Source organism: Vigna umbellata, chromosome 5 (assembly GCF_029865625.1).
Source record: "Vigna umbellata cultivar VRB3 chromosome 5, Vumbellata_1.0, whole genome shotgun sequence".
NCBI classification, from domain to species: domain Eukaryota; kingdom Viridiplantae; phylum Streptophyta; class Magnoliopsida; order Fabales; family Fabaceae; genus Vigna; species Vigna umbellata.
Window position 1 is genome coordinate 56,655,379 of NC_142169.1, and position 140,522 is coordinate 56,795,900.

At 33.0% G+C, this 140,522-nt stretch overlaps 9 protein-coding genes across 11 annotated transcripts; 6 read left to right on the plus strand and 3 right to left on the minus strand.

The window, feature by feature from the left end:
* The first annotated feature begins 9,143 nt into the window (after positions 1-9,143).
* Positions 9,144-11,702, plus strand: LOC124829304 (putative protein phosphatase 2C 2). Its single transcript, XM_047302777.2, has 4 exons — positions 9,144-9,575; positions 10,318-10,656; positions 10,867-11,046; positions 11,167-11,702. The coding sequence occupies exons 1-4, from the start codon at positions 9,210-9,212 to the stop codon at positions 11,326-11,328; spliced, it is 1,047 nt and encodes a 348-aa protein (XP_047158733.2). The 5' UTR covers positions 9,144-9,209; the 3' UTR covers positions 11,329-11,702.
* A 21,864-nt stretch (positions 11,703-33,566) lies between these two features.
* On the plus strand, positions 33,567-35,197 carry LOC124836272 (mitogen-activated protein kinase kinase kinase 17-like). The gene has a single exon (XM_047311399.2). The coding sequence runs from the start codon at positions 33,705-33,707 to the stop codon at positions 35,151-35,153; it is 1,449 nt and encodes a 482-aa protein (XP_047167355.2). The 5' UTR covers positions 33,567-33,704; the 3' UTR covers positions 35,154-35,197.
* A 421-nt stretch (positions 35,198-35,618) lies between these two features.
* Positions 35,619-48,219, plus strand: LOC124836273 (clathrin heavy chain 2-like). Its single transcript, XM_088091696.1, has 30 exons — positions 35,619-35,940; positions 36,045-36,249; positions 36,336-36,424; positions 36,538-36,616; positions 36,747-36,874; positions 39,215-39,313; positions 39,409-39,517; positions 39,813-39,892; positions 39,969-40,196; positions 40,284-40,349; positions 41,118-41,234; positions 41,372-41,569; positions 41,739-41,855; positions 41,986-42,045; positions 42,346-42,432; positions 42,811-42,894; positions 42,997-43,131; positions 43,212-43,274; positions 43,361-43,465; positions 43,571-43,683; positions 43,809-44,061; positions 44,179-44,315; positions 44,393-44,671; positions 44,760-45,762; positions 45,873-46,358; positions 46,474-46,644; positions 46,765-46,950; positions 47,145-47,267; positions 47,344-47,454; positions 47,539-48,219. Exons 1-30 carry the CDS (start codon positions 35,899-35,901, stop codon positions 47,737-47,739), a joined length of 5,154 nt encoding a protein of 1,717 aa, XP_087947822.1. The 5' UTR covers positions 35,619-35,898; the 3' UTR covers positions 47,740-48,219.
* A 1,573-nt stretch (positions 48,220-49,792) lies between these two features.
* LOC124836274 (pre-mRNA-splicing factor SLU7-A-like) lies at positions 49,793-53,787 on the minus strand. Its single transcript, XM_047311400.2, has 9 exons — positions 53,600-53,787; positions 52,875-53,038; positions 52,660-52,772; positions 51,755-52,168; positions 51,499-51,634; positions 51,102-51,401; positions 50,688-50,904; positions 50,432-50,535; positions 49,793-50,141 (listed from the first exon to the last, which is right to left on the minus strand). Exons 1-9 carry the CDS (start codon positions 53,613-53,615, stop codon positions 49,995-49,997), a joined length of 1,611 nt encoding a protein of 536 aa, XP_047167356.1. The 5' UTR covers positions 53,616-53,787; the 3' UTR covers positions 49,793-49,994.
* Positions 53,788-56,324: 2,537 nt separating this feature from the next.
* On the plus strand, positions 56,325-69,561 carry LOC124836275 (6-phosphofructo-2-kinase/fructose-2,6-bisphosphatase-like). 2 transcript variants are annotated; one of them, XM_088116015.1, is made up of 23 exons: positions 56,325-56,705; positions 56,804-56,867; positions 59,130-59,425; positions 59,779-59,898; positions 60,571-60,762; positions 60,885-60,980; positions 61,433-61,531; positions 61,657-61,686; positions 63,868-63,921; positions 64,574-64,627; positions 64,713-64,790; positions 64,880-64,971; positions 65,044-65,101; positions 65,184-65,258; positions 66,064-66,111; positions 67,141-67,238; positions 67,705-67,780; positions 68,049-68,111; positions 68,210-68,301; positions 68,432-68,500; positions 68,583-68,646; positions 68,735-68,800; positions 69,237-69,561. In XM_088116015.1, exons 1-23 carry the CDS (start codon positions 56,523-56,525, stop codon positions 69,312-69,314), a joined length of 2,145 nt encoding a protein of 714 aa, XP_087972141.1. In that variant the 5' UTR covers positions 56,325-56,522; the 3' UTR covers positions 69,315-69,561. The 2 variants fall into 2 exon arrangements, with proteins under 2 accessions (XP_087972141.1, XP_047167357.1); XM_047311401.2 differs by having other exon boundaries at positions 56,326-56,705; positions 59,779-59,934.
* Positions 69,562-74,476: 4,915 nt separating this feature from the next.
* Positions 74,477-75,648, plus strand: ATL63 (TOXICOS EN LEVADURA 63). Its single transcript, XM_047311402.2, has one exon. The coding sequence runs from the start codon at positions 74,672-74,674 to the stop codon at positions 75,437-75,439; it is 768 nt and encodes a 255-aa protein (XP_047167358.1). The 5' UTR covers positions 74,477-74,671; the 3' UTR covers positions 75,440-75,648.
* A 28,329-nt stretch (positions 75,649-103,977) lies between these two features.
* Positions 103,978-105,540, minus strand: LOC124836805 (zinc transporter 6, chloroplastic-like). Its single transcript, XM_047312017.2, has 3 exons — positions 105,043-105,540; positions 104,602-104,961; positions 103,978-104,375 (listed from the first exon to the last, which is right to left on the minus strand). Exons 1-3 carry the CDS (start codon positions 105,526-105,528, stop codon positions 104,061-104,063), a joined length of 1,161 nt encoding a protein of 386 aa, XP_047167973.1. The 5' UTR covers positions 105,529-105,540; the 3' UTR covers positions 103,978-104,060.
* A 21,879-nt stretch (positions 105,541-127,419) lies between these two features.
* Positions 127,420-129,654, plus strand: LOC124836809 (Nuclear transport factor 2 (NTF2) family protein). 2 transcript variants are annotated; one of them, XM_047312022.2, is made up of 4 exons: positions 127,420-127,603; positions 128,009-128,123; positions 128,567-128,735; positions 128,938-129,654. In XM_047312022.2, the coding sequence occupies exons 2-4, from the start codon at positions 128,091-128,093 to the stop codon at positions 129,477-129,479; spliced, it is 744 nt and encodes a 247-aa protein (XP_047167978.1). In that variant the 5' UTR covers positions 127,420-127,603; positions 128,009-128,090; the 3' UTR covers positions 129,480-129,654. The 2 variants fall into 2 exon arrangements, with proteins under 2 accessions (XP_047167978.1, XP_047167977.1); XM_047312021.2 differs by having other exon boundaries at positions 127,421-127,603; positions 128,546-128,735.
* Positions 129,655-131,898: 2,244 nt separating this feature from the next.
* LOC124836807 (Acyl-CoA N-acyltransferases (NAT) superfamily protein) lies at positions 131,899-134,627 on the minus strand. Its single transcript, XM_047312019.2, has 2 exons — positions 134,044-134,627; positions 131,899-133,832 (listed from the first exon to the last, which is right to left on the minus strand). Exons 1-2 carry the CDS (start codon positions 134,215-134,217, stop codon positions 132,837-132,839), a joined length of 1,170 nt encoding a protein of 389 aa, XP_047167975.1. The 5' UTR covers positions 134,218-134,627; the 3' UTR covers positions 131,899-132,836.
* Positions 134,628-140,522: the final 5,895 nt, after the last annotated feature.

The following is a 140,522-nucleotide window of genomic DNA, read 5'->3' on the forward strand; positions in this document are numbered from 1 at the left end:
CAGAGAGGGCAAGAGGAAGAAGAATACAGATCATAAATTGCACCCCCTCCTTTCTTATTTTTGTCCTATTATATTTACTTTAACCCCAGACGTAATCCTTGAGCGCAGAGTTACTTACTCTTTTCCTCTCACTTTTGCGATTCACCATGATTTCATCATTACCATCCACGTGTCCCACCCCTGTAACGGTATTCCCATGCATTTCATTTGCCATTATTTCTTCTGCACTCGTGACACAAATTTATAGATGGTGGAATCAAGAAATCTTAAAGAAATGGTCCCCTATTTGATTCTTGATAAAGATGAAACATGATGGTTCTATCTTGGATTATCAAAACCCTTTCTTCACAGATTGCAGAACGTGTCATATATGTAGAAGATGCCAAAGATTTATGGGATGAATTGAAAGAAAGGTTCTCAAAAGTTGATTACTTCAAGATTTCTGACTTACTTCAAGACATTCACTCAATTAAACAAGGAGAAAAGAGCGTAAGTCAGTTCTTTACTGATTTGGAGATTCTTTGGGAAGAATTAAAGTCTCTTAGACCCATACTATGTTGTACTTATGCTATTTCTTGTAGTTGTGATTTGTCTAAAATCTTTTTCAAATACAGATAAGTAGAGCATGTTGTTTGTTTCTTAAAGGGCCTAAATGATACCTATAACATTGTGAGAACACAAATCACGTGGTCAAGAAAGAGGAAGAGGAAGAAATCCCAATTATGGAAAACAATGCTCTTACTTCCACAAGATGAACCACATTGTGGATGAATGATACTCTAAAAATGGTTACTCACTAAGGTACCAGAAAAATGAAAACAACAATCAGGATAGAGAAGGGCATAATGACTGGAACTCTGCCAACATTTGTAAGAGTGATTATGCCCTTACAAAAACACAACCCACCCAACAGGCAAACATTAATACCTGAAGTTCCTTTACTCCAAAATAGATGCAGCTAAAGATGATAGAAAACGTTGATAATTCTTCACATAGCATTAGTCAAATATACAGGAACACAATAGAAGACAAACAGGATATAATTTCTTAAATTATAGACATCGGGCCATTGATCATGTGACCCATGAGAAAAAACACTTTGTCTCTCTGTTCAAAAAATCAAACCCATATTTGTTAAATTGTCAAATAACTCCATTGTCACTGCCCAACATGCAAGAACAATTTAGTTTTCGAAAGATTTTATTATCTTTAATGTCTTATGTGTTCCCCATTTCTCTTTTAATCTAATATATGTCCAAAGTTTAACTAGGGACATAAACTATACCCTAACATTTTCCTCTAAGATGTGTCAAATACATGACAATTCTACCTTGAATATGTTTTGATGTGTTAATGTCTACAAGAGCCTCTATAACTTGAAATCTTTTCCCATTTTTTATCAATATTTCATTCCTAAATTTGTTCTCTTATAAATGTGTTTATGTTAATCTGTGGCATTTTAGATAGGCCACCTTAGACACAAAATTATAGAGCAAATATGCAAAAATTTCCCTTATGTATAAATACCTTCTGATATTGCTTGTGCCATATGTCATTATGCTAAACAATACAAATTGGCTTTCCCTAAAGGTAGTTCTCTATCTACTGATTATTTTGAAATGATACACTATGATATATTAGGCCCTGTTTCCATTTCTTTTTTCATGGTCATAGATATTTTATTACTATAGTTTATCATTACAACAAACATACTTAGGCTTTTATAATGCAGAATAAAATTATTAAGATCATAGGGAATTTTGTTATAAGAATTAAAAATCAGTTGAATAAAACTATTAAGATCATTATAATTGACAATGGACTTGAGTTTAACTATATTGTTTTGTATTTTTTTCATGGTATTGGCGATTAGAGAAGCTGTGTTGACACTCCTCAATAAAACTCTGTCATGAAGTGCAAACATTAACATATACTAAACATAACTAATAGCCTGTATTTTCAATCCAATGTTTCTAATTCTTAGTGGTCTTATATTGTCTCTCATGCCATATATTTGATTAATAGGCTTCCTTCCCTTGTCCTTAATGGAAAAACTCCCTATGATTTGATGTATGACACTATACCCACTTATCTTAATTTAAAAACCTTTGGTTGCTTATGCTCTGCTTCCACTTTGAAAAATATAAAAAATAAACTTGATCTTAGGGCTGGAAAAGGGCGTTTTTCTTGGTTATAAGAATGATGTGAAAGGTTATATTATGCTTGACATCAATACTAGGGAAATTTTTATAAACAAAAATGATATCTTTTATGAAAATATTTTTCTCTATAAAAGCCACAAAAACAATAAGGAAACCTAGTGTATTGAAGAGGAAAAAATTGTTTTTCTTAATAATCTTTCATGCAGTTATAACTTTATTGATGAACAGAGTTCAATTGAAAGTGACAACAATGGCCAAAGGCCTATTGAGAATGTTAATACTACAACATTAATCCTACTGAAAGTGAATGAGTTCATAATCATAGATGGTCCACCAGAGTTAGAAGGACTCATGGATACTTGAATGACTACATACATCAGGTTAATTAATCATCATCTAAATCCTTATGTATAAGAAATGGTTTCAAAACTCTATATCTTATCTCTAATTTTTTTTATCTTATTACTCTTTGTTGAGAAACATTTAAAATACACCCTGGCTATAATTGCCAATAGTGAACCCCATTCTTGTGATGAAGCCAAAACCAACTGTGAATGGACGGATGTTATGCAAAAAGAAATCAAAACTTTACAGGACAATGGTACCTAGTAGGGATGGCAACGGGTCGGGTCGGGCACGAATAGTGCCTACCCGCAACCCGACCCGCCGGATAAAATCGTACCCGCTACTCGTCGGGTACCCGTTTAAAAAATACCCGCGAGCATTTTAAAACCCGCAGATACCCGCAAAAAATAAAAAAAAAATATTTAATACATTTTAAAAATAAAATTTAAATAAAAATACAAATATATATATATATATATATATAATATAAATTAAATTAAATGTAAATTAAAATTTAATTTTAATTAAATTTAAACTAATAAAATATAATTTTATTTTATTTTTAATTAAATTTTATTTTATTTTTAATTAAATTTAATTAAAAAATATATAAATTATTTATTTTTTAATATTTTGCGGGTAACGGGTACCCGCGGGGCGGGTAGTATACTATCCGTACCCGAGTCGTTTAGAAGCGGGTATTAAAATACCCGCTACCCGTTACCCGCTGATAGTAAATATCCGCGGATAGTTACTACCCGCCGCGGGTAAAATTGCCATTCCTAGTACCTAGTATATAACCCAGCTACCTCTTGGAAAAACTCTCATCGATTGTAGTTGGGAATACAAAATCAAACACAAAGTAGATGACACCATAGAAAAGTACAAGGTTCGCTTAGTGGCCAAAGGTTATGCCCAGTAAGAAGGAATAAACTTTATGGATACTTTTTCTCCTGTTGCCAAGTTCTCCATTGTCAGGTTACTGCTTGCCTTTTTTGCCTCAAAGAATTGGTTCCTATACACCAACTTGATATGGAAAATGCCTTTCTATATGGGGACGTAAATGAAGAAGTTTACATGGAGTCACCGCTTGGTCTGAATTTTTATGAAAAGGGACAGGTTTACTGACTAACTAAGTCTTTATATGGTCTAAAATAGGCCAGTAGGCAATGGTTTGACAAATTATCCACTTTCCTTATATTTGTTGATTACACTCAATTTAAATTTGACAATTCTCTCTTCATTAAGAAAACACTTACATATTTCACAACTCTTCTTGTGTATGTAGATGACATTATTTTGGCATGAAATTCCATCACAGAGATTGATCATATAAAGGCTCTTTTATACCATAAATTTCGGATTAAGAACCTAGGAGAGCTTAAATACTTCCTAGGATTTGAAGTGGCCAAGTCTTGGAAGGGCATTCATCTTTATCAAAGGAATTATGTTTTGGACATTCTAGAAGAAATAGGAATGCTAGGAAGCGAGCCATGTTCTACTTCCTATCTAAGTGACATAATTCTTTGTATAAAATCGAGAGCTAATTAGATAATCCCAACTCTTATCGTAGATTGATAGGGAAATTGCTTTACCTTACCAACACTATACTAGACTTATGTTTTTCTGTCAATTTCTTAAGCCAATTTATGCAATCACCTACTAACTACCATTATCAAGCTTGCAACCTTAGGTACATAAGTCCATCCCTTTGAAAGGACTTTTCTTTGTTGTTGATTCTCACATTCAAATAAAGGTCTTTAATGACTCAAATTGGGCCACTTGCCTTAACACTAGAAGGTACACTACAATTTTCTACATCTTTATGGATTCATCTTTCATCTCATGGAAGTATAAGAAACATAACACAGTTTCCAAGTCTTTCGTTGAAGCCAAGTACCATGCTCTAGCTGTTATGACTTCACTATCTCCTTCAAGATCTTCACATCCAAATTATTGTCATAGTTTTCCTTTATTGTGACAATAAATCTACCAAACATATAGCTCACAACTAAAGCTTTCATAAAAGAGAGAAGCATATTGACTTGGATTGTCACATTGTGCGCAAGAAGATCCAAGCCAATCTCTTGCATCTTCTCCCTATTTAGTTAAGATTTCTGCTTCAAAGCAATAATTAGTTAGTTAAGATTAGTTGTTAGTTAGGTTTTCCCCTCTTTCCTTTTTTTCCTTTTTGTGTTTCCAAAAATCGTATATAAGCTAGGGTTACCCTTATCTTTCATGTAAGACATAAATACACAAATTCAATAAGAGTTTTATGTTTTCCCTTACCTGTCTCAATCTTTCCCTTTGTTTCCATGCTTTCTCCCATCACCAGTGTCATGGATCATCTTTCGTTATAACTATTCATCTATGATAATTTGTTATAAGTGAACTATAAAAACTCAACAAAGAAGGTTGTGTAGTACGATAAACATTTTTATTCTTAATGTAAATTTTTTATTTAAGTTAATGATAGCAATGTTATATGTAATATGTTTTATTTTTATTAGTTTATTCTTGGTATTGTTACCGTGTGACATGTGATAATTATATTATGTACAAATGTAATAATAATTTTTTTTGAATTATCTTTTATATATATATATATATATATATATATATATTAATATTATATTGTAAGTTTAAATTGTATTTTTGTTTTAATATAATCTTTATACCAACTCTTTAATGAATCATAGGATAGTTGATAGGGTAATTTTATAGGTGTTACAAAAGTTGTAACTGTCAAATTACAACTTGTCCATCTGTATAAATATTTATTTAAGTAAATTTGGAAAACAAATTATGCCATTTTGATAAAAACCTTGAAACACCAAGTAAGAATCTTGAAATTCTTGCCGTCAAAAGTTGTACTGTGAAATTACAGCTTGTCCATCTGAATAAATTTTTATTTAAGTAAATTTGAAAAAAAAATATACCAATTTGATAAAAATCTTGAAACACAAAGTTCTTAATTTTTGTTATAACACAATATTTAAACATAAAAAAAAGAGACACATTTACATATTCCTGAAATCCCACCTCTTATTCTAATTGAAAAGTTGTACACTGAAACAAATTTATAAAAAAAACAATTTGTAGTTAATTAAGTGTCTCATAGTATATATATTATAAGACATCTATTATAATTAACTTGTTAATGAAAATGATGTGAACGTTAGAAAATGGGTTTGGAATAACATTAAAAGCGGCTGCGTTGTTGCTTACTCACATATAGTTAAGCAAGCTCATTCCACGCAGCTATAAAATAGAAAGGCCAAATACTAACAATACACACATCAATGACTTTTTCATAAACAATATCAACCCAGTCAAACATACCAACAGATTAAGCAAGGCAGTGATAGAAGTGACGAAGGAGTTAGCTACCTCCAGGGTTCTCATTTCTGACGTTAACGTTCGGGAATCAATCACTAAGTTAAGAATGTTTCATAGCCAAAAACATAATTCAAAACTTTTTACGTTGGAAAATGTCCGCATCAGTGGCCGGCAGAATAAAATTGGAACTGACCTTGGCAAAGGCACCGACGCCAAACAATTATGCAGTGCTCAAGTCAAATCTCCTATATACAATAGAAAAAGGTGTTCTATAATTAATAATACACATTCAACATAATTATATAATTTTATAATCTTATCCTCTATTTTTTTTTTTATATAGACAGAAATTGTCACTTGTTTCAGTCAACGTTTAATTGTTCACAGATTTTGATGCCGGTTAATCTGCAATCATGCAGACCATTTTTAAAATTGCTAACAATTCAGAAAGTTGTTCTTATTTTATTAACCATCTCTCGAATTTTTGACGAATTCTTGCCTTAATTTATCATCTTTTGGGCTGTTTTCTTACAGTGATTTTTTTTCTTTTTAATTTTGAACTGTGACGGTTAAAATAGGAAAAAAAATTGCTTAAATATCTCATTTTCGTGAAAATAGAAAATTACCTTTGAATATTCCTTTTTTAGCTGGGAAAGTTTAAGTGGTGAATATATTTTTTTTGTTTAGAAGATTAGTGTGATAGAATTAATCGCCGACTTTGACAGCGGAACATAAATAAGAAGAGGTCCATCGTAGATGTTGTGTTGTGATGAATCAGAAAATCTAGAAAACCGGCCATACAAAATGGAACGATGGTTAAACCATTGGTGCCACCAAAAAGATGTGGTCAAAGTGTCAAACATCAAAGAACCTTTTAACATTAGCATTTGACCATTCTTAATCACCACAACACTTTTTCTCCACAATATTTAATACATTTTCTATTCAATAATTAAGATAAGGTTTAAATATAATACCATCATTAGCTCTTATAAAATGAGTTTTTTATTTAAGACAGTTTGTTTTATAAAGTAATTTTCTTTAGAGAATTTGAAAGTGTTAAATATAGTGAAAAATTATATTGGGATTAATCTCCCTTGTGTTAAACACATAGGGTTTTCTATTTATAATTAAAAAAATATGGACTAAGTCCAAAATACAAATAATAAATAATAACAAACTAACTGAAAGATAAAAAATATAATATTTCTAACACTTCCCCTCAAGCTGGAGCATACAAATTGTATGAACCAAGCTTGAAATAATTGAACTTGGTTTTGAACTAGATGATTTGTCTTCAAGAGTGTGAAATAAACACTTCAACTTCAAAAGTGGATGAAGGAGAGCAGCGGAGAAGGAGACAATAAACACTTCAACTTCAGAAGTGGATGAAGGAGAGCAGTAGAGAAGGAGGCAATAAACACTTCAACATCAGAAGTGGATGAAGGAGAGCAACGGAGAAGGAGGCAATAAACACTTCAACTTCAGAAGTGGATGAAGGAGAGCAACGGAGAAGGAGGCAATAAACACTTCAACTTCAGAAGTGGATGAAGGAGAGCAGCGGAGAAGGAGGCAATAAACACTTTAACTTCAGAAGTGGATGAAGAAGAGCAGCGGAGAAGGAGGCAATAAACACTTCAACTTCATAAGTGGATGAAGGAGAGCAGCGGAGAAGGAGGCAATAAACACTTCAACTTCAGAAGTGGATGAAGAAGAGCAGCGGAGAAGGAGGCAATAAACACTTCAACTTCAGAAGTGGATGAAGAAGAGCAGCGGAGAAGGAGGCAATAAACACTTCAACTTCAGAAGTGGATGAAGAAGAGCAGCGGAGAAGGAGGCAATAAACGCAGCAGATCTGTGCGGCAGATACAATAAGAAAGGAAGAACAAGGCAAGAACAGCAATATAGAGGCGAAACCCTCTACAACAAAGAGGAAGCACAAAAAAACGCAGAAATACCGACGCCGAGAAGGCGGCGCGTGATGAACACGCGTTCAAGATCTACTTGCGGAGAGTGGAGGCGCGTGACAGCGCATGCAAATGAGACAAAGACGGCGACCGCCAGGGTTAGGTCGCGCTTGAAGAGACGGTCCAGATCCACTGGTCACCGGTCGAAACTGTGACGGTGGCCGGTGAGAAGGCGGCGACTGGTTCAGAGGAGGCAGTGGTTCCTAGGAGACTTGTCTCTTTGATTCTGGGTGCTGAGATTTAAGAAGAAGAGAAAATGAATCTTATGAAATTTTTAGGGGCTGTCAGCGGCCATGACGGCCGACCGCCGGCAGACAGCAAAGACCACCGCTGGCAGACAGCAAAGACCACCGCCGGCAGACAGCAAAGACCACCGCCAGCAGACAGCAAAGACCACCGCCAGCAGACAGCAAAGACCACCGAAAGAGATCAGAAAACCTGCTCTGATACCATGTTAAATATAGTGAAAAATTATACTGGGATTAATCTCGCTTGTGTTAAACACATAGGATTTTCTATTTATAATTGAAAAAATATGAGCTAAACTCAAAATACAAATACTAAATAATAACAAACTAACTGAAAAATAAAAGATATAATATTTCTAATAGTATACTACAATACGAATTGCACCTTTTTACAATCATGAAAATCATTTTTTTTTTCAAAGATGGATTTCATGAAAGTATCCAGCGCAGCTTTTTTTATTCTGAAAAGTTTTTCTTTTAATATTTTTGATTATTTTAAAAAGCTGAAAAATTTAAAGACGTGATTATTCTCTTAAAAAGAATATTATTTCTTAGAAGAATTTGTAATGATAAATGGGTCGTTGATATTTAATTTTCTATTTTTCTAAAACTTAAACTTATTAATTCTCCATAAAAATTATTAGATTCTTTCATATTCGTTCTTCAAATAATTTTAATATTTATTTTAAAGTAAACAGGATCCATTGTGAAAATATAAAAGCATTAGAAATTTCATTCAGATAATAACTTTTGGTAAAGAAACACTATATATTCTATTTAACCATTTATTAATTATAAGATAAATAACAAATCTCACATGGTAACAAAATAAAATAAAACAGAATTTAAAACAAATACTACTAAAAATATATTTTCTTAGTCAAACTAAAAAAAATTAATCCTAAAAATGACCATTGAAAAGGTGTAATTACATAAGAAGAATATTAGTAATAATAGAAAAAAAAGATTGAATGATGAAGAAAGTCCTCCTTTGACCCATCTTTAAGACAGACACATACTCTCCTATAAATACCCTCTGCCCTCTCTCTCTCCCCCTCATGATAACCGAAACAAAACTCAAACACAGTTTTCTTGAAGAACAGGAACAAGAACAAGAATCTGCACAGTGCCAACGTTGTTATCGCAATATGTCTTGTTTCGTGGCAGTTCCTAATTCCCCCGTCTTCTCTCTCTTCAACAACAACACCAATAACAATAACTCTTCTTCCATGGCAGAACCTCTCATGCTTTCTCTTCCCATTCCCTCGACCACACCCTCTTGCTCCTCTCCTCCTTCCTCTCCCCTGTTGAAGCGGAGAAGACCTGCAAAACTCGACATTCCCGTCGCTTCTCTCGCACTCACGCTCTCGACGGCGCCGGCGCCGTCTCCGGCGATGGACTCGGTCGTCGAGGTCGACGGAAGCGGGTTTTCTGTGTTCTGCAGACGAGGAAGGAGGGCCCACATGGAGGACCGTTACTCCGCTGCCGTTGATCTTCGCGGTGAACCCAAGCAGGTAACCTAGAATCAAGTTTTCTTCAATTTCTTCCTAGATTTTGGTGTTGGGTTTGTTTGGCATTGACCTTAGAATCACTTCAGAAAATCAATAAATTACAGAAAAAATTTAGTGACGGAAATGGTTGTTTTCTCACCGAAAAATATTTATTGACAAAACTTTTAGAATTACTATAAATGGTCAAAGTAGGATATGTTGGCGAATTAGTTGATAAGAATAAAAAAAACAATTTTATTTGTTAAAATTAATATTTTGCATAATTTAAAATTAAAAGGTTAGAGAAAGTATATGAAATTCTTTTCTAAATTACTTTATATATAAATCAATTTTGAGTTATAAAGAAACTAATCTCAATCTTTTTTTTTATATATTTTTCTCTCCTAAAAGTTTTTATTATAAAAAAAATTCATTCAAACATAAAATATGATATTTTTTTAATTAAATCTTTGGGTTCTTAAAATTGTTATATTTTATGATAACTCATCAATTATTTTCATTTTTTTATAATCATGTTATAGTTATATAACAACGATCAAATTTAATAATAATGAATTTCTTTCAGAAAATTTGGCTATAGCAACTTGTTCAAACAGTATAGAAATTTGTTTTAACCTAAATTTTTGTCGTTAATCGTGAATTTGTTTGAAGTGAATTTTGTTTGATATATATGCTTCAATGGGCAGAATGGATGCAAGTGCAAGCAACGAGTTTTAACATGGAGTTTTTTTGTTGTTTTGTTTAGGCTTTCTTCGGCATATTCGATGGGCATGGGGGCACAAAAGCTTCGGAATTCGCTGCACATAACTTGGAGAAGAATGTGATGGATGAGGTGGTTAGGAGAGATGAAAGTGACATTGAGGAGGCAGTGAAAAATGGTTACCTCAACACAGATTCTGAATTCTTGAAGGAGGATCTTCATGGTGGCTCTTGCTGTGTGACGGCATTGATATGGAATGGCAACCTTGTTGTGTCTAACGTTGGGGATTGTCGTGCTGTGATTAGCAGAGGCGGGGTGGCAGAAGCCCTCACATCTGATCACAGGCCTTCAAGGGAAGATGAAAGGGACAGAATTGAAACTCAGGTATTTGATTAATTAACCATGTCTGAATCCTTATTACAATTTCTCTTCCAAGCATCTAATCACAAGTAGTTAACGAATTCTTTCTTATAAATTCAAAATTTCAACTTTTTAACATGTATTGAATGATCTAAACCATGAACAACATCGTCCGAAATATAATTTACCCTCTTTCAAGTTCTTCCTTTGACATTAATTTGTTGATTTAAATAGGGTGGCTATGTTGATGTGTGCCGTGGTGTGTGGAGGATCCAAGGGTCATTGGCTGTTTCTAGGGGAATTGGAGATAGGAACCTGAAACAATGGGTGATAGCAGAACCTGAGACCAAAGTTCTTAAAATTGAACCTCTGCATGACTTGTTGATCTTAGCTTCAGATGGCTTATGGGAAAAGGTATACACAAAGGACTTAATTAATGACAAAAAAAGTTAATGGAGTGAATTCATTTTTATAATGCACTGCATGTACTGTACATTTACTCAGCTATTAACTGATTAAACGCTGTTTGATCAGGTTAGCAATCAGGAAGCAGTGGATATTGCTGGTCCTTTTTGTGTAGGTAACAACAGACAACAACCTTTGCAGGCTTGCAAGAAGCTCGTAGATTTATCTGTGTCGCGGGGTTCAGTGGATGATATAAGTGTTATGATCATCAAGTTGCAAAACTATGTTTGAAGTCTCATTGCTACAAGAAGAAGGTTTTGGGAGGGTACGAAGGACTCCAGTTAGATCTTCATTCTTAGCCTTCAACACTCAGAAGATGATGAATGTGATCATTAAGGTTACAGGATTGAAGTTGAAGTTATTAACCTGAAAGTAAGAGACTAATCTGTATATATCCGACGAATGGCAGAGTTCGTTGAAGATATTAGCACTAACTTAGTAATTTTTTGGTAGAATGATCTTCGAGCAATGAACATCTTTTTCAGTGTATAAAATGGTAGAATTTGTATCCGATTCTATCCCCAAATAATCTTATGTATATCATATGTCACATCTTTGTACAATTCATGTTTTTACTTGAAGTTTTACTGCATTCTTTCTGAGTACGTAGAATGCACAGTTGAATACAATAGTTCAGAGAGCAATTAACAGCAAAACTAAGTGATCCTATTTGTTTACCTAACTATGAATATTGAAGCTGTGTTTATAGGAGTTGATGTTTTTTACACTTCTATAATGTAGTTTTTTTTTTGTGTGTAATTTATACCTTCATTGGTTTTAAATCACATTCCCCATCTCTTGTAAGCATGGTCTTATCTTGTTTATATTAAAATACTTCGGAAACGAGATTAAGTCTATAAGGATTGATAAAAAGATAATGATGAACTATATATAAACTTTTATTATTTAAATTGTTTAAAATAGGATTAAATAAAACAAAATATTTCATTTTATTCAGTAATTTTAATTCTCCCTTCTCTAGTTTTTTTTTTCCATTGTAAAATGATTATATTATTTTTTTTAATTTCATTTAACTTTGATTAATTATTTATTTGTAGGCAGTAACATTGACTCGATATAGTTCTAGAATCGTAACAAGTGTTAACTTAGTAAATAATTTAGTATATCAAAATCATTCTACATGAAAAGTGTTCTATATTTTTTGTTTTTGGATACCAAAGTCTTCTCATGTTTTCGATTATGAGATTGAAATAGTGGGATTCTGAAATTTACATCACAACGGGCTTGTCATCCCATCTTTTGACTTTTATCATACTTTCCCTCTACCACGTAGGAGTTGACTTCGTAAGGCGTTGAAAAGGCGAAACAATGTGATACACACATATATACAGTTATTGTTTTGTTAGGATACGTTAAACATGCAAACAAAATGATGAGAAAAGAATTGTTCTAAAAAGTGATTCCAAGTAGTGGGAACGCGATTGTTTATAACCATTTATAAATCATCACCGTTTTTGTAAAGGAATTGATCAAGTTTGGTGGCGATTAGAAGCATAGAAAATGTCCACACCAAATAAAGAATCTTGCGTATGGGTTGCTCAGCATGCACTCACTTTTGTATACCACGATCACTCATTAATATTTGAATAAGAAGTGATAAAATATGTAACAATCTGTGAGCTATTTCTATTTGATTTAGTATTTTATTATACTTAAGCAAGTTGCACAAAGGTTAGTTATATTAATTTTTATCCAACTTATTGATAATTTTGAGTAACCATATATATTGAATGAACTCAAACTTTTAAATAAAAAAAAGTTTTCACGACGTTAAATAAGGATGACTAAAAAATAAATGTTCATTTTTATAATTTTGATAAATTTTTTAACATTAATTTCTAGATAATCATCATTAAAAGTGGCGTAGAATAAACATCTCATTAAAAGTCACGTATTGCTATAATATATTATTATTATATTGCAAAATATGAAACTTACGTATTTCAACGTTTAGAACATAGACTTTGACAACGGTAACAAAAGTATTTTATTCATTGCAAACTTAATATTTTAAGTAGTATCGTTCAAATTTTAATTGCTGCAATGTCAAGACTTTTATGATTTTTAGTTTTATTTATTTAATTGATTCTTAGTTTTATTTATTTAATTATTCTTAGTTTTATTTATTTAATTGATTCTTCCCTAAATCTATAAATAGAGAAGTTTTCCTCCATTTCAAGACACACCAAAAACCAGTTTTTTTCATTCTCCTCTTCTCTTAGTTTCATCCTCTTTTCCTCTTCTAAAATTATTCTGATTTATTTTTATACTTTGTTCGTCAGCTTTTTACAACAATCTTAAGAACTTATGGTTGATGTCAACAACATGCCTCCGGAAAGCCAAACCATTGTTCCCGGAACTCAGACGGTCTCCGCAAAATCACTTATGGACGTGTCTAAAATCGAAGTTTTCTCTGGACAGAACTTCCGACGCTGGCAAGAACACGTTTCCACCCTTTTAGACATGTATGGAGTTGTTGATGCTCTTTCATCTCTGAAGCCCGACTCCACTATTCCTTCAAACTCAAAACTAGTTGAAGAGTGGACGCGAACAAGGTATGTCGACACACTCTGCTTAGTGCACTTTCTAATGATTTGGATGTGTACTGTTCCTACAAGGAAGCAAAGGACATTTGAGACTCGTTGATTCTCAAATACACTGTCGAAGATGTCGTAAGACAAAGATTCATCATAGGGAACTACTACCGTTGGGAAATGATTGAAGACAAGGACATAAAAACCCAAATCAACACTAGTACAAAAATCGCGTACAAGGTCGAATATTTTGGGCTTTTAAAGGCGAATTCGCGAACGACGTCATATCAGGAGACGTTAAATTTACGTCGAATTTAAAAAATTCGACGTTAAATTAACATCGAATTTTGTTAATATACGACGTTAACTTAATGTCGAATTTTGTCAATATTCGACGTTAATAATTTTTTTTGTTTTTTCTTAATTAATTATGATCCTTTTTTATAACTCTATGAGACCTGAAAAGCAAAAAAAACAACAAATTTCAGTGTTTGGTATTTTATAAAGCATGAACTATGAACGTGTAATGTAGTATCAACAACAAACAATAATAACCAACAATAAACAAGTTCAATCAAACAACAACAAATAAGTTCAACCAAACAACAACAACAAACAAGTTCAACAAAAAAAAGCAACAAACAAGTTCAACACATATGTTCTTAAAAAAGAAAACAAAAACTAACTTTCAAAAGGTGGGTTCATCGAAATAAAGTTTCGTCACCAGTGAGAGAGAAAACAGAATGCGCCTATGAAGGAGAAGAGCACGAAAATAATCGGTTAAAACAAACAAAAATCATACATAAAGTAATTAATTAACATGCCTTTGTATCAAATGAAAGAAAGATAACATGTGATGCTAGTCAAACTTCGTTCGAGAAAAGTTTGAGAAGAGAAGAGGATATCGCACACTAAGATAAAGTGAATGAATTTTCAATCTCCCGCTTAAATTTTTATTGAATTCACTAACCTTTTGACGTCGAATTTAAAGGACATTCATTCGACGTTTTATATCCTTTTACGTCGAATTACAATTCTAAACGATGTTTAATAATTGCATTTATCTACAAAAATGTCACCGCTCATTTTTAACATTGGCTATTCAGTGGTTGGATGTTGAATGTGTGACGTTATACACTGTTTTTGTACTAGTGCAATGAATACCACAAGCTGCTCGAAGACATCAAAGCAGAAAACATTCTACTACCGGATGAATTTGTTTCAGAACTTTTGATCGAGAAATTGCCACCATCCTGGACAGATTACAAACAACAGTTGAAACACAAGCACAAACAGATGTCTCTACCAAAACTCATTACACACATAATAATTGAAGATACCAACAGGAAGGAGTCTGCTACTACAAGGGCCAAAGCTTTATCTGCAAAAGCAAATATGGTAGAAGTAAGACCTACTCCCAAAAGGTATGAACACAAACCTGATCACAAAAGGAAAAATAATTTTCTTAAATCTCGTTCCAATGAATCTAAACCCACCTTCAAGAAGAAAGGAAATTGCTTCGTATGTGGGAAGTCGGTCTATCATGCACCACAGTGCAGGCGTAGAGCGAGAAACGACAATCCTCCTAGGGCAAATATAGCCGAAGGATATGACATTATTACTGCGATAGTTTCTCAAGTAAATCTGATGACCAATGTGAGAAAGTGGGTGGTAGACTCTGGTGCTACCAGGCATATTTGTGTAAACAAAAGTGTCTTTACCTCTTACACTAGTGTATAGGATGGAGAAGAACACGTCTACCTCGGTGATTCCAGGACCACTCATGTTCTAGGAAAAGGAAAAGTTCTTCTCAAACTCATATTTGGAAAGACTCTAACCTTGAGTGATGTGCTACATGTGCCATCAATCAGAGTTAATTTAATCTCTGTAGCACTATTGGGAAAGGTGGGGTTAAAGTGTCATTTGAGTCTGACAAGATCATCATGACAAAAAATAATGTTTTTGTGGGGAAAGGATATTGTGACCAAGGACTCTTCATTCTAAATGTTTCAGAAAATATTAATGAATCAAGTTCTTCTGCTTATATTGTTGACTCGTATGATATATGACATGCTAGATTAGTACATGTGAATTCCTCTTATGTTTTGAAATTACAATGACTAAGATTGATTAATATGCATGATAAACATAGTAGTAAATGTGATATATGTGTAGAATCTAAATTAACAAAGAAAACATGAGCTATTAGGGTTAATTCATACTGATCTAGCTGATATGAAACAAACCATGTCTAGAGGAGGTAAAAATTATTTTGTGACCCTTATAGATGATTATTCTAGATACACGAAAGTTTACTTAATCAAACATAAAGATGAAGTCTTTGATGTGTTTTTGACCTATAAAGCAGAAGAAGAAAATCAATTGAATAAGAAAATTAAGAGGATTAGATCAGATGGAGGTGGTGAAAATGTGCTCTTTAATGACTTTTGTGTTAAAGAAGGAATTATCCATGAAGTGGCCCCACCATATTCACCTGAGTCTAATGGAATAGCTAAGAGAAAAAATAGAACCCTTAAGGAAATGATGAATGCTATGCTTGTTAGTTCTGGTGCACCTGATAACCTTTGGGGAGAAGCCTTGCTTACTGCATGTTTTTTACAAAATAGAATACCCCATAAGAAAATCGGTAAAACTCCTTATGAGTTGTTGAAAAGTTACCAACCTAACCTTAAATATCTAAGAGTATGGGGTGCCTAGCTAAGGTGATGTTACCTGATCCTAAGAAAAGGAAAATAGGCTCTAAAACCGCCGATTGCATGTTCTTAGGTTATGCTGAACATAATGCTGCCTATAGATTTCTAGTTATTAAAAGTAACATACTTGAGAGAAATTCTATTATGGAGACGAAAAATGCTGAGTTTTTTGAACATGTGTTTCCCTTAAAGGTTAGTGAGATGTCTCAACCTATTGATGATAATAGTAATAGTGATACCATGAATGAGGATTTGAGAAGAAGTAAAAAACAAAGAAAGGAAACTTCCTTTGGAGATGACTTTTATACTTATCTTGTTGATAATGGTCCAATAAGATTTGTAGAAGCTACTAGTGCTCCTGATGCAAAACAATGTGATAAAGCCATTAGGATTGAAATTGAATCAATTCAGAAAAACAATACTTGGACTTTAGTAGATTTGCCTAAAGGAGCAAAACTCATTGGTTGTAACTGGATCTTTAAGAAGAAATATCACCCTGATGGATCCATAGAAAAATATAAGGCAAGATTAGTAGCAAAAGGTTTTACTCAAAAACCCAACATAGATTACTTTAATACTTTTGCACCTGTGACTAGGATTTCCTCTATTCGAGTGTTGTTAGCTCTAGTAGCTATCCATAAACTAGTGATACATTAAATGTATGTTAAAACAACCTTTTTGAATAGTGATTTAGAGGAAGAAATTTATATGACTCAACCTGAAGGGTGTGTTGTACCTGGTCAAAAGGAGAACGTATGTAAACTCTTAAAATCTTTGTATGGGTTGAAACAAGCACCAAAATAATGGCATGAAAAACTGGATAATGTGTTTTTTTGTGATGGTTTTTCACCCAATGATGTTGATAAATGTGTGTACTCTAAATCTTAAAACGGTGATTGTGTCATTATATGCTTGTGTTTCAGTACAGATGTGGAGACCGAAATACAAACCAAATAAGACCAGAATGCTCCTCCTTGTGATCTCACTGATGATGCTTCCTCTCTCTTTCTACGCTCTATCCTTGGAATACGGTGGGCTGGGTACCTGCAAAGGCACTCCGACGCTCAAGTCAACAGGGGTGTTGTTAGAATAAGAAAATCTTTTCTCCTTTTCTCTTAGGGAAAAACGTACCTTTTTTCTGGTATGCTGTGTGTATTTAAAGTAGTAAAATAAACCGTTTACCTGAGATCTCGGGTGGTTACTGGAGTTGGCTATCTATAAGTTATAACTGCCAGATATTTAGTCAAGTACTTCCATGATTCGCGGCGCTTGTTAGTCAATATGCGTAACTGTTTACCTGTAACCGCTAGACCGCGGTATCGCGTTCTGTATATCACTCATCCTGCGTGCCAACATAAGTGGACGACTTGTCGCACGAATGCTTCATGTCGCGACATGACTTATATGGTTGTCGAGCACCAAGTGGTCGACAACACCATATGGTCAGATGTCGTTACGAGTCGGGCACCGAGTGGTCGACAACACGTGGTCGAATGTCGTTATGAATCGCCTGGGTTATTGGTCGACCGTTGGTGGATTAGGTATCCTATAGTACATGCCCCCCAAGTCCGAGTAAATGGACGACAGAATTACGAAGGACTGTTGAGTATTGCTGGGTAAAACGAGGAGGCGTGGAGGAAACGAGAAGACGTGGGGGAGACGAGAAGACGTGGGTGACCGCTGTGCGTGGCGTTACGAATTTTAGGGTTTTCCCGCGCCTTTAGGGAAATGAGGGGACGCGGATTAGTAGCCGTTAGATAAAAAAGAATCCTACGGTGCCTGATGGTTGAACCTTTTGGCTTCTTCAACACAATTCAGAAGGCGCGGATTAGTAGCCGTTAGATAAAAAAGAATCTTACGGTGCCTGATGGTTGAACCTTTTGGCTTCTTCAACACGATTCAGAAGGAGGTTATTCACTTTTGCGGAGGAACAGAGTTTGACAGTGTGCATCCTGAGCGAGATTGTTTCTCTTCTATCCTCACTGCTTACCCTGTTACGAGACGTTACCAGGTAACCCTAAAATCTCCTTCATCTTAGTTTGTTTAGTGTTGACCATGGAAGGAAAGGGGCAGAACATTGGGGGCGGGACGCCGGGGCCGTCATCTACGGCGAAAAGTTTTGAAATTACCACATTGCCTTTTGGGGAGGAGGCTTTTACATATGGAAATGTGTGTGGTGAAGGACCGGGGGGGCGTATAATATCTCCGATTAGTGGAGATGAGTACGCCTGGGCGGCGCGTGAGGTAAAAGAGCTTAGAAGCCAATTTAGGAGTAGGGTTGTGTTAACAGACTGGATTGAAAATAGTTGCGTGTTGCGAACCCTAGGGTATCAAACTTGTATAAAATTGATGGCTTGCCGGGATGATGAGAGAGTGTGCCATGGCAGGGAGAATGCTGCTGAGGAATTCTTTTATTGTTATTCTGTGTTATTCTATGATTTGTATCTGAGACTGCCTTTTACCAGCTTCCAAATGGATGTTCTGCGTACTCTAAACGTTGCACCGAGTCAGTTGCACCCCAATAGTTGGGCGTATGTGCAGGCTTTCGCCATAGTGTGTCGGGCGCTAGCTATTAGGCCCACTGTAGGTTTGTTTCTGTATTTCTTTAGATGTAGACCAGTAGCCACAAAGGGATGGGTGTCATTGATTTCGGAGCCGGGTAACGCGCTGTTAGAGCTATACTTGCAATCATATAGGAATTTTAAAGAAAAATTTTTTAAGGTGTCGATTACCGCTGTCGGTCGACAGTATTTTTTCGATGGTGAGGGGAACCCTAGATTTCCCCTGTACTGGACGCAGGACCCGCTGAGGTTCACCTCTTGGTCGGAGGATAAGATGACGGTTGAACAATTAGAGGCGTTGAGTGTGTTGACTGCGTTGCCACGCCCCCTTTCTTCTCGTCAGCTTATTAATTGCCTCGAGTTCGACGACGCAGGGGCGAGGGTGTTTGGTATGTGTCCTTGCTTATCATTTTTGTAACTTGTTATGTTGTTGCTGACCATGCTGGATGGGTTTTGGTGTTTTGCAGAGATAATGGGGAGGAAAGGAAGTGGTCGCAGTTGGTTTCAGACCATCGACGATGAGAGGGATGAAGATAATCGTCCAGGGTCGTCCGCTGGGCGACAATGCCCTCCGGTGCCACCATCTGGTCCACCTCCCGTCATGGCGGCATCGGCTGTGGAGACGACAGTACTTGAGGTGCCTCTTGTGCGCAAAAGGAAACCCAAGACAGGCGACATCAACCGCGAGGCAGCAAAGAAAAGTAAGGAGGTGGTTGAAGAAAATGAACGCCCCCTGCCGCAGGGCATATGGGATCGTGCCTTCATGCCTGGTCATAGGGTAGACCTCAACCTGGATGTTTCAGAGAAGAAGGTGATCGAAAACATGAGCGAGCAACAGATTGCTGACAGCTTGCTAGAGATGAACACACGAGCACAAGCGTTGGCTTGGCATCTAGCGTATGCTTCGGATAGGGGTCAGATGCGGTCTGAGTTAGAGAAGGTGCGCGCCCAGCTGAAAGAGCTCACCGAGATCCATGCAGGCTGTGAGGCCAAGCAGAAGCATACTGAACAACTGCTGAAGGAGGGCGAGATATCGTTGAATAAGGCTCGAGAAGCTGGTGTGGCCCTTCAACAAGAACGTGATCAGATGGGCAGGGATTTGGATCAAGCGAAAAACTCAATGTTGCTAGTGGCCCGAGAGAGAAACGCACTGAAGGTAGAAATCTTTGAAAAAAATGAGTTGATCGAGGAGTTGAAGGATGCAATCATGGACGAACATAAGAGAGGATTCCGGAAGGCCTTGAGGCAAGTCGAGCACGTGCTTCAGGTATCAACCAAGGGAACCGAATTTGACGTCCGCAAAGATGTATATGAGGGTCAGCTGAAACCCTTGAAGGAAATCCCCGAAGATGCTATCTTGGAGGGTGAAGAGGATGAAGAGGGGGTTGCGGCTGAGGAACCCGTGGAAACAGCTGCTGCGGATGAGGCAGCTGCCGAGACGGTTCAGGATGTTGCGGGCGTCCCCACCAACATTGTAATAGATTAGGTGTTTATGAATATTGAAATGTATATATAAATACCTACGTATGTTTGGGTGTGAATTTGGAAATGTAGAACTCTTTGAATATGTTGAATGTCTGTGAATATTGAGCGTTTATCTTTGCTGATTTTGCGCTTTGTTAGCCACAAAGGCCGTTAAATATCTATCGACGTCGAATGTGTTGTTCACGCTGTGTATGATCGTCGAGAGCGAGTGTCGCGTAGGGAATTACTGGGTATCCCAAGTGGACTGGGTGTTCAAGGGTGAACATCTACCAGAGGGAGTGTATCCCAAGTGGGCTGGGTGTTCAAGGGTGAACATCTACCAGAGGGAGTGTATCCCAAGTTGACTGGGTGTTCAAGGGTGAACATCTACCAGTGATGTATGTGTGTGTGGAAGTGTCTGAGACGATGACCCTGGGACTTGACATTGGAGATATGACAAATGACACTAAGTAGAATCATAATGAAATGTACTTGTTATTCGAAATAAAATTTAATAATGTTTCAAAAGAACGCACAAAAAAAATGAATGTTAACTGAAGTAATATTTGAGGTGAATGGCATTCCAGGTATTGGGTACCGGTTGTCCATCGAGATGCTGGAGGCGATATGCACCGTTCGACAGGTCTTCTATGATTCGGAATGGTCCTTCCCAGTTGGCTGCGAGCTTGCCGTGTGCTCGGTCCTTTCTGGCCTCTCCTCGCTTTCGCCATACCAGATCGCCAGCTTTGAAGGCTCTGGGTTTGACCTTGGTGTTGTAACGGCGAGATAGCATTCGCTTCTGTGCCTCTGCACGTATGGTGGCGATCTCTCGACGTTCAGGAAGGATATCAAGATTCAGCCGCAACTGTTCCTCATTCAGTGACATATCAGTGATGTCGCGTCTTAAGGAAGGCTCGCCAACTTCGACAGGTAGCATGGCATCGGTGCCGTAAGTCAGGTTGAATGGCGTGTCACCAGTAGATCCGTGAGGAGTGCATCTATATGCCCACAGAACTTCTGGCAGTTCCTCCACCCATAACCCTTTGGCGTCCCCGAGTCGCTTCTTTAGTTCTGTCAGTACGGCTTTGTTGGCGGCCTCCGCTTGGCCGTTTGTTTGGGGATGCTCGACGGATGAGGTGACATGTTTGATGCCCAATTTGCTAAGGAAATCTTCTAAATTGCGCTCGATGAACTGTCGACCGTTGTCAGTAATGATCTTTTGAGGGAGACCGAATCGACAGATGAGATGCCAAATAAATTTCTGCACTCGTTGGGCACTGATAGTAGACAACGGCTCGGCCTCTATCCATTTCGTGAAGTAATCGACTGCCACGAGTAGAAACTTGTTTTGGGCCTTAGCGATCGGTAGTGGTCCAAGTATGTCGAGACCCCACTGAGCGAATGGCCAAGGAGAGACAATGTTGTGCAAATCTTCGGGAGGCGCGCGGATGTCGTGACCATGGGCCTGACAGGAGATACATTTCTTGACAAATATTTCGCAATCGCGGTCTAGTGTAGGCCAGTAATATCCGGCGCGGAGTGCACGCGCTCTTAGTGCTCTCTTGCCCGAGTGAAATCCGCATATCCCGGTGTGCAACTCGCGCAGTACATAGTCGGCTTCGTCCTCTGATAAGCACTTCAACAGAGGAGTGCTATGGCCGCGACGGTATAGGTCGTCACCTATACATACAAAACGTGCAATACGTTTGGAATCTGCTACCGTAATGCTATCTCCTTTATCCTGCTTCTCCATGAGAGCTTTGACGTTTTGTCGCCAGTCTGCCGCGGGTGTCGACACATTGGTGACGAAAGCTTCCACCACAGGACGGTCGACCGTCATTCTAATGATGGAAGACAACTGTGCTCGCTCTTTAGAGTGAGTTAACTTAGACAGAAGATCTGCTCTTGCATTTTGCTCTCTGGGTACATGAGTGACGCTAACCTTGACGAATTGTTGGAGTAAGGTTTGGACTTTGTGGAAATAGCGCAGAAGTTGATTATCCTTGACTTGATAGGTTCCGTCCACGTGGCTGACCACTAACTTTGAATCCATCCGACACTCTAAATGATCAATTGAGAATTCTCTGGCCAAGGATAGGCCGGCAATCAAGGCTTCATACTCGGCCTGGTTATTGCTAGTTGGAAATTTGAATATGATGGCTTGCTCTATGACCAAACCATCCGGGCCTTCTAGTACGATCCCGGCTCCTCCTCCCCTTTTGGCGGAGGAACCATCTACACTGAGTAGCCATGGGGTAGGTGAGTCCTCAGATGTATGTATTAACTCAGCTGTGAAGTCAGCCAAATGTTGACCCTTGACGGATCCTCGGGGCTCGTAACGGAGTCCGAACTCGGACAGTTCCACGGACCAGGCGACCATCCGCCCTGCCAAGTCTGGTTTACGGAGGATCTTGGCTACGGGGTGATCTGTGCGAACTACTACTTGATGGCTCTGGAAATATGGTCGAAGTCGACGAGAAGCTGTGATGAGGGCTAAGGCAAGTTTCTCAATTCGGGAATATCGCTCCTCAGCCCCTTGTAATGTACGACTGATGAAATATATCAATTTAAGGGAGGGCGCTTCCTGTATTAAGGCGGCACTAACAGCATGCTGTGAAGCTGCAATATACAGCTGCAAGTCGGACCCCTCGTCTGGTCGGGCCATAATGGGAGGACTCGTTAGGATGTGTTTGACAGTGTTGAATGCTGTCTCACAGGCGTCGTCCCAGTGTTGAGTGGTACCCTTTTTCAAATTCCGCAGGATGGGCTTGATGTGCTCAGCTAGCTTTGGAATGAATCGAGATAGGGCGGTGAGTCGACCTACCAGACGTTGGACCTCCCTTAAGGTTTTTGGAGCAGGCATGTCGAGGACTGCTTTGCACTTGTCCGGATTAGCTTCAATACCTCGACGTGTAAGCATGAAGCCTAAGAACTTTCCTGCGGGGACGCCAAAAGTACACTTGGAAGGATTGAGGCGCATGCTATACCGTCGGAGTTGGCCAAAAACTTCTTTCAAGTCTTGTAGGTGTTGCTCCATGGAATTGCTCCGAATAACCATGTCATCGACATATACGTCCATGCATCGTCCTATCTGATGATGGAAGACTTTGTCCATGAGGCGTTGGTAAGTGGCCCCGGCATTCTTCAACCCAAACGGCATTACTTCATAGCAGTAATTAGCGCGTTCGGTGATGAAGGCTGTCTTTTCTTGATCGGGCTTGTACATTGGGATCTGGTTGTATCCTGAGTAAGCGTCGAGAAAACTCAATACGACATGACCCGAGGCTCCGTCGACCAGGCGATCGATGCTGGGCAGGGGATACGAGTCTTTGGGACAAGCTTTGTTAAGATCAGTGAAGTCGACACACATTCTCCACTGACCGTTGGATTTTTTGACCATAACTACGTTCGACAACCACGTAGTGTACGTTAGTTCTCTGATGAACTGGGCGTTCATCAACTTCTCGACCTCAACCTGGACGGCCCGACGTTTTTCTTCTCCGAACCTTCGTTTCTTCTGGGCGACCGGTCGAGCCTCCTGGAAGATCGACAATTTGTGCGCCATAACCCCTGGATGGATTCCTGGCATGTCGGCGGCCGTCCATGCAAATAAATCTGCATTATGTCGTAGTATATTGCTTAAATCGTGTTCTTCGCTTGAGGTGAGGTCGCCACCAATGTTGGTGGATTTAGACGCGTCAGTGGTAAGGGATAAGAGTTTGACTTCGCCTTGTGGATGAAGACGCTCGTCTGCATTGGTCCGGGGGTCTAAGTCGATTGCAGCTGTCTCGGCTCCTTTCGCCCTTCTAGGTGGAACGAAGGGGGTGACTTTTAGCCCGGCCACATAACACTGTCGGGCTGTTCGTTGATCTGCCCGCACGGTGCAAATGGTACCATGCTCTGTCGGGAACTTCATGGTGAGGTGGGGAGTGGAGACAATTGCCCCAAATGCATTTAGGCAAGGCCGTCCTAGCAGGGCATTGTACGACGCATTTGCTTCGACCAGCAGGAATCGAACTCTAAGCTCAGGTGCCTCTCGACTTGTTCCGAGCCGAGTGCGCAGGTCAAGGTATCCCCTTGTGTCTACTCTTTCTCCAGAGAATCCTACAATTTGTTCGTTAAACGGGGCTATGAGATCCTCCGATAGGTCCATTTTCTGAAAGGTGGACCAATACAGAATATTGACCGAGCTTCCCTGATCGACGAGGACTTTGCTGACATCATATCGAGCTATGTTAGCTGTGATGACCATAGGATCATCATGATCAGGGTCGGGCGCGTGGAAGTCCGCCTGCGTGAAAGTAATGTCGGGAATCGACCTAGATTGTCGTTCGACCATATGAACGGACTTCAACTGTCTTAAATGTCGCTTCCTTGCTGAAGCTGACACACCTCCTCCTGCGAAGCCGCCAGATATGGTGTCAATGCGGCCTCGGACTGAGCGTTCTCTATCTGTCCGTCTAGGCGGACTGCGCGTTCGACGGCGGTGTCGATCCTCTCTAGGGGGTGATCGCTGGGGGCTTCGTCTAGGAGGATCTCTTCGGTGAGGTGTTGCGGCTCTTGTGGAAATTCTATCTTTGACATAATTCTGGAGATATCCTGCCCGGATGAGTCGTTCTAGCTCGTCTTTCACCATGTTGCATTCTTCCGTGTCGTGCCCATGGTTCATATGGAACCGGCAGGTTTTACTATTATCCGCGTTCTTTGGGGTAGCCTTTCGCCGTATGGTTAAGAGTTCGGCGTGCAAGGCCTCTTCGAGCACTCTTGCTCTCGGGGCATTGAGGGTCGTGTAATGATCATATTTGGACGTCCACCCCGACTCTTTTCGGGGTGCGCGATCTGACTTGTAGTCGTTTGTCGATCGCTTGGTCGGTTTCTTTGCCTCATGGTTGGAAGTATCCGGTTGCTGTTTTCTCCTAGAGTTCCGGAGATCCTCGATGCGGATGAATTTAGCAATTGTGGATTGCAGTTCCTCCATAGTTGCCGGAGGGTCAGCGTACAATTGTTCCGCAAAGTACCCTGGTCTCAAACATGACGGCAGGTTGTTGATGATAAATGTGTGACTGATATCTTTCACGCGTCGGGCTGTCTCAGTGTACCGTTGCATGAAAGCTTTCAAGGATTCGTCCTTTTCTTGCTTGGTGTGCACAAGTTCTGCCGCAGTCATCGCCGGTTTCTTATTGGTCGCGTACTGCTTTCTGAAGAGGGATTCGATTGTAGCGAAACAATCTACGGAATGACGTGGAAGAGTGTGGAACCACTCCAAGGCCTCGTCCTTAAGGGATAAGGAGAAGGCTCTGCAAATGACAGGGTCACTATCTGTGTAGAACGCCATGGCGTCTATAAAGTTGCGCAGGTGATTGTCGGGATCGGCGGAGCCGTCGTAGCGTTCTAACACTGGGGGAGGTTTATCTGGCATGGGCGCTTGCATGATGGCTTCCGTGAACAGAAGTAAGTTGGTGAGGCGTATGGAAGTAGGCCCTTTCTTATCCCCGCCAAAAGGATCAGATGGTCCCCCATGGTGACTCTCTTCATTATTATTCTGTCTGTTCGAGGTAGACAATTCTGGCGGTGGGCGTTGCGCCCTCAGTGCTGCCAGCTCCTCTGCCTGTTTGCGTTGGATTTCTTGCTGTTCCTTTATGGTTTGTTCTTGTGCTTCTATCTGCGCCTGCAGCTGCTTGATCAAATCCTCCATTGTTCTGGTGGTCGTTGTTGGGATTGTAAATCTGGGCCCCACGGTGGGCGCCAAAATGTTTCAGTACAGATGTGGAGACCGAAATACAAACCAAATAAGACCAGAATGCTCCTCCTTGTGATCTCACTGATGATGCTTCCTCTCTCTTTCTACGCTCTATCCTTGGAATACGGTGGGCTGGGTACCTGCAAAGGCACTCCGACGCTCAAGTCAACAGGGGTGTTGTTAGAATAAGAAAATCTTTTCTCCTTTTCTCTTAGGGAAAAACGTACCTTTTTTCTGGTATGCTGTGTGTATTTAAAGTAGTAAAATAAACCGTTTACCTGAGATCTCGGGTGGTTACTGGAGTTGGCTATCTATAAGTTATAACTGCCAGATATTTAGTCAAGTACTTCCATGATTCGCGGCGCTTGTTAGTCAATATGCGTAACTGTTTACCTGTAACCGCTAGACCGCGGTATCGCGTTCTGTATATCACTCATCCTGCGTGCCAACATAAGTGGACGACTTGTCGCACGAATGCTTCATGTCGCGACATGACTTATATGGTTGTCGAGCACCAAGTGGTCGACAACACCATATGGTCAGATGTCGTTACGAGTCGGGCACCGAGTGGTCGACAACACGTGGTCGAATGTCGTTATGAATCGCCTGGGTTACTGGATAATGTGTTTTTTTGTGATGGTTTTTCACCCAATGATGTTGATAAATGTGTGTACTCTAAATCTTAAAACGGTGATTGTGTCATTATATGCTTGTATGTGGATGACATGTTAATCTTTGGTACATGCAATGAGATTGTTGGTAGAACAAAATTGTTTCTAGGATCAAATTTTGAAATGAAAGACATGGGTGAAGCTAATGTAATTTTAGGTATTAGAATCATAAGGAAGGGAGATAGTATATGACTATCTCAAGAACAATACATTGAGAAACTTCTTAAGAAGTTTGGGTTTTATGACCTGAAACCAGTAAGTACCCCTTATGATGCTAATTCTAAATTAATGAAAAATATAGGAGAATCATTATCTCAGCCTCAGTATGCCCAGATAATTGGGAGCTTACTGCACTTGATGAGCTTTTCTAGACCTATTGCTTATGCAGTAGGTAGACTGAGTAAGTACACTAAATGTCCAAATCAGGAACATTGGGATACACTTGCTAGGCTTATGAGATACTTAAGAGATTCAATGGATTATGCCATTGAATATAGTGAATTTCCCGCTGTACTAGAAGGGTACAATAATGCTAACTGGATCTCTGATTCAGATGAGACAAAATCCACTAGTGGTTATGTATTCACACTTAGGGGTGATGCGATTACATGGAGATCAGCTAGGCAAACAATTATTGCAAGATCAACAATGAAATCTGAGTTTGTTGCTCTCGAGATGGCTAGTAATAAGGTTGAGTGGTTGAAAAACTTCTTAGTGAACATTCCACTAGGAATGAAACCAACCCCATCGGTATTAATACACTGTGATTGCCAATCGGCAATAACTATAGCTAAAAACAAGAATTACAATGGAAACAATAGACATATTCGATTGAGACACAATTTGGTGAAGCAACTACTAAAGAGTTGAACTATTTCCATTGATTATGTGAAGTCAGAACGGAATCTAGCAGATCCGCTGACAAAACCCCAGGGAAGACAAATGATATTAGAAACATCGAGGGAAATGAGACTTAAGCCACTTGCAAACAAACAAGTGATGGTAACCCAACCTTTGTGATGGGAGACCCATGAAAACAAGTCACTTGTTAGTTCAGATAGCACTAAATTGATTTTAATCAATTACGTCCCATCCTATGGTGTGTGAAAGTGCTAGTGACTGCATTATTGAGATGTTAAACTTTGTCATTAAAATTCTATGTGGTGAAATAATTTTAGTTTAAACAAAGTTTTTAATGATTTTCATATCCTTTCTGGGTGATGTATGATTTGCAGCATATACTTGATGAAATCACCTATATGAGTGTCGAGTGTGGTCACTTGGCATGATCTCTAGAGCACTACATGAATACCGGACACGCGCATGGCCTAGTAAGCACAATACAACAAGGATTGTGGGGGTGTATTGTGATTGATAAACCTCTAACACACGTCAAGTGTCTTTGGTTCATATAGCTTGCTATACCAACTATATTGTGTGTTAAGTATCTCAATCTAAGACTGGTTCATATAACTTGCTATACCAGCTCTAATGCATTACATCCTATGAAACCCAGAATAAAAGTTTCTTATCTTTCTTTACCGTGTGAACTATTTGAGTCAAAGACTGTTTCTTTCAACTCTATTTTGCAATATGTGGGGGATTGTTATAATATATTATTATTATATTGCAAAATATGAAACTCATGTATTTCAACGTTTAGAACATAGACGTTGACAACGGTAACAAAAGTATTTTATTGATTGCAAAGTTAATATTTTAAGTAGCAACGTTCAAATTTTAATTGTTGCAACGTCAAGACTTTTATGATTTTTAATTTCATTTATTTAATTGATTTTTTTCCTAACTCTATAAATAGAGAGTTTTTTCTCCATTCCAAGACATACACAAAACCAATCTTTCTCATTCTCCTCTTCTTTTAGTTTCATCATCTTTTCCTCTTATAAAATTATTTTGGGTTATTCTTATACTCTATTCAGAGTTCCTTGCTAGTTTTGAGATCCTCATAAATTCTGAGAAATTCCTGTTGTATCTTGGGGGACTTGCGCAACACACCGCGAATAAGTCCTTAAGGATAATGACTCTACACGCCTCAGGAAATTTTTTTCGTGGTTCTATCAGCTTTTTACAACACATATGAGAGAAATAACAATGGTTACCTGCTTCAACCGTCCTTACGCTAACTTTTCATATTTGTTCTTCCCACAACTACATGTGTTATTTTTTTTCTCTCGTTTTAAACTTCTTCTCTCTTGTTTGCAATACTATCTACCCTCTTCAAGGTTCACATTGTTGTTGTCATTTAATCTAGTGTTGTTGCTTGTGTCTTCGACTGTGTGGATTTGTGTGCCTCGCTATTATGCGTTCTAGTCGTGCCGTTACTGCTACGCATTCTACTTTTATCACCATTTGTTCACGCGTCCCACTGTCGCGCTGTTAGTTTATGCCCCACACCTCATAAACGCAAACCTCCGCACATTGCAAAGCTTTGTCACACATCATGCACTCCACAACCCACAAGGCTTCGTCGCACCGCGCTGTGCAACCTCTACATCCTGTGAAGCTCCTCCGCACCATGCCATACAACTTTTCGAAACTCTTCCTCACCATATCGCACCATTATACCTCCATAAGTGACATTTTGCATCATCAAACCTTTGTGATAGAATCATGTAAAACTTAATGCACGACAGTTAAAATCTAGAGACATAATCGTTTTTTAATTTTTTTAACGATGATTTAGAATCGTCGTGGATTCTCCAACCTTTTAACACGTCTAATATAATAACGGTTAAAAAAGAGTCTTTAAAAGTCTTATTTAATTATCGTTAAAAATTGTTTTTCGTAGTAGTGTTTAGTATTTTAAAAAATTAGTTTAAAACTTTGAAAAAAAGATAAGTTTTTTTTCTTAAATATATTTTTAATCTGCAAACTTTGACATAATTAAAATTTATTTTGTCCTAAACTTGATATATTTTGATTTTTAAACTTTAAAAATAAATTAATATAGTTCTTAATCCAATGATATTAATATTTTTTATGTGTTAAATTGCGTTTCAGATTGACATTTAAGGTAAAACATGATAAATAGTGTAAATAATTCAATTGTCACTATAACACATTATTTAACAACTAAAAAAATTAATGTTTAGGTTAAAAGAACTATATATCTATTTATTTTTAAATAGACAAAAATGTATTTAATTTAAGATGAACAAATTTTAATTTAGAATCTAATTAATTCAAAATATATATATATATATATATATATATATATATATATATTTTATTTATTTAAGGAGTGGAGAATGATGAAGTGATGATGAGAAATGATATTTGGTATGGTTTGACTTGAGGTTGATAGGAGAAGGAAGTGGTCAAAAAGTTACAGGGTTTGAATAAGTTGAGAAATGGTATTTATCTCACTTTTTGTGCCACTTTCTTTTGGGTGCAATGCAACTTTTTTGTGTTATAAGGCTGAACACAAAAATTTGTGTGGTGAAGGTGATCCTTGAGCAAATGATATTTTTAAAGAGACGAATGTACATGCAACCAACACAAACTATCCAATCACAATCAACATTTGTGATAATCTTAGTGCATGTAGTCTTGTACTATATTGTTTCTGTCTAATCTCAGAGTGCATCATCAACTTGGTTTAATTTTACACACCACCAATCACTCCTCGTCTTATGAATACGTTTCTCACATTTCCTTCGTTCTTTAGTAAAACAATACTAGCACGTTATGTGGAAAGATATGAGTACATGTGTTGCTTCTCACAAGTGTTGAATCAAATTCTCAATTAGCTTTTTCACCAAAAACTTGTTAAATTAATTATTTCATAAACGTTATCAACTTTCAGTATAGCAAAACATAGTTATTTATTGAATATTCATTTAGGTTATATATGTATATATATTATAATCTCGAGTATTGTTATTTTGCTAACGAATACACATCCAAAAGGTGAAATAAGTTTTCTATTCTGAAAATGTTTTTATGAAGTGTGGATTTGTTAAATATTATCTTTAAATAATTATTATATAGTTGATTAATAATAATAAGTTATTTATAATTGAATGAAGATAGGTAGATAGTTGATTTAGAAAAAATAAATTATATATAAGTTGTATTCACTATAGGTTATTATTCATCTCAATGAAAGAGATTAAAATTGATAGAATACAATATAATATAAGATAACAACAATCAAGTGATAAGTTGTTTGAAAATTCATATTTGAGAAGTTTAATGTTAGTTTTCACTCATTATACTCTTTCGTAATCCTTTTTTTTTTTTACAATATTATTTAATTTTAATTCAAATTTATTAAAATGGATAAATTTTAAAATAATTACATAAATAAGTAAATCGTATTTCAAAAACATGATTTTAAAAAGAAATCATATTTTAAAAACACGACTTGAAAGAGAAGTCGTGGCTTAAAAAAAATTAAAATTTTATTATTTTCAAAGAAGTCATTTTCAAACAAGATTTAAAAGTTTTTTTTTTATTTACTTTTAAGGAAGTCGTACTTTACATGTATGATTTTTATTTTACTACAAAAATTTAATTTCTAAATTTATTATTTTTGATAAATATTTTTAGTAATTTCATTATCAAATTTAAATATTAAAATTTTAGAATATATTTTTAAATATTCATGATACACAAAAACATGAAACTCTTTTTAAAAAACTTATTTCATCATAGTGTTTTTATTGGTAAAAAGAAGAACCAATGTGAGAACCAAAATTTTGATTCGTTTCAAATCTCTATTCAGAAAATATTTTTCCATCAATTTCTAAATCCCAAATCATATTAAAGTGATGAACATGTAACAAAATTTAGGAAAAAAAATAATCAAGATAACACACATAAGATATAAAACCATCCAAATTAAAAAAAAAGAGGTTAAATTAAAATTCTAGGTTCATAAGGATTGCAGCACTCATATTCATATATAAATCCTTAAATTCATTATAATCCGACCTATATACGAAATAATTTTCTTAAAATCAAGTGTTTACTATTCTCAAATTTTAATTATGTTTTCTTAAAAGAAATTCAATTTATAATCATGTTGGAGTAATGTTATAATCAATTAATATACTAAAAGCATAATACAATATAATTAAATTAATTACTAACTAGTTATTAACTCACGAATAAATAAGATATTCAAATTACAATCTCAATATAATTTCAATCAAATAATAATATTACCAGAGCAAGCGTTTAACTTAGTTCATCTATGCTATAATTTGTCTTATCTAATTGTCACGGTACTATTTTTCAAAATTAAAATTAAAAATCCTTTTCTTATTAAAAATATAATGTTGAGTTTCATACGAAACCATGTCAAACAACGTGCTCTTATCATATTTTTAGTATTTAAATTTGAGCTACACGATTGGATATGGCATTTCAGAAGTAGTTAAATTGTAAATCACCTCAGAACCTTCATTTATTAATCAATATATACAACGCAATCATGATATATTTTTCCTGGGTGATTGTTTTTAAACTATAATTTGAATTCTTAATCCAAAACTTAAATCCCTTTGTGTTATTGCGTCACACAATATGCAAGTCAAAGTCATGAAGTACTTTGCTTAACACTCTAACCAACGGCCTCATCCAAACAAATTATGCATATTCCCAACATATTCTATCTCGTTTGCTTCTCCTTTGCGCACTCATGTCAAACCCAAAATCAACGATAATCCAAATTATCATGAAACGGTTACTTACACAAGTCATTTAATGTAAAAGAGAATGTAATGAAATTCCTTTTCAAACTTTGTTTTTCCTTCGTTTCCCTTTCCTCCTGCGTAACGCTGTTGATCATTGTTTTATATTCTTTTTGGTCAATTCCTTTTCAATGTCACTTGCAAGCACCCACACCACGACAAGTGGCGCAATTACTCTAAATTTTAAGCCACTCAACTTCAGTTTCATGCACAGACCAAATAAACAAATTCATAAAAGGTGCTAAAAGGGAAAACAACAACGGTGAGTGCTCTATAATGCCATCTACAGAGCTAATAAAAAGATAAAAAAATAATGAACGATAAGATGATGTAAGAAAAAAACTAGATGAATAAATTTTGTGTTGTGAACCGTAATACGGAGAAGCAAAAGTAGTGTTCCAATAATGTTGTCCAGGAGAAACAGAGAAGAGATACTGTACGATGCATCCTGGTTCAGATCTTAAAAAAGATACGACTAGATTTTGGGACCTCACCTAAAAATTAAAGTATCCACATGCATCAAATTTCTCATAATAAAAATATTTTGAACATTGTATGGCTAAGAGCAACAAGCATAATGGGATGGGCATCTTCTCTACTAGCCTCACTTCCCCACTCATCTTTTACTGTCTTCTCTTCCATTCCCTTTGCCCAAAATAATATTCACCCAAACCACACATCATAGCCACATCTTCTAATTCATCGTATTCTTATCACTCAAACACAGTTATATATATTTTTAAAACTAATCATAAATCTCCTAACAAAAGTGATGATTCACCTAATTGTGTTCCAAATTTAGTGAATCCAATCTGGTTAAAATACAATGAGTGTCTCGATCTAGTTCCTAGGCTAATTTAGTTGAAATACAATGGTTTTGTCTCTAAGTAATTCCCAACCAACTATAGCTTAAATGAGTGCTATTGGATAAGCATCTAACAATATTTTTTGATTTTGCATACATGCCATTAATAGCAACGTAATTAAACCACAGAAAGAAGTAAAATGGGAAAAGTTCTTCAAACTCGAATATAAAATGGATAACGATTAAAACACCCACAAAACAAAAACTCTTCCTTCCCTCTCTCTATCACCGTTTACGTCACTTCTTGCGACCACTTTCGTTAATTATCCACTTCCATTAATTCCACGTAGAACACAAAATAAACAAAAAAAAGGAAAAAAATGTTTTTGTGCAGGACCAAACACCGAACACCTACTCCACTATATATATATATATACTCTCAATGGCACACTCAAAACGCACACTTTAAAATGGTTTCTACTTGGGTAAGAGGCAAGTGCATAGGCAAGGGCGCGTTTGGTACCGTCAGCGTCGCGCTTCGAAAGCTTGACGCCCAAACGCAAATTTTCGCGGTGAAGTCTGTGGATATTAAAACGGGTCTCCCGGGTCAGCTCGAAGCGTTGGAGAACGAAATTCGGATCCTCCGACGCATGTCCTCGCCGCACGTGGTAACCTTTCTCGGCGAAGACACCACATGCGAGAAGCGGAACCTTCACATGGAGTACATGCCATGTGGCACTCTCGCTGACCTGGACCCCGACGTGGACGAGTATTTAGTGAGACAATACACGTGGTGCTTGGTGAGCGCTCTGAAGCACGTGCACGGAAACGGCGTCGTGCACTGCGACGTGAAGGGGAAGAACGTCCTTGTTGGAGACGGAGCCAACGGTCGCAACTGCAAGCTCGCCGACTTCGGCTCGGCGATGGAGTTCGACGGGGAAGGTCTCCCGGCGGCATCGCCGCGCGGGAGTCCGCTGTGGATGGCGCCGGAAGTGATACGCCGGGAGTGTCAGGGTCCGGCGTCGGACGTTTGGTCGTTAGGTTGCACGATGATCGAGATGCTCACCGGAAAACCGCCGTGGGAGGGGAACGCCATGGACGCGCTGAGTCGGATTGGATTCTCCGGCGACGTGCCGGGGTTTCCGCGCCGGTTATCGGAGCTCGGCCGGGATTTTCTGGAGAAGTGTTTGAGGAGGGAGCCGTGGCGGCGGTGGAGCTGCGATCAACTGCTGGAGCATCCGTTTCTGTTACCGTGTGGTGTGATCGTGGAATCGTCGCCTCGGTGTGTTCTCGACCGAGTTGACTCGGAGTTCGCTGAGTTCGACGAGGAAGAAGAACAGGAAGAAGAAGAAATAATAACTGAAAGTGAAAATTCGGCAAGGGATAGAATTGGAAAATTGGCTACGAGCGTAGGGGTAAATTGGGAAGCGCCAGGATGGGTGATGGTGAGGGAATTGGCTTTCGATGCCGAACCGGTGGTGGCTGACAGTTCTGAGAATGTTAGAGAAGGGTCGATTTTGGAAAATTTTGAGAATTCGAGGGAAGAACGGGGAATTCAGGAAAGGACAAATTCGGAATGTGAAAGCTTGAAAAACGAAATGGTAAAATTGGGAATGTGGTGTTTGGGTGGGAGGCGGTGGTTGTTACAGTACAACCGGCGCAGTGAGTGTGAGTGTGGGTGGGAAAATGTTGATAAGAAAAAAAGAATGATACTGAAAATAAACATTTACAAGTTGTACTTTAAATTATTGAAATCACATTGTTTCTATTTGAAGTATTTAAACATATATTATTTATGTTTTGGGGTTATTTGGGTGGATTCGTATTGATGGCATTATGAGTAATTTTTGTAAGAAGAGTATATTTGTAACTGAGCACAACGCATGCATGACGCAACCAAGGAAGCATTGTAGAGATTTAATTGAGAGTGAGATCGCAAGGGTGGATTTGGCTGCGTAATGTACCCCACATGTTGGGGCATTCAGGCAAAGGGACGATGAAGTTGTGATGTTGCGTGAGTATGACATGACACTCCACACTTGCAAACGTGATGCTCTAAAACTACATTACTCAAAACAATGTAGATAGAGAAAATTAAATTCCGCATTTTTAACAGGACCTTAGATCAAAGCTTTCTAGCCACGAATTGGGATCAGAGACACTCTTGCTTGTCCACACGTTATCCACAACATGCTCAAACACACCACGAAAATATCAATGACAACACTGTTAACAAAATTTCAAATCATCATTGCCATTTAATTAATTTACTAATGTCAAATGGGATGGCCTGGGCCTACCAGGCCTACCAGGCCCAAGGCCCACCTCTCCCTCCATCTTCCAGGAATCAAAAACAGCAAAAACAATTTTAGAAAGGATCCTTCCATTTTCCCATTTCCACTTCCACCTCGTTCGTTGTGGTGTGTTTCCCTTCTGTTCCTTCCACACACTCTCCTTATTCTTCTCTATCCCCCTCTCCTCCCTCTCTCTCTCTCTCTTCACTGCTTCAGATCTCGCAGCGCACCACTAACACACCATCTCTCACTTTCGAATTCCCTTGGATCCACGCCCGCCATGGCCGCGAACGCCCCCATCGCCATGCGCGAAGTCTTAACGGTCCGCATTCCCCCACTATCCCGTCGTTTTCCCAGCAATGCCTCGTCGCATTCTCCATTTTCTCTTCGTTTTCTGACTCTCCGATACGTTCGTCTTTTTTGCAGTTGGGAAGCGTGGGCATCAACCCGCAGTTTATCACCTTCACGCACGTCACCATGGAATCGGACAAGTACATTTGCATCAGGGAAACCGCGCCGCAGAACAGCGTCGTCATGATCGATATGGCCATGCCCATGCAACCACTCCGACGCCCTATCACCGCTGATTCCGCTCTCATGAACCCTAACGCCAGAATTCTCGCGCTTAAAGGTAATCATTCGCTGTTCCCATTGCTTTACTTGACTCTGCGATGATTCCAATTCGATCAACGAATGTGACGCTTGTTCTCCGTGCAGCTCAAGTTCCTGGCACTAGTCAGGATCATTTGCAAGTGTTTAACATTGAAACGAAAGCGAAGATGAAATCGTATCAAATGAGCCAACAGGTGAGGATTTGTAATATTTGTTAACGATTTTTATTCTCCCACAATCTGTCTGTTGTTATCAGTTTATTGGTTAATTATTCGTGATGTTCTTTATTTTCCTCCATTTCCTTTAGGTTGTGTTTTGGAAGTGGATAACTCCGAAGACATTAGGCGTAGTGACTCAGTCATCTGTGTATCACTGGTCAATTGAAGGTAATGTAATGTACTATTTTACTGCTTGTGTATAAGTTTGACTGCTGGTTATCTTACGCTCTCTTCTTGTTCTATTGATTGACCTTTTTTTGAGTGAGAGTCTAATGTTTTTATGGTTTCTCTTATCTAGGTGAGGGTGAGCCAGTGAAGGTGTTTGACCGGACAGCTAATTTGGCGAATAATCAGATCATCAATTACCGTTGTGATCCTACTGAAAAGTGGTTGGTTTTGATTGGAATTGCCCCTGGTTCTTCTGAGGTATGCGTTTTCTTCCTGTTGCAACGTGACCTTGCCCTTAGCAATTCCCCTTGTCTTTTTCTTGTATTTGTCTGTCAGCTTACTGTCACTATTAAGTTGCAAAATTTGTCAATTTAATTTCATAGGATGGTTTAGAGTATGTGAGGAAGACATTACAATAGTTTCTAACATAGTCAGTGAGGTGCTATTCTACAGTTTCGTAAAATTTGATATTTTGATTTTGATTATAATGGATGAGTTAAAAACCCGTTAATGCATTTTGGATTGTTTGAAAATGAATGGAAATTGCAAAATCAAATCTATTCATGCCCCATTTAATAAATAATCCAATCTATATATTTAAATTTTTTTAGAAATATATTATATTTAAAAATTCATTTACTCATCTTTCACCCCCATCAAAGAAAGTTGGCGTTTAAAAACTTGTCTTTTGTATGGAACTCTGTTTTTTTCGCCACTTAATTTTCCTCTTAGGTTAAGGTTTAGGTTGCTTAGTTTACTTCTCTTTTTCTATTTTGGTAGAAGTGCTACATTTTAAGTGAAGGTTTGTCATTGCTTATTAAGAATCGTATATGTGGATACTTCAATGGCTCTAGTACTGTAGCATACTGTAGATTGTGGCCTTGTGCTCATGCTTGGTATGAATTATTTTAGATTGAGAGTTTTGTTCAAATATGTTAGCAAAATTCTCTCTCTCTCTCTCTCTCTCTCACACACACACACACACACACATATATATTTGTAAATGTAGACAAAAGATACCTTTTGATCAACAGCTGCATAAACACGTTTTGGCTGTTGCATTTTATTAAGAATTGTATTTGTATACTTCAAGTTCAATGGCTATAGTGCTGTAACATACTGTAAATTCTGGCCTTGTTCCAATCCTTATTATGAGTTATTTTTGGTAGACTTGAGGATTTTGTTTAAATATGTTAGGAAAATTCTCACATATATATATATATATATATATATATATATATTTTACATTTTAAGGTAGTCGTTTTAACGAGTATCCAAATTAAAAGTTTTTTACAATATTGTTGCATAAACTGTTTGTGTAACTATTTATGTAAATTACATGACTTTTAGGTATCTTGACTGTTCATGATAAAATTTAACAAGATACATGGACCCACACACAACATTTTGTGTGTGGGTGAGATGAATACACAACATTTTGTGTGTGGGTGAGATGAATGTTGGGAATAAAACAATTATATGATGTGAGTTTTTCTTAACAAGTCACGACTTTTTCTTAAATCGTGAAGTGGTGTGACTTTTTTAAGTAGTCATGTTTCCATTTTAAGTAGTTACATGATTATTGTTTATTTTTAGGAAAGATAACTAGTTGGAAATTCAGCTGATTTGGAAAAAAAATATGTCTGCAATTTCAGTTGGATATTAGGGATAATGGTTGAAATTTGTTTAATATATATTTTTTCTGAAAACATAAGCTCTTTTCCTTGTAAGCTTCGTTCATATTTTTATGCACAAGTGGATTTTTGTTGCTTCTAAATGATTTTAATTATTTTAAAACTATTTTTCAGAAAATCTACCCAAACAAAAACTGATTGTGATTATAACAGTAATATATTATACATATAACTGATCATTGAAATAATTCTATTTCACAACTATCCCAAACATTTCATAAATAACTTTTTTAGTCTTAACCATCAATTTTTGATGCAAATTTACTTCTCTTGTATTATTCTGAGAAATAAGGACTATAAATCTGGCCTATATATATATATATATAAATGATTTATAATTACACACTGAAGCTGTCCAAGACACAGGATATTAATACTTCTGATTGTAAATAGTCAATGGTTTAGTCATTTAGTTTTACCTCCATTGTTATTTTTCTGGTCGGTACTAGATGTTATATTAAGGTAAATAAATGACAAAGTTTTCTTGATGAAATAAACAAGTCCGTGATTTTAATTATTCAATTGATGGCTCATATTTATATTTTTCATTTTTTTGTATTATTTTCACTTCTATTTAGTATGTACAATTACATACACTTTAGAAGGTTTTCCTTGCTATGTGTTTACAAGTTAGGTTTAGGTTACTCATGTTTTTCAATATTTTTTGTCAAATGTTATCCTCCTTCAACTTTTTTCCATGCCTTATTAATGACAACATGTTTTACACAAATTAATTTGTTTTGAACTTATATTGTGTAATAAACATTTTTTTCTGTTTTTTATTTGAGAGGGGGGATGTTAAACTTACTGAATTATCATCTCTTCATATTTTTTATTGCTAGTGATAAAATCTTCTGAAATTATTATTTGTTGGAGTGATAGTATTTTGATTTGTTGGTTACAGAGACCACAACTTGTGAAAGGAAATATGCAACTTTTCTCTGTGGATCAACAGCGGAGCCAGGCTCTTGAAGCACATGCAGCCTCATTTGCCACATTTAGAGTAATTTTGTCTTCTTTGTGATTGATTAGTATGTATTTCAGGTGTGTGTCTTGTAGGTTGAATACTGTCTGATATTTTTATTTTGAAACATGTAGGTTGCTGGCAATGATAAGGATTCAACTCTTATTTGTTTTGCATCCAAGAGCATCAATGCTGGACAGGTTACATCAAAGATGCATGTCATTGAACTTGGCGCCCAGCCAGGTATATGCATGTCTAGATTTTTCCTTTATCAGCCAATAGATACATCCCCACTCATTAGTATAAACAGCTTTTTTTTTTAAATCTTAAAGAAAAATAATTTTTCAATATCAATTTAACTTGTTAATGAAAGAGGACATTATAGGATATAAAGTGATTAATAAGTTAATAGGAGATAAACAACACGTGATGTAATTATGGAGCTTTAATAGAGTGTCTGCTATTTGTAGTATATGTTCTTGCTACATTCTAATGCCTTTTTTGCTACCTTCTGGTATGCTGTGATATTGGTTATCAGGCAAGCCATCTTTTTCAAAGAAACAAGCCGATCTCTTCTTTCCTCCAGACTTTGCTGATGACTTTCCCGTATCAATGCAGGTATAAGTGTAGACTTTATGATTTTCTGTTTCCCAATGAACATTATATTGAATACCTGACTTGTTTCACTGTGCAGATTTCAAATAAGTATGGTTTGATATATGTTATCACAAAACTCGGTCTTTTATTTGTCTATGATCTAGAGACTGCCACTGCAGTTTATAGAAATCGAATCAGCCCCGATCCGATATTTTTGACAGCAGAGGCCTCAACATCAGGGGGCTTTTATGCTATAAATAGACGTGGCCAGGTGTTGCTTGCTACTGTGAATGAAGCAACCATTGTACCTTTTGTTAGTGGCCAGGTATTTTTTGCTATGCGAACACCTCTTTTGCTATGCAGACACCTCTTTTGCTATCTACTTCTAATATTTTGCTTGGATTTTTGGCAGTTAAATAATTTGGAACTTGCTGTTAGTCTTGCTAAAAGGGGAAACCTCCCTGGTGCAGAAGAATTGGTAACTTGAGCTGCATATGATGATTTTATACTTTTATCTGTAGTTTTAGAGTTCATGAACTCCTTGTATTTACATTTAAATTGGCTGAAATATTTTACCTGATGGATACTTAACTAGAAGATTTATCCTTGTATGCCTTTTCTCTCAATAGATTGTAGTTGTCATAAAAGCATTTCAGATGTGTCATCTGGAGTAGAGCAGTTATCAACAAGACAATTAACATAAAAGCTTGAGAAAATGATGGAAAATGATTTTCTTTTGTAGCATTTGCTTGTATATATGTTTTTATTTATTGACAGAATACCAGAATGAACAGGTAACAGTTTCGCAGTTGTCATAAAAGCATTTCAGATGTGTCATCTGGAGTAGAGCAGTTATCAACAAGACAATTAGCATAAAAGCTTGAGAAAATGATGGAAAATGATTTTCTTTTGTAGCATTTGCTTGTATATATGTTTTTATTTTTTGACAGAATACCGGAATGAACAGGTAACAGTTTGTAAGGTGTAATTACTTGAGGCCTAAGGGAATCTTCATTAAAAGTATGTGCTAAAAAAAATGTTGATGTGAAATATGAACATGGCAACTGTAACTTCTGATTCAAAGATCAGTAACTGGAGTTATTAGGGCATAAATTTTTCCCCAACCATAATTTTTTTCTTCGTAGGTTGTTTGATAGTAGAGAGGGAAGAATGAGTTTTCTTTTCAATTTTAAAGTTCATTTATTTTTACCTATTGTTATTGTTTTGTTTGTGTTTTTTCTCTCAGGTTGTTAAGCGTTTTCAAGAATTATTTGCTCAGACCAAGTATAAGGAAGCTGCAGAGCTTGCTGCACAATCACCCCAAGGAGTACTTCGAACTCCTGATACTGTTGCTAAATTTCAGGTCTTTTATGCATGAAAATGCTGTTACATTAATATTTCTTGGTTTTGTTACAAATTTAGGGTATTCATAATCACATTAATATATCAATATGTTTTTTATCCTGTGTTCTTGAGTTGCGTTTGTTAATTTGCTTTCAGAGTGTACCTGTGCAAGCTGGGCAAACACCACCACTGTTGCAATACTTTGGAACTCTGTTAACCATGGGAAAACTTAATGCTTTTGAGTCACTGGAACTGTCACGACTTGTTGTAAATCAGAACAAAAAGAATCTTTTGGAAAATTGGCTGGCAGAGGATAAACTTGAATGCAGTGAGGAGCTTGGTGACCTTGTGAAGGTCCTGACAGAAATTTAATGTGTTATTTGTTTTTCATTTGGACATATTTATTAATTTTATTTTATTGATGGTCTGGGGAAGGAAAATCCAAATTGTCCATTCCTTTTAAAGAAACCCATGATCTGTTCCTTTGCTTTTCCTAATTTTTACGAGGCTTGCATATATGCAGACGGTGGATAATGACCTTGCTTTGAAAATTTATATCAAAGCTAGAGCAACACCAAAAGTTGTTGCAGCTTTTGCGGAGAGGAGAGAATTTGACAAAATCCTGATATATTCAAAGCAGGTAATTTTTTTTTATTAAATTTAGTAGGATCACAAAATTATTGGTGTTGATATTTAATGTTATTGTGTCATTTGTTAGTTTTTTTACCACTACCTTTGTAATGCCATTCTTCTCTGTTTCTTTAATGAAGGTTGGATATACACCTGATTACATGTTCCTTCTTCAAACAATTTTACGAACAGATCCCCAGGTGAGAAGGTTTTGTCTGAACAATCATCTGATTCAATTTTATCTCTGACTTGCTTGACATTCATCATGTACTTATTTATGTTTTGGAAGTCCGAGCATACCTTGCTTAAAGTACCATCACCTAATGAATGGCAGTTAATGCATCCAAATGGAAATGGTTTCCTTATGCTTATGTTGCTTTAATTTTAAGAATATTTCCACATTACTCATCCACATTCTAATCTAAGTTGTTTATTTTTTGGGCATCCATATTTTTTCTGGTTTATGTATATAGAATAATTCAAAACTTCTTTGATTGCAGGGTGCTGTAAATTTTGCTCTGATGATGTCTCAAATGGAAGGAGGATGCCCCATAGACTACAACACAATTACTGATCTATTTCTTCAGGTTTACTTGCAGTTTACCCTTTGGATCTTCATGAAACCTTGTTCTTTGTGTTCTCTTATTATTTATTTTTCAGTTGTAATTTTAGAAGACGGTATCATGTACAATCTTGTTTATATCACTGCACTCATTCTGTACCCTTTTTGAAAATTGAAAATGAAAAATAATAATAATTATGTGAAAACAAATCTTTCTTTAATTTTTGGTTTTGGTAAGGCTTTTGATAACTTCATTGCTTAGGCTAATATAGTTTCCTCTACCTTCAACTAAAAGTGATTTGTTTAAACTTTAATGTAGGAACCGATTGCATGCTTTTTTTTTTTGGTTATATGTGAATTGGAAATCTTGTTTATATATATATATATTTCTTCTACTTTTTAGAGGAATTTGATCCGTGAGGCAACGGCCTTTTTGTTGGATGTGCTGAAGCCAGACCTTCCTGAACATGGATATCTTCAAACAAAGGTTCTTTTATTTTATGTGTCATTATCACTGTCCCTGAACTGGATGGTGATATATATGTTTTTTTTAAAATTGAAATCATATTTTTCTATGTATTATACTTAGGTTTTGGAAATTAATCTGGTAACCTTTCCAAATGTTGCTGATGCTATATTGGCCAATGGCATGTTCAGTCATTATGATCGCCCACGTATTGGACAATTATGTGAAAAGGCAGGCCTTTTCATTCGGGCTCTTCAGGTTCGCTACTTCTTAAGTTCTGATGGCAGTATAATGTTCTCTCATTAGCATATCCTGAACCTTGTCTGTGTCTTATGCAGCATTATTCTGAGTTGCCAGACATCAAACGTGTCATTGTGAATACACATGCCATTGAGCCGCAGGTTTTGATTGCAATTGCTCATATGACCCAGTTTATTCATAAAATTATTTGATATTCTTAATTCTTACCATATATGATGTATTTCAGGCTTTAGTTGAGTTTTTTGGTACCCTTTCTCGAGAATGGGCACTAGAGTGTATGAAAGATCTTTTACTTGTCAATCTCAGGGGAAATCTTCAAATAATTGTTCAGGTATTATCTCTGGACAATGTTGCCGCAAGACTTCTGTCCTATTTTTTTTGCTTGAATTCCATAATTAATTTCTCAGAGTATCTTACTCTAGTACATGATTTGCAGACTGCTAAGGAATATTCTGAGCAGTTGGGTGTTGAAGCATGCATTAAACTATTTGAGCAGTTCAAATCCTATGAGGGACTATACTTTTTCTTGGGTGCATACTTGAGCTCTAGGTATTTCTTTCTTACTGGGGATGGAACGGACTTCATTTCATTATTTGCCCCAGCTTCACTGTTCTAGTTTTTTTTTTTTTTTTTTTTTTTTAATTATTGTAACTTTCTTTTGTTGTCTTGGAAAGTGAGGATCCTGATATTCACTTCAAGTATATCGAGGCTGCTGCTAAAACTGGACAAATTAAGGAGGTTGAGCGTGTAACTAGGGAATCAAACTTTTATGACGCTGAGAAGACAAAGAATTTTCTTATGGAGGCCAAGCTTCCAGATGCACGACCATTGATTAATGTCTGTGATCGTTTTGGATTTGTTCCAGATCTCACCCATTATCTCTATACTAACAATATGCTTCGATATATTGAAGGTTATGTTCAAAAGGTAAATTTGTTTACAGGTTTTGTATTTGATTTTGGTAATCCTTGTATAATACGTGTGTCCTTCAAATCTTTGAAAATTTTAGAACGGTGACCTAAACTCTGTACTTCTTGCTCTTAGGTCAATCCTGGAAATGCTCCTCTAGTTGTAGGACAGTTGTTAGATGATGAATGCCCTGAAGATTTTATTAAAGGTCTTATACTTTCCGTTCGTTCTCTTCTGCCAGTTGAGCCTTTAGTTGAAGAATGTGAGAAGAGGTGTGCTGGTTTTCTTTCTACCTTTCATCTCCAATATCAATGTCGTTTTGATTTCTAATTTAAATTCCTATGCATAGGAATCGTCTCCGCTTGCTTACTCAATTCTTGGAGCATCTTGTAAGTGAAGGAAGCCAGGATGTGCATGTACATAATGCTCTGGGTAAAATAATTATTGACAGCAACAACAATCCCGAGCATTTTCTCACAACCAATCCATACTATGATTCTCGTGTTGTTGGTAAATATTGTGAAAAGCGGGATCCTACCCTTGCTGTTGTTGCTTATAGGAGAGGGCAATGTGATGACGAGCTTGTTAATGTTACTAATAAAAACTCCTTGTTCAAACTCCAAGCAAGGTGTGAACTTTGACCTGTATCAGGAAAAGTTTTCATTGTATTTCATAATGCTAGTCTGTGACACATGTTATTTTCCGATGTGTGTCAGATATGTTGTGGAAAGGATGGACTCTGACCTCTGGGAGAAAGTTCTTAATCCTGAAAACGAGTTTAGAAGGCAGTTGATTGATCAAGTGGTGTCCACTGCTTTGCCTGAAAGCAAGAGTCCTGAGCAAGTTTCAGCTGCGGTGAAAGCTTTTATGACTGCCGATCTTCCACATGAGTTGATCGAGCTTCTTGAAAAGATTGTGCTACAAAATTCTGCTTTTAGTGGAAATTTTAATCTGCAAAATTTGCTGATCCTTACTGCAATCAAGGCAGATCCTTCAAGAGTTATGGATTACATTAATAGGTTGGACAACTTTGATGGACCTGCAGTAGGGGAGGTAGCCGTGGAAGCACAACTCTATGAGGAGGCATTTGCTATTTTTAAGAAATTTAATTTGAATGTTCAGGCTGTTAATGTCCTGCTGGATAACCTCCAGACTATTGATCGTGCTGTGGAGTTTGCTTTCCGAGTTGAAGAAGATGCTGTTTGGAGTCAGGTGGCTAAAGCACAACTTAGGGAAGGCTTAGTGAGTGATGCAATTGAGTCATTCATTCGTGCAGATGATTCAACTCATTTCTTAGAGGTTATTAAGGCTGCTGAAGATGCAGATGTATACCATGACCTGGTGAAGTATCTTCTCATGGTTAGGCAGAAGACCAAAGAGCCCAAGGTGGACAGTGAGCTCATTTATGCTTATGCTAAGATTGACCGTCTTGGAGAAATTGAAGAGTTTATACTGATGCCAAATGTTGCCAATTTACCAAATGTTGGAGACCGCTTGTATGATGAGACATTGTATGAGGCTGCAAAAATTATATTTGCTTTTATTTCTAACTGGGCTAAGTTGGCAGTCACATTGGTGAAGCTTAAACAGTTCCAAGGAGCTGTTGATGCAGCCAGGAAAGCAAACAGTTCAAAAACATGGAAGGAAGTCTGTTTTGCCTGTGTTGATGCTGAGGAATTCCGCTTAGCTCAGATTTGTGGTCTCAATGTCATCATTCAGGTGACATAATTTTCTAGTTTATATTTTAACATTTGGAAAGAAAAACAATTCATTTCTTTGTCTAACCTTTTTGCTGCTGTCTGGCTACTTACTATCTGCTATATATGAAGGTGGATGATTTGGAGGAGGTTAGCGAGTTTTATCAGAACAGAGGATGCTTCAATGAACTCATATCTCTAATGGAAAGTGGGTTAGGATTGGAGCGTGCACATATGGGTATCTTTACTGAGTTGGGAGTTCTATATGCAAGATATCGACCCGAGAAGCTAATGGAACACATTAAGTTGTTCTCAACTCGGCTTAACATTCCAAAGCTTATTCGGGCATGTGATGAACAGCAGCACTGGAAAGAACTCACTTACTTATTCATTCAATATGATGAGTTTGATAATGCTGCAACCACTGTCATGAATCACTCTCCAGAAGCATGGGACCACATGCAATTCAAAGATGTTATAGTTAAAGTTGCAAGTGTAGAGCTCTACTATAAGGCTGTTCACTTCTACTTACAAGAGCATCCAGATGTAATAAATGATATGTTAAATGTGATTGCTCTTCGTGTGGACCACACTCGTGTAGTAGATATACTACGGAAGGTCTGCAATTTTTCTACCCTATTTACAGTTTCAATCTTATTTGGTGAGGTAAGTTACTGCTTTCAAATGTCATTCTGTAACAATATTGCTTGTTGCTTGGGTTTTTTATTTTTAGGCTGGCCACCTTAGATTAGTTAAGCCGTACATGGTTGCAGTTCAAAGCACCAATGTATCTGCTGTCAATGAAGCTCTGAATGAAATTTATGTCGAGGAAGAGGACTATGACAGACTTCGAGAATCAATAGATCTGCATGACAACTTTGATCAGATAGGTCTTGCGCAGAAGGTGAATCTCCTTATTTTTGGTCTTATGTTGACAATTAGCAAAAGATGAGATTATAATGTTACTGGTAAATTTACAATTTTCGAATTATTATTGATTGAGATCAACGATGAGCATATGCAGATTGAGAAGCATGAACTTCTTGAAATGAGGCGTGTTGCTGCATACATTTACAAGAAAGCAGGAAGATGGAAGCAATCCATTGCTTTGTCAAAGAAAGACAATCTTTACAAGGACTGCATGGAAACATGCTCTCAATCTGGTGATCGTGAACTCTCGGAAGATTTGCTTATCTACTTTATTGAGAAGGTGTTTATTTGTTGTCCTTTTCCTTAAAATATCCAGCTCTGGTATTATACAATTAGATACAAACTAAGCCCCATTTGGTGGCATAGTGCGGTTTGACCCCTGCTTCAGTTAGAAATTATTTTTGCTGCTCCCTTTTTCATTTCCTGCACCAGTTCTTTTATCTTAATTAATAAAGGGAATATATTGATTTTCAGGGAAAGAAAGAGTGTTTTGCATCATGCCTCTTTGTCTGTTATGATATTATCCGGCCAGATGTTGCTCTTGAGCTAGCTTGGATGAACAACATGATTGATTTTGCTTTCCCATATCTCTTACAGGTATGCTTTCTTTTGTGGCTATGGTATAATGATTTTCATCAACAGACGAAGTTAACCACTTTTTTTTTTCTTGAAGTTTATTAGAGAGTATACAAGCAAGGTGGATGAGCTTATCAGGGACAAAATTGAAGCTCAAAAGGAGGAGAAAGCTAAGGAAAAGGAGGAGAAGGAAGTGATTGCTCAGCAGGTAAGCCTTTTTGGAATCTCCTTTTACAAGCAATCATATTGTTTGTTTGATTATTAACTTAACAGTGTTCTCGATGATCTCCAGAATATGTATGCCCAGTTGCTACCGCTTGCTTTGCCGGCACCTCCGATGCCAGGAATGAGTGGAGGCTATACCCCTTCCCCTCCTCCAATGCCTGGAATGGGTGGAGGCTATACTCCCTCGCCTCCCCCACCACCCATGGGTGGAATGGGGATGCCACCAATGCCTCCTTTTGGCATGCCTCCAATGGGCGGCGGCTACTAACTCCCAATCAACAACAGACAAGAGAATTTCGCGATTTTTTTTACTGGTGAAGCTAGATTGTTTAGAATATCTCATTTTTGCATTCAAGGTAACTACTTTCTTAGGGTTAAAGAATTTCGCGTGGTGGCACCAAGCATCAACCTTCAAGTGTAGCCTAGCCCAGCCTGATACTACTGTCCAATGATTGCGGCTTTCTTCAATGAAACTTTTCTGAGCTACTTGTTTCTTTTGGATTGTCTCCTTTTGAGGCATTGACTTGGTTGCGACCTGTATAGTTTATTTTTTTTAATCATTATTTGTTTTCGTAGTTGTCAAGTCATAAATGTTTATTGATTAGGACTTAAAGTTCCTGTTCTTAGTATATAGACTTTCATATAATATTTAAAATTATCTATTACTGTATGATGATTTAATTCTTTCAGGGATATAAATTAGCCCATAATTTTTTTATTATCCATTCAATAAATTTAGTTTCAGCTCCTTTTTTGGATAGCCATTGCTATTGATTAGTTGCAGCACATAAACAAAGTGTATATTATAGATCCTTACATCGAAACTTTGTTGCAATCAACTGAGGGAGAATATCGAATCCATTAAGATAACCGATAACCGATAACCGATAACCGATTTGCATACTATACGTTGACGTCACTTTTCACGAAAATGCGGATAATCAACTAATGACTAAAGATATACTATTAGTGAAAGTGGAAAACTGAAAATGCAATAGGTTACTTATTATGGAAACCGACATGTAGCTAAAACTTGAAATAATCCTTTAAAAGGAACGCTACTATCTAACTTACCTCCAGCAAAAATGAGTTTAAAAATTCCATTGAAGATAATTGATGTGATATAGGTGGAAAAAATGCATGCATACAAATTATTGGCTACTTTTGCATTTGAGTATGGGAATTCAGACATTGGTTATAATTATATGTTTGCTTCTGCAATCCTTTGAACCTGACCCTGTCGGGTTGGATCTCCAAGAAAAGAAAATAGGTCCAAGGAAGAAGTGGCTATGGAGCAAAGTAAGACTGAAGGAGATTTAACACACTTTAACTGAATGCATATTATTTTATAACCTCAAATGACTCTCAAACACATTAACACCCCAACATTCTCATCCTTAGGATAATGGGTTCACATTCTCAAGGCATAATCATAAATTCACAACAATTTCCTTATAACAAACTTCGACTTTTTATCATTTTTTAAACTTTATAATAATAATATGCTATTAGTTCTTTTTATTCAATCTTCTTGCGCAATCTCTAAATTAAAACAGTTTTATCGTGTGATATACAAAACCGCACAATCTCTATATAATAACAATTGTTAACTCCTAAACTAAAAAAAAATAATTTAATTCTTAATTTTGTTTTTATAAATATATTTATTTTTCATAATGCAATTTTGGGGTTAAATTACACTTTAAAATGATTTCGAAATTATTTAAAACAGAACTCAGTCAAGTTTTTTTGGAACAATTATATCACCCTGTTAAACCGCTCATATGTAATACCAAACTTGAAACGTTTATTCGTTTATATGAGAGAATCTCTTGAAGAATCATATTAATGAGAAATAAGATCAAATTAGACCAGCATTTCAAGAATTTAAAATGGGAATACTGGTATCAAGCATTAGGCAAATGATCATTACCCATATTATTCAAAAGTTAAAATGGTCACAAATGTACATCCTGAATTGTCTTCACATGAATGGGTGATGCTCACAATTCACTGGTGAATTTGACAAGCATGCATATGCGCCTACGTAAGAACTGTTTAATAAAGCAAATCATACCTTCTTCAATCTAATAGACCACTCTTAAAATTGTGTATACTTAAATAATAAAACCTAGCCGCCGAGATATCATTTTTTAAGTATATGATCAAATTTTGAAATTGTATATCCCTCTTTATTTAATGTTGTTAATTTAATATACCATCAATAATCTGGGTTAAATTAAACACTCCACACGAATATTTAATATATTTTTATACATTAAAACACCCATTACTATTTATTCTGCACGTACCCACAGCAATTTAACAATTTTCAATCAACCCATTATATTACTCTTTCATTTTACACAACACTCAAGCAAACGAACTTTTAAAGGTTGATAAAATGTTACACTGGCATTAAAGACATCAGAAGTGATTAACCGATGCATAAAAAACTATACATGAAAATCAATAGTTTCCCCCGGCTCCTGACTTTCAATGAAAGATAGATTATTTTGAAGGTTAGTGAAGGAAATCTTTCATTGGATCATCATGATGTACTTTCTTCATTCTGTATGCTTCCATATCTTCTTCAGTAACCTCATCGTTCCATCTGACATTATACTTGCGTTTCCTCTCATCTTTCTCTTCCCTCTTCCTTAGATCTTCCTGTTAAACAACGTTTGTATATATAAATGTCAGAATAACTACATCTCAAAAGATTGAATGCTCCAGAAAAATACATTTTACACTACAAATGGACATCCATAATGTAAAGCCATATTTGTTACAAGAAATTATGTACAAAATTTAGTTTAAATCAAACGTGTCGTATCCTTGGTAATTAAGGTCGACAGACTTGTTGGCAAAAAAATATAATTAATTCCAGTCGGTACAATTAAGATGAAGAATGACACTAACAAATACCCAGTACCCACACACAATAGAATGAGATTTACCTTCTTGAGTGCATCAGCAAGCAATTTCTCATCTAGAACTAAACCATCTGGGACATCAGTACCCCACGTAGCAAGCTTTTTCTCATCCACAGGTGCAGGATCGTCTATAGGTTCATTAAAATGATAGTGATTAATAAAGACATGCTAAATACAATTAAACAAAATTGACAAACAAACAAAAAGTAAAAACAAATAGGAAAGGAACGAGATAGAGGTAGAGAAACAACATAGATGTGATGTTTGTCAGTGAACGAACCTGTAGCAGCCTCCTTACGGGCAATATTTGCTTTCATAAGATCACTTGCAGCTTCAGCAGCCTCAATACCAGCAGCACCAGTGCAATAGCTATTTCGTATTGTCTGCTTGCAGCACTTATAGCCCCACTGGTGATCCTTCCACCATGAGCCCCACACAGTTGTATGGTTGTTAATGTAAATATCTTCTTCATACTTGCTCCTGGGGACTGCTGCTTCCTGTTGGAAACATCAGATAAATAACAATTAAATCTAGTCTCAAGTAACCATAAAGCAGAAACATTAAGGTCAAAACTAAAAGTCATGGTAAAACCCAAAACGTTAACAGATCATGAAAAAGTCCCACTACCAAGGATATTTAAGATTTATAAGCAAATTACAATGGTGCTCTGTCAGATTTAGAATACAATTCTCACCTGGCCTTTAATTATTCTACCAGCACGATCATACTCAACTTGCATTTCGGTTTGGCCTAGCAGAAGTTCTCTTGGAGGCTTGTTCTCATCAGCAGCATTGCCATACTTCTCAATAATTGTTTTCTTTGTTTGATGTTTCAGCTCCTCACTCCGGATAAGGAAACTCTTATGGACTAATTCAGCTTGTGATGGGGCCGCTTGCATGTGAACATCTTGTCCCTTTTCAAATGCTTCCCAAGCATGGATGTTCAACTCCTTAAATTCCAAAGCTTGCCCACTATTTCTATATTGGTTATCACCCTACAGTACAAAAGCAGGTTCAGTCTAAATACAAGATTACAGATAGCAGTAGAAACAAGTTAAAGTGTTACAAATTTTCATTCAAGAGACAAGTTACCCCATAGAACTTTTCATTTGGATCAGCATCTGGAAGTGGATCCTCTCGCATGGATCTGGTCTTGGGATCATAATGTGCTGAATTAACATCAAGATTAAGAAGATATTTTGCAGTATCCTCTCGAATACGTAAATTCCTGTGGAAAAAAATATTTCAGCTCCAATTCATCTAAAATAAACAACGAAATAGATAACCTTAAATATAAGACAAATTAAACGGGCCAGATGTATTAAAATGACGGTAACATAAAAATTACCTCACAGTTCCTGTGCTCCCACCACCTGTTGTACGCACACGCTTCTCAACCTTTGCAAAGTCCATTTGCTTGCTCTCATCAACCTTTGCTTCATCTACCCTCAGATCATCTTCATCTTCATCTTCATCCTCATCACTTGCAGCATCCTCACCATTTTGGTTGCTCTTCTCCAATTTCTTAAGCTGTTGTTCTTTCAGGTACTTCTTTCGTGCTTCATCTCTAGCTTCATACCTCTCAATGACTCGAGCATAAGTAGATGCGTCATAACCATTCCACCTGTCCCGTTTTCCATCATAGTCAAGCTCAAAAGTTTCTATCTTTTCATCAGGGGCAATGTGAGTGTTTGTCCATTTTGCTCCCACTTTTCGTGGTCTTTCCATACATGACTTCACATCATGTGTCATAGCTCCACAACTGTAACAAGAAGATTGGAGTGGTCCATAAATAAATTCAGAGACAAGCCTGGTTGTCAAATAGTTTACGGGATTTGAAAGATAATATTTAAAAAACATGTCTTAATAACAAAACATATCAAATAACATATTCACTTACTCATAAGTAATGAAGTTATAAGGTAAAAACATAAATAACTAAGTCATCTGTTATGCTATATACAGTCCAACTTGCAGCCATTATCATGAAGTTTAAATAACACTACAAAAACTAAATAAAGGATTCAGACTTCGAAAACCTAAAATACACATTGACTGATTAAGCGAGTGTCTACCTAAACACATTACTTTCAGGAAAAAATTGACAAGCAAGTAAACATCATATTTATTTATTGTCTTATAACCAATAACTAGTAAATGTTTAATCAAGAGTTTACAAGTTGTTTCTCAGACAAGAAGTATACATTAAACACAAACAAATGCTCAGATATTTGACAGATAAAGATCACTTACTTTTCGCATGCGCCTTTTCTATACTTGTCTGCCTGATGAATTTTAGCACCTCTGTCGTACCATGATTTGGTGTAATTGGGATCAGATTTCCATTTTCTTTGATGTTTCAAACTCTACAAGCATAACAATGGGACAAAAGAAAATGTTAATTTTTATACATCAAACACCCCAAATTCCTACCGATCTCAATAACTCTAAAAAGTGGAAACACTTACAGGTCTCTCGGCATTAAGATACCAAGGCGCAGATGACATATACTGGGGAATATGAGGGTTGATTTCCTTCCCATCCTCATCAAGTTCAGCTGGCGCAAGCCCCGCTTTTCGTGCCTCCTCCAACTCAATCTGTTTCCGATGGTCCTCCCTGGATTTAAATGCCACTGAAATCCATGCCAAAAAAGTTAAAAAAAAAACAGTGATGTATGAGGTAAAATGAGACAAACATGATCATGTTTAAAATTCAATTAAAATTAAAAAGTGAAAATTGACAAATGGTGCAAACAATCTCAAACCAATTAACCTAAGAGCTATGAAGCCACACTACTTCAATTTTTCTACACATATCCGAATCCAATTCTGATACTTGCCAACAATACTAAACTAGTCTGAAGAAAAAAAAAATGCATCACGCTCTCTAAACCTTGCCAAAATTCCATCTAGTTTCTATCATCTATTAATTCAAATCATGACGAGTAGCTATTAATAGATTTGAATTGTAATTTGATGGGGACCTGGACATGCACGAACGAAACAACAGCCAATCCCGAAAGAAATAAAAATTACAAAAAACAAAGAGCACTGTCGAATAAAAAAATTGAAGTCGCCCATAAAAATGAGCAGGTTTAGGAAAAAATAAATAAGAGAAGGATTTAAAGGGTGGGGGCTGACAACAGAAACCCTAGAAAATGAAAATCTGAGAATTGGAAGGGAGAAAGCAGTACCTGAAGCGGTAGCCATGGTGTGAAGTACGCAGAGACAAATTGAAGATCGAAGACAAAAACGAAGAAGAGGATCGAGATGGAATCGCAGTGATTTTGATTTTGATTTTGCTACTTAAATTTGCTATCCTCCTTCTATTTTTTATCTCCTATTTTTCGGAGCTTGCGATCCTTCTATCTTTTATGTTTAGCAGCCTCCGTTCCAAAGCACATTAAAACAGATGTTCAAAAACAAATGGGCTTATCTACAAATCCGTGATTACTTTTTACACTCCCGTTTGTTTTACACTTTCCCTATCTTTTTTATCCAAAACTAATAAGACTTTTTATTAAATTATAATAAATAGTATATATTTTATTATATATATATATATATATATATATATATATATAATAAAAAAAATTCTCTCGAAATAGAAACAGATTCTATAAAATAATTTTATTTTATTCAGTTCCACAATTGTTAGATCTTGTTTTATAACTTATCTTTTATTTTTATATTTTATTCAGACATATGTTGATTAAGATAATTTCGGTCTATAATTATAATGTTAATAAATAAATTGAAAAAATAATAAATTTATAAATATTTTATTATATTAAAAAAAATTAATATAAATTTTGACTTGAACAATGTTAGTTAACAAATAACTTGAAAAATTATTTGTTAGTAGCATATAAAATTATATATATATATTATGTTTTTTATTACTTTTTTTACCTTTATGATAAAATTCTTAAATATTTTCCAAAAAGTATAACAAGTTTTTTTAGAAAGATACTATTTGATACTGAAATTTTTTCAAGCAGAGAGAAATGTTCATGATCTTAACTTTATCTTATATCAATAAATAAATTACATAAAATTTATATTACAATCTTATTATTATGTTTTGATATTTATCAATATATAAATATAAATATATTAAATTATGCAATAAAACTATATTAAAAGAACTACTAACATATATTTATTACCTATTAACATATTTTTCAACATATAATATTATACTTAAATATAATAAATGTTTTCGTTTAGATTTTTCATGTTAGTTTGAACTAGATAATTCAGTCGATAAAGTAAATAAAAGAAAACAAAAATCCAGTTTTTTATTTTGTATATATATATTTTTGTTAGATCGACCCACTTAAATTCAAAGAGGGTCCCACGTTTTATTGGGAAGTTCAACTTCTGACTGGCCTTATCCAAACACTATGACACCTCAGAACCACACATGTGCCAACTAACTTATTTCTCCATCTTCACCACATGTTTTTCCACCCATGCGTGGGGACTTAATAACTTTTGTTATTATGTAAGAATTTTAAAGTTTATTTAGCTAGGCATTTAAGATAATGAAATTTAAATTTAATATATTTTATAAAATGTCAATCAGATGAAGTGTTAGAAAATTTAAGTACGACAAATAGACATAAGAATATTAATTAATACATAAAGAAAAAAAATCAAAAAATTCATTACTTTAAAGTTTTAGATAAGAATTGATATGATTTTTTTTATATGTTTGAATCAAATTTTATTATTATTGAATTTCTCCTTCAAAACCCTTATCAGTAATATCTTAGAGTCCAAAATTTATCTATGTAAATATAAAAAATCTTTGAAAGATTCATGGATATTTAATTGAAAAACTTTGTTCCGAAAAATAGAATATCAACTACTATATTTTTAGGGTTTAGAATGAGATTCCTAATATATATATATATATATATATATATATATATATATATATATATATATATATTCCAAAATACACTTTTTGGAAAAAAAGATTATTTGTTTGTAAAGTATTAAATTGAAATTTCAATTGTGAAAGTAAAAATAATTGATTAGTACATCTTCCTTTCGCATAATAAACTATTTGTTTATAGATTATAAAACACTATGAAATTATTGTCAAAAAGGTAGAAAAGTCAACCAGCCAGATAAAGGCAACAATCATATAGAAAAGAAGTGATGCTTTATCTTTAAAAATGGATAACAAAACTTATCACTATTAATTCTAAATTGTTGGGGGTAACAGATATGAAATATTTTTAAACACTTTATTACTGCCATCATTTATCCTTACTTCCCTGTATTCCTGTTATATTTATCTCTCTTTGTAAATATAAGAGTTTAATGACAAGAAATTTTATTTTTATAAAATTAAACATTATAATGTTAAAATTTTTAAATCAGCAAGATAAGGTTAATTTAATATATAAATAAGTGGAAATTTTAATTTTGTAAGATTAAATTAAATTTAAAACACAGGACTCAAATAAATAAGTGGAAAATAATGAATTATTTTATATAAACAAGGGATTCATTTATCCACATGAATAGTTAGTTGGTCATTGATTAAGTTGATTAATATAATTTATCTGTTCATGGATGAAAAATAAGTATAAACCAGTTACCTATATTATGAAAAAATAAAATGACTGAGAATCAGAATCAGAAATACCTTTTTTTCTGAGAGAATCAGTTGCTAACTACTTACTAGTTTTGGTGCGACCTAAAAAGGAAATAGTAAACATATATGAAAAGAGAAAGTACAAACAAAGATGCAAAATGGTTCAGTTTCAGATTCATTCATTCATTGATGAAGTAACACGTGTAAAGGAGGTGATACGGTTATGCACATGGACATAGCCAAAATAGTGGCACAACCAAAAAGCACAAGAAAGAGAGAGGTATAAAGGGTCCAAGACCAACACACACAACATCCTTTCTCATTCTCACTTTCCAATTCCGAACCCCATTATCCATATCAAACCAAAATCAACACAGGACATACCCATCCCTTTTCTTCTACCTATCCATTAATCCATTCACATCCACACACACAATAATACCTTTCAAACACACTTTTTTTTCTTTTGCTTTTGCAGAATCATCAAAGGAGAATTCTCCAGAGATATGGGAACGGGGACATCGAAGGATGAGGAGGAAGGGGGAAAGGAAGAGAGTGACGGGCTCCACCAAGCGGGTGGCCAACTCTACGTCTCTCTAAAGATGGAGAATCGCAAGCTCACTGGGGACCTTGTTCCTCACGTTTTTGGCTCTCTTCCTCTCGTCGGCTCTTGGGATCCTTCCAAAGCTGTAAGTTTTGTCCCTTCCCTTATCTCATTTTCCCCCATTTTCTTCTGGGTATGTCTTCTTTTTCCTTGTTTCTCATTCCTTTTTGGTTTTCGTGTTAGCTATTCATGGAGCGGGAATCGGTATCAATGTGGGAACTTAGTTTTGTTGTCCCTCCTAATCACGGTAATACCTTTTGCTCTGTCTTTTGTTTCTGTCTCAGTTTCCCAGTTTAATCTTAGTTTAGTGGTCATTCAGTAAAATCAATTTTTAACTATAAACCAATCACAAATTAGTGTGATTCTGTAGAAGTTGACAAAGAGCAATTTAGTGTGACCTCATGGGAAATCCCATGATTTCAAATTTTCTTAAAATATGCTTGGTAGAGCTTGAAGAATTCAGCTAGGTGGTTTTGGTAGGAGGAGGGGCCAAAACGATTTTCCAGTGATTTACTGAAAATGTAGAGGGAAGCCATATGTAGGAATTGTTTAAGAGAAACCTGGTAAAGGGAAAGGAACTGTTCAACTTGAAATAAAGTGTGAAGAGGTTGCGAGCCACCAAAAGTCACTAGTTGCAGTTTTGGGGGGTGGAATGAAGGAGGAAGGGTGAGTGTGTGAAGAGGGTTGAATGACACAAGGAGGAGTGAAAAGGATGCATGGGGGAGTGGTGAAACGGGGCAATGGTAGTATTAACATTGTAGGAAGGAGGTGGAGGAGGTAGGGGTTGAGTAAGCATAAGGGGATATGGCATATAGTAAATGGGGTTGGTGGTGAGAGGTAAGGGTAGGCCAATGTTTGGGAGAGAACATAATGATAAAGTGTTTGTAGTGATGATGGTGAAGTGGGGGTCGTAGAATGGTAGTAGAGAAGGGGGAAACGTTGTTGGTGAGGGAGGTAATGGAAGCTTGGAGAATTTCGTGACGGTTGTCTAAGGTTGGTTAGAAGCAAGGAATGGTCACCTTTAGCCTCCAAACTAGCTTGTAAGGAAGTAAGCATCTCATGGATGGTTTTGAGAGGATCATCATGATCCTTGGATGAAGGTTTGGGAGGCATGCTGATAAAAATCAAAACACCAAAGTTGTTAGGCTGACTGCTACTATTATCTAAGAAGGTTGCGGGGAAAATAATAAAGAAAGTAGAAAGACAATTTTTTCAGTGCTCTAAAGTCTCACACATATTATTCGGTAGGATTGCAGTAAAATTGGCCAACAAATATAGCTCATTAAGAATCTTTCCTTTACTGGGTAGGATTGCAGTAAAATTGGCCAACAAATATAGCTCATTAAGAATCTTTCCTTTACTGGGTAGGATTTCAGTTAAAATGTTTGACTCTTAACAATGACTTTGTTTCGATCACAATCTGGTATTAAGGTGTCTTAGCAATATTGGGAAATGAATTGATTTTGGTTATGAAAGTGTGTTGTGCTTGATTGTGTCAATAGTGAAATTAAAAGGGTGTTGGTTTTTGAATTATGTGTGGGTTTGAGAGTTTAGCTTGGTTGTTCTACATACCAGGATAATGCTTTTTTCCTTTCCTTGCTTTGTTTGCTTTGACTTACATGTGCAGTTCTAAGTTTTTTTATTTTATTTTTTTGCATTCAAAATAATTTGTCTCTTGCTTTATGAATATGTCTGTGTGCATGGATCTGGGATGTAGGAAGGTGCTGGAAATTGCTGGGAGAAGGGAAAAGTTAGATAGTGAGGGACTAAAAAAATTAACTGTCTTTGGGTTTGTTTGAACAAACTTTTTCATAAGCACTTTTAGGAGAGAAAAGTAAGAAAAAAATTGAAATTAACTTCTCCATAAATAAAAAATTAGCTTATGCATTTTTCTACAATCTCTGTCATGTCATTTCTCTAAATTTTTATTTTAAATTTATGTAACTAATTTTAACTATGGAGAACTTTGTTTTACTTTTTTCTTATTTTTCTCTTGTATAAGTACTTGTGGAACAACTAGTGCAAACATATCTTTTAAAAATATTAAAATAAAAATTGTGTAAGTGTGTGCAATGAGATGCACCTCACCGGTTATTGGCAACTAGGAAGCAACAAAGACTAATGCAAAAAAATGAATATAAAAGAACTATTTTAAAGTAAAAGATAAAAGGTAACCAAAAAAATCAGTATATTATATGGACTAAAATTTTAAAATGTAATTAACCCTTTGTCTCTTTCTTTTCCTTATCTCATTCACTTAACAAAAGTATGTTTAATAAAATAGTACATAATGTCTTAAGATTCAGAGGATATAGGGAAAAAAAAGGAAGCATAATGTGACTCTTACCAATGGCTTTGTGCCTTTACCATAAGAAGGAATCCAGTATTAAGGTGTCCTGGCTATTCTGTGGAATGAAAGGAATTAGGTTATGGAAATGTGATGTGCATGATTGTGACATTACTGAAATTGAAGGGATGTTTAGACTTTTGAATTCTATGTGGGTTTCAGAAACCTTGGATTTCAAATTCCTATTGAAGCCTAAGGACAGCAATGTACCATGCTTTGTTGAGGAGGGTCCAAGCCACCTGCTTGTTGGGGGAGCATTGCAAGAGGATGCCAGACTTGCATTGTTTAGGCTTGATAACGGTGAAGTTCTTGAGTATCAAGTGTTTGTCAAAGCAGACAGGGTTTCTCCATTTGACCTTGCTGCTAGTTGGAGGGCTTATCAGGATAATTTCCGTCCTTCATCTGTGAGATGGATTCCTGATGTCAGCATAAATTCAGCACCTCAACCAGGTGGTGAGGTAAGCTGAAAAAAAGAATCCTTCTTGGCACTTTCATTTTACTTTGTAATCTCCTGTCTCACATAATGTTAATCTAGTTCTGAGGTTTTAGATAGTATGCACGTGTGGGATATCTTGCACTTAAAACCTCACCTTTTTCTAAGCAGTGTTTTTCAAATAGTGCCAAAATATTGGTCAATTTTATGTTCCAGTTTATTTTTCATTTGATTGTTTAATATGTGATGTAATGTAATAAGGAGATTTCTTTAATAGCAACTTTGTTTGCAGTATTTTTCTAATCTATTGGGGATCCTACGTGCAATGTTTATTGTCAAGCTTCAAGTGATTTAGGCTTACTTTATTTTTTGGTCCAGAATGGTTCTTCTGTGGGTTTGGAACTTGATCTTGAGCATTATGTTGTCCCAACTCCAGAAACTTCTGCAAACACAGCCCATGTATATGCAGCTAACTTGACAGAGAATCCAAGGTCAATGGTTAGTGGGTCTGGCAGCAATTCATATCCCATCAAGGTTTTTCTTTCAAAGCTGCATTCTTTGATTACGTCATACTTTCTAAATGAACTACTAGTTTTTACAGCTTATTTCTGTGAGGATAACTGACTAATAAAAAACTTTAATCAGTTTATTGTTATCCTTTTAACAAATTTTTTTAAGTGCTTATTTTCAACCTGTTCATTTTTTTACCATGAATCTTCAATTTTTCTTTTTTTGTAATGCCTGCAATTGGATGTACTAAAGAATTTAATTGGTTCAAGATTGAACATGTGTTCTGTGCTCCTTAAATTTGATTATCAGATGGATGCTTGACATTAAAATAATGTGTAAATTTGGTTCTTTCTCGTGAACCTTTTTTCTGTATTTGTAGTGGATATGTAACTGTATTTGTGTAAGATTAATTCTTTTAAGATTGAAAATGAAACCTCTTCTGTTTGTCTCGACATCTATGACTAGCAGGCAGATGATGATTTCTACAGAGTGTTAATTTGACTCTCTCTCTTTGACACAGACACACATATATACAATTTAGATATTCCTTATTATATAGAATCATCTTCTTGTTTACGTAATTATAACATTTACATTGACTCTTCCTCCTGCAACACGTAATTCATTACATCTAATAGGTTATGCTGATGTTCCAATCAGGAGATGGAGGTTATCGTTCCTGATTCATCTAAGACGTTTCAAAGTTCTGGAATGGTTGAATCCAAGTCAGTTGGAACATTTTCGCCTCTGCAAAGGCAAGAGAGTCAGAGGGGACTTTTTGTTGATAGAGGTGTTGGATCTCCTAGACTTGTAAAATCTTCTAGTTCAAATATTTTCTCTGCTGATACTAAGGTGTGTATAAATGATTTCCATTTCTTGTTTATTGTTCAAACTTATTGCATGTCAAGTAACTTATCATGTTGTGAGGTTGTTCACAAATAATCGTTTCTTCTCCTTTGCCTTTTTATTGATAGAATTCAATGCCAGCTGCTGCTGGAGCGGTTGCTGCAGCAGCTGTTGCTGATCAGATGATGGGTCCCAAGGAAGATAGACATTTGGCAATTATCCTGGTATTATTCTGGCATGATGAGTATTTAGTTACATATTCTAATCTTGGTAATTAGTTTCTCTTTTGTCATGGGACGATTTTGTTTCCTGGTTTCCATTATGTTACGAGATATTTAGTTTCCTATGATTATTTCTATCTTGTCTAGTTCCCTATGGTAGTTTCTATCTTGTTTTGTTTCCTTTTATAATTTATTTTCCCATTATCCTTTTCATTATGCATTCTATTTAAGCCTTTGACTTGTAAATGTTTAGGAGCAATCTGAATAATATTTATTTGTTTTATAATAAATTTTTTCTTGAATTCTTCATTAATCTGCTGCATTAATTTCTCATTAATATCCATAGTTTTAGTAATTCTTGGTCACTGTTTTTTATTGTGCAATGTGGAGTTCTAGTTGTAAGTTACTTTAGAATATACGCCAAAAGCTTGAATTTAGAAATTACTTTTATGTAGGTGGGTCTGCCCGCCAGAGGTAAAACTTTCACAGCAGCTAAACTTACAAGATATCTTCGTTGGTTAGGTCATAATACCAAACACTTCAATGTTGGGAAGGTTGTTCACATTCTTAGCACAATTTATTTATTTGATCAGTATATTTTCACTTAGTAATAAACTGGAAATACATTAATTCTCATGTATGAACTTTGAATATTAACACTTGTTTTTTGATGTCACAGTATCGTCGCCTTAAGCATGGAGTTAATCAGGTAATGTTTATCTGTGAAATAACTTTTTCCTTCTCATTTAATGATTATCTGCATAGCTACGTATATTGAATAGCAAAAAGTTATCATGATTGCAGAAAAATGTCTCACTTATATAGTTGTTGCTTTATTTTTTGCTTTTATTTGTTTCCCTCATTGCATGTAGTACTATATACTGATGCGTGATACTGATCATCATAAGAATATCTGGTTCATGGTAATGCAGAAAGTATAGGGTGAAGAAAGTGTGGTAAAATTCTGATACCATATGATAAGAACCTTAGTAGAATTGCTCCATATAAGCTAGTGATTGTAGTTGGAGAGCTCAAGGCACTATAAACCTCTCACAAGAATCTCTTCTCTTGTGGGACTCAAGTTCATTACCTTGGAATAGGCTTCGAGTTTAAAAAGTGAAAAGAAGGTAATTAAGTGGATAATTTGCTAAAACTTTGATGGTTAGTGATTGTGTCTTTTTAACTAGAGCAATGCTCCATACATACACACATACCACTCCTCTCAGTTATGAGATAACCCTAGGCAGGGTTTTGGTTTGACACACCTACAACTTCTGTATTTATTATCACTTCCATTGCTGTCCCTCTGGCACATATTGATTTGTATTTGTGAGTTTTAAATATAAGCAGGAATGTGAATATGAAAATAAGCATAATTTGGAAAGAACTGGGCCACTTGGTTCTATAGAAGAAATTGGAAGCATGCTCAATATCATTCAATTGAATAGTTGACCCAGCTCCACCACCAATAATATAGTGTAGGAATGTGACATTTTGTGCCTAAATGGGTATGTTTGCAGCATTACTCGTTTGACAGTGGGTCAGAAAGGAAATCTAGTTTGAATAACTAGGGAATTCACACTGAAGAGAAGTCTACAGTTGTTGATGCTCAGGGACTTCATGATGATTTTAATGGGGTGCTGGTTTTCATGATTTGCGAATTTTATACCTTAGATAAATAATTATGAGTGTGGTGTCAAATTCTGTACTGATGTAGCATTTCACATTCAGACAGAGCAAAATGGAAATAACGATCTGTTCTATATGTCTCCTCTGTTCCATTCCTCTTTTATGGAACCAAAATGTAGCACCTTTTAAAACCCACGCCTCAATGTCCTATTTTGTAAATTCACCAAAAATTGAGAACAAAATTCATGTATAGATTCTGTTCAGGTGTAAGGTGTCAACTATTTTTCATTTTTTTTAAACTATTGTTTGACCTTTCATTGGTAGATAGTAGACATTGGCTTCAATTAGTAAGTAAGCAATTCAGTTTATTTATCCTTAAAACAGGTATTCACGAAGATCCACTTCTTAATGAATCCAAGTCACTTGACCTAAAAGCTTATTAGGCTGTAGGAGACAAAAAAAATGGTTTTATAACACACCCTTTCAAATGAAATCCCTGTGGGGTTGAAATATGGAACTAGTATATTGTTACAATTTCCTTGTGCTGAACTTGAATATTTGCATAATGAAATTCGTACATAAGATGGAAGGTTGAAAGTATAGTATTCTAAACAGTTAAAGAATCTGTTATATTGAGCTAACACTCCAAGAATGAATTTTATAATCCTACCATCGTCGATGTTCAAATATAATGTCTTGTAGTTGAAAAGTTTCCACATAATGAGACGATAGAATAGGATACTATTCTATTGATTAATGATAACCAACCAAGACTATGAAAATAGGAATAAGAATGAAATCATGATTTCCTGCCTATATATATATATATATATATATATATATATATATATATATATGTGTGTGTGTGTGTGTGTGTGTATGTGCGCGTGCGTGCAAAAAGATGCATCAATCATTGGCTGCACAATCAAATAACAGAATGTAACAAAGAAAAAAGCAAATGAAATATTCACTACTTGGCAGATTCTATTTTCTATAATGACTTAATTCTTCAAACAAACCAAAAGACTAATCCTTTAAGGGTTAAGGTCCATGATAGCTTCACTTTACAGATGCAACCCAACACTGAACAGAAGAATCAATTTTTAGGACTTTGGTACATAGTCCATTTGATAGGAGAGCCTTAAATGTGGGTCTCCTAACATGATTCCCTTTCTAAATGATATGTTCTGAAAATCATAATGTTGCACCAGTAGCCTCAGATTTCCTTGGGCAATCTTAATCATGTCATTCTTCTCTGCAGTCTGCTGATTTCTTTCGAGCTGATAATCCTGAAGGCATGGAGGCTCGCAATGAGGTAGTTTTTATCTATTTCTTATAATTATTTAATATTAGTAGATTAGCTGCAGGTCTGTGATAACTGACCTAATAAAACCTATAGCATGCATGCCAGGCCATAATAATTTATTATTACTAATTATTTAAAATTCTATGATGATTTTGCTGCTATATTTTGTTGAATCTTTCCATGGGACTATTATTTCATGAACTCATTTAACAAACTTTTGTTATTGGGCCTTCCAAGGAAGCCAAACTGACTGTTTTTTGTTTCCTGAATCATCCATGCCACTGTTTCTGAATAAAAGTAATATTTATCATGTTCGAATACTCTACATGATGTACAGCATAGCACAAGACCTCAAAAAGGACGGGAAAATTCATATTTCATGTGTTCCCTTGTTAAAGCAGTTTTTCTCCGCAAAAAATGTTAATACTGTCATCCGATTTATTTTGAAGAAGTCTGTTAATATAAAGTAAACCCACCCAGCTAATCTAGAATAAATTAAACAAAAGAAAAATTCATACTAGCAGGCATCAACGTTTTTAGACCGTGTTAACTTTCAATATAGTGTTACTTCAAATATTTGATTTATAATGTTTCTCATAAAGTTGACACCACGTTGACCCTTTCTCTGTGCACATAGTTTTAATATATCACGTGCCATTAGGTAGCAGCACTGGCATTTGAAGATATGTTCTCTTGGATGCAAGAAGGCGGCCAGGTAAGTTCATTTTTGTTGTATATTTTTGTTATTTTAATGTGTTATTTCTTTCTCTTTTTTTTGTTAAGTTTTAATTTGGATTTAGGTTGGGATATTTGATGCTACAAACAGTAGCAAGGAACGAAGAGATATGCTGATAAAATTGGCTAAAGGAAGATGCAAGGTAGTCACGATGGAACTGAAATAAGCATACAATATGAATAATATATTTAATTTTGAACTGTTCTGATCATAGTTGTGTTTTCATTGTAGATAATCTTCCTTGAAACAATATGCAATGATGTAAATATAATTGAAAGGAATATCCGTCTGAAAATTCAGCAAAGTCCTGATTATGCAGAAGAGTAATGTTCATTTAAAACCAGTGATATTTTGATGGCTATATGGATACATATGCAATTAACTTTCTTATGCAGGCCAGATTTTGAGGCTGGATTGCAAGACTTTAAAAACCGTCTTGCCAATTATGAAAAGGTATGTGTATATCATACCATGTTCTTTTAATGACTGTTCAAGCTGAGCTTTTTCCTTAAATAATGTTGATTCCATGCACCAGGCATATGAAACTGTAAATGAAGGATCTTACATAAAAATGATTGATATGGTCAGTGGACATGGTGGACAAATACAAGTAAGCTTTCATTGAACATAATCCTTTTACGTAGTTGATTGGTAAGTTGGCTAGTCAGAGATTTCTTGTATGGTAGTAATATTCTGTGATGTGATTAGCATGTGTTGATAATTGTAGAAGATGCAAAAATGTTAAAAAATGTGTAGTTCAGCAGCATAGTGAATGTGTTCTTTCCCTTTCCATCATGGTGTTCCATCTACAATGGTTTGGGAACCAGCTCTCTTCAGTCAGTGACTTAGGTCACGTTAGTAATTTTTACCAGACTCTAATAGAAACTAGGTGTAAATTGTAGTTGCAGTGACATCTTAATTCCAGTATCTTGGAAATGGAAATTGTTTAGTTTCACACGTAACATTAAATCATTATAGTATTTTTTTTTATTTCTCTTTGTCTTATTTATTTATTCCATGGTTGACTGAAAGCACAAAATTCAAGATTTATTTGTGCTGTGAAGAATTAGTATTTGAAAGGAGTATTGCTATCGTATGAAAGTGTTATGGTGTACAATAAGTCACTAAAAAGCATCTGAACTAGCATAGTAGAAGACCGACAAGCTAGGAAGAGTTTTAGTGCTTTAAATTATGTTGATGGGTGGGTGAACTCGTGATCACTGACAGAGTGGCTAAGCACTGAACTCAGACCTTTTTTCTTGTCTTAGAATTCATGGGTCTTCTTACTTTTGTGAACACTAGCTAAGATTGAAGTATAGTACCTGTGTGCATGTCCTTGAGTTTTGCTCTACCAATTTAGTTTCAAGTGTGGCTTTGATTTGTTAATTGTTGATAACATCTGTCTTTTGGTCTAGGTGAACAATATCAGTGGTTACCTTCCTGGACGAATTGTCTTTTTCTTGGTAAGCTTTGTTAAATGTAGTTAAATACCAAAATTACTGTCGAATATTTGCATACATGCACAAACAAAATAAACAATTAAGTTGATTAATATACTTACTTTATCCAATATTGGCAAAATGTAAATGGCATATCACCTGAACTTTTATCCTTTGAAATTAAAATTAACCAGCATTATGTGATTTAAATACTTTGTTTGACTTATGTGATTAAATGCATAATTGAGCTTTCACCATTGGTCTTGTGAAAAGTCAGTGTTCTTTTAGGGTACAATGCTTTTTCTTGGCAGGGTTTGACTTTATCGTTTATAGGTCAGATGCAAGAACAGAATCTTCTAAAAATCAAGAGAACATTTTTATGATACTTTCATTATAAGTCCTCAAATGCTAAGTTTTTTTAGCTGAATTCAAATCATGAAGAATTCTACTCTATCTGAAAGAACAAAGTGGCTTTTGTAGACTGTGGACAAGATGGATAGCTATTAATTACTAGCAGATTATGTTTCTTCAATTTTGAGTTAGGAATAATGCTGACGACATGATGCAGGAAAGTGAAATATTAAATTTAGTAGGCCGGGGTTTGAAATTCTTGACCAGATAAAGGGTAAAATATTATCGAGTTGAACCATTGTATTGTATGCTTACATAAGAGAGGTTTACGATAATTAATAGGTAGCTAATATAGTGTCCAAGTTGACTCATGTTAACTTTATGGAAACATGAGCTAATTAACTATTTTTTTATATTTAATCATAAATGCATGTTATTATCCCTGGAAAATATTACTGAGGATATTTCACTGCTCAGTCTAAATTTGACTTAAATGGACATGCTTGTCTTGGTGTCATAGTTATAAAATGAAAATGGTTTGTATAGAAGATTAATGATTGGAAAAAGTTATGTATTTCATAAAACTAATATCTACAAAGTAATGCATAGACTCTGTATCAATGCTACTTTCTTATGAATAACCAGAACTTTTCTTCTATTTAGTTTCATACATTTTTATGAACCTCAATTTATATGAGGCAGGTAAATACACATCTTACTCCACGCCCAATATTACTTACTCGACATGGGGAAAGTCAGGATAATGTGAGAGGCAGAATTGGAGGAGATACTGCAATAAGGTATTTTCTTAGTTTTGGTCTTTAAGTTGCTACTCATGTAAATTTAAAATTGAGGGTGATATTAGACGTAGAAAAGGAAGAGATATGAATATAAATCAGTACACGAACAATCTGACCACTGTTTTGATTTATTAACAACTACATTGTTGAAAGTGGGGTTTTATTATTTGAAATTTAAGATTCCCTGTGTTCTTTTTCTTCAATCTCCCCCTCACCCCTTTCAATTGTAGAAATATGGCTTGTTGACTTCTAGTATAATGTCACATTGGTTTCTGAGGGAAGACAAAGGGTTGTTAGATAATAAATTCAAGGACTTCCATACAAGTTTGAAATGGTAAAATATTTCTCATGTTTGAATGTTGGCTCAGTAAGTAAGTAGTCTCTTTTTTATGTGATATCTGGCATTTCTTAGAATCATTTTTAATATTTGGCTAAATTCCTAGAGCTCTGCAATTTGTTATTACAGTGAGGCTGGGGAACTTTATTCAAAGAAACTTGCCAAATTTGTTGGAAAGCGTCTCAAATCAGAACGGGCTGCTTCTGTAAGCTTTATCAACTGTATAGATTCATTCAATCTCTCATTTTCCTTGAAATTCAAGGCCCAAACAAAGTTGATGCTTGAAGCTATTATCTTTCGACACATATATGGCTAAGTCCTTGTCTGCTAAATCTGCATATAGCATTTTTGTTGAACTGTTTTCTAGTGCCGATGATTATACATCATTTATGCGAATCTGCTAAACAGCATCTATAATATAAGCAAGTGTTAAAGTGATGGATGGTTTATGATTTTTGTAACTGGTTGTGTAGATATGGACTAGTACACTACAACGAACAATTCTGACAGCAAGTCCAATTGTTGGGTTTCCCAAGGTAAATGTCAATCTTAAGCTTATTGTTGTGTACTACAATGTTTTTACAAGAAATAAGTTCACAAATTTACACATTATGACCTACTATCTATATGTTAGATACAATGGCGTGCACTTGATGAGATAAATGCAGGGGTGTGTGATGGTATGACATATGCTGAAATAAAGAAAAACATGCCAGAGGAATATGAGTACGTTGCAAACTTGGACTTTCTTTATCAGATATCAAATAAGCACTATGAGAAAATTCTTTTTGGTTTTGGGGTTAGAAGATAATCAAGTCATGGTTACTATCCAACCCCTCTTCTTTTCATATTGCAGGTCTCGCAAGATGGACAAGCTTAGGTATCGTTATCCTCGTGGCGAGTCTTACTTGGATGTTATTCAAAGGTTCATTTTATGTTATGAACATTATTTAGCTCCTTGCTTCAACTTTCTGATACAAATAACTCCACTTTTACTAATAATACAGGTTAGAACCTGTAATTATAGAGCTTGAGCGACAGCGAGCACCTGTTGTTGTGGTATCTCACCAGGTTGTACTCAAGACATTAAGCTAAATCCCTGCTTCTGTGGTTGTCTTGTTCTAATCAGTGAGGTTTTCCCATACTCTTCTCATTGCAGGCAGTTTTGAGGGCACTATATGCATATTTTGCTGACAGGCCTTTGAATGAAATTCCGCATATTGAGGTTACCTGAACTTGTGCATATATGTTTACCAGATTGTTGCATATGAAACATGGAGTTCGATGATGCTTTGTTCTAATTGTCTTGATAAGAAAATGAGAAAACCTGAACACAGTATCATCAGTCTTGATGTTATTACTATTCTGCAATCAGATTTGGTGTTTTATCTTGGTAATACTTTAAATGAAATGATGCATGGACACTTCTGTGCTACAACATGTCTAGAAAGAGTGAAACATTTCTAACAATGTGTAAAATCTCAAGTACTAAATCGAAGAAGAGTTTAGAAAGCATAAACTACAGTTTCTAGTTAATTAATGAAATGAATATTGCTTTATATTTAGTTTTTGCTTAGAAATTTTGGTGTTCATCATCATGTCAGTTGGTGAGTGATGATGAAAATGGTGAAGATATCTAAAGTGAGATTTGTGATTTCCAGGTTCCTCTTCATACCATAATTGAGATACAAATGGGAGTGACGGGTGTCCAAGAAAAAAGATACAAACTAATGGACTGAAATGAGTTGAAGAAAAGTTTCTTTCTTTTACTATACTTTAACTATGTTGTTAGAACCAATTATCCATTCTTATCATTTCAATTTATTGGCAAAATGTAATATTGCCCTGAATGGACTACATTGTTCTAAATTACCATATTGAAGGCAAGGTATGCTCTTCAAATTCAATGTTGTTTCACTTCAACTGTAAATGACATATCTTTCACAAATATTATATTCAGTTAATACACACGCCATACTATTATAAGTGTTGTGTGATAATTCTTTATTTTTTTTTTTTTTGTAAATATCACTGGCGGTGGAAAAAATGAAATGAATTTTGGTAAGTTTTACTATAAGAAAACTCATATCTCTATATTCATCAAGTAATCAATATAAATACATATTATATTACATTTTTATGTTATCCAAAATAAGATAAAATTACAGTCACTCAAAATATTTATCATCGTGGATATGACTATAATTATGTCAACTAAGAATATATCTTTTAACCAATAATAAAATAGTAATAATATTACTAGTTAAAAGTAATGTATATATAAATTAAAAATAATAATTTAAAAATACTATGTAAAATTAGCTTATAAATGTAAAAGTTTATTTCATTTTTTTAATTTCTTATTCTAAAAGTGTTCCGTTTGAAACTTCTCCATCTTAACTTTTAGTCTTTTAATACGGTATTTTTCCCCGTTTTTGCATATCATTCACTCCTCTTTTGACATGAATTTGTCTACTCTAAACTAAGTAAATGTAAAGTGGACAATATGATTTTGTTGTTAATTTTAATTAAAGTACTTTGCAATTTTTAAATGGTTTTAAGTCTATGGTTGATAAGACTCTATTTTTATATATTTAGTCGCTTTACATGGATTAAATATAGTAGGAATATGGGTTACATCATTTTATCACAAGTCTTTAAATCATATATTTATGATATTTTTTAGGTTAACATATGTTAGTATTTTGTTAATGTAGATGTTTTTATAGACGTATTTATCTTTTTATTATTTATAGAATTGTTGTCAATTACTTTTAAGTCCTTAGTAACTTTATTTTTTATATATAAAATGTGTGGTCTTTGGCGTTTTTATTGGCAACAGCTTAATATTTTAGTTTTATTAGGGAAGACGTATGAACTTGTGTTTAAAGATATTTGTATCTAGAGGTGTTATATAATAATTTTTCATATTCTTTAGTTCTTATTTTCATTCAATTTAAAAAATAATTATTTTATTACATAATATTTTATTTTCTTTCAATAATTGGATGTTTACTTAGATTTTCAATCTCTTTCTCTTTCAACATTAGCAAGAAAAAAAAGTAAATGTTGTAATTGTCATAACATTTCAATTGTATGTATTAACAAAAAAAAATGTTATAATTGTCACAGTATATATAATAGTTTATTTTCTTATGTAATTATTTAAGATTTATACAATTTTTTGTATTGTTATTTAAAATGCTCTATTGTAGTAAAATCCTTTTCTTTAGGAAAATGTTTTCACATCTACTATTACACAGAAGAAAGAAACGGGACGAAAACACAAAAAAAAAATGAAAATGATCTTTTGTCTTGTTTAATTATAGTTTAAATAACTATGATGAAAAGCAAAATTAATTTTTTGTTTTAAATACATCAAAATATACCATTCTCTTTTTCTTCTCAAAATGGTGAAAAACAGGTAGTATGAATTTATGAAGAATATTTTTCTTTCATTTTATTAAATAACCAAGCAAAAACATTTTTTGCCTTCTCACCTTTTCACTTGCTAAAATATAATTGATAAACAAAATAAAAAAAAAATAAAATGACAAAATACTAGTACACTTCTTATTTCCATTATTTTGTTTTTAATTTTGACATCAAATAAATTCTTACACCCACTATTTTACTCTTTAATTTTTTTATAAATATAAAAATTAGTTTTTTTAATAAGAAAAATATCTTTATAAATAGATTATCAAGTGATACCACCTAATGTAAAAAAAAAAAATTCCTTCTTCATAACCAATAAATATCCTTTCCACTCTCTTAATCATTATAAGTTTAGTTAAATGCAACAAACATTATTTGATTTTATTTCTTATCTATTTTTATTTAATTAGATGTCATTAATTTTACTCATTATATTTTATTTCACCTATCATATTTCTATTCTCTCCAACTTTGCCACATCTGTTATGTATGAAGGTCCTGTAGAGAGACAAAGACATGATTATTACCTACATATTGACTTCTCTGTTGTCTGCTCTCGTCAATGAATTCTTCGACTCATTCCCATCCCCCCTGTCAGAACACAACCTCACACCTAACCCACCCTTCTCACCACCATACTCAATTTTATCTATATAAATCTTATCAATGCATTCAAAATATAATTTTTAATTTTATTTACTAATATAAAAAAAAACTTTTATACAGGTTAAAATAATTTTATTGAATTTAGAATGGTATAGAACAGGAGTATGATGGTCAACCTTAATAGCTCAACTAGTAGATCTATGGTAAACCTTAATCACCAAACTAGATCAAGTCATAAATAACTCAAAAATCACTATACAACATCATGTAAGAATAGGTGACACAAAATGATGGCAAGAATAGTGAAGAAGAAGGAGATATGTGATTCACAGAGAAAAAGGAGACAGAAAAGAAAAAGTAGAAAAATAAAGATTAAGAATTTGGGAATCCTCCGTAAAATACAGACAAAATAATTACTTTTTATATTAATTATAATTAAAAATCATATAAAAAGTTTTCTTATTTATTATTAAAATATTATTATATTCATTTTCTTATATCAATTATAACTAGAGTTATTATATAAAATTTTCTTTTTTATTGTAAAAATATCATCATTAATTACGTCCACTTTCTATATAAATAGTCTTTATAAAAACTCTTTCTTTTCACTAGTGATTTCTTGATAATTACTTTACAAATCATTATGTGTATCATATTAAGAACATTTTTTTGATGTCAAAATAATTTAAACATAGTATATAAATTTTAAATTAAAAAATAAAGGTAATAGTTAATCATAATATTCCTATATCAACGAATTTTGTATCATTTATTAGATTTGTAAGAATCAGATTGAAAGAGCAAGAAGGCATTAATATTAACAATGCAGTACATACTATAAAAACGAAACTAAAAGCTGGTATGAATAGAAATAAGAAAAAAGAAGTGAAGTTAAAAGGGAAAAGGTGCAATAATTTTGAAGTGCATGGGAAGAGGCCATAGGTCCCTCTTTACATGATACAATAATTACATGGTGGCAGTTTGGGGTACGTCAGAGTTCACGAGCCTTTGTGAATGAATATGAACATTCACACACACAGCATGGCATGTCTAAAATGGTGGTCGGAAGCATGCAGCAGAAAATGCTGGAATCTATGCAAAGATATCTACTGTTGTTGTCTTTGTCATTTAGCTTCGGTTATAGGGTGGTCAAGGTGTGCCAAAATAAAGTGTAGAGAAAAATGCCTCTCACTTCCATTCACATGGGACCCTTCAACACTCTTTCTCTTTTTTAAACAATAATGCCTACTACCCCTACCCCAATTCTACTACAAAAAAACAACCCCCTATGTTTCCATCAAATTTTCTTAATTTCATCATTCATGTATTCCAAATAATTCAAGACTCATATAAATAACACAACATACCATATGGTTTTCTTTTCCTAATCAATAGTTCATTCATTTTTGTTTCATTAAAATAGGATTTACAATCACATTTTCAAACAGTTTCACAATTTGTTTTTGTCTAACGTGTTAATTTAGTCTTTTTTTTATTCTCAAAGGGCAATTACTTCTTTTCTCTACAGTCCAAATCCAAGTGATAATTCAACGGTCTAAATCCAAGCGATAATTACCAGTTAAAGACACTTTGACGTTCAAATCATATTAATGATAGCTTATTACAATTAAGTTTTAAATACTCAATAAATGCAACCACCTTTCTTCTTACTTGCTTCTTCTGTATTTATAAGTTTTATAAGTTTCGTATTGGATCTCTGAATAGGACTGATCCAATTACGGCTTAATATCGTCTAAGTATATTTTTACTTTCTTAATATGTGAATAAGCAATTTGAGCCAAACAGTTGAGATGGTCCTACATCTCACTCATTCAGTGTATTAGGTTATAGTTTTTTCCTATATTGTTTTCTTACCAATAAGAATGTACCGGTATAATTTTATTTCTAATTGTAACAAGGGTTAAAAGAAACTCATTAGCATCGATAAATTAATTTTAATTTTACATCAAATTTAATAATTAAAAACGTATTTAACCGATGAAATTTTGTTTCTAAGAAAAAAAATGGTTGAAGGAAGGTTAGCTTTCCTTGGTGTACTTTGGGTTTGTGCAAAAAAACCTCAAGAATCTTGACTCGGAATTATATGCTCTGGTTCTGCCTTGGGATCCCCTAAATTCGCCACATTAGTGAAATTACGTATGGTACATTCTATCACACCAAAAACTCATTAAAATACTAACACATTTTCATCACCAATAGATGACTTTTTACAAGGATAATTCATGAAGGACTAAAAAAATAGCACCACCGAAACCATGGTCTACAGAAACCTGTGCTCTATAAACTATTCAGAAGAGTACACTGCTCCACATGAATATAATAAACTTCAACCACCCTCTTTCTGCTGCCGTCGCCTTCACGAGTCCTTCATTTCTGCACCTTTTTCTCATCACATCACTCTCTCCTCCTCGGATATAGGGATTCTTTCTTTGACTTCAACGAAACCCCTTTCTACGTCAATCTAAACAAACTAATGCATTACAACACACTAATTTCTTGCTAACCACTACACGCAAGTGTATCATATGCCTCAGGCAACACCCCTAATTTATTCCATCATACAAAACTAACTTCACTCTCACGTAATCACTTTCACATGACACAAACAAAACATAGCAACCATACACCAACTACGCCCCAATCTACTCTATTATGTACATTTTTCTATCTAGTACTGTCATATTAATTAAGGTTGCATAAAATTCATTCTGCAGATGTGTCGTTTCAAAATCTGAACGGTCTCTTCTCAGTTACATTTGTTTTTTTCGTTAGAGTTAAATTTGAGATGTAATTAACATGATCGAGTTTCATAACAAGTATATGATTGTTTTTATAAGATTTTATAACTTCTCAAAATTATCTCCGAAATATTCATAATCTGATATGGTTTTGGAACGAATGTATCTGAAATAAATGCGCACAAAAAACAAACACACACCAGGAATCTAAGCCACCCACCCTCCTAATAAAGCCCTTCAAGTCTACAACTTTGAGCCAAAACCAAACACCCTTTTGGCCACTCTTCACAATGCCAACCCAAGCTGACTCGCCCAACACGTTGACCCAAATGTTTCAGAACATCTTCTCAGACAACAGTAACATCATGCTTGCAGCCATCATTTCCCTTCTCCTTGTCATCCTCTTTGTCCTCCTTCTACACCTCTATGCCAGATGGTTCCTTGCTCAGGCACAGGCTCAGGCACACGCCCGCCGTCGACGCCGCCGCCGCCGAACCACGGTGACCGTCTCCGACGTCCTTGGCCCTGCTAGGTTCCACCAGTTCCACAGCTTCAACATAGAAGACTCCTCACCCCTCTCAACCAAAGGCCTGGATTCTTCCACCATTAGAGCAATTCCTCTCTTCATCTATGAGCATAACAACAAGGCAAAAGAAGATGAAGAACTTGAATGTGTGATTTGTTTGAGTGCCTTTGAGGGTGGTGAAGTGGGAAGGTGTTTGCCAAAGTGTGGCCATGGTTTTCATGTGGAGTGCATTGACATGTGGTTAAGTTCACACTCCAATTGTCCTATTTGTAGAGCCCCCATTGTAGTAAATGTTGTTGAGAGCGATTCTTCTCAGGTTGTCTCTTCAAGAGATCATGGTGCTGAATATGGTGGTTCTGATTTTGAGATTGTGGTTGATGCTGGTTCCGATGAGACCAGAGAGAGTGATCACGGGAATGGTAATGGTAATGGAGGAGCAAGAACAAGTGTTTCTGTGTCAGAAACCTCTTCCTCGTTTTTGGGGTGCTCTTTGGAGAGAATGCTTGGCAAGGTTTTCCCTTCGGCTAATTAATGTAAATTAATTCATTACATGCTTGAGATGTATATTCTACACGATTTACCATGAAATGAGCATCATCAACTACGGTTCTGTACAGGTTTCTCTGTTTCATCCCTCTCAGAAATTATTCTAAACCTTGAAGCTGTCAAAAGTTTCTTTTTCCGTGTTCTTCTTTTTCCTGCATTTCACTGTGTTATACTATTAGATAGGTTGTTGAATGTCATTAAAGCATGTTAAGAACACTGTCCTCATATCACATTTACTAACAAAAAAGAATCAAATTATAAAAGGCTTAGTTCATGTTTGGATTATTGTCCAAATTGCTGCAACATACATCCCAGTGCACACTTAAAGCATAAATTAGGATTGGGTTTCTTCTGAAAATGTAAATATGGAGCCTCAGAATATCTAGTCAAACATAGTTTTAAATGCTGCAAAAACCACTTCTTGTTGGTTCTTATTGAAGGTGTTGTAGAAGAAATTCCAACAGGAAACAACATTTTTACTTTAATTTAGATTAGTTCTATGTAATACAATAGAAACACTTGTATAAAATTGATTTGATATTATTGTTGCTTAAACATATTGATAACTTATATAACGAACACTTGTTGCTTAACTAAGTTATTTAGAGCTCTCAATTTTAATTTTCATTGGGTTAAGTTGAGTTGGCTGGTACTACCTGCATGCTTACATCACAGGCCAGTTAACTTTCACTGCTTAAGAAATCTTTTGCTTAGACCAAATCCATGACAATCTATGAGCATCACTTTATGCTGGATTGTATTTAAAGAGCAATGGAGCTAGGAAGTAGCAACCACACTCTATTGCTTCTTTTGAACATAGTAGAGTAGGAAAGTAACAAGGGTAGGTGCATAAACCAAAGGAAAAGGACAAAAATACAGTACTTAATAACTAAGCACTTAACTGTGCTGTATTGGGCAGTCACACTTCACGATATATATACCTTTTATCAGCAATTGATTGTCCTCAAGAGTTGAGATGTGTTGTTTTCTGTCACGATCCTCTAGTCCAAAAATTGTGGCTCGGTTGCAGGAAACCAATGTGGTGGGTCCATCATGCAGTCTTATAATGTTATTCAACGATTTAAACCAATTTAGTTCAGATAATTAGTGATAACAACCTTGTCATTGTGTTTTAAGCAAAGAGATTGATGAATAATGTAAAGCACTGTTACTTACTCATTTCTATACAGACAACTGTGTGACTGTACAGGCTTTGATGATTTGTTGTCAATGTTCTGTTTGTTTGAATAGTTGTGCATGAAGGCAAGGGTGGAGTGGGTCAAACAAACTGTGCAAGTGAACCCATTAAAATGATGTGTGCTTCATCCTATTTAATGCAGAGCTTGGCCTGACCCAGAGAAAAATGTTTAGTCAATACTGCATACAGAAAACAGAACTTGGCTGTATAGATTCACAGTTGGCTTCTTCTGCACATGCTTTTCCCCTTCGATAGCCACGTGCTTTTCATATTGAAACATACGTTTTAGTATACTTTTAATTTTACAACATGATTGTGTTTTAATTTTAACTTTTCTTTCATTTCATTCTTCCAAAATATGAAGTTGTTACTATTAGTTAAATTTTATAGAGAGAAAAATCAAGTTTAAATTATTTATACGTTGTTATTCTTAAGCACTAATAAAATATAATACACTATGTAATATTATATAATGTAACATCTTGATAAAAAAAAAAATCTTCAATATACTCTAATACAATATTATTATAACATAACATGATATATCTCTACTGGGATACAACTTTTTTGCTTAGACTCTTATAATAAAATAAAACTTGTATAGTAGTGTCTCGATGTCGAACGGTTATCATTTAGCAATGTTCGATCCATTCATTCAGGTTAAAGATTGGATCGTAATTGGGCCAACGCCTAAGTTATTGTTGGGCCAACAGTCCAGCAAATGATAAAATAATCAAAGAATATTTAATTAAAGGTATTGATAAACACTCTATGATAAATTATAAATACAAAGTCAGGGCCACAAACATGTACGTTCCACTTACGCATTATTCACTCTATGCTACTCTCAAATACTCAAAAGTGATAACCATTCACTAAATGTTCAACCAAGAGCCGATGCTCTTCAAATCACACGCCTAACTTGAGCGTCCCGTAAAATCCTACCAAAACAAAACTTAAATAAGAAGAACAAAATATATATATTTCTTTGAAATCTAAAAGTAACATGTATAATTTGAAAATAAGCTTTTAAAGAAATTAATGTAAGAAATTTTTCTTACAATTAATAGATTTATAAATTATTTCCTCTAACTTTTTTTTCATGTGTTTTTTCTTCATAAATTATGACAAGTCATACATGTGCTTACATAACCTTTTACACAAATTTACAACATTCAGACTTTCTCTTGTGACCTTTGTCTCCAAACTTTGCAAAAGAGAGAAAAATGATAACTGTAACACATCAATTGTTAGCTAAATAGATAAGTAAAATAAAAGACATCGTTTTGTAACACAACCTACATTTTAGTTTTTTTAATGCTACATTCAAGTATTGGGCTGGGCCTAACATTTTGTTTTACCATAACTATTAATTAAACTTATGGTAGTGCTTCACGCAGTCCCATAGTTATTACCTGCACTCCACGCTAGTGAGAAAAACTAAATTACCCTTCATCATTGCACCACACCACGCTGCCATCATCAACTTTGCTCAAGATGAAAGAGAGAGGGAGAACGTTGCAGAAATAAAATAAAACAAAAGAAGTTAAACTGTATTTTATATAATTTGGAAAGTTTATTCCAAAAGTTAAAATCAATTTATATATAAGCTAATTTTCACAAATTATCTTATAAATTTTCTCGATTTTTATTTTATAGTTTGTTTATAAACTAATTTTAACTTGTGATAAAACTCGTTCTTTTTTTTAAAAAAAAATAAACTACTTTTTTTTATTAAAACGAATTTATCCAAATATTCTAATAATAAAATTTAGAATTGGATTTTTTTATTCAAACAAAAAAAATGAAGGAAACAATAATACAAATTCTAACAATAGCAGACATCAAAACAAATGGGTATATTTCAAATGTTTGTATCACCACACTATATTATAAACTATGCATATTGCTATCATTTATTTTTCTTCAAAATTGTGAATGAAAATTATCACTTCGAACTGAAAACAAACACTATATAAGTATTAATTGAGAATTAGGACCATCATTTATTGATAGATGAGTACAATAAGTACAATCAGATTAGTTAGTTGTTTTCTAAAATTGTTTTTTACTAGATGGTATTTTAACAATCACAATTATATTATTTTATGTCATTATTAATGCTCTGTAAACAAAATAAAGGATTGTGGCACTCCTTTTTTTCTACCTTAATAATTGTGTGGAAGTAATGATTTCGATCGTAAAAAAATATTTCGGTTAGGATAATTCTTGTAACACCTTATTAATTAAAAAATATATATTTGATAAAAGATAAACAAACATAGGTATATAAAATAATGATAATATATAAGATGTATTTATAATATTTTTTGACAAAGTTTCAACTTAAACTTTAAAGATATAATTAATTCATTATCAATTACGATTATGTATATAATATAAAAATTATATACTTAAATAGTAATTACTTTCTTCTAAGAAGATTATTAACAATTTTATTGCTTCATAATTCTTTCACTTATAATCTTCTATAATATATGATAATAGTAGGTAGACAAGTCAAAATAAAATTATCATCCTAATTCATTTATAAGTCATTAATTAACTCAGGCCAACAATACATAAGTCAAACAATTATTAGTTTAATGACCTAACCTAATTAGCTCAAACAATCTATCAACATTTAAAAAAAATCTAATATTTGCACAAAACTTATCTTGATTGACATACAATTGTAATCAAAACCCATTAGTTCTCAAGACTTGGATTGTTAACTGTCCTGCTAATAGAGCTGGACAAAAGTAACTGATCTGTACTGCACTATAGTTAATTGTACTGTATTATACTTAAAAAAAACTGATCCATTTTTATTAAAAGTTTCAGTATATTATTTTATGGTTTAGTTTTTAAAATCTGAACTTATAACAGTTTCAGTTAACTGTGAGAACTATATATACTCTTTCTTCTTCTCTAGTTCCCATTCAACTGTTTCGTCTTGTTAAGAAAACGTTATTTAATAATAAAATATTAATAAAAGAAACCGTTCACATAAAAAATTAATAATGAATTTTTTAAGACAATTTTTTTATCACAAATTTTTATATTTTTTTTATCAATAAACATATATTACTTTTTAAATAATATTATTTTAAGTAATAAAAGTAAAATATATTTTTTTAAAATTTAATTTTATTAAATGATTAAGTAAAATAAATCATAAAAAAAAACTGTATAAAAAAAATAATACTTTAAATATATTATATTCTTTAACATATTAAATATGTAAAAATATGTTAAAATTTTTTTTAATGATATTAAAATGTGTGTAAGCGCACACACTAAAATAACTATTTATTTTAAAAATCAACTTATTTTAAAATAAATATCAATATTATTATTTTTAAATGATGTTATTTACAGACTAAAACCAAAATATATTTTTTAACGCTAAATTTATTAAATGACTATACAATGAAATATCATTAAAAAATAGTAATATAGCAAAAATAATTAATATTATAGAAATATCAAATGACAAAAAAATTAATAAACATTTGTTAAGAGTAACTTTTCTAGTATGATCTTTTATTATATTATAATAATTAATAAATATTAGTTTAATTTTTACATTATAAAATATAAATAATAAATAATTGATTAATAAAACAATTTTATGAGGCAACAAAATAAATATAAATAAAAAATTATTTTAAAATAAAATAAGTAGATAAAAAGATAAAATAAATTATACACACATATAAAACAAAAAAAATATAAACAAAAATTAAAAAAATAAATATAAAAGTAAAATAATATTCATGAAAAAATAAATATAAATAAAAAATAAAAAATAAAAAATAAAAAATAAAATAATTTCCATAAACATATAATAATAAAATAAATATAAATAAAATAGAAAATAATAATATCAAATAATTAAAAAGTTAATTTGTAAGACACTTATGAATAAAATAAAATAAATATTAAAATAAATTTCAATTAAAAAGAACATGTATTGTTATATTATTCAGTTTAAAAACTAGTATAATTCAATTTAAAAAAGAGTACACTTAAGTTTAAAATTAGTATAGGTAGTAGTTCAGTTTATATTGTAGTTTAGTATAATTTAGTATAATTCAGTTCAGTCCAGTTTGATAAAACAAAAAATAGTTCAGTTTAGGCAAATTAGTTTTTAGTTCAGTATAGATTTTAATAGTACAGTCAGTTCAGTTCTATTTGCCCACCCCTACCTGCTAGAACCAACGTGTATTGAGTAGACTTAAAGATTTTACACTTATCATGTAAAGTATATTTTCGACAATTACCACCCAAACTCTACTCCACCCTCAAAATATCAAGACCTATGTCCTCTTCAAATAAGAAGGTTAATTCATTATAGTTAGTTAGAATATTCTCTTTCACGTCAAATCTCACCGTAGAAATTCTCTTAACTCTCATAACTAGATATCTTTCTCTATGTGAGTTGGATATTGACATAGTCAGGACAATATCCTCAAACCCCCTTAAATACACCCTAAACTCGGTAGAGTGAAGTACTTCCTCCTTAAAAAATCACTACACATATATCTCTAAAGCATTTTGGTATCACTCATTCATATAATCCATACATCACATTGCATTTAAACCATCCATTATTATCAATTAATCAACATATATGTATAATTATAAAATTTAAAACATCTTAATTTATCAAGTACAAATATTAGCTCCTAAGAGAAACTACCTAGCGCCCAATACTTTGCCCCCTGAAACTATTATCAATTTGTTTATCTAGGCAACTCTATCTCTTCCTTAGTTCAAATTACCATGGTTTAGTTTAAAAAAACCTTAAAAAGCAAATTAAACAATCCAGTTATAACTAATTAATTCCATAGATAGACAATTTATATTCAATCATAACACTCAATAATAACATCAATTCAATTCAAAATACCAACATACACATTATAAATTACCAACAATTTCACTTTCTCATCACAATCCATTCATCAAGTATAATTCAAATTATATAATTAAGAAAAACGATTCTTTAACACACATAAATTTTTTACATCCATTTGACACTATCTTTTTCTACTTTTTACTATCTTCTTTCTTGAAAAAAATACAAAAATTTACACTTTTATAATCATTTTACTCTTGTACTATGTATCAAATGAATGTAAAAGTGTGTCATAATACCATTACTCTATAATTAAAGTAGTTTTCCTCTAGCTATAATTCTCACACATGCTCTAACTACACAAAGAAAATCTCTATCAAAAATCAGAATACATCTTCATGACCACAAATAAACATAGGTTTATCTTGAGGTTTTAAGTTACATGCATCAACCATAGAGTCCTATGCAACTCAAAAGAATACACTTACTCAAAAAGTGAACTTACTCTTTTGAATTCTAATTAATTGGAAATGTAAAACTCTTTGCAAAGACCTCACCTTCTCTCTTATTTTCAAACAAATGAATGATGAGATTAAAATTTTAGAAAGAAACTAACAGAAGTTTTTATAAAATATTTTTAAAGAAATTTTGAATTTATAAAATGAAACTCAATTAATAAAAACTCTATTTATAATATAATATTTTTAGATAATAAAATAATCTAATTTTTTAATTTGAAAATCACTATTATTCTTCATTATTTTATTGTTCTATACAATTCTCACTTTTTATTTTCTTTTTTTCATAAAACAAAATTAGGCTACTTATTGTCCGTTTATCTCATGTATAATCATAAAATTAGGAGAAAATATATACTTTCGATCGATTTTTATTTTTGATTGATTTTAGTCTTTTGACTTTGAGAGACATGTTGATTTAGTCCTCATTACCACTAATCATGAAAAGCAATTAAATCTGTATACTTGTAAAAACTTGGAAGACATTATTAATTCACTTAAAAGTATAGGAACTGAAATTAAATTTTAAGCAAAAAAAAATACATATTATTTTTTAAAATAATTATTTGATAAAATCTTCTCCAAAACTATTAAATAATTATTTTCTAAATAATTGTTGTTATTAAATATTTTCTTATTATTATATATTATTATTAAATCTTATTATTATTATTATTATTGTTGTAATTATAATTATAATTATTTTTATTATATATAATAATAATAATATTATTATTTTTGTTATTAAAAGTATTATTATTACCATTCATTTATTATTAGTATTACTATTATTATAAATTTTAACGTCAATTCTATAACATCCAGATATTTACATGTAAAAAATATCTTATGTATAATATTTTTTTTTCAAAATATTATCTTATATATTTTAAAGTAGTTTGGAAAAATTAGTTAAATAGAGTTATTTGAAAAAATTATTTAAGATAAGAAAGTTAGACATTTATTATTTTTATATATTTCATTTCGTTATATTTATTTATAATTATTGTTTTATTCTTATTTTATTTATATTTGTTATTATATTTATTTAATTTATTTAGTGAGAGTTCATAATTTTATCTTTTATTTTTTTTTTTTATTTATTTAATGTATACACACAGTTTCTAGCAATCTTAATAAGAATTTCAATAACATATACTTCAACATTTTCAACCAAGGTAATGTTACATACAATTACCCAAACCTGTAACATCCCAATATCCCACATTGGATAATTCATAATTTATATATTGTAACATTACATTTACGGTAACATCCCGTAATCTCACACTTAAAAATTCACAGTTGATATATTTTAAACTCAGATTTCAACTATAAACTCCTAAATATAACTTGAATTCTTCTAACTTATTCTTCGATCTCTTTCTTCCTTGGTATTGTTTCAGACGACATTCCTTCATCTGCTCCCGTATAACGAATTATACGATCATCGCACATACCCAAACACAAAAGAAAACACAAACAAGTAGGGTGAGCTAACATGCAACAAATCATTTATAAAACATGTATAATTACCTTGATATAAATATCATATAATAATTATGTTCGACACCCTCATACCACAGTTCCTATTAGACACTCGTCTCACAATACCCAATAGACACCACAGTACCCAATAGACACTCATTTCACAATACCCAATATACACTTATCCCCGACGATATGTTGTTGAGTAATTCAACGAAAGCTTCCCCACTTGTGATGCCATTCTTAGTCCCCTCACTATGTCCAAAACCGGCACATAGACCAGGACATCCTGCCCTTCATACCATCCACAATGTTAGTCCCCTCACTATGTCCAAAACCGGCACATAGACCAGGACATCCTGCCCTCCATACCACCCACAAGGATAGTCCCCTCACTATGTCCAAAACAGGCACATAGACCAGGACCTCCTGCTCCTCTCACCACATAATTCATCCCTCTCTACTTGAGACTAGATAATTATTAGAGTATCAGGATAACCCCCAACTACGGGACTCTCAACATCAACATATACACAAATACCATAACATTATTGAATCTCTCCACAAGACTCATACCATACTCATATTCCTCAACTCACATTATATCCTTACAAAATCTCCCCATAATACTCATATCATGTTCAGACGCATAAACTCAATTGCAATATAATAAAATGCAATAATCACAATTATAATTTATAATTTCATATCTACCATAATAACATGAATTAATCATACATTTCCATTCCAACAACATATATTGCATAATAATTTAACAGTACAAAATCTGTTCAATAGGATTTAAGTCAAAAACTTGTCGAGTAGACTTCCAGGAAAGAGAGGTGCGTCACAATGGACAACTTAAGTACCAAGTCTTTCCTTAGCCAAAGTGTTCCTCAACTAGTTTTTAACAAATTTCTTATTTACAGATTTTAAACAACAGCATATAATATTAACACCGAAATTTAATATAGATATCAAAAAAATAGAAATTTAGCAATATTGAGATCCCTGAGAAGATACGAAATTAATATCTCTAAATCGGTAACTCCGATTTCAAATCTGAATGGTCACAAAAATTCACTATTTGTTATAAACTACATATTAAAATTTCAGGTTGATCCAACGGTTAACTAGATAGATATTGAGGTTTTTACCGAGGTAACTCAGGTGCAGAATTTTAAGTGGTTTTCAGTTATACTCAAAATGCGGAACTAATTTCCCTAATCACAGACATTTAATTACAAATCTGAACGGTCAAAATGACTTAATATGTCTTATGAATTACATACTAAATTTTGGGCTCAATCTAACGGTAGATGAAATATATATGAAATTTGTACCATGATAGCTTAAGAACAACAATACAGTGTTCATCCGATTGTTTCACACTTTCGAAATTTCTTTCTCTAAACATAGACCTTCAATTACAAATCCGATCGGTCAAATTGTATTAATATGTCCTAAGAATCATATATCAAATTTTGAGGTTGATCTAACGGTTAAATAGGTCAAAATCTATATTTTTACCGAGACAACTTAGTAACAGAACTACAGGGTGACTAATTTACTCAAACTTGCAGTATTTATTTCTCCAAGTACAGACTTCTATTTTCAAATCTAAACGGTCAAAGTTTAGTAATAGGTCTTAGGATTCACATACTAAAATTTTAGCTAAATCCAACGGTGAAAACAATTAATAGAAAATTTTCACAACAGTAACTCGAAAATAAGAAATTATAATAATGAAAACTAAATTTATATAAGTGAATAGATAACTACCATTACCAAAATTTTAACATACTCATAACTCATATTCATTATCATAACATGGATAAAAAAAATCATATACAAGAAGGATTAGCTCCCCTACCTCTATTCCAGACTTAATCTCCTGCTCCGAATTTGTTTCCCCGAAACCCTTCAGAACCTCTACTCTTCTTGCAACTAAAAATTTCTCCCTAACTCTTTCTTCTCTATTTCTCAAGCTCTCACTTGATTCCTCTTTTCTTGGTGCAAAATACCCTTCCCTCCCATGGCTATTTATAGTAAAAAAAAAAAATTTACTATTCATTAATATTTTAATATTATTTATTATTTTAATATTATTTAAAAATAATATTTCAATCATTTTCTCACCAAATCTGATCCTAATTTCTACCTACTACTTTCTTCCATGCTAAGGAATCTTAATGCTGAAAATTTATTTTTACTATTTACTTTTTACTATTTACTATTTACTTTTTACTATTCCATTTAAAAAATTTTTACTAAATAAGTTACCAAAAATTTGAACCTCTCCTTCTAAAATTACTATAATTTTATATCCAAAATTTACAATTTTATATCCATTAAAATTATTATTACTAATAAAATACTAAAATTTACTACTATAAATATATATATATATATATATATATATATATATATATATAGATTTTTTTTTATGGGTCTTACATTCTCCCCAACAACAAAAATTTTCGTCCTCGAAAATTCGAAAATAAAAATTTTTAATTTAATACTCATCTGAACGCATTCAACTAGAAAAGTCTCACACTCATAACCTGAATCATTTCTCTACTTATTTTGTGCATAAAATTTCTAGCATCTCAAATTGAAATGTACTCACAAAAATTAAAATCATAAACCTTCCAAACACTCTTACTTTAGCCCTATCACAACCATCATTAAACCTTCCTCACTAGTCTCAAAATAATCCATTAATGTTTTAAAAGAACTCATCACTCATAAACTATAAATCACAAGATTAGAGAAAACTTTTCATTCCTACTATAATCAGAAAGTGATTCTCCTTAGAGATCCTTATTTAAGACTTCCATGACGCTCTAAAACTCTAAGAATCATTCTTTTTCCGTAACAACTTTCCATTATATTTTCTCAACACAGTTTCCACTCCTAGAAATCGTACGCCTCCAAAAGCCACTTATGTTTACCAAAATTTTATACTAGATTGCTCCACCTTACCCTATACTTCTATTTTTCGTAAAATTTCTAATTACTCTAATAATTACACGGAGTCCAAAACACTATTACTAAATAATTCATCCTTATGTTTTCTTTTCTATACTCATTTATCAAGAACTTGTCCAAAAGTAATACCTATATTGAGTATGCTTTATAACATCCATATAAACCCTTCCACACTTAAGATCATGCATCATTTCCTTCACTCGTCCTTGATGAACTTATCTGATTCTCGGTAATACTGCCTTCACCCTTAACTACAACAGTCAACTCACAATTCTTGAAGACCATAAACTTCTAAAAACATATTTGAACCAAACCATCCTTTCGATCATACCCTAGACTATAATGTCTATCCTTCACTTGCATTGGTCAGATATCCCTAAAATATTGATCCTCATCTTTTATTTAACCCACACTAAATGTTGAACCACTATTTTCTTTCCCTGATAAACACTTCTGAAATATTTAACAAAACTAGAATAATCAAGCTTATTTCAAGATTATACTCCAAATTACTTCAACCTTCATGTAATTATTTTCCTAGCAAACATTTCTAGTCTAAGTTAAAACATTCTTCAAGAATTAACTTATAAACTCCAAATTTTAGGAATATAAACCTTGTCCTCAAAATACCTTCCCACATCCTAAGCTAATATGAATTCACAAACTTAATGTTGTCTCTAATCCAGTACCTAACAATTGCATATCTCTGATAAGACTCAACAGATCACTCAATCAACAATGTTATAAATTCTGAAACCACTTATTTTAATCTCAATAAGGCCGAATTTAAAACTAACTAGATTCCTTATCAATACTGCACCTACTCATTTAAATAAACCACTTATGCCACATAAGTTAAACGATCTAGAGAGATTATCAGGGCAATCAACCACAACCCACCTCAATTATAACGTGCTTCCCGAGATCAAAACCATACCCCAGGATATTTAGTGTTAACTAAATCTAAAATTTTTATCTTATGCGAACTAAAAGTAAGTATCAACAAGTTCACTCACACACATCACTTGATAGAGATCAAGGTGCGACATATAAATCTTTACCTATCCTTTACATCACCATTGAGGTTTGAATACTACCATATAACTATGCCTGATGAAATTGCTCCAATCACAACCTACAACTTCTTAATTATTCCTAATTCCCTAATCACATTAGTATTGCAACCCTCCTTTTTATCTATTTCCAAACTCTTCTTCTTCCTTATCTTGCCATGTTCATAATAATATCAATTCAACCTACACTACCTCTACTAACTTTAACATCCCAAAATCAATAAAATTTACAACCGTAAATCATGACATTTTAATCCTATCAAAAATACCAAATATTTGCATAAGTCGAAAGCCAAAATTTTCGTACCTGGATTTTCTCCACTACTCCTCATACAAAAATCACATATTCTCAAATCTTATCTCTAATACATTTACTGAAAAAAATCTAACCATCTCCTTTTAATCATCCATTTAGCTTAGAATCCTTCCAATACTTCATTCTTCTCTAAAGACCTCGTGTTCTCTTAACTTATAAATTTCTCCTCCTATTAAACTTTCTCTCAATCCTCTTTATGCCTTATACAACTTCTCATCTACTCTTCTTTGTCTAATATTTGATTTATTCTTAATCTACTTCAGTATTCCTATCCCTTTTTATTTTAAACTTTATCTTCAAATCTTCCACCATTTTCTTTCTTCAGATTCCAATCATCGCTGATACATCAATCCATGTTACCAATCTCACACAATGCCACTCTGTTTCTCATCAATACTTCCTTCTCTTCTGACTTCTAACGTTACTGATATACTAAACCAAACTGATTTCTCAAACCTTGCTACATTCATGCTTATCCAAAGCTTCTCTTAATCTAGCCTTTGAACTCAACTCCTTTTTGTGAAACTTAAGATATCTCATCTATTAATTTGTTCTAGAAACTTCTAAAAATTTTACTTCTAAACACCAACATCTTCACTCATCCTTTGAAACTTAAACTCTAATATTATATCTCCTATCAAGGCTTTAACTAATTCTAATATCTTTCCTTAAACCCTCAGAATTAAGAAAGGAAAATCATCTATGGTAAAAGTCATGAGTAGTTAGACATAATACTCTACTATCTAGATTTGGAGGAAATGGTAAATTATACCATTTAGACTCAATTCTTCACAGAGAAGACACGGAAGACCCACAACACAGAGGTCATCCTAAGGACGAACTGCTCTGATACCATTAATGTAACATCCCAATATCCCACATTGGATAATTCATAATTTATATATTGTAACATTACATTTACGGTAACATCCCGTAATCTCACACTTAAAAATTCACAGTTGATATATTTTAAACTCAGATTTCAACTATAAACTCCTAAATATAACTTGAATTCTTCTAACTTATTCTTCGATCTCTTTCTTCCTTGGTATTGTTTCAGACGACATTCCTTCATCTGCTCCCGTATAACGAATTATACGATCATCGCACATACCCAAACACAAAAGAAAACACAAACAAGTAGGGTGAGCTAACATGCAACAAATCATTTATAAAACATGTATAATTACCTTGATATAAACATCATATAATAATTATGTTCGACACCCTCATACCACAGTTCCTATTAGACACTCGTCTCACAATACCCAATAGACACCACAGTACCCAATAGACACTCATTTCACAATACCCAATATACACTTATCCCCGACGATATGTTGTTGAGTAATTCAACGAAAGCTTCCCCACTTGTGATGCCATTCTTAGTCCCCTCACTATGTCCAAAACCGGCACATAGACCAGGACATCCTGCCCTTCATACCATCCACAATGTTAGTCCCCTCACTATGTCCAAAACCGGCACATAGACCAGGACATCCTGCCCTCCATACCACCCACAAGGATAGTCCCCTCACTATGTCCAAAACAGGCACATAGACCAGGACCTCCTGCTCCTCTCACCACATAATTCATCCCTCTCTACTTGAGACTAGATAATTATTAGAGTATCAGGATAACCCCCAACTACGGGACTCTCAACATCAACATATACACAAATACCATAACATTATTGAATCTCTCCACAAGACTCATACCATACTCATATTCCTCAACTCACATTATATCCTTACAAAATCTCCCCATAATACTCATATCATGTTCAGACGCATAAACTCAATTGCAATATAATAAAATGCAATAATCACAATTATAATTCATAATTTCATATCTACCATAATAACATGAATTAATCATACATTTCCATTCCAACAACATATATTGCATAATAATTTAACAGTACAAAATCTGTTCAATAGGATTTAAGTCAAAAACTTGTCGAGTAGACTTCCAGGAAAGAGAGGTGCGTCACAATGGACAACTTAAGTACCAAGTCTTTCCTTAGCCAAAGTGTTCCTCAACTAGTTTTTAACAAATTTCTTATTTACAGATTTTAAACAACAGCATATAATATTAACACCGAAATTTAATATAGATATCAAAAAAATAGAAATTTAGCAATATTGAGATCCCTGAGAAGATACGAAATTAATATCTCTAAATCGGTAACTCCGATTTCAAATCTGAATGGTCACAAAAATTCACTATTTGTTATAAACTACATATTAAAATTTCAGGTTGATCCAACGGTTAACTAGATAGATATTGAGGTTTTTACCGAGGTAACTCAGGTGCAGAATTTTAAGTGGTTTTCAGTTATACTCAAAATGCGGAACTAATTTCCCTAATCACAGACATTTAATTACAAATCTGAACGGTCAAAATGACTTAATATGTCTTATGAATTACATACTAAATTTTGGGCTCAATCTAACGGTAGATGAAATATATATGAAATTTGTACCATGATAGCTTAAGAACAACAATACAGTGTTCATCCGATTGTTTCACACTTTCGAAATTTCGTTCTCTAAACATAGACCTTCAATTACAAATCCGATCGGTCAAATTGTATTAATATGTCCTAAGAATCATATATCAAATTTTGAGGTTGATCTAACGGTTAAATAGGTCAAAATCTATATTTTTACCGAGACAACTTAGTAACAGAACTACAGGGTGACTAATTTACTCAAACTTGCAGTATTTATTTCTCCAAGTACAGACTTCTATTTTCAAATCTAAACGGTCAAAGTTTAGTAATAGGTCTTAGGATTCACATACTAAAATTTTAGCTAAATCCAACGGTGAAAACAATTAATAGAAAATTTTCACAACAGTAACTCGAAAATAAGAAATTATAATAATGAAAACTAAATTTATATAAGTGAATAGATAACTACCATTACCAAAATTTTAACATACTCATAACTCATATTCATTATCATAACATGGATAAAAAAAATCATATACAAGAAGGATTAGCTCCCCTACCTCTATTCCAGACTTAATCTCCTGCTCCGAATTTGTTTCCCCGAAACCCTTCAGAACCTCTACTCTTCTTGCAACTAAAAATTTCTCCCTAACTCTTTCTTCTCTATTTCTCAAGCTCTCACTTGATTCCTCTTTTCTTGGTGCAAAATACCCTTCCCTCCCATGGCTATTTATAGTAAAAAAAAAAAATTTACTATTCATTAATATTTTAATATTATTTATTATTTTAATATTATTTAAAAATAATATTTCAATCATTTTCTCACCAAATCTGATCCTAATTTCTACCTACTACTTTCTTCCATGCTAAGGAATCTTAATGCTGAAAATTTATTTTTACTATTTACTTTTTACTATTTACTATTTACTTTTTACTATTCCATTTAAAAAAATTTTACTAAATAAGTTACCAAAAATTTGAACCTCTCCTTCTAAAATTACTATAATTTTATATCCAAAATTTACAATTTTATATCCATTAAAATTATTATTACTAATAAAATACTAAAATTTACTACTATAAATATATATATATATATATATATATATATATATATATATAGATTTTTTTTTTATGGGTCTTACAAAACCTATACGTGAAGAAAATATAGTACAACTACAAACAAAATATATGAAATGAATACATTTTATATGATGACATCATAACTGATTATGAAAATAAATTAATGACTTTTGGCTTTGAAAACTTGTAAATGTATTTTGTTTTAATTGATTATATTAATAAGCTAATCTATTAATAAAAATTAATGACAAGTATATAATTTGAAATGAATCATTTTTCGCACAAAAACTAATCTTAATTGATTATGTTGTGATTAACTTAATTTTAAAAATATTTTAATTTGACTTACAACATTTCTAGACTTAACAAGCAACTAATATTCTCTAACAACACTTAACATTAACTATTACATATATTAATATTTAATTTAAAGATTGTAAAAAATAAAAACTTTATTTTCTTTAACATATTAAACACAATAATTAAAAAATCATAAATATAGTTTTTTTAACGACATTATCTGATGTGATGATAAACGACAAATTAAGTTGAATACATTTTATAAGTCATCATTTATTACGTCGAGAAACAGTTAATGACAAGGAGAACTGCATTTAAGTATAAAAGCCAAAATATAATTTTGAGATAAAAACAAAAATTAAAATCTCGCTACGCAAAAAGCTGCAAATGCATGATTTGTGTAAAAAACTTTAGTAGTGTTTTGAATTTGAACGTGTGTATCTGTTTGTGTTTTATCGTGTAAATTTATTTATTTAGTAGAAAAAAATTGAAAAGGAATAGTTTTATAAATATTTTTTATTTTATTTATTTTAGTGTATTTCTTACTTATTTATTATTCATTATTTGTTTTATTCATTCTGTTTTTTTCTACCAAACCCCACGCTTTAGTAGGTCCATATATTTTATTTTAGTCTTTCATCAAGAAAATAAAATAAGAGAGTATTTCCTCGTTCACTTCACAGCTACTCACGACGATAAATATATTTACTAACTATTATGGAAATTAAATCGTGTCCCTACTACCTCACATAAGATACGGGGTTTCTTTAATGAGAAAGAAAGAGTTAGGTTTGAAGAGATATTTATCAAAAATAATTTTTATAAAAAAAACTATTTCTTTATAATTAAGTTAACATTATTTTAGCAACAAAATTTGTACATTTTTTTTATATAGTTTCCTTCTAATTTTATTTTTAACTTACGAGTATAAATTAATTTGAACATGTTAAAAAGTTAATTTACATATTTTATATTTTAAAAAACTTCATATGAAACAAGTCCTATAGTTCAATTAAACTACCTCACTGTCGTATTTTTATCACGTCATATATTATTATATTTACACTTCTCCTTTACTAAGTATTAAGTAGGATTAAAACATCAGCAAGCAAACATCATTTCATGGTCTACCAACACTATGTTTTTGTAATCTCAACTAATCTCCACATTATATGTGTGTATATATATATATAGTAATTGATTAAAAAAGTAATAGCATTTGATTATATATCATATATAAATTAATAAAAATAATAATAACAATTTGTATATCCACTTGATAAATTCTGTCTGAGAAATATTAGATATAGAGGGTAAAAGAAGCCCCACCCAAAGATGAAAAAGTTGATTCTGAAATATGTCGACAACATTAGAAACATAAATGTAAGAATAAATGAGGGAAAACATTATTATTTGTTGAGATTTTGTCTGAGATGGAGAGAGGCCCTGCAGAGAGGGCAACTAGGGTGTGCAGCGAGCCACAAGTCTAAGCACTGAGAATGAAAGACATGTTCACATTGACTCAAAACCTTCAACTTTTCATTACCTTGGAAAAGACTCAAACATATGCAGCATTCTTGTTTCTCAAAACCAACTATGCTTGCTGAAGACGGTACCATGATGTTGTTTGTTAGCTCAATTCCAACCCATTGAAGATCAGGTAGGGGAGAGACCACTGTGGTTGCTGTGGACCTTCCATGATGTGAGAAACAACGGCGACAGAAGTGGATGCACAAGAAGAGCGAAGGAACAAAGATGAAAACAGCGAAAAACAGGAGCAATAAGAGGAAGCTTTGTCCATAAGAGTGAAAAAAGGATGAAGCATTAATGTGCAATTGAATTAAGTGTTGTTGTTGCGAGGCCATGTTGGTCAGAGGCTGAGGTGTGTGTTAGAGAGAACAGTGAAATAAGATGAAGGGTGAGAGAGTTTGGGTAGAAAGTTAGATTGGAAATTAATAGTGTAAGATGAAAGGAGGAGGTAGTGGTTGGCCTGTGAGTCCTCTGTAAGGTGGTTGTGAGCATTTGTGATCATATCTGTCTTTATCAGTTAGGAAAATACCATGTCTATTCTACCTTAAAAAAATGAAACATAATTAAATAACACATACTCTTTTTTTTCTTAGGTTTCCCCACTTCAAAATAATTATATATATATATATATATATATATATATATATATATATATACAAAATAAACTTTTAACGTCTATAGAATTTATGTAATCCAAAATAATATTAATGTAAAAAATTATTGGTGATATTTTTGTATATAAAATGAGCAGTTAGACATCTTACCACCTTACACTTTAGACGTTATTTTTATGAGCGCGTCGATATATGACTTCAAGCTGTCGAGCTCATGCTATCGAACTATCGAGCTCCTTTTGTAGGATTATCGAGCTTGGATTCTTATTTTGTTGAAATTAGGCTATCAAGCTGTTGTGCAAAATTTAATCCTAGATGTCGAATAGGCCACACAACTAACATAAAATCCACTTTAGGCGTCTATTAGAGGAGGTCAAAGTCTAATTTATTTTAAACATTTAAAAAAGGCAGCTGGAAAATGAATCTTCTCGAAAAGTTTGACGTTGGATAGTCAAGTGACTAGCATCATATCGCATTAGGCGTCGAACTCTCAGATGAACCAATGTCTAACATTGCTTAAATTATTAAAAACCGAACTCAAAAGATCTTTTAGTGTACACATATGACATCAGAAAGTCTAGGGTCAACATCATATCACGTTAGACGTCGGATGGTCAGGAAGACAACCTCTAATTGTGTTAAGAGTGATTCTTCCTACACCTCACTGAGTTTAGCCTACACCTCCTTTTTATTTTATATTTCCAACTGTACCCCTGTCTCGTCAGAGAATATTTTAGTTTTAAAAGAAGCTGAGTCCATTGAATAATAAAAAGCACCAGCCCTTCCTCCTCTGCCGCACTCAAATTTGCAAAACCATATACCTCTTTTCTCCTCCTTTCCTCTTCTTTGACGCATTTCATATCTAAAAGCCTACACCTCTTTTTTTCTCCTCTCTTCTGGTGCTCTTCCCTTCCTCCCTCCTCTCTCATTTTTTACCATTCTTAGTTGTTGAGTGTTCGTTTCCTCCTCCCCTCCTCCTCTCCTCCCTGCTTTGGTGACTTTGTGTTGTCGGTGTCGTGGTAAGCTATAGCAGTAGGGGTAATTCTTCTTCTCACACATTTCACATCAAGCTTATTATTATGTGCTTTATTTGCGGCTTGTGCATGGCGGAACAACAGAGGCCTTAACCGTTGTTGGAATTGTAGTTAAGGCCCCGTCGCACTTGGAAGTGCAAATGAGGGAGTGTCGTAGTTGGAGGTGCGGGTGAGAGGGTGCCGCAGTTGGAGGTGCGAGTGAGGAAGTGCCCCAGTTGGAGGTGTATTGTGTTAGCCGCAGTTGGATATGCAGTTTAAGTTCTTTTCTTCATTTTACTTTTATGCACTTAGGTATGCGTTTAAGTTTTGTTTTATACTTTTTTTTCTTTCATTATGTTAACAGAAGTATACTTTTGTTTTTATATTTTATATTTATATGTTTTGTAATTTTAATTTATGTTATGTTTTTATGTTAAATAATATTTGATATGGTTATTTTGATTTTGTTTTTATTTGTTTGTTAATTATTTTTGAATTTGTTGTTTTTTTATAATTTTAAGTTTTTTATAAATTATTTATTATGTATATCTTTTTGTTTAATTTAATTTTATTTGTTTTTGAATTTGTAATTTTTATTAAATTACTTATTTAATTAAATGTTAATCATTAAATCATTATTGTACTTTTTCATATATTATTAAATGAAGGGTAAGACTGTAAATTGGGAGGTGCAGGGTGAAATAAGTGAGGTGAAGGGAGAATCACTCTTGTGTTAAAATCATTAAAAAATGTAGGGTTTAAACCCTTTAGTTGTCCCTATTTATGTGAGGTTTTCCCATTTTGATCCCCTTCTTATTAGAATCCCCAATTGAGTCCTTATAAGTGGTAATTTGCATCAAATAAGCTTCTGCCGTTAAATTTCGTTAATGGGGTTAAGTTTTTGCACATGTGGGATGATTACGTATTTTTTTCTTGAAACGTGGCATGTTTAGAGTTTAAACGTGTCATTATGTGTGGTTATTAAATTGAAATAATTTAATTTGTGAAATATATAGGATTTAGGGTTCTTTACCTTGCGCGAAGTCATTTGGGTTCTTCCTTTTTGAAGATTGGAAGCACTTGAAGTTTCAACAGTGGGGAATACGAAAGCAGAAGACGCAACAATGTCGATGGGTCATTCGTGTTCCTCTTCCACTTGCAATGAGTGTGGAATAAAGCATTTGCGGTCTATGAGCTCTCGTGGAGATGGAGGGTGGAACAGGAATGATCCTTCGCTGATCTGCCATTGTGGAGAGAAGTCTATGTTGAGGATTGCGAAAACCAGTAAGAATCGCGACAAACAATTCTAGGGTTGCCCTAGGTATAAGGTTGGAAGTGAAAATGGTGGATGCAACTACTTCAGGTGGTTCACTGATTTGGGAATTGAAGAAAGTGTTAGCTGTGAGGTGCTGGAAGCAAATGATGAGAGGTTGGTGAAGAGCTTTGAAAATGAAAGTGATAAGAAAATAGTTGGTGTGCATAAAGCTGTGATGGGTCTTCAAAGCTGGATGAAATTTTTGGTTGGGATTGTTAGTGTTCTATGTGTGATGAACATGATTATAATTGCAATGTTGATGGGAAGAGCTTGATAATTTAGGTATGTTTTGGTATTAGTTGTAGGTTTGCTCATTTAGTTCTATTTAATGTAGAGGTTGCAATGTATTTATGTTTTCTGCTATGAAGATGTATCAGTTTCATATCTTTAATGAAATGATAATTTGGGAAAAATCAGTTGAATTGTTTACTCTTTAGTTTTGGTTTCATTTTGTTGTCAGCAGTTGCCCTATGTATAACATAACATGTGCATACAACCTGTAAAACAGTTCTAATAAAACATACAAAATATTGTTTTTCTCTTGGGGCCTGAGTAAACATAACTTTAAGAGGAATTCAACTAAGGGCAAAATGATGATAAATAATAAGAGTAGCAATTGTATATTAATACCATTGAATAGTCATCCATTATTCATACAAGTAGCAATATGTAGGATAGTTTAGGCTATTACATCAAACTTTGCCCTATTACATTTGCTACTCCTAAAACAGATAACAATCTTCAACTCTGAAGTGGTTATTCTCCATCTGCTTCACCTTCAGGTAATGAATTGGGTTGTTGTCCCTCTTCCTGCACCTGGTTTCTCTTAGGGCAGTTTTTTCTGTTGTGCCTCACTTCCCTACAAATGCCACATCTCTCCAGTAATCCCTCTTTTGACACTCTGGTGCTACTTTTCTTCAACTCCCATTGCTCTAACCTCCTTTTCTTCTTAGGACGACCAGTCATCTGTCTTGTTGATGAAGGCATGACATCTAGACTTTGGGTTACCTCCCAAAGGTTGTTTCCATTAATGGGATATATAATGGAGGAATAAATTTCTTCATAGGTTGACTTTTGATAGCATACAAGTATGTAGTACCTGGATATATGTTGAGAAACCTCATCGCTGCTAGTGCATGTACACAAGGTATTCCATTGATGCTCCATTTCCTGCACAAGCATGAATATTGATCTATATCCACCACAAACTTTTCCCCACTTTGGGACACATGTCTGACTTCAAATAGCCTTTGTGCAGACCAACTGTCAATCAATAAGTAACATTAGTTTTTTACTATCTGGGATAACATAAACAAAGATATACATATGTCAAAAATGTTGGATACCTGGGAATCCAATTCTTTGTTTGTAGTCCCTCCTTTTGTAGTCTACTCAGTATTTTTGGACAAATTGATGACTTAAATGACGTTGCCCTTGACCTATTAGTGGCCCATCTCTTCATCATGTATAGTCTGATTTCCTCCAACATTGTAATAATTGGTTTTGTCCTCGTATTTACCAGCACACTATTAAAGGCTTCTGAAATGTTATCAGTTAAAGTATCACATTGAGCTGTGGTTGTGAACCTTGATCTGGACCAAAACCTTCAATAAAGATGTATGTCATAGAAGAAATATGCTTAGTAATCAGAAAGTAAAAGTTAAGTAAAACTTATGTAAACCGAGAGTGCCAAACCTTGGAGGAATAGATAACAAGTGTCGAAAAGCATCTTTGTTGACCTCTTTGATACATCTTATCTCGCTCTCCCATTTTTGTGGGTGGGTTGCTATAGCTTCCCTCCACATAAGCTTTTTCAGGTTCTTTCCAGGGAATTTCTTCCTGAAGTTGGCATATAAATGCCTTACACAAAATCTTTGTGCAACTCCAGGAACAACATCTTGTACCGCTTGTAACAAACTCTGTGAATGAGTCATAAAAATGGTTAGATGGTATTAATTTCAATACATCTTTATAAAAGAAAAGTCAATAATTATAATGGAAGATACCTTCTGTTGATCTGATATGATTGTAAGTGAAGAACACACCTCAGGTCCACCTAGGTCTTCAATTAATAGCTCCATAAACCAAGTCTAAGTCTCCTTGTTCTCAACTTCTACGATTGCATACACCAGTAGCAACATTTGGTCGTTTGCATCACGAGCCACAACAGTTAATGGCTCACCATGATGTCTGCCTTTCAAAAAGGCTCCATCAAGGCCAATGATTGTCTTTTTCCTAGCTCTCTCAATTTCACATGGCTTTAAATAAAATTAGATGTAGTTTATTTAACAAAACGACCTTGTTTATTTAATAATTGGGTTTTAAAAGAGTGTATGTTTTATGAAAAGTTTGAATGCAGTTCATGCTTTTTACATTATCGTGGAATATTATATGAAATGCATCATTTAAATATTAACCATTTCCAGTGGTTTTATTGAAATTTAAAATAAAATCAAGGCTTAATTACCTACTTAGTCCCCATGTTAAGAAGTGAATTGCTGTTTAGTACCCGGTTTTAAAAGTGTAGACATTAGGTCCCAAAGTTGTGAAAATTGTATCAATAGAGTCCCTTCCGTTAAGTGGATAATAACGGAGTTAACTTTCGTCTCACATGGCAAAGGAATCTGCGTTTTTTATTCTCTCTCTTCTGCCTTTTCCTGAAATCTCTCCAACTTTTTCTCTTTTTTCCTTTACCTCTGACCCAATGTGAAGTTAACTTGCTCATTTTCTCCAAATTAAAAGCTTCAATAACACACGTAATCAATGGATGGCACTGCAAGACTCTAACTTTAACCAACAATCAGCAGCATTTATGAAAAGGGCAATCATGTCCGGGCTAAAAGACAACCAGGTCATCAAGTTATAACCCAAACCATGATCAAAATATGGATGATTACCAAATGTGAAGTTAAGTGGTTTTCTTTTTCTAAAAATCCGAGCTTCAACAGTACAAATCATCAACCATGGTTGTCATAAGCTTCCACCTTTAAGAAATAACAATCAGTACCATAGTATTTTATGAAAAGGGAAATCACATTCGGGCTCAACAAAGCAACTGGGTCATCAAGTTAGAACTCAAACCAGGATCAAAATCAAAGCTTTTTTTACCAATAATCTTTTTAACTAAAACTGAGAGGAGGGTAAGAGAGAAGGATACCAAGGAAGAAGGGGATTGAAGAATAGAGAGAGAGTGGCCACAAGTGTCGAGGGAGAGTTGCAGAGAAGATTGAGAGACAAAAGCGTTGGGTTTGGAAAGCGTGGGTTGCTGAATACCCCAAAGAAGCATGGTCTCCTCCGCAGCGGATTCCTCTCCACCAACCATCAACCGAACTTCACCACCGTACGATCCCAACTTCACCATTGGTGCCACTGCTTCCTCTTCCTTTTCCATGGTGTCCTCGCTCGCTCTGCTTCGGTTTCAGTTGGGTTTGTTTCATTATGGCATTTTTTGTTTTGAACACTGAAACAAACAACGCTACTGGGGTCAGAGGTAAAGGAAAAAAGAGAAAAAGTTGGAGAGATTTCAGGAAAAGGCATAAGAGAGAGAATAAAAAACGCAGATTCTTTGCCACGTGACACGAAAGTTAACTCCGTTATTATCCACTTAACGGAAGGGACTCTATTGATACAATTTTCACAACTTTGGAACCTAATGTCTACACTTTTAAAACCGGGTACTAAACAGCAATTCACCTCTTAACATGGGGACTAAGTAGGTAATTAAGCCTAAAATCAAATATATCATCAGATAAAATTATAAAAGAGTTGCATTGGTGAGAGAATTAGAGTAAAAGTATGGTTTGTTTTTTTCAATTAGGTTTAATGTCTCAATAGGTCCCTATTTTTGTTCAGAATTTGCAATAGGTTTCTTTATTTTTTGGCGTCTCAATTGGGTCCTTATTTTTGTTAATTTGATGCAAATAAATCCTTTCCGTCAATTTCATCAAACGGCGTTAATGAATGTGTGACGTGACCTTACACGTGTTAATACTGTTCTCAGGCCACGTCACACATTCATTAACGCCGTTTGATGAAATTGACGGAAATGATTTATTTGCATCAAATTAACAAAAATAAGGACCCAATTGAGACGCCAAAAAATAAAGGGACATGTTTCAAATTCTTAACAAAAATAAAGACATGTTGAGACATTAAACCTTTCAATTATATATTTAAGTTGAATGCTATGTATGGGCATATATATTAGAAAATTGGTGAATGATGCGGCGTGGGGAATGATTAATTTGTTGTGGTTGGCTGAGCAACTACTTACTAATGTTAGTGGACTGCATTGCATATTTATTGATCAACATTTCTTTCTCTTTTTAATGCTATTATTAAATGCTAATATTTTATAAATTCTTTCTATCATAATTTTATTATATATAGATATGAGAACCAATAAATATATTAAATAATGCAATTCAACCAAACTCATTAATATTATTTTTTTAAAATTACTAAATAATATTCAAATATTTATTGGAACAATTACCTTATATTAACTAATATCATATATTGATAATATCAAATATTAATAGTTTGATTATATCATAAATATTTTTTTATATTATATATATATATATATATATATATATATATATAATATAGAATATATACTTGATTAAGTAATATATCAATATTAGATTTAATCATTATCATAGTTTTTGTTTATATTAAATTTTCTTAATTTACTTTTTTTCTATTTTTTTTTTCAATTTGCTCCTAAAAGTAAAGAAATTGGAGCAATTGGATGACGGTTATTAAACTAGGTTAATAGGTTAAAATTGAGTTGAATTGTCAGGAGATTCATTAAATTAAGTGGTACATTTAGAGCAGATGAAATATGTAAGATTAAAAAATTAAAGAAATATATTTTTGAAAATTGAATTTTGGAATGACGAAATTAGGATTCTTGAATTGAGAATGAAATTTATGAAAATCAAATTTGGGTTCTTGAAATTGGGAACGAGATTTCAAAAAACCAAATTGGGAACGGAGATTTATGTAATTCTGGTTGTTGCAATTTGGGTCTTTTATGTTTCTAGATTTTCTCTTTGCAGGTTCATGAAGAACGCAAAGGGATTTGGGTTTCCATGATTTGGATGCGAATTAGGGTTTATGGTTTCGTTTTCTAGTATGTTTTGCTTAGAGCTGTCAAAATGGGTAACAACCCGCGAGCTAACCCGGTCCACCATGGATTTGAACCGGGTTGGGTTAGAAAAAATTGTATTTTTTTTTATGCGGATCAAATTTCAATTCGACTCGTTTAAACCCGGCTCATGCGGATTGAACCTGCGATATTACCTGGGGCGTTATAAAACCATTTGTTATTTAGATTTGAAATAAGAAAATCACAAAACTAAGAAATCCAATTTCGGTCGGTAAACAGAAGACACAATGAACAAGCAATTTGACGTAGGCAATTAGGTTAACAATTTCAAAGTACTTCGAGAAACCCAAGAAGTGGAAAGGAATATTATTCAAGCTAGAACTCATCAATTCAATAGTTTTTCTATGTTGAATTCATACATCAGATATTAAATTGCATACTTTAACTAAAAACGTTGAGTGTCTCAAAGGGATACACTTGATAGAATTGATTTCTAATGTGGAAATTATTTAAAAATTTAGTTACAGGTATAAGTTCCACGTTTCATACCTATAAGAAAGTTAAACACTTTACACTTTTTATTTAGGGTGTGGAGTCAAGTAACTTCTAAAACCTTCACAATTTTTTCTCCTAAATAACCCTCGTCTCTTAAATGACTCTCGTAGTAGAATTTTATGTTCTGTCTTCGTTTTGACTTCCACGGTCAAAAAAAATATTTATCAAAGATTCTCCAATATTTAAGTCAATAAACAGTTAATACGTATGTATAATTTTTTATATAGACTTAAAATTAATGAAACGTTAATCTCTACTCAATCTGAATCTATTATCTCTCCTTATCATTTAACTTAATCCTTCGAAAGAAAACTTTATCTATCAAATAAGATCGGATGACATTGATAGAGTCGTTCGATGTCATCTATCGGAGTCTAACAATATCTGTCTGCGTTTAGCTGTTTCCGATTCTCTAGCACCATCCGATGTTATTGGTACGCATTATCACATGCCGTCCAGCCCTACTGTATACTATTCTTCTTATATACCTTTACTCAAGAGAAAAATCCTTGTTCTGTATTTGAATTCCTAATAAAATACATATAGATATATAATTTAAGTGCTATGTCACCAAGTTTTGCTTTTATCGCTTTTATGGAAGATAGAGGGAAATGCAAATAAAGAACGCAACATATTACTTTATCTAAGATACAGTCATCACGAAACTAATTTAAAAAGACAGACAGTGGAATGAAGAATCTATCTTCAAATTTCGAAGAAAGTTTTAAAGAAATAAAAGTGCACAAAGAAAAAGTTGAGTACAATGGAATCACACTTCACAATCCATAATGAAGTGGCATAGCGAAATTTCAACTGCATTTTTTACTTAAATTAGTGCGATCGCTTTTTACCTTTACCAATTTATTTTCTCATCAAGAGTAAACTTACCACCTAATAAATTTATATATATAAAGGAATAAGTTACTTAATAACTCATAAATTACTTTGACTAATATACTAATGTTTAATTAGTATACTAAAATATTTTATTTTAAAAGTTTTTAATTTACAAATTATAAATTACTTTAATTAAATTCTAATTTTTATTTTATTTGACTTTTTATTAAAATTTTATTATATCTATTATTTTTAATTTCATTTTATTTAATATCGTATATTTCAATCTTATAGATAGAGTTCATTATTTCATTATTTTAAATGTTTGTTGGGTTAGATTTTAAGTTTCGGTATCCATTTCAAATTGAGAAAAAATACTTAACATTACAAATTAAAATAATAAATATTTCATTAATGATACTATGTGAAAATAAAAAAAAATAATACTTATTAGATCTTTTCTTTTAAATAAAATGATTTTTTTAAATTTTATATATATATATATATATATATATATATATATATATATATATATATATATATATATATATATATATATATATATATATATATATATATAAACCTCTTTAAAAAGTAAAGCGCTAAAGATTTAATAGGAATTTGAACATTTCTTAAAAAAATATGAAAACAATTACGTAATATATTTTTATTTAAAAGTATAAATTTCACTTATATAATAAAATGAGTTAGTTTATCAAACATTTTTTGTAATAATTTAGTTTATCCGCTGAAATTTTTAAGTTAGAAGTTATGAATTCCCAACTATCTTATAAACTAATTCGGTAAAAACAAAAAACCCATGGTTTAAACTGTTTTCAAATCAAATCTATTTTTTATACAGGTCAGTTTATACAGAATAAGATAATAATATTAAATAAACATAATTTTGATTGTGTTTGGACATAGCAGTGATAAAAAGGGTTGGATTATCTTTATTTTATTTTAAGGAGAGACATAATTTCTGATCTCCTTGTCCTTGTTTAAAAGTGTGTACATGAATTGATTATTCTATGCAATGAGATGTAATATACTTAGATTTTGTTATATTTTATTTTTATTGGGTTAAACTTTATCAAACTTTAGCTATTTTAAAATTAATGTTAAAAATTAAAAAGTATATTCACATTTGGAGGAATTAAAAAATATGGAATAATAACCATTGAATGGTAAAACATGTAACTAAATCTTAAATAAATTTGATTGAATCTCAAAACTAATGCATGAAATGTAAAAAAAGAAATTTGAAAATAAATAAAGTATATAATTAGGAGCAGAAAATGAATTCCTTTTACTAATAGTGTATTTGACAGAGGGCAAAATGTTTCAGGCCCAAAGTGCGAGAACAGACATAGTAGCAGAGCCAAGAGTTAGAGCAAGAAAAGAGAATTTTTTGAGCCACAAATTGGAGTTCATAAGCTTGTTATGAAAGAAATCAACTGCTATGAGATCAACAAGAGCCATGTAAATCAGTATCCCTGAAGAAACTGAACCCAGTAATCCTTCCATGATCAAAGCTTTTGGGTTACTATCATCATAACCCGTCACCGAGAATAACACCATTCCTAAAATTATTCCCACCGGTGTTGTCACTGAGAACATGAAGCACATGTATGCAGTTGTTCCAAATCCAAATCCTGCCTGCAATTATTCAACATCATTAAATATTACCAGAATCTTCATGTCACCACATATCACAGTTCAAAATTAAGAAAACAAGTACATAGAATAGAAAACTCTTGTGTAAATGATTGCAAACAGATGCATATTATGACGCTAATTTTAAGAAACCGATACTTCCCAGTTTGCCTTAACATTGATGCAGAAAAACAAGTAAAATAAAGTAGTTAATTTGACAGTGATTTACCTGAGCAATGCAACCACCAAGACCTAAGCCTTCGAAAATCTGATGAAATGACAAAGCAGCAACGAGAGGGCGAATGGTGCAAACATTCTGGGACATTCCCATAGTCACTCCGATGATAACAGAGTGAAAGATTATACCTATCTCCAATACCTGCGACACCAGCTTCTGCTTCAACCTCATCAACTCTTCAACCCTGTCCGCTTCACCGCCGCCACCGCCGCCACTTACCAGCTCGATACTCAATGAGCCAGCGCCACCCTCCTTCTCCTCCGTTTCCACCGGCGTGTAGTGCGTATGCTCCACGTGAGAGCTGGCAACAGTGTCCACGAGCAGAGCCAGCAGAACCCCACCCAGAGTCACCTTTCAATGGATCAGCAAGAAAGATTGAATAAAAATAGCAACTTTTTTCTAAAATTTTCTCTCTAATTGAAGCAAAATTACCAGGCCAGCAAAGGGAAAATCCTTCCAAGGATGTTGCGATGCCACCTGACAATCGGAGAGTGCGGCAAATGCGTCCGGTAACACATGAACCAATGAGGTGGCGAGAATAACACCCGCAGCAAAACATTTGATTACCAAGATAGCTATATCATAGAGAGACTTTCCTTGAAAGTATCGTGCTAGCATGACAGGCATGGACACACCCATCACGCTGGTTACGAAGATTGTGAAGATGGAAATCACTTTCAAATGTGCTGCAGCGGTGCTGTTGCGGCAAAGAGCAGCCTGAGCCGTGTCCGTCACACACTCCGCCATGATTAGGAGTATTCCGAGGAAGAGCTCTGACAGAGAGATGAAATGATGTTTGAGTTTAGATTTTGTGTGTTTTGTTTTTGAGAAGAGGTCCCATGCATTCAGGTTTCCACCAAGGATGTTTTCTATTAGTGGGTGATTCGGTGGTGCTGAATCTGAAATCCATAGGTTCATAGAAATGCATGCCTTTTATGAACTGTTCAGTGTTCAATCTTTCGTCACGCATTGAAAAGGCTACACGTAAAGATCGAGATTTATGACAAAAGTTGCAGCTTGCTAGTGCCCAGTGCTGTGGTGATCTTTTCTTTTTCTATTGAAACCCCACATTTCTTTCATTGGTCAATCAATTTTTAACACTCATAAAGTTTTTATTTCCATTTTGGCATTATCTATTTACGTTAATACAGTTTTTTAACATTTTCACATAGTATATATATATATATATATATATACTTTGGTTGTTTTTAGATTTTTTTATTTTATGTTTTTATTATGAAGGTTCAAAGTGAGAAGAAAAAAATAAACATAACTAAAATTCAAAGTTTAATTATAAAGGTAAGTGAAATTTAATAAATTTATGAAGATTATTTTAAAGGGTTTGAATACATTAAATATAAAAGACTTGTGTAAATACATATCTCTGTTTATAATAGAAGAAATGGGCTAAACGCAAAATATAAATAAGAAATAATAACAAACTAATTACCGATAAAAGATAATATATCTAGCACTCCTCTTCAAATTAGTGCATACAAATCGTATGTATCAAACTTGTTATTAATATAATTCAGAAAAACTTAGTGAAAATATCTCCTACACTCTGAGTAACATCAAATTATTAATGATTTGTGAAGATGACATAGAAGAAGAAATATCAACCCAGAAGTCTCCCTTGAGTAACAAATATGGGAGGTTGCTTCATGTAAATTTCTTCTTACAAATTGTCATTGAGGAATGCATTGTTGACATTTAGTGGATAAAGAAGTCATTGTTGAAGAGCCACCACAACTATAAATAAACTAACAAAAGTCATCTTTTTCACGAGAGATAAAATATATATGGACGAGCCAAACACAATGGTGAAGAAAGAGAGGTCAGATGAGATTGCAACAAAAGAAACCATGGATGAACAAGAGAGAAACTTAAGAATCCAAGATTCTCCAACCAAGACACCTAAAAGGGGATAAAGAGCAACCTCGATGCTCTGGATATCAGCCTAAAAGGAGACGGGACATGCGACCACACGTGATGAACCTGAAAGAGGAAAAAGAGCTACCTCGACACTATAAATCGCTAACTGAAAGGAGATCCACACATGACAAAAATAAGAGCAGATCCACAACTTCAAAAGGCGTTGAAAGCGTGTAGGAGCTTCGATGAAGGCTTTGTTGATGACATGATGGTCGTCCAACCGAGACGATCAAAATTTTGTGATCATCAGTCGAAACTAAAACTTCGGTAATGGCTGCGATAGACGATGGCGGTAGCCGATGGAGCAGCTGGGAGTGATAGTTGATGTCATTGCTGGTAGTAGTAGATGGCGTCGCCACCAGCAATAGGTGTAGTGGCAGAGGCAACATAATTTTTGTCCTCAAAAGAAATTGACTCTAGATACCATGTTGAATATAGTGAAAACTATGAAATTAATTTCTCTTGTCTTGAATATACACATAGGGTCCTTTATTCATAATAAGAGAACTAACTGCTATTGAGACAAAAATTCAAAAAAGCCGCAAACTAACATGATTCACCTTAGTTAACAATGTTAGTATGAAACTAACGATAATGACCTAATTCCTAAAAATTTTAAAAATAGGGATTCAATTGAGACAAAAAAAAATGAGGGACCTATTTGAGAAAAATCATCAGAAATAGGAACTTTTTGAATGATTAAACCTTTTATTTAAATTAGTAGGTCAAGAGTCAATAGACACAACCCAAGCAGCATAACACTCATAAAAAAAGCTTATGGAATAATCGATTACCACTTATGATAATCGATTATCACAAAGAGAAAATAATTTTTGAAATAATTTCTAGAATAATTTATTATCACTTATGAAATTGATTGTCATTGATAGTTACAAAATAGACTATCTAGTTTTTGACCTAAATTTCTAAATATGAGTCTATAAATATTTGACTAGACTTGACTTTAAAATAACTTTTTCACTCAAAGGTTTAAGAGTTGTGTACTAGAGAAATCATTTGTATTTGTGAAAATGGGCTTTGAAAAACCTTGTGTGGGTAGAACGAGAACTTTCACTAAGTGTGTCTTATAATTGAGTCTAGTGCGGTTGCTAGAAAAGTTGTTCATCCTTTGTATATCAAAGGAGATGTTTATCATTTGTGTGTAAATGTAGGTGTTTTCTAATCTTAACATGATTGTAAGTTGTTGGTTAATTTTAGTGATTGGTTAATCCTCTTTAGAGACAATTGAACCTAGGTTTTTTTATCCAAACCAATATAAAACTCCTTATGTGACTTTCTGTTTACCTAAGCTCTTTATCTTTATTGTTGTTATTTATAAAGAATTAATTTTTGTTATAAAACCAAGGCTTAATACAATTGTTGGTTCCAATTTTTATTAGCTTTGTTCGAAATTGTCCTAATTTTTTTAAAAATGTTTAATGTAGTCCTAAACATCTTAATTTATATTCAATTTAGTCCTTTTGTCTAACGACGTTTAAATCGTTAACGACTAAATGTCCAACTGAGCAATCAGTGACACATCACCCTTGACACGTCATCATCATCTCCTACCTCCAGAAATCATAATTTTCCGCTACACAGAAACCCTACCCACCACCTAACCCTAATCGTCGCCGCACTCACGGCGAGTCACCATCGTCGCACCTCCATCATCAAAAATTTCGAAACCTTAACCAGATGGTCGCGCCACTGTTCCAAACGCTCTGTCGCAAGCATCGCGAAATCGAATCGCTAGTTCCTTGTGCCTTTAAGCAACGTCGTCGTGAAGCTTCTTCATTCTCTAGTCACCATCAACCTAAAACACAGAAGATCAAAACCCACAGAACAAAAAATCTCCTTCCAAAAACCCACAGAACACCAACCTCTCATGAGCAAAACACAAATCGCAGAAACGCAAAGTCGAATCACGCAATCATCTTCAACCGTTGCACCAGCACCTCTTCGCAAGCTTGGCCATCGCGCCTTCTTCATTCATTTGCAGGAGAAAAACGTAGAAGCAAACCAACTATCACGAAGTTCACCATATCCGCCGTGAAGGAGAAACCCTATTCTCACGTGACGACAGTGGAGCAAGCTTTTCCCCAATTTGCAGATGCAAATTTGAAACCCTAATTTTTGGGTGAAGAAAGAGGTTGCCAAATGTCAAGCCCTCATTGGTGCGACCATCCTTAGTCAACTCTGGTCCTAACCACATCAGCCAATAACTACCATGTAATTCATTGATTAGTGATGTGTCGTTAACGATCTAAACGTCGTTAGCCAAAAAGGACTAAATTGAACATAAATTACAATGTTTAAGACTACATTGAACATTTTAAAAAATTAGAACTATTTCGAGAAAAGCTTACAAAAATTGGGATCAACAATGATATTATAAGCCTAAAATCAATGTATAAAAAAGATTTTTTTAAAATATACAATTTTGATTAAAGAAACAATTCACTTATATATCTTGGTTTTGTTAGCTAAAATTAACTTATACACAAATTAAAAAATAAAAATAAAAAGCTAAAGAAATTATGTGAAAAAAAATGTCTACAAATGAACTTATACAATTAACTCAGTTTAAGTTAAATGAAATTAATTTCATTTATTTTTAATTTTTTCTTTTTGTTAAAAATGAGTCTCTTTAAATATCATTTTATAGCAATTTTTGTTTAACATTTGCCTATGTAAAAAAATTATTTTATAAACAACAAAATAATAATAATTAATAATAATAATAATAATAATAATATATAATTAATGAACCAATTTCATTTATAATTATTTATTTGTTGAATTTTCTTTTGACGATTTTCTATTTTTAACTTGATTTTCTGGGTTTAAGTACGGTAAACAACACCGTTTTCCTTTTCTCTCAGATAGGTGAATTCCTACCCTTTCAGTTCGTTCAATCGAAGAAGCTTAAATTCGTGGCGCGCGCTCTTTTTCACTCACTCTGGTGATCTATACTCCGTCTTGTGCACTGTTTTGATTTTTCTCTTCCCAGGTTTTTCCTCCGTTTCTCTGCCTTTCTTCGACCACCGAACTTTGCACGGATTCCCAAACATCTAAAGTTTCTAAAGCTTCCATTTCAACAGTACAAATATCATAATTTTTTTCACTCAAAATGAACTGTTTGAAAAAAGTCTGTTTCATGATCAATTTTAAAAGTTTAGTAAGAAAAGGGCTTTAGATACAAATAGTTGACAATTTATAGGAAGATAATGATATTTTCATAATATTTTTTTTGATTATATTTTAATATTGTTTATGTGTTTTTTTTATTGGTTTATATTGATATTTATGATTATTATTATTGATTGTAAAATAATTTTAGATTAATAACATAATGATACGTAAATAATATTAAAATATTATAAAAAAAAATATTATGAAAATATCATTATTTTATAAGAAAGGATAATTTGCTTAATAAAAAATAAGAATTAAAAAAAAAAGAAGAGGAATATGGAAAGAAAATAATGAAAACTCATAAAAGTAAATCACTGAATGAATGCATGAAGGAGAGTTAACAAATTTAACCAGTCCTTAAAACCAGAGAGGCAATGAAAATGAAAACAAAAAATAAATTAAAATAAAATAAAAAGTTAATCAAAATATGGACATAATTCAATCGTGAAGCATTTTTCTAACATTCACAATAACTGTAATAAAATTTATAATCGCACCAATAGTCATCATAACGGTGAAACCACTGCATTCACTGCTATTAGAGCTCCTAGAAATCAAATTCAAAGTCATCTTCACTGTAGTCAACGGTGCCGCCGAAATCAGATTCAAGGTCATGTTCGTAGCTATCTTCTCCACTATTGCCATCGGAGCCATCGGAGCCATCGCAATAAGATTCATAGTCATCTATACTGTGGCTGTACTCACTGTCACTGATGTAGTGGTTATCTGACATTTCCTGAGAGTCATCTTCACTGTAGTCACTGGTGCCGCCGAAATCAGATTCAAAGTCATATGTTCGCGGCTATCTTCTCCACTATTGCCATCGGAACCACCGCAATAAGATTCATAGTCATCTTTACTATGGCTGTACTCACTGTCACTGATGTAGTGGTTCTCTGACATTTCCTGAGAGTCATCTTCACTACAGTCACTGGTGCCGCCGAAATCAGATTCAAAGTCATGTTCGCGGTTATCTTCTCCACTATTGCCATCGGAGCCACCGTAATAAGATTCATAGTCATCTTTACTATGGCTGTACTCACGGTCACTGATGTAGTGGTTCTCTGACATTTCCTGAGAGTCATCTTCACTGCAGTCACTGGTGCCGCCGAAATCAGAATCAAAGTCATGTTCGTAGTTATCTTCTCCACTATTTCCATCGGAGCCACCGTAATAAGATTCGTAGTCATCTTCACTGTGGTTGTACTCACTGTCACTAATGTGGTTCTCTTCCATTTCCTGAGAGTCTTTTTACTGAATTTATTAGGCATTTTTGTATGAAAACCTATATTGATACACTTTCTAAAACATATAAACCTGAAACTAATACCAAGCTCATCATGGTTTTAAATTAGACTCCACAACGTTATTAAACTGCAATGAACAAGGTCTTTTGACTCGCCACAACCGAAACATTACTGTTGTTGCAACCATCAACACTGTTTAACTCTTATTTCTTACCATATGTATTCCCTACTGTATCGTCTCGTGCTGTCAAAATGCCGCCTTATCATGAATTTGAGCTAAGTTCAATTTGAAAAAAAATGTAATTGTTTAAAGAGGGTTAGTTTTCAACTCAATTGTTCCGGGTGAGACGTCGATTGGTTGACTAACACACCTAATTTAATTTAATTATTTATTTTGTATTTCAATATTATTAGTTAACATTTTTTTTATTATATTGTAGATGAGATAAAAAAATAGATAAACAAGTAATATAAAAACTATCAATATTAAAATCTTATTTGTTCGTTTTTTGTACTTGTTTTTGGATTACACTTGATTGTATGATATTTTTTTTTATTTTAAAATGCCTTTGAAGTTTAACATAGTGAAATTTATTTATATTTGAATTAAAAATAATTACAATTTTTTTAATTTAAAAAATAATATAATTAAGTGAGTTAGTGAGTCAGCCCATTTAACCCACCAACCTGTAGTAGGTCAAGTTGGGTTTGAATTTTTTTCAATTTGTTAATGAATAAGTTGAGTTGGATTGGCTCACTAAAGTTTTGTTCCGTTGAATAGATTTGGAGACGATTGATTGAACGGATTTAAAAAGATTTGAAAATAAATTTTTTTGTTATTTATTTGAGTGGATTTGGAGGTAGTTGAAAGTGGATTTGAAAGTAAATTTTTTTAATGATCAATCAAATCTTTCACTAATTCTCAGAAACGTTGCTTCCAAATCTCTCACTTATTTCCAAATTCATTCGAATAAACAACAAAAAAATTTATCTTCAATCATGGGTCGGATCGACTTACCCTTTTAAACCTCTCGTTAGTCTACAAATGGATATACAATATTAAAGGAATGTTTCGTTAGTACAAGGGGATGTAGGCACCTTACGCCCGGAAAGAGAAATTGTCTTCAAAAGAACAAAACATTCAAGGTAAATCAAGAGTCGTGAAATGAGAGATCTAATGACTTTTTCTTTTAAAGAGATGAGTGAACGTAGAATTTGGAAAGACCAGGTGCTGCATTAGTTCATAATTGTTTTTTTTTAGGGTTTTTCTATTTAGTGTATGAAGTGTATTGGTTAAAGAGTTCAAAATATTCTTTATTGTAAATCACTTTTACAATGTATTGGAAATCACAATAAAACAATTGCATTGATGTATACTTAATAATTGTTATTTTGAATTCTTCTATTCATATTATAAAGGACTAGCTAGTAAGCGTTTGTCTAACTATTATTGTAAGCATATATAATCTATCTTGATGGTTACAAAGGTATTTTATTTTGTATGTTATAATATTTCTAATAATATCAATTTTGTTATGATAGAAATATTTTAATTTCAATATTATATATGTGTCACAACCGAAATCACAAAAGGACGGCGAACCGAAAATAAACGAGTTTAAGAAAAAAAATTTGGAAGTCACCACCATAATTTATTATGAGAAAACTATAAAAAAAATCGTAAAATAAAAAACATGGTATACAAAAACTAGATTTTAGATTCGAGAATTAGTTACGCGTAAGAAAGGTAACACTCATTCGCATTTGTCAAAAGACAATATCTTTAATTAACCGTGGTTTTCAAAATACTTGATTTCCCCCAAAATAATAATATAAAGAAACAAAAATATTTTTTTTTTGTTTTTATGAGTTCGACAATGATTGACCCTACTTCTATGTATGACCATAATGGAAAATAATAGATGGTAGTCCTTTATCTAAAATAGGATTGTAAATTTGTTTGAAAGTTATTATGGATTGTTTTAGATTTTTGAAAACTGAACTCGACAAGGGATGTTCTTGCTCCTACATATTTTCATTTACAATGAAAAATCAGGGATCACATAGTTCTCGTAAAAAAATGTTTGTTTAACAAAGTTGACGTTTTATGGTTTTAAAGATTTTGTATATTTTTTTTTTATTTTTAAGAATTGTGGGTAAAAGAAACAATAGGCCAACGCGAATGACCACACAAGTACTTGTACCTTTATTTTATGATTTATTTTTTTTTATAGAAAAATAAGTGATAAGAAATATTTTTTATTTTTGGAATTGTTTTTTTATTATTTTTTTAAAGAAAATTTAAAAATAGATGTCACGCATGATGCAACGGATTTAACCAATACCAAAAGAAACGAAGGAAGATATTCTTTTTATAATTTAAGAAAAAAACACGTTATTTGTGTGTAGTAAAAATAATGGCTAAAGAAGAAAAACGTCAAAATACAATCAAAAGAAAACAAAATAGTGTGAAGGTGACATACCTTATAAGCTTTTGGCACCCTAATTCTTCCTTGGTAGTTGTCGTTTGACAGAGCTCCTCCTTTTGCGTGAGAATTTATTTTCCTCTATATCATTTTCCTCTCTTTCTATATCTATTATTTTTTCGTATCTCTCTTTGTTTTTTTCATTCCCTTTCTTTCGTGATAGGGTGCATATTTATATATACAAATTGTAATATTATGGTAATTTTATGTTAATTGTGAATTAATTGACAATGAACAAAATACGGAAAGAAATTATCTTGGTTGCAAAAAAAACAAATCAAATAATATTCAATACATTGATTATAATTATTATCAGAAACTTTGTCCATTGTTAAGATCATATTTTTCTCTTTTAAAAAGAAACTGAAGCAGCAAATTATAGTATAATATCAATATATTATTTCTAATTATCATTAGCAATATTGCTTTTTATAATTATTGACATAATATTGATTCAAATTATTACCATATTAAAATATTTCTTTATCTAGAAATCAATATTTCAAAAATATTTTCTAGTGATGTGTCTTGTATTAAAGTTTGAAAATTATGTATACATTTTTTGACAAAATTTATTTTATTATTTTTTCCCTTTTTTTCTTTACCCACCATTAATTATTATTCTTTTATTTTTTTTATTTTTATTTATTTACTTACCCGGACGAAATTGGGTGTTGACAATTGTCCCTCTTTATTTAGATTTTGCTAGATACACGAGTCTTACAATTTTTATGTTATCATAGTAAAAGCTAGAGCTGTCAAAACGGGCCATCCGACCCGACCCGGCCCACTACGAGTTGGTCACTTAGTGAGCCAACCCAACCCAGCTCATTTATTAGCGAGCCAGAAAAATTATAACCCGGCTCGACCCACCATGGGTTGGTGGGTAAACGGGTTGGCTCATTGGCTCACTTAAGTACAATTTTTTTAAAATAAAAAAAAATTACAAACTTTCTATAATACAAATCTAAACAAATTTCACTTCCAACATGGGTGTTTAATTAATTTTGAAAATAAGAAACTTAAATAATTTTTTCAAGCAAAAAGAAAATAATAAATATTTTTTTATAAAATTAAAATTAAATTTTAATAAAATAAAATTAGGTAGGTGGGTTGGTGGACCAACCCGGCCCACCACGAGTTCAACCTGCATGAGCCGGGTTTAAACGAGCCGGGTTGAAATCTGACCCACATAAAAAAAATATTATTTTTTCTAACCCAACCTTACTCAAACCTATGGTGGGCCGGGTTGGCTCGTGGGTTGTGACCTATTTTGACAGCTTTAGTAAAAGCCAAATAAAGATAAAGACACTAATTTCGTTCGGGTTTAAAGAGAAGGAAAAAGATTACCTCGCAGAGTGTATGGTAGATTATTATTTTGATGAGAAGGTGTAACAACCTTGTGGATTTCGGTGAAGAGGCGTGTAAACCTCGTGGAGGGTGCATCACCTTCAAATTTCTCTAAAGAGGTGTACATACCCTATGGGTTTTGCTTGAGAGGTGTGTGAACCTCTTTGAGGGTGTATCACCCTTGAATTTTGCTTAAGAGGTGTACATACCCTATTGATTTCGCTTGAGAGGTGTGTGAACCTCGTGGAGGGGCCTTTGAATTTCACTTAAAAGGTGTACATACCTTATGGATTTCACTTGAGAGGTGTGTGAACCTCGTGAAGGGTGTATCACCTTTGAATATCGCTTAAAACATGTACATTACTTATGGATTTCGTTTGGGAGGTGTGTGAACTTCGTGGAGGATGTATCACCTCTGAATTTCGCTTAAGAGGTGTACCAACCCAATAGATGTTGAAATTTCTTGATATTCAAGTAATGTGTATGTGTGTGTGCGTGTGTGTGTGTGTATATATATATATATATATATATATTTATATATTTGAATTGATCTTCCTATAATGCATGATGCGTCATGGTGATGCGTGCATGATGCATGAATGTAGGGGTGAAAATCGAGTAAGACCCTTCTTCACTTTTTTTTTGAAATTTTTGAAGTTTTTTGAACTAATGTTCATCGAATTCATGATGCTATCTATGTATATCATGAATTCCTATTGGACGTTGGTGATGCATGGTGTGTTATGCTCTTCTTCTCTTTTACTTTTGTCAGAGTGACGTAGCAAAATGGTTAATGCGTTCAACAAACCAAGAGGGGGTGAATTTGTTTCTTATCTCAAATAATTCTTTTAATAATTTTCTCAAATAAATAAAAATTCCCTAAAACAATTTAAACAAATTTAAAGAGTAAGGAAGAGAGCAAATTCCACAGATAATTTTTATCCTAGTTCGGATCAAACAAATTCTACATCCAATTTTTAATCTCAACTAAGAATTAACGCTTCACTAGCATAAACCAACAAACTATTATAGTCACAAAGAAAATAAAACAGTTTATGGTTAGAACACCTCTCCTCTGAATCTTCACAAAGGATGAACACCTCCTGCTTTTCAAAGGATGATAGGCTTTCAACTCAGCAACAACAACATCACTCAATCACACTCCATGTAAAAGTTATCGCTCTATGCCAATAGCAACAACACTCAATCACACTTCTTGTGAAAGTTCTCACTCTATAGCAACAACAACAACACTCAATTACACTCCCTGTAAAAGTTCCCGCTATATGCCAACATGCCAAGTTCTCAAAGCCACAACACAAGGGTTCAACAAACCCTATAACAGTTATCACCACAACCTTCAGATAAGAATTTCGAAATACATTTTTTGTATGTTTCATATTTCGTATTTTAGAGTGAGAGTTCCAATCTAATTTATAGAGATCTTACTCAAGGATAGCTTGAAAAATTCGTAACATGTGATAATCAATTATCCAATTATGGTAATTGATTATGCATTTAATGAATGCACAACGGTAAACAAATTTTAATGCAACCTAATGCAAACAATACATAGTATCAAAGATAAACCACATCTTATACATCAAAGATTTTGCTGCAATAAGAGCACATGAGACTTGACTGAACATCATAAAAAATTTTGTTCTTCAGTTTTATGCTAACAATCTCCCATTTTTGATGATGATAAAAAATATTATGATTTAAAGCTTTTTATAATAAGTTATGATCTGAAACTCATAGATAACTTAAAGAGAAGAGATTAGTAGACAAAAGATAAATGTAATTACTTCTTTAAACATATTTATCCTTGTTTTTTTTATCATTATTGAAAAGGCGTTATGTATGATTAAATAATTTATCCCCTTAATATAAAACTCCTTGAATATAAGAAAAAAAAAATAAGGCAAAACAAATAAATAATAATTATCATAAGTTTTATTAAAGGGAAATAAGAGGAATAATTCAAACCATAATAAATAGAAGAAATTTACAAATAATAACAAATAAATAAAAAGAAAGTAAAGAAGTACTCTTGGAGTAACTTAAAAAAAAATTAAATTGCCTCTAAATTTGATATTTTAAGGAAGAAAGAGAAGTAGTTTAAAAAAAATTATCAAATTTTTGTTTTCATTTTAAAACTCTCCATAATTTGACAAACCATACTTTACCAAGTTTTAGTGCACACCCAAAAGCTTCTTCCTTAATTTTTAATAACCTGCAAAATAGAAAAAAAATATTTTGGTACCCAAAAATACTTATTTGGATCCTTTGGGTTAGTTAGAAAAATATTTAAATTATTTTATAACCCAAGTAAACTCTCCACAAGGAACACCATAATATTTTAATTTACATTTATTTGATGTATGACCATTTTTTATGCAATAAAAACAAGTAACAATATTTGGATTCCTATAAGTAGTTTCTTCTTCTACCCAAACTCTACGAATTCTTCTATATTTACTTTTATTTCTATTTTTATAATTATAATCATAATAATAATTTTGATTATAACGAGGTACATTCTTGGTTTTATTTTTATAACTATAATCATGATAATTATAATTATATTTAGAAAAATTTTAATTTTATTATCATAATTATAATCATAATAATTATAATTATTTTTAGGAACATGTTTAACAACCTTTTTAATTTTTGAATTAAAAAATGGAATAGAAAGAACATGGAGATTTTTTTATTTTAAGGGTTTGCAAGAAATCTAAATTTCCTAATTGTTTGACCATGTTCGAAACTCACTAGACATAGGAGAAAACTCAGTGGACCAGTGATGGTTTTGTAGAGATTCAGTGGTGACTCGCTAGAAAGATGAAGATTGAAGATTCAATATGGTTTTTCCAAATTTTTATTTTAAAAACAACAAAATTTCACGATAGTAACATATTCACTAAGCCACATCATTTAAAAATTCCACAACAGCATGTCACGTCACTATTTTTTAACGTTGTTTAGTCAATTTAGCGACAAGGTCTGTATTGCATCAATTTTTCAAAATTAAGTATCCAATTGAAACAAAAAAAAGTTAAGGGAGCGATATGTGATTTTCAACAAAAAACGGGACCTATAAACAAATTAATCCTTTACTTTATTTGTTTCATCTAGATGTATTTGTCTTTGTCTTTTCTCTTATGTTGTTATTATTAACAAAAAGTAGAATATGGACATTTGCTTCACTAAAGAGTTTTAATGATGATGATTCATGAAAGAATATATAAGATTTAAAATATGTTTGGATTCAAGAGATACATTGAAGACAGAATAATTTACTTGTTGAAGTCCTGTAATGTGTGTATTTTATTTAAATTAGCAGGTCAAGAGTCAACAAGCATAACACTTAAAAAAGTTTTATTTTCATTAAAAGCCTTTAACATATCACAGGTAATTTTTGAAATAGTTTAAAATTGTAAGTGATAGATTCAAGATAGACTCTTCAATTTTGACCTAAATTTCTAAATATGAGTCTATAAATATTTAACTTAGACTTGACTTAAAAATAAACTTTTTCACTTAAAGATTTAAGAGTAGTGTGTTAGAGAAATCATTTGTGTTTGTGAAAAAGAGCTTTGACAAACCTAGTGTGTGTAGAGCGAGAATTTTCATTAAATGTGTCTTGTAATTGAATTTGTTGTGATTGCTAGAAAAATTGTTCATCCTTTATATGTCAAAGGAGATATTCATCCTTTGTATGTAAAGGCAAGTATCTTCTAATCTTAACATAAGTGTAAGTTGTTGGTTAGTTTTAGTGATTCATTAATCTTTATTTAGAAAGATTAACAACTAGATGTAACTTAGTATTGTTATTTATAAAATCAATTTATAGAAAAGATATTTTTTTAAATGTACAAAAATCAATTTTTCGTGATTTGTTTTGTCCACACAGAAGCTGCTACGCGATTCTAACACTTATATTTAAAACAAATTATTTATTTCAACGAGTTTTTCCGTAAACATTTTAACGACTTTGCACAATTTCCTAAACATCTAAAGTTTCTAAAGCTTCCATTTCAACAGTACAAATATCATAATTTTTACCCTTGAAAATTGAAAGAACTGTTTGGAAAAAGTCTGTTTCATGATCAATTTTAAAAGTTTAGTGAGAAAAGGGTTCTAGATACAAATCGATGGTAATTTATAAGAAAGAAAATTTTGCTTAATGAACAATAAGAATTAACAACAAAAAAAAGAAGGGAAAGGAACATGGAAAGAAAATTATGGAAACTCAAAAAGTAAATCACTGAATAAATTGCATGAAGCAGAAATAAGAAACTTAACTAATTCCTTAAAACTAGAAAATGAAAACAAAAAAAATAAAAACATAATCAAAACATGGACAAGATTCAGTCGCGATGCATTTTTCTAACATCCATAATAATTGTAATAAAATTTATAAAATTGTAATAAAATTGCAGACACAACTTAGAACTATGTATTCCCTAGTGTATCATGAATCTACAAATGAATATACAAGATTAAAAGAATGATTTTCGTTAGTACAAGGGGATGTACGCACCTTACGCCCGGAAAGAGAAATTGTCTTCAAAGGACCAAAACATTCAAGGTAAATCAAGAGTCGTGAAATGAGAGATCATGTGACTTTTTCTTTTAAAGAGAGAAGTGAATGTAGAATTTGAAAAGACCAGGTGCCGCCTTAGTTCATAATTGCTTTAATCACTTTTCCAATGTATTTTAGTAGTGACATTGATGGTGAGTTAAAAATAATGACTTTGATTATTTTAATATTAGAAAGTTTTATTATTTTAAAACACAACATTTTTTTGTAAATTATTTTTCTATAGTCTTTTGTCTTTTTCACAAGAGTTTTTACATCTATTTAAAGATCGGAGACTGCTATTGTGATCTTCGTGGTGAGATCTTCAAGTCTACCCGATCAGTTTCTCACAAATAATAAGTTAGTTTTCTACTATTTTCTCTAGTTTCACGTTTTTCAATGCATGTGGAATTTTTCCCTGTCGCATGTATGGTATGAGCTTTCTCTTAGGTTCTCTACTAATTAGTGATTCTAATGGCATTCTCTGATCATGTTTTCGTTGTTTATAAATGTTGTTTGGTTTCTTGAAGTTGAGGGAGCAGAATAGGGTTCTCTAGAGTTGGTTGGAGTTTCTAAAAGGTAAGGAAAGTTATATGTTTGACTTTGCTTTAAATTATGCTTGTGGTATGAATTTAGTATCTATATGAATTAAATGTAATTGTGACGATTGTTTTAGTACTCTTTGTGTTTGGATAATAATTATAGATAATATGATGTTTGCATACTTTGAATGGTGTGCTTCTCATATTTGGTGTTGTCATAATTGTATGGATTGAAACTGAATTGATGATGTTTTTGTAGGAATATTTATTAGATAAGTAGTTATCAAATACCTAAGTTTTATGGTTGAAAAAAGGGTTTTTAATAGGTAAGTTTGTGAGATAGAGGGTGAATTGGGAAATCTGATGTTTTATGTCTGGTTACATGTTAATTGTGACTTGTTAGCAGCTTGAGTTGGTAAAAGATTGATAGGTGAATTGGTATAGGTCAATATAGTTGTTTTGGTAGGTTTTAGGTTAAATTTCAAAGGTTTTGATGGGTGAAAATATAAAGGAAGCAAGTTTGATATAAAACTGAATGTCTAGGACTCTTTAGGTGATTTAAAATTGTTTTGAACTTTGAGAATGGTAGGAATCTTATGCAAGTATATTTTATATTTGATAGGTTGAATTTAGCTTGGTTTGGAGCTAGTTTTAGGGTGTTTTACTAGTGAGATTCTAAATTAGAAGGTATGAGTTAGAAGGAATGTTTTGGGGTCTATTATTAAGTCATTTAAGACTTGTTCATACCTTTAGTTTGCATAGTTTTGAGTTAGAAATTATAGATTTGAGTTTGGGTACTTTTGGAGTTGTCATATGGGTTTAATGCACCTAATTAGGGTCTAATGATCAAATGGATACTTTGTTTTAATTCTATATATGTTTTTGCATCAATTCTGTGGTGTAAGGAATCCATTTTATCATTAGAATAAGTCTCAAGTGCATCAAAATCCATAAACACAGTGTGTTATCAACTGATATGGCGCTGGGTGGTAGTTTATGGCGTTGAGCGCCACATTCTAGTGGCTTTGGCGTTGAGCGGTAGTTTTCTAGCGCTGAGCGCCACATTCTAGTGGTTGTAGCGTTGAGTGGTAGTTTTCTAACGCTAAGCGGTGGCGATAGCAAGTAGTTTTCTTTGTTTTTAAATGTGAATGCTTTGTGAGAAATTGTTATGGTGTACATGTTCTGACAACTTTTTAAGGCTTTTAAAATGTTATGAGAATGAAAGTGGTGTGTTGTGATAAGAATCTCAAGGATGAATTCTATATTCTAGTAAGTTGTGGTGAATGGTAGAGAGACGCAAGTAAGGAGGTATTTTGATATTCTACCTACCGTTTAACTCATGTACAGTTGAATTGAGTGGCAAAGAGAATGGCAGGAGGTCTTTACCCTAACCCTTTGGATTTTAGGAGTGAAAGATTAACTTCATAGGGGGTAGACTCTAACCATAGCTCTGATACCATATTAAGAAGTGGGCTTTAAGCCTAACTCAACCCCACAAAACTGGCTTGTAAGGTGAGGTTTGCACCTCACTTATATATTATAATTTGGCCTTATCTTTAATCGATGTGGGACGTCCAACACACTCCCTTCACGCCGAGGTATAGACATCTCGAGCGTGATAGTAGAATTAATGGGACGGTCCGATAGCCGCCCGACAACGGATGGAAACAAAAATGCCCACATAGAACTCGCTAGGATAGGCTCTAATCATGGCTCTGATACCATATTAGAAAGTGGTTTTTAAGCCTAACTCAACCCAAAAAAATTGGCTTGTAAAGAGAGGTTTGCGCCCTACTTATATATCATAAATTGACCTTATCTCTAGTCGATGTGAGACTTCCAACAAGTTTTACTATTACATGCTTGTGAATCTATAAGAAAAAAATAATATTATAATAATATGATTTTATATATATTAGTAAGAGGAGAAGTGAAACAAAAGCGTTTTAGAGTTGCATTTATCAATCTTTCTTCCTCATTCTTCTCCATTTACATTTTCTTTTTTATTGATAAAAAATTTAACGTAATTTTGAGAAATTATTCAATCTATTGATTTTATTTTGATGAGGTGTTTTATTTATTAGTAGGGCTTGATAACCTTATTTTTATTTATTTATTATTATTATTTTATTAGTGAGGTGTTGGTAATCTCATTTTTATTTATTTATTGTTATTACTTTTATTTTATTAATGAGGTATTTATAACCTTATTTAGTTAATGTTTTTATTTTATTAGTGAGGAGTTTATAACCTCGTTTTTATTTATTTATTGTTACTATTTTCATGTATGTAGTGAGGTGTGGATAACCTCATTTTTATTTAGTTATATTTATATTTAATTTATTTAGTAAGGGTTCATAATCTCATTTTATTTATATTTAATTTTTTGTTTATTTAATTTATTTAGTGAGTTGTTCATAATCTCGTTTTTATTTATATGTATTATTCTATTTATTTGATTTATTTAGTGAGGTGTTCATAACCTCATTTTTATTTATATTTATAACTCTATTTATTTAATTTATTTGATAAGGTGTTCATAACCTCATTTTTATTTAGATTTATTAAATCTATTTAGTGATGTGTGTGTGAGTGTGTGTGTGAGAGAGAGAATGTGTAAGTGTGTGTCAGTGTGTGTGTATTGTGTGTGTGTTAGTGCGTATGTATCTGTCTATGTGTTTGAATTTGTGTGTGTGTGTGCGCGTGTCTGTGTGTGTATGTGTCTATGTGTGTGTGTGTCTTTGTGTGTGTGTGTGTTTGTGTTTGTGTTTGTGTGTGTGTATGTTTGTGTGTGTGTTTGTGTGTGTCTGTGTGTGTATGTGTGTGTCTGTGATTGTGTGTGTGTGTGTGTTTATGTGTTTGTGTGGTGTGTGTTGTGTGTATCTGTGTGTGTATGTGTGTGTCTGTGATTGTGTGTGTGTGTGTGTTTATGTGTCTGTGTGGTGTGTGTTGTGTGTGTATGTGTGTGTATGTGTTTTTGTGTGTGTGTTGTGTTAAAAAATTTATTTTAAATTTTAGCGGACTATAAATACATAGTAAATTCTCTAAAAATACTAATGAGTCTATAAAAATGGGTCTAATGTGTATTATTAGAATTTGGAAGACTTTGAATACGTGGTAAATTCTCTAAAAATACTAATGAGTCTATAAAAATGGGTCTAATATGTATTATTAGACTTGTGTAATTTAATCAGTACATTGACATACTCTTCTAATAAATATTGTTAGACTCATTTAATTAGTATATGGACACACTCGTCTAATGTTTATTGTTATACCCGTCTAACTAGTGAATGAACAAACTCATCTAATGTGCATTACAAGACTCGACTAATAAGATAATTGATAGAATCAACTAATGTGTATTGTTAAACTCATTTAATATGTCTATGAACAAACTAGTCTAATATATATTGTTAAAGTTGTTAAATTTATATTATTAGACTTGTCTAATCAATGTATGAAAAAAATGTTCTAATGTGTATTGTTAGACTTATCTAATTAATACATCAACTTACTCGTTTAATATTGTCCCGAGATTGGAACAAACCTTTAAAAAGATAATAAAATGAGTTTGAAAACAGAGGTTTGGAGTTATCACCATAGTTTATTCTATAAAAATTACAAAAAAACCATAAAATAAGTATGGTATACGAATTTGGATCTGAGAGTCAGTTACATATAGGGAATGTATTAACACCTTATTACTCCTTCCCAAAGGCAATAACTTTCATAAAATGTACGAAGTTGATGTGGTTTTATAAAATTTTCCTAAAAATAACAATATTAAGAAACAATTTTTCTTTTTTTTTATCTGACAAGGATTGAGCTTGTTCCTACTTATTCTCATTCAAAATAAGAAATCAACGATACATATTTTTTTTGGGAAAAACTGTTTGGAAAAATATTTTGAAAATGTTCTCCAAAGATTATGGATTATTTTGGGATTTTTGGGAAGTGAACCTGATAAGGACTCAACTTGCTCTTATGTATCTTCATTTATGACGGAAAATCAGGGATCATGTTATTCCGGTGAAACTATTTGTTTGAAAATGTTGACTTTTTTAGGTTTTGAAGATTTTGCATTTCTTTGGTATTTTTATATGGTTGAGAAAAATGAGGAAATTAAGCACTAGAACGATGTGGACGATCACAGGAGTATTCATACCTTTAAAACATTATTCAATCATTTGAAAAAAAAAATTAAATACTAGGATGATATGAATGATCACACAAGTACTTATACTTTTAAAAATATTATTCAATTATTTTTTAGAAAAATGTATCACGATGCGGACAATCCCACGAGTACCTATACTTTTACAAACACTGAAAAGTCATTTTTTATAATATTATATTTTTATCATTTTTATAATTGTTTTCAGAAGAAGAAAAGTGAGTTTGAAAAAGTGTAATGCAAAAGTGTAACAAAGTATAGTGGGACGTGGAAAATGAATTAAATTTTGTAGAACAAATAAAAGAAAAATTCAAAACCTTAGAAAGTGAGCAAAATGTGTGGCAAAAATGGAATAAGGCAAAATATGTGTATCTTAATGGAAAATGTGATGAAAGTGATGGTGGAGGAATACCTTGCTCAAATTAATTTGTTTATGAGGATACGTGGAAGATAAAAAGGATGATGTTATGATAATGATGAAGGATAAATGATGATTAGTTTTGAGTGTGAAGTAAGAGATGAAGGATGATGTTAGGAAACATGCGACTCCCATTCATAATCGGCGACAACTGGGAGCGCGTCTGCATCTTGCTCTACTTCATTAGATGCATCAATATCAAAGGCCATGTCTACCCCAATAAAAACTACGGTTTCCTGTGTGGTAGATTGCACGTTACTATTTGCTTAATCTTCAACTTGATCCCTAACCTGATTTGATGATCGCTCGATTGATCCCAAATGGAAGAAGAATCAAAGGATGATTCAAACAACTTGTCATTCGCATATCACCCGTCGTTTCCCCTAAGGACTCCTCATATAATGACAAATCAATGGTTGACATTATTACCTGAGTGAAAAGAAGAAGGTTGATGCTCAGTTCACAGAAAGAAGAAGATAAAAGTGGTGAAAATAACCTAAAGGCTCGTCACTATTTATAGGCATAGGGTCCCAAGCGGGTCACCCATAACCGTTAGATCATGTCAGATTTAACAATTCACAACACACAACGTTTTTCTTCCCAAAGCGTGGGAAATTCAAAGTCATCATGTGTCACGAATCAACGGTTATAACCTTTCTCTGAACGAAACAAATCGACGCGAGCGGTTTAGCCCTACTTAACGAATGATCGTGAACAACCAAAAGCCACCTATCGTATCGCCAAAACGATTAGCCATCACAAACCTCTTCCTCCATTATGATAGACTTGGGCTTAGGGAGTCGATGTACTATATGATCGCATAGTAAGATTTACATGAGAAATCGATCATTTGTCATTATGTGTCGAATGGTCCAACTTCCACGATATTATTACTAACACTAATTAATTTAGAGAAAAATATGATTACCAACAATTAGATCATAATTAGGCTGCTATTAATCCAAAGCTCATTTCGAATATTATAAATATAAGTAAAAACGTAGGTGATTGAATTTAATACACATTAGTTACTGTAACTACCAATTGACTTTCACGGAATATCTTTTACAAGTAACTTTCCCATTAAAACATAAATAATACAACAAACATATAACCTCGTCCAAAAGTCAAAACAATTGTTATATTATAAAATATTACCTCTTGAAAATAATAAAATTTAATAATAATACATTCAGTCATGTTACATTCCATTTTTACCCTAACTTTTTACTTAATTCTATCATTCATTTTTATATTATGATTTATTATATATCCCCTTGAACTTTTATTAACTCTGAGAGTCTTATCTAGAGACACTTTAACCAAATTTAATAAAAACAAACATTTTATTATATAGAGAGAGAGATTTTGTTACATATTTTTATATTGGCTTAATATCACTCATGGTCCCAATTTTTGTCAGCTTTCTTTCAAATGGTCTAATTTTTTTAAAATGTTCAATGTAGTCCTAAACATCGTAATTTCTATTCAATTAACTCCTTTTTGCAAACGTCGTTTAAATCATTAACGGTCAAATGTCCAGTTGTGCAATCAGTTAATGACATGTCATTTAATGTTGGCCCTAGAGGAAAACTGAATGGGTTTCATGATGTTGCTACTCGAAGATGAAGCTTGCGATGGTCCAACTGACCATGGTGGGTCTGTCGGAGTTTTGTAGACGTCGTCACAATGCGAGAAGCCCACATTTCTTAGGCGGTTTCGCGGCAACAGGCCTCGTGATTGAGGGTTTTGATTTGGGGGTTTTGGTAAATTGAAATATATGGTTTTCGTTTCAAAATTGATTTGAGGAATTCTTTGTTCTTCTTTGTTTTCCGAGTGGTTAGGGATTTTGTTCTTCCCTGAGGTCTGGGTTTTGCGAAGTGGGGGATGAGGGTTCAGATTGGGAATGTTAAGGTTTATGAACTTGTAATTTTCTTTTGGAATATGTATCTGATTTGTTCTTTGGAAGGATGTTGGTTCTGATGATCACGATTAAGGGTGGTCCTTTCTTGATCTTTTTTCATGAATTTGTGTTTTCGTTTTGGGTTCATTTGATTTGCAATAATGGGTTCCGTGGTGGTTGTTGTTGGATGCACGGGTGGCGCCAATGAAGGTGCTGGTAGGTGCCATGGGTAGTGTTTCTGGATGGTTGCTGGATGGAGAAGATGATGGAGGTGTGAAGATGGTGGCTCACCGTGAGCGTGGTGGCCAGGGTTTCTGTGTAGGGAAAATTAGGGTTTTTGGAGGTACGAGATGATGATAACGTGTCAAGACTGATGTGTCATTAATTGCACAGCTGGACAGTTAAACGGTGTTTACAAAAATGACTAAATTAAACACAAATTACAATCTTTATAACTACATTAAATTAAGTCTTTTATATTTTACTTTATTTGTTTCATCTTGATGTATACGTCTTTGTCCATTTTCTTGTGTTGTTATCTTTAAAACAAATTATTTATTTCAACCCCGTAACCACTTTAACGACTTTTAGGAAAGAAAAATAAGAAAACAAAACTTACTTCTTCATAGACGAAAATTAACTTCTGCACAAATTAAAAAAATAAAAGCTAAAGAAATTGTGTGAAAAAATTTCTACAAATGAACTTATACAATAAACCAAGTTTAAGTTAAATGAAATTAATTTCATTTATTTTTTATTTTTTTATTTTTGTTAAAAATGAGTCTCTTTAAATATCATTTTATAGCAATTTTTGTCTAACATTTGCCTATGTAAAAAAATTATTTTATAAACAATAATAGTAATAATGTGTAATTAATAAACCAATTTCATTTATAATTATTTATTTGTTGAATTTTCTTTTGACGATTTCCGTTCTCAACTTGATTTTCTGGGTTTAAGTACGGTGAGAATTTAGTTTTCCATGCAAACAAACGACACCGTTTTCCCTTCCTCTCAGATAGGTGAATTCTTACCCTTCCAGTTCGTTCAATCGAAGAAGCGTAAATAGGCATTGGCGCTTGCTCCTTTTCACTCACTCTGGTGATCTATACTCCGTCTTGCGCACTGTTTTGATTTTTCTCTTCCAAGGTTACTCTAATCGCTTCCCCTCTATTGTATATTCTTTTTGTTAATACTAGTTACAGTTCTTTTTCCTCCGTTTCTCTGCCTTTCTTTGAACAGAGAAATTTGCACGGATACCCAAATTGTTTTCCCTTTTTCTGTGTGATTTTTCTAAACCCCAATTGCTTAAAGTTGTATTTTTTAATATTGAATACATTTTTTATGTTGTTGTATATTCTTGGGTGTAAAGGTCTCAGAAATGGGAACTTTTCTTGAACTTGAAAGAATTTTTGCTAATGTCGTTTTTCTGGTTTTTTATGCTTGAACTTTGAAAGAATCAATTTCTGTTTATGTTCTTGCTTTTATTTTTTATATAACTCTGATTCTTTCTTAAGTGCAGGCTTGTCACTATATTTTTCTTGTGATTTTCAGGATAAGCATCAACAGTTGTTATTCTTTTTTCTCGGCTGATCAAAGTCATTTTTCTAGTTTCTGGCTTCTTGAAGTTTGAACTATGGCGCTTCATGGAACCACCTTATTCATCAATGTAAATTGCAGATTTTCTTATAATCCAAATGCTAACATATTTATCATTTTACTGAATTGAGAAGACGTCTGATTTGGTTCTTGGCAAATTTCTATAAGAGCATTTCTATAAGAATCCGATATTGAATCTTGATTTAGTTTAACTTCTTGACACAGAATTTGGGAAAATAAATTAGGCTTTCTCATTGACCGCATGCTTTCTTGGATTGATTTCTGACTGTTAGAAGCTGATATAGAATGTTTGTTTGTGATTATATTTTCCGCTGCATTGTTGTAAATAAGATATACCGTGAATTTAGCTGACAGAAATCAATTTTATGGATTGGTTAGGGGTGAGGATGAAGTTATACCTTTCATCTAAACAATTATGTATTTCTTTAGTAAATTGCAACACAGTTCATTGATTTTATCTTTTGAATGAAGGGACTTTCTTCTGCTATCAAGGAGTTTAATGTCTTGCCACATTCATTCATCAATAGCTTTCAGAAGGTTCATCATGTTTCTTTGCCTTCTTGCACTCCAAACAAGTTAGTTCTAAGCAGAAGTTTCGGAAGAGGAGACCAAGTATGTCTTTTACATGGTCAATCTCTCAAGTTGCAAATGGGAAGATTCAGTAAGTAACTTTTCTTAAAACCTTATAATTCACATTGGGACTTACCCTTTGGGTAATATGATGAGTATAAGGCCAGAGGTTTTTCTCTCCTTTAGACTTTGCTTTAGTCCAATTCCTTTTGCATCCAAGCCCCAATTTTTCAGTACATATTTTGCCAAATTTAGCCTTTTCCTTGTCTAAAAATGTCTTTGGATTCTATCAGTGGGAACACTGAGAGTAAAAAGTGAAGACTCAGAGAGCACATTGAATGGCGAGAACATTGCATTGGATGAAGAGACATTGGAGGAGGAGCTAGAGAATGCCATAGCTGAAGAGAATTATGCTAGAGCAGCACAAATAAGGGATACTCTGAAAAACCTTCAGAAAGATAGCAAGACAGCATTATTTGGAGCAAACAGCCGGTTTTATGACTCATTCAGGGCTGGTGACCTAGCAGCCATGCAAGGAATATGGGCGCAAAGTAATGAGGTATGCTGTGTCCATCCTGGTTTGAAGGGGATAACTGGTTATGATGATATCATTGAGAGCTGGAATTTTATATGGGCTAACTACGAGTTTCCGCTAGAAATTAAGCTAGAAGACATTAAGGTTCACGTTAAAGGGGATACGGGATATGTTACTTGCGTCGAATTTGTGAAGACAAAAGGAGGCAGATGGGGAGGACAGTTTGTAACAAATGTGTTTGAGAAGATTGATGGACTGTGGTTTATTTGTATCCATCATGCTTCCCCAATAGACCTATGAACACATCAAAGTTTGTAATATAGATAGGAAGTTCACCCTTAGTTGCTCTTCTCCCATTCTTCTCTCTTTCTATGTTTGTATTCAGAGATTCTGAGAGTGTAACATTGCAACATACAAATAATCTGTAGAAGTTGTGCTGAGGATTAAAAAATAAAATCAATTTCTTATTGTGGAATTTTTTTTCTCTTTTAATTCCTTTGAAGTCTAACTTTTAAATTTATGCAGAAGTTAATTCAGTGTCTGAAAAATAAGAGGTTGCTGATTTGATGCTGTTGGTGAGACATGAGTCAAAAAAACTAATGTGAAAAATTTAATTGTTGAGACGTTGTTGACGACTTAAAAACTATTGGCTTATTTTGGGGTTGGAGGAATAAAAGGAAAGATGACTGCTAAAAAAGTCAAATAACACTAACAAAGATACAGGACTAGATCAAGTACTTTTTATGACAAGATAACAAGTCTTCTTCCAAGTAAAATAAAAATAAAAAACACTAATTGAGATAATCACATAAAAGTTGCAAGAAAATCACATGCAAGTTTTGTCCTTCATCTTCCCATTATTGTTGCCGTGCTCTCTAAATTACTAACACCAAGGAAAACAATGCCACAACAAATGAGAGAAGTGAGTGAATGTGAAAACTAAGAACTAACAAATATATTGCTGAATGTGTAAACATACTATGGTCGAAAGTTTGGAAAAAAAGTTACACTTACCCACTTTATAATTGTTGGGTTAGAAATAGAAGACTAAATAAAAGGACATAGTAAGCTTATAAAATATATATCTATAAAATAATATAATATGTATTATCATAGGCTGAACATTAATATATATATATATATATATATATTATATTTATGTCCAATTCTTAATGTAAAATATTATCAGCTAATTAAGGCTTGCAAGATCCTGTGTTTCTTTTGTCTCTCGTCTTTTTCATTTTTACTCTGTTAAGTCTCTCTTTCACATTTTATATGTTCCATTTTGGGCCTCTCTCGGTGTTTCATTTTCATTCCAAGTGGGCTATTTCTTTTAGCGCTCTTATGGTTTCTTCTTCCTCATTCACAGGTAAAAGTCCTTACTCATAGGTCAGATATTTTTTGATTGTATAATATAGAAACACATTTTCAATTTTACAATTTGAAAGTAAAAAATATATTTTAGATTAGTTAATGTATAAAAATATATTCAGAATTATACAATCCAAAATATATTTTTAAATTTATATATATATATATATATATATATATATATATATATATATATATATATATATATATATACACTTTATTAATTGTGTAATCTACAAATGTATTTCAGATTATACATTCTGAAATATATTTTGATATCTTATAATTTAGAAATACACTTTGTATAATTTATAATATTTTTTCATATTATAATCTGATGTATTCTAAATTATATAATTTAAAATACAATTTTAGATTATGTAACATGAAGATGCATTTGTAATCCTACAGTTTATAATGTTTTCATAGTAGGTAATTTATAATATATTTTAGAATTTGGAAATTTTTTTCCTATTATCTAATCCATGAATTAAACATATTTTTAGATTTGGAAATGTATTATGAATTGGGTATACCATTTTCGCACAATTTAGTCTTTTCCAACATCCTTGTAGAGGTACTCGAAGAAACGTAGTTGGAGGAAGAAAGAATTTTCCAAGTGTTCTACGGACCAATGTAAAAAATTTGGATAATTTTTTTATTAATTAATAGTATGATTAAATATTTGTCTCATGACATCGCTTAAAAGAAATTGGTAAGGTATTATTATGGTTGGTATTGATTGGCAACAAAGCCATGAAATGTCTTTGAACATAAGCAGGAAGTAAAGTGCATGACATAATAATTGTTTGCGAAAACTAAAAACAGCAAGCAAAGGTAGCTTCCTCCACTTCACGACAAGCACTAAGTCCAAAACAAATGACAGAAATTTTGACCTTTTGGTTTTTGGCTTTCTATGGAGATAGATAGTACTGCTAAATTACTAATCAAAGTGGTCCTCAGCCTACCTTCAAGTTCAATGTTTCTTCAATTTCTTCAGTTTCAGACACCCTTCTTTTTCAGGCTACTAAGTCTAGCTGCTCTCTGCATCTTTAGGTTTATTTCCAAGAACCACTTTCGGCACCATGGTTTTTCAGACAAAGGAAGGACAATGCATGGCCCTTGCCATAGAAAATTTAGTGTGAACTCAAGGAAAACTTTCTTTCCTCATAACCAAAAGGGTCTTAATGTCTATTTTATCAAATGTGGACAGAAAAAGTTTTGGAAACTCAAAGGAACATGAGTAAAGCCACAACCTTTGATAATGAAATTTAACCTTTGATAATGAAATTTTGATCTGGTTTAAGTAAACTGTTTTTACTGAAAAACATTGATGATGAGAAATGCGTGGATAAATGTAATGTATCAATCATTTATTGCAGAAGGTTCATGAGTGCTATTCCGTGGTCATACTGAACAGAAGTAGAACAATTACAGAATCTTTCTAAATAGAAATCCACTAACTTTATTAGTCCAACTCACTCTTTATATGGTTCTAACAAAGAGCAAGGTCACTAGCCAGTTAACCAACATTTGCATTAATGGTAAAAATTGAAAACCCAAGCAAAGTCTCTCGTTTGTGTTTTTGGCTGATTCCCACACAGGCTATGGAAACTTTAACATTCCTCATGCAGTTTGGGACAACAATGCTCGAGCACAAATGAAGAAGAAACCAACCCCTTGACAGTCACATGCATTTTTTCTTTCCCCCTTTATCTTGGAACAGAAGCTGTCTAAGTCTGACTTGAATGGAATAGAATAATGGTTACTTTCATGATCACACATTATGTATATAAAATGGCTAGAAAGTAAATCTCTTTTCTTTTTTCTTTGTTTTTTTTTTCAGTGATGACATACATGTTACGGAGATGATATCCCAATGAGATGCGACAAAGTGAGTGAGGAGGGTCCAGCTAAAAATTTTACCTGAGGGGAAGGAACAAAGTTTGGACCACCATGGTGATTGAGTAGTCAGAGTCATGAGGCAGAAGATGGGAATTGCTAAGAAGGACACCAAAGTGTGGCACCAAAATTATGGATATCTTTTGAGATTTTGTGTCACCGATGTGAAAGGAACCAGAGAAAACCCCCCACCAAGAGAGATGGATGGAGTTGTCACACAATACATGAGGTGGGTTTTGGTTCTTAGAGAAAGCTAAGGAAAGGAAAGGAAAGAAAAGAAAGAAAATTAAGGTGAAGATATTTCCAAGCTTTTTCTTGTCCCCCCTTTTATTACTCTTTTATTTTTTTTTCTTAATATATGTGTTTTTTGAGATCATGCATTAACTAAACCTCTCTTGGGTCTACAAAAAGAGCTCTTGTTGGTGGGGTTTTGGTTAATTCATGGAACTTGTTATTTGTCCCTTCATTTTTCAAAGGCTTTATGCACCACAAGTCCTCTGGGCATGAGAGCAATTTCCAATGTGGAATATGATGGTTGAGCTCGTCTCTTCCACCAACTTCAGTGACAATGATCTTGCAATTCTCATCCTTTGATTCTGCAGCCATGTTGTGTACGAATTGGCACAAGGCTCTCACCAGCTTCCCTGAGAATGGCCCTTCATGGTGCACCCCATACATGAAATAGAACCCAAATGGGTTGAAGAAATCAGGTATGATTGGAAGTTTCAAACATGGGAAGATTTTATCAATCAACCACCAACTCTTGGTGCACAACAAGCAAGAAAATGGTGCTTTTCCTAGCCTCAGCTTGAATATCTCTCCACTGTTCCATACACTGAGCATTGCCCAACTATTAGGGACTTGTCCATCTGACCCAAAATCCCCCCAACCAATATCTCCCTTGAAATAGGCTACCCATGTCCCCAAACTTAGCTTGTTCCTAAGTATGTTGCCTATGTCATTGGGAAAAAACTCTGTGGACCCCATGAATCTTCTGTAGAGGTATTCAGCTTGGTCAACCTTCAACCTTGCTATCTCAATGTTGGCTGATATTTGAAAGCAATGATGGTTCACAGGGTTCACAAGAATAGCTGGAGTCCTAAACTTGGTGTAGCCAAACTTGTCCATAAAGAGACTGACCGAGGCTTGGTTGTCTTTCTCTGTTGCCATATATGCATAGTCCACATCCTTTGAACTGAACCATTCTTCTAGCCTTCTCACAAGGCTCGAGCCAATCCCTTTTCTCCTGTGATGGGGTGATACCCTTAGGCCAAGGACATACCCCACCTTTGCCAAATCCTTCGGAGGATGACCATGAACCGTCACCAGCTTTATAGACCCTTGAATCACACCAACCAGTTCATTCTCCAACTCTGCCACCTACCACCAAATTGAGCAGTTAGTGGAGGACATGATGATCAAAGAAGAAGAATGAGAAGAACAAGAACATGTGAAAGACATAGAAGATTAAATGGTGGCAATTGTGGCACGTACATATAATGATACATATAATAAGAAGAAGAAAAAGAAAGTGTTGAAGGCATGAAGTTAGTGCCTTGTAGTGGCTGGCATAGTATTGTGTATCACTTACCAGCATCATGTACATTGGACTGTTCCGAATCCTACAAATGGGGTCACCCATAGTGTCTGTGAAGAGGAACACGCTTTCTGATGGCCCTACCTCGCATCTTCTCTCAAGATCTTCCACTTGAGCCCTATCATATTGCCCCTCGTAGCTTCTGATTCTGAACTTGTTGAATTCCATACCCAAAACAAAGAGATTTCAAGGATGATCAACTTAGAACGAAGGTGTTTGATGTGTGATGATTCAGCGAAACAAAAGTAAAAGGAAACCCAAAGCTCAACAAGGTACACAAGATACAAATAGCAAGACAGTGCAACCAACGAGAAGTAATACAAGTACTACAACAAGAATGGTTTGGCATAGACCTCATTATGATAATGATTTATATGCAGGAGGTAGAAAGAAAAACAAAATACAATAAAATACAAAAGAAAAAAAAAGGTGGTGGAAAGAGAGAGAAAGAAAAAGGAAGAGTGAAAATAGAAAGAGAGAGATTGAAACTAGGGAGAATGTTCTTTATCAGATTCATCCATAACCTAGGCTTCAATAATAATAGTAGACAAAAGTTAGATTAATAATGGAATGTGTTTTTTGTCTCTAGCATTTTCTGTCCACTCCCTCCTATATATATAGGTTAAGCTATTCTTATTCTTGTATGTAAAATTAAAATCTCTCACATCACCTAATTTTCATCACTCATCTTTCTTTTACCCTTCATTTTGTTCTTTGTTTTTAGTCATTTCCACACTATCTCTTAGATTAAAACCCCGACTCCAAGTTTACTTTCTCCTTTTTCACCCTTAATTATGACTCCAAATTCATCAACTATAAGCCACCATGGTACAACTTTTTTTATGGCCTCTATCGTTCACCTGAAAATCTAAGAGAGAAGATAATTCAAGTTTAACTCAATTTCATAAACAACGGTGATATTTGACACAAAAAAATTCATTTGATACAGTTAAATAATAAAATTTTGAATATAATTATATTAATTTTAATTTAAAATATTTATTACATTATTAAAAATTGTGTCAAATGAATGTTTTTTTTAAACAGTATCAAACTAACTTTTTCCTTTCATATAAAATTGACTTTATTTTGAATGTAAAACTTCCAATAAAAAGAATAAGTCGGGTCAATTTAATATTAAATAAGTCAGTTTAATACAATTTTAATATAAAGTGAGTTAAAGTTCATGTTAAGTTTACATTATTTATCTATTTTAGTAATTTTTAAAAACTTGTTTATGTATAATTTAAAAATAAATTTTTTATGCTTTTGTGGAGATAACACTTCAAAGATGAAATTGATGATATATTTTCCCTTCTAAAATGAAGCTGGCTTTTCAAGAAGAACCCATTTGAGTTTTCACTTTGTAAACAAATAAATATTATTTATATGAGAGGAACTATTTTGAAATATGGATATATATGTTCGGAGGCAAGATGGGTTTCCCTAAAGTGACTTTTGTTTATGTTGATAGGAGTGACTCTCTTTCATTAGGTTTGGAAATTCATAATTAGGGTAAAGCAAAACATGGTTTAGTGGGGTTTAACTTTCACTTTCGAATCTAATGTCTAAAGACAAAGGGGCCACCCACGGCCACACAACACAACACAGACACAAACATATCTCAAATAAATTAACACTCAAAAAATAAATATATATATAAAAAAAAACTCAAGCATTGCATTGTTCCCAAAAGCTTCATTAAATTAATGTCCTGTCATTAACTTATGAATCCCTAATTCCACTTAATTATGTTGCTTTAGCTAACACACCGCTTTGCTTCTACTGTTAACACGTAACCCACCCATTTCTAATCTTAAATGTTCAATTAGGTTTTGATGGACTAGTCTCCTATATAATATAGGAATGATTAATTTAAATAATCAATTGATGAACGAAGGAATATGTGTTGTTAAATATGGTCAATTAATGAGTAGATTCTCGTTTATGAAAGATATTTAATAGTCTGCCGACTCGTACGGAACAAGATTAAAACTTCATATTTGTAGTCAAGTCACGCGCTTTAGTTTATACAGTGTATATTTTACACTGTTTGAAAGTGGAAGAAAATAAATATATAAAATATAAGTTGTTTGATTTTAGGAAAGTTAATTTTTTATCATGGTTTTATTTGAATACGAATATATATTTTTCAATTTTCTGTTAAAATAATCCTATTTAAAAATTAAATTACTATTTTTTTTTAAATGTATGTTTCTTTTTTTTATCATAATAAAGTAGGCATGCACTGAATAAATCTATTAAAAAATTGATAGAATTATGAAAATGAAATTAAGTAAAAGAAATTGGTATTAATATTAAAAATTAAAGAAAAGAAAAGAAAAGAAAAGAAGGCATGTCATGTTTGCGATAGGAAAGGTGAGTGAAATTTTTGTTGTAATGCGTCAGCGTCGTACGAAAGGCGTGCAGCGTGGCGTGCGTGAGCCTGAGGTTAACCTAACGTCGATCCACACAAAAACATAATAATACCAAATCTTATTTTAAAGCTATTTTCACTCTCTTTATTTAATATCATATACTTTTTTTAATTGCGTAATTTCTCAAGAAAGGTTTATAATAAAATAAACGTGGACTAAACATAAGAATAATCAATTTTCTGAAGGAGTTAAATTTTTATTAGAATAAAAAAACATATTCTCAATTATTTAGTATTAGAAATTCTCTTATATAGCCCATGTGATGAAGAAAGGATCACGTCCTCTCTTTTTTATCATAATACATATACGAGTTATATTATGAATCAATTTAAAAAATATTTTCTGCATCAAATATTCACAAATCTAATTTACAAGGACTTTAAAAAATGTTAATATTTTGCATAAACAATTTTGATAATCCTGTAGAAAATCCAAATGTTGTAGAGAGCACCTGCATTGTAGATATCTTTAAAAAGTAAATGTAAAAATTACTTTTTTACTTTTTCAAATACTCTTTTACTTTTAAAAAGTCTAAATTTATATATACTCCATCTTTAAAATAATTAATTTGTCATCCAACAATAGAAAACCATGTAAAATCAGTTTTCAATTTTCGAATTATGATATTAAAAGACCAGGTTCATATTGTTTTCAATAATCAAAGGACTAGTTGAACAGATATCTCCTGTGGTTTAGGAAAGTGTTGTCAAATGTTCGGACAACGAAATCTTTGACATTTTGTTTTATATTTTTTAAAAATAAAATGTATACTTTATGTTCTAACTTATTTAATTTTTTTAAAATTAAATTTATTTGTAGCTCATAATTTATTATGTAATTTTATGCAAGTTATAATTTAAAATTACTTGCTCTCTGAGTTTACTTGTTAAGCAATTACTTTTAAATATATAAAGAAAACCCAAGAATATTTTTCTCAAATATCTTGTTCCATTATCATCCCTAGTTATTTTTTTCTAACTACCACTTCGATTAAAATTTGAATAAGAATTGCTACGTACATTTAACAAAAATAATGTTGGTTGATTGATTAATATGTCCGACACTTCTCCTATTTATAAGCAATGGGTTATGCAATAAGTGGCGTATATAATCAGGGATGAAAACAATTGACCAAGAAAATGACTTAATGAAAGTTTAATTTAAATTTGGAATGTGTTTTCTTATCTTTCAAATTCATCTTGCTTTAAATTCACCAAATTTTAATCTAATTATTAGTTTAAATTATGAGTTCTAAGTTACATGTCAATATAATTTCATGCATAACTTAAATTCATTATTGTATAATCCCTTAAAGCATAGAATCAAAATTAATTATAGTTTCAAATTATAATTTTATTTCAATTCATCTAAATAGAAAGTATATTTTAAATCGCATTCTTTTATTTGAGCTGTGTAGAGATTAGAGCATAAATTATAATCGGAAGTTCAATTTTAATTAAGTATGATCAAGAATAAAGAAAAAAATCGATTGGGCGGAATGGTTGGTAACAAGTGAAGACAAGAAAGTCATGACGATATTGATGACAAAATTAATCTTAGAAGTCGCGATTCAAATAATAAAATATATATAAAAGAGACTCACTTTGAGTTAAACAATTAATATAATCTACATAAATTAAATGAGAGCTTTTACAAGTTAATTTATAACAATTACATACATTATATTAAATAATACCTGAAAGTATAAAATTTTTGACAGATATATCTCTAAACTTTTTGTAAACAAATACGTAGATTAAATAAGTCAAGTCTTCATGACAAATGTATTTTACAAGCAGATTGAATAATTCCAATTATAGTTTAATTAGACATAATGAAACTTTTCGAAACTCTAATTCATTTTTTATTTATCTAAGCACATTGAATAATTATAATATTTTATGTTTGAATAGTTAATTTTTGGTTCTTCAAAAAGGTAATTATAAGGTATATAATTACCGCCGCAAATTTGCATGAAAGGTGTGAATACTTGGTTTTACTGATAAGATGCGTGCATGGAAGTCATCTACCTTCGTGCATTTTCTATATTGGATTATTTAAACTGCATTTAATGGTAAATAATGAATGTGATAAGAGTAAAAGAATATATGCATGTAAAAATGCAAAAAGAATATAAGTAATTATTTGTTGTATATAAATAAAAAATTATTATGATAGCAGAAAGTGTGGGTCCAATGTGGACATGAATTAGAAGCAACAGAAGAATTGGACGGTGGTGGCTGTGCTTCATAACCTTTTTGCATAAAAAAACAAACAAAACCTTCACAATTAGATACACATCAACACCAATCATCATTGCCTCACAAATCAACGTCACACATAGCACACTTTTAAATATGATTTATTAATGTTTATATAATAATAAAACTAATACAATAATAATATGCACATTGCGGGTATACATTAGTTTTTGAAGAACTTCAAATGTAAATGATTGATTATTGATGATAATCTAAATGAAGAAGTTCAAAAAGTTGAATGTAAGAAATAATATTATAAATCGAGTGTTAAGGTTTTTAGTTAAAGATAATATTAAAATATTTATATATTTCGTTTTAACAATTAGTTTAGGTAAGTGTAGTATGATTTGAAATATTTTTGTTTGAGAAAAATTGTATTGATATAGAGATATATTTTTTAAGAATTTTTTTAAAAGAATATAGATATATGAATCTAAATCTGGTATCAAGTAAATATAAGATAGTTGAGTAATATATAATAAAAAGAATTCATGAACTGGTTTAAAGTTTTAAATTTATATCAAATTTTATTATTGTTAAATTTCCTATAAATCTTTTTGAAAGATCCACGACTATCTTCCATTTATTTTTACTATCATTTCATGTTTTTGTTCGGGGAGAAGATAAATATTAAGAAAACATAAAAATCACAATTTTTTTTAAGGAATTTATTTCTTTCAAGATTCAAGAAATACACCAAGAATGAAAGTGTTGTTAATGATAGAAGATTGTTTTAACAATTAGTTGTAGAGATTACTACATCATGATTGGAACTGAAAGATTAGAATTTATACGTTTAAATCAAAATAAAATTACATCTCGGCATTGAGAAAAAGTATTTTAAATCCTTATGCCAAATTTCATGCTGTTATGTATGTAGTTCATCCTCTTCTAATTTGTACTATTAACTTGTCTGGTTGTCCCAAAAAAAAAAATTAATATAACTACGTTTTTTATTGTTATGCAAGAATATTATATTATAATAAGATAATATTATCAATTAAATTTCCATTTTATGTTTTATTTACAGTCTACTTTATTTCTCGCAATATGTTGTTTAACTTGAAAAAACTAAAAATTAAGTTATCTTGTAAAAGAAATAGAAATCAAATATCTTATGAAACAAAAAATAAGATACCATTGAGATATTTGAATCTATTTAATTTTTTTTATGAAACGAGGGTATAAATATGAGTCGAAAGTCTTCAATCGATAACATACAAAAAAAAAATAGTTCACAAACATTAAGTCATAATGTTTTGAATCGAAGAGATGTCCTAAAAAGTAACTCAAATTTAAGTAAAAAATCATGAGAAATTCAAGCGTGATATAAAAATCTCACATACATAAACATACAAACATTAATCTTTAAAGTCTCCAAAATAAAATAAACATAAAAAAACAGTAAACAAACATCTATTGAGACAAAGATGTCAATATTGCAATGGAAAAGACATACTCTTTTGATAAATGTAAAAAAAAAACGTTTGAAATCTTATAAGGAGGACAATATATCATCTATGGAAACATATGGGTCCATAAAAGCCTTTGGTAGTATGATTTTTTATTCTGTGCATGTATTTTTTATTTTGTATGTAGGTTAGAACATACCAAATGTCTTTTTTATTAATTTATTTATTATTATTGATGAAAAAAGTAAATTTTAAGATTTTGTATTAAAAATAATGTCATATAATTATCTCATTGATCAAAAGTCATTAATATCCTATTATATTTTCCTAAAAGTTTGAACAATAAATTTCACAATATCAAA

What these genes read in the sequence shown, in the direction of transcription:
- LOC124836272 (XM_047311399.2), top strand. Translation starts at nt 33,705, where the DNA reads ATGTTTTTGTGCAGGACCAAACACCGAACACCTACTCCACTATATATA.
- LOC124836273 (XM_088091696.1), top strand. Translation starts at nt 35,899, where the DNA reads ATGGCCGCGAACGCCCCCATCGCCATGCGCGAAGTCTTAACG. An exon ending in ATACTGTTGCTAAATTTCAG is followed by an intron (nt 41,235 to 41,371) that starts GTCTTTTATGCA and finishes ATTTGCTTTCAG; the next exon opens with AGTGTACCTGTGCAAGCTGG. An exon ending in TTACTGATCTATTTCTTCAG is followed by an intron (nt 42,433 to 42,810) that starts GTTTACTTGCAG and finishes TCTACTTTTTAG; the next exon opens with AGGAATTTGATCCGTGAGGC.
- LOC124836807 (XM_047312019.2), bottom strand. Translation starts at nt 134,217, where the DNA reads ATGGAATTCAACAAGTTCAGAATCAGAAGCTACGAGGGGCAATATGAT. An exon ending in GTCCAATGTACATGATGCTG is followed by an intron (nt 133,833 to 134,043) that starts GTAAGTGATACA and finishes ATTTGGTGGTAG; the next exon opens with GTGGCAGAGTTGGAGAATGA.
- LOC124836275 (XM_047311401.2), top strand. Translation starts at nt 56,523, where the DNA reads ATGGGAACGGGGACATCGAAGGATGAGGAGGAAGGGGGAAAGGAAGAG. An exon ending in CTTGGGATCCTTCCAAAGCT is followed by an intron (nt 56,706 to 56,803) that starts GTAAGTTTTGTC and finishes TTTTCGTGTTAG; the next exon opens with CTATTCATGGAGCGGGAATC. An exon ending in AACACTTCAATGTTGGGAAG is followed by an intron (nt 61,532 to 61,656) that starts GTTGTTCACATT and finishes TTGATGTCACAG; the next exon opens with TATCGTCGCCTTAAGCATGG.
- LOC124836809 (XM_047312021.2), top strand. Translation starts at nt 128,091, where the DNA reads ATGGCGCTTCATGGAACCACCTTATTCATCAAT. An exon ending in GAACCACCTTATTCATCAAT is followed by an intron (nt 128,124 to 128,545) that starts GTAAATTGCAGA and finishes TTTTGAATGAAG; the next exon opens with GGACTTTCTTCTGCTATCAA. An exon ending in GTTGCAAATGGGAAGATTCA is followed by an intron (nt 128,736 to 128,937) that starts GTAAGTAACTTT and finishes GGATTCTATCAG; the next exon opens with TGGGAACACTGAGAGTAAAA.
- LOC124836805 (XM_047312017.2), bottom strand. Translation starts at nt 105,528, where the DNA reads ATGAACCTATGGATTTCAGATTCAGCACCACCGAATCACCCACTAATA. An exon ending in ATTTTCCCTTTGCTGGCCTG is followed by an intron (nt 104,962 to 105,042) that starts GTAATTTTGCTT and finishes ATCCATTGAAAG; the next exon opens with GTGACTCTGGGTGGGGTTCT. An exon ending in TTGGTGGTTGCATTGCTCAG is followed by an intron (nt 104,376 to 104,601) that starts GTAAATCACTGT and finishes GAATAATTGCAG; the next exon opens with GCAGGATTTGGATTTGGAAC.
- LOC124829304 (XM_047302777.2), top strand. Translation starts at nt 9,210, where the DNA reads ATGTCTTGTTTCGTGGCAGTTCCTAATTCCCCCGTCTTCTCTCTCTTC. An exon ending in GGGACAGAATTGAAACTCAG is followed by an intron (nt 10,657 to 10,866) that starts GTATTTGATTAA and finishes TGATTTAAATAG; the next exon opens with GGTGGCTATGTTGATGTGTG. An exon ending in CAGATGGCTTATGGGAAAAG is followed by an intron (nt 11,047 to 11,166) that starts GTATACACAAAG and finishes CTGTTTGATCAG; the next exon opens with GTTAGCAATCAGGAAGCAGT.
- ATL63 (XM_047311402.2), top strand. Translation starts at nt 74,672, where the DNA reads ATGCCAACCCAAGCTGACTCGCCCAACACGTTGACCCAAATGTTTCAG.
- LOC124836274 (XM_047311400.2), bottom strand. An exon ending in ATCTTAATGCCGAGAGACCT is followed by an intron (nt 52,773 to 52,874) that starts GTAAGTGTTTCC and finishes TTATGCTTGTAG; the next exon opens with AGTTTGAAACATCAAAGAAA. An exon ending in TTGCTGATGCACTCAAGAAG is followed by an intron (nt 50,142 to 50,431) that starts GTAAATCTCATT and finishes GTTGTTTAACAG; the next exon opens with GAAGATCTAAGGAAGAGGGA.